The 144,179-nt window shown below is 42.4% G+C and overlaps 3 protein-coding genes and 2 pseudogenes across 3 annotated transcripts in view; 4 read left to right on the top strand and 1 right to left on the bottom strand.

The window, feature by feature from the left end:
- Positions 1 to 2,212, top strand: part of LOC115365695 (UDP-glucuronosyltransferase 2A2 pseudogene) — a 4,378-nt pseudogene extending 2,166 nt beyond the window's left edge.
- sh2d3cb (SH2 domain containing 3Cb) overlaps positions 1 to 25,602 on the bottom strand; it is a 67,645-nt gene extending 42,043 nt beyond the window's left edge. The window contains exons 1-5 of the mRNA XM_030060824.1: positions 25,129 to 25,602; positions 13,477 to 13,516; positions 11,795 to 11,923; positions 9,961 to 10,376; positions 8,923 to 8,999 (exon numbers count right to left, since the gene is read on the bottom strand). Coding sequence (XP_029916684.1) covers positions 8,923 to 8,999; positions 9,961 to 10,376; positions 11,795 to 11,923; positions 13,477 to 13,516; positions 25,129 to 25,583 — 1,117 coding nt within the window. The 5' untranslated portion in view covers positions 25,584 to 25,602. The remainder of the gene's footprint in view (positions 1 to 8,922; positions 9,000 to 9,960; positions 10,377 to 11,794; positions 11,924 to 13,476; positions 13,517 to 25,128) is intronic.
- LOC115365698 (UDP-glucuronosyltransferase 2A2 pseudogene) lies at positions 4,279 to 8,844 on the top strand (annotated as a pseudogene).
- Positions 25,603 to 36,463: 10,861 nt separating the features above from the next.
- cfap157 (cilia and flagella associated protein 157) lies at positions 36,464 to 45,336 on the top strand. Its single transcript, XM_030059716.1, has 9 exons — positions 36,464 to 36,627; positions 38,150 to 38,421; positions 39,132 to 39,285; positions 39,819 to 40,086; positions 40,798 to 40,931; positions 41,982 to 42,132; positions 44,154 to 44,308; positions 44,595 to 44,738; positions 45,224 to 45,336. Exons 1-9 carry the CDS (start codon positions 36,464 to 36,466, stop codon positions 45,306 to 45,308), a joined length of 1,527 nt encoding a protein of 508 aa, XP_029915576.1. The 3' UTR covers positions 45,309 to 45,336.
- A 30,776-nt stretch (positions 45,337 to 76,112) lies between these two features.
- Positions 76,113 to 141,369, top strand: LOC115364805 (spermatid perinuclear RNA-binding protein-like). The gene is made up of 18 exons (XM_030059409.1): positions 76,113 to 76,399; positions 97,446 to 97,565; positions 100,826 to 101,052; positions 102,365 to 102,530; positions 104,941 to 105,085; positions 109,330 to 109,463; positions 112,323 to 112,418; positions 113,460 to 113,571; positions 117,236 to 117,333; positions 119,445 to 119,538; positions 120,062 to 120,130; positions 129,943 to 130,151; positions 134,771 to 134,914; positions 136,947 to 137,081; positions 138,136 to 138,276; positions 138,658 to 138,781; positions 140,272 to 140,322; positions 140,424 to 141,369. The coding sequence occupies exons 2-18, from the start codon at positions 97,563 to 97,565 to the stop codon at positions 140,507 to 140,509; spliced, it is 2,034 nt and encodes a 677-aa protein (XP_029915269.1). The 5' UTR covers positions 76,113 to 76,399; positions 97,446 to 97,562; the 3' UTR covers positions 140,510 to 141,369.
- The last annotated feature ends 2,810 nt before the right edge of the window (positions 141,370 to 144,179 follow it).

Genomic DNA, 144,179 nt, shown 5'->3' with positions numbered 1-144,179 from the left:
TTAAACTGTGATTTGACGTGATGGTCCAGAGTTTTGACTTATTTCCATGTCCCACTGCTTCTCTGATGTCAATGCAAGGCAACTTGAATCACTATGGTTACAGGAACACTGTCCTTTCCTGTATTGTGCTTAATAGAAAGGTCTAAAGAAGTTCACTAGCCTGGTAATGGAGCCTGGTACAGAGCTGTTTTTGTCTGATTTGTCATTACTCATTTCCCCTCTACTGTTTTGATAAACACAGAGCCTCTCTACAGGTTATGGCTACAGATGACATAAAAGTAGTTTTGCATTTTCTAGGTAAAGATTTCGACCCATAACCCTTATAGCCCTGTTCTGAAGGGCCATTACCCAGTCAAAACTGGGGGTAAGGCACAAAGTTAAACTTGGATTAGGTAAACGTTTTCCTTAGAGCCGCACCCATTAGTTGTTGTATAGAAAATGTCCTTGACTAATATGTTAATACACGTCCAGCCTTTTGACTAATAATACTTGAGCCCAGTCTTAGTTAAATCATCTAACACATCTAACATCATCTCTCTTGTCAGATTCTCTTCCAGACATGAACCGACCGACCCTGGTGGTGCTCCTTCTGCTGCTCTGCACTTTGCCCTTCACACATGGAGGGAAAGTCCTGGTATTCCCTGTGGATGGAAGTCACTGGATCAACATGAAAGTCATCATTGAGGAGCTTCACTCCAGAGGCCATGAAATCTCCGTGATACGGCCAGCAGACACTTGGTACATTAAGGCACAGTCCCCTCTCTACAAGACCATCAATGTCAATACCTCTAGTGGTTTTGATGAGGAATTCTTTGGAGCATTTGTGATCAGGATGCTGAACCTACGACGGGAAGGGGCTTCAATTTGGACTCGTATACCACTGGAATTGAAGCTGGTGTCACAGCTGTATGAGCTGCACAAAAGCGTAGTTCAAATGATGGAGCTGATTTTTGAGGATGCTGAAATGATGCAGAGTTTCCAAGATGCCAAATATGATGTAGTTCTGACGGACCCTGCACTAGGCGGAGGGGTGCTGCTGGCTCATCGTCTGGGTCTTCCGCTTGTTTTGAATGTAAGGTGGACCATCCAAGGAGAGGGGCATTACGCTGTTGCCCCCTCTCCACTCTCGTATGTCCCACTCCCAGGGACAGAACTGACAGACAAGATGACATTTCCCCAGAGAATGAAGAATTTTATTTACTATTTTTTCACACGTTTTCAAATTGCATACATCACAGATCCAAACTACAAGCCTTTTGTCCATCATTACTTTGGCTCTGATGTACACTACATGGAGCTGTTCCAAGCGGTGGACATCTGGCTGATGAGAAATGATTTCACCTTCGAGTTCCCACGCCCCACCATGCCCAACATCGTCTACATGGCAGGCTTTCAGTGCAAACCCTCCAAGCCCCTCCCTCAAGATCTGGAGGACTTTGTCCAGAGCTCTGGTGAACATGGCATCATCGTAATGACATTGGGCACCTTGGTGGGAGAGCTTCCAGAGGACCTCACAGAGGACATTGCAGCAGCTTTTGCGCAGCTACCACAGAAGGTGATCTGGAGGCACATGGGCAAAAGACCATCCACCCTTGGCAACAACACTTTACTCCTGGACTGGCTGCCTCAGAACGACCTCTTGGGTCACCCCAAGACCAGAGTCTTTGTGGCCCACGGAGGCACCAATGGAGTCCAGGAGGCCATCTACCACGGTGTTCCCCTGCTGGGCCTGCCCCTTATGTTTGACCAGGAAGACAACCTCTTTCGGATGAAAGCAAGGGGCGTGGCCAAAGTACTGGACATTGCAACTGTAACTAAAGACATCTTCCTGGAGGCGTTGAAGGAAGTGCTTTATGAGCCGTCCTACAGGGAGAAGATGCAGACGCTCTCCCGGCTGCACAGAGATCAGCCCATGAAACCACTGGACCGTGCCATGTTCTGGATCGAGTTTGTCATGCGACACAAAGGAGCATCGCACTTAAGGACTGAGTCTTACAAGATGTCCAAGATCCAGTACTACTGTATTGACGTGGCCGCCTTTCTGCTAGCAGTTGTTTTGCTGATAGTGATTGTTTTCATTTCTGCAATGAAGTTTTTGTTCAAGAGGTTGTTTTGCAGAGAGAAAGCGAAAAAAGAGTAATGGATGTGCTATATAGTAGTCCTTAAAATTTTACATTACCTGAAAATCTACTTTTTTGTGAATAAAATAACATTGCCAGAGGATATTTCCGTCTTTTCTGTATTCAGTGTTACAAACCAAAGCCATTTCATTAACCAGTTCAAAGGACAACAAGGTTTAACTGCCACAGGTGTCTGCTTCAGGGTCAGTGACATAGAGGGTCAAGTATTTTTTTCAAAATATTGACACACAAGCCATATTGTTCAACCTTTATCCAGTCCAATCTATATCCTGAACTGGAATGGTTCCGATTGGATAAAGAGGAAATTAGACTCAATTATCTTATCTTAATATACAGTAGTCTCATCATGATATTCCATAATCAAATACAGTCTTTCTAATGTCTAGCTTCACTTAAAGAGGAATGTATAAATGTCTGCAACAGGGTGTTTATCTGACTGATTCTCTGACCCAGTGCACTTGAGCAATGTCAAAAGCTTAGACTGCTAGTGTAATGCAAACCCAGGAGAGGTACTGCCCTCTAGTGGGAATTGATGGAGCAGAAAAATGTTCCTGCTGGTTCAAGGCACTTACACAGTAGCTTCTGGCTGTTTATGTGCTTAGCAACACCAATCAACAGGCCCTTTTCCCTTTTGGGTTAAAAGGTTTGCCACCTACATTTCAATGTGATTATTGTTTTGTATCTTATTGTCTTTTTGACCTATGACATCATCCATTCAATATGGCAGAGGGCAGGGGATATAAACAGGGGGAAGCAAAGATTCCGACTAGGTGGCCCAACTAGAGTGTTTTGTTTTGTTTTGTTTTTATCTCTGGTTGAAAATTCATTTTCAGTGAGTTCATGCATCAACAGGTACATGTTGCCTTTTGGGTTTTTATATGCATTCATTCTCCTTCATTCTTTATTCATTCTCAGAAACGTTCTGGTTAACTCAATAACGTTATGTGGTGCTATGCTCACTGGAACATGTATTGCTGTAAAATGTTTGACTCTTCATACTGCACAAAACACTCACTGTTGAAGTGCTTGGAACACACGATTGTGTTGGATGTACCCACATTATATTGAAATATGCGAGTGAGCATAACATCAGATAACGTTACTGAGTCAATCAGAACGTTTCTGAGGTCGGGTGTAAACACAGAAGGACATGCAACATCACATTGCAAGCTTGATTATATCAAGAGCATTTAACTTCCAAACCTCAATAAATGTGTCCATGATGTTCGCTGATATTTCAAATTTAATTTACACCTTTCTCATTGTATCATGTAATGTTATCAAACAATAACATCAGCCATTAGCTGTTGTCACTATCCATTGTTTTCTCTGTTGTTCACTAATCGGGAAGTGGTGAAATGACAACAGTTTGTCAGATTCCCTACATCTATAAGATGGGCAGCCTGGAACACAGCAGTATGGCATGATAACAGCATTTGAGCTTCCCACCATGAGCGTGATGTCAGAGGAAAATGGCCGCCCTATGAATATGGTCTACCAATGTCAGATTTTAAGTTTATTGACATATAAGAGAGCACATGGGCTTTCGCTGGCCTATTTATCTGTGTTAATTTCACCTTACACTCCATCCCCTTCATTCCTGACTGTGTTGCTGTGGTAATGTGCTCACTAGGTCGCTACCTACTGGAGACCAGTCTGCCCATGAAGAGGTCTCCTCTCTCTGTGATTCCTTCTCAAGATTTTTTCCATTTCTCCCCGTTCCACCACTGGGTTTTCTTGGGAAGTTTTTTTCTTGTCTGCTATAAGGATTAAGTCAGGGGGTTTCATCTGTTTTTGTCTGTTGTAAACTTGTGGGCCTGAAAAGCCCTTCAATGGCACTGTGACATATGGGGCACAAAATAAACTTGAATTTATACCCTATTCCTAATCTCAAAAATGAATCTACAAAACAACTTTGGAGATAGACATGTGAGTCTCACTCACATTCATCTGGTATTGTGGCATCAACCTGCTGCTGCATACTGTGCCACAAAATGACCTTTAGTCCCGTTACTTCAGTTTCTGCCCAATCATCCTCAGGACTAAACCGTTGGACAGGAGCCAGGTGGCCAGTGTGAGTTAAGTTGCCCGAGAGGGAAAGTCTGGGGCTCATACTCATGCAATCTGTGGACTGAGGTAGTCTTGGTAAGTCTTTTCTATATTTCTATATCAATTATATTAGACTAGTGGGTATTTTTGAGAAGCTGGATCATTGATGAAGCTGTTTATTGGACATTTAATGCCAAACACTATTTAGGAATCAGTGGTCTCCAGGTGTGATGTTTGTGATGTTTATGGTGTATGTGAATGAATATCCTGTGCATTATATTCAACAGAATCATTTAGGCTGCAAAACTAATTTCTAAGACATCACAGACTTACTAAGACAAATTATATTATCGAATCATATAGATGAGATACAGGGGAACTACTCAATGTTGTGAACACTGTGAGTAATTTAAGCTTTAAATTTGAATGGAATAAGCATCACAAGCATTCAATTAAACTGAGTATCAAGGTGTTCAGCAGAGCCTGAGCATTTTAAAATTGTTGCTAAGAAGGTGAAAAGTCTTGAAATGTAAGCTGTTGAATTTCAGATGTTTCATATCCATAATTAAACTCTAGGACTGTTTTATTTTGAAGGAATCAAAGTGTAAACTAGAAGAGTGCACTGAGAGGGGTGCAGACCTCAGTCAGGTGTATCTTCCCACTTTCGCACTAAAAGCTCCCCTATATGCTGAGCAAAAGTTGGAAGAGAGTCAGCAGCTAATTTTATTTTCAAATGCTTTTCAAATTACTACCTGAATTACTGTATCTTTTAAATATAATAATGTACAGTAGAGAAAATATACTATAAAACTCCCAAAGCCTCTCGACTTTAGCTGTGTCTTGTTCTCTTTGTATCTGTTTCAGTTTAGCACACAAATTTATCACACAAGTGGTCGGTAACCTACGGCTCATCACCCATTTCTGGCTCTTTGCCAGCAGGCATATGACTTTGGACAGAAACTACATTTCCAAAAGAGCACGAATTATAAAAGAGGAAAATTCTAAATTATTGGTAAGGTCTTACTCTAACCCTCTCTCTCACACAGACATGCACACATGCAGATACACACCAAAGACCTGAGAAAATTAGGCAAATTAGTCTGCAGATGTATGAAGGGACAGCTGTTTTTTTACAGTCATGAAGTATCAGGCTATTTAACCTATTGCAATTCCTGCTTGTTGACAGATCACATCTGCCTCTGAATCTGCTTACAGGTGTCTTCTTCCACGTGTCTGCTCTGTGTTCTGTTGACTCTCTCTGTCAGCTGTGTGTTTTATCAACCCAAAAAGCACAACCCATCTCCTTATAACGATCAAAAAACAACTACGCTAGACAGTGAATATCAATGATTTGAGGCACCCCTGCAAGAACGTGCATGAAGGGTCACCGAAGAAGGCAACACGCTGGTAGCAGTTATACTAAAACCAAAAGGGATTTGCCTGCAAAAATTCACCCCCAATGTTGTTATGTAATCAGGGATTCCTGTTGAGCTGCAGGGAAACAGGGTATTATGGAAAGTCTTAAGGTAGTGTGCCAGAGAGAATGATGAAATTGCTGTTGGAATGAATCGTGATACCTCTCATCATGTTTTGGTCATGTTATGCAATAATTTCAGGGCCAATCCTGATTTCCCCCCTTTGCCTTACCCCTTCATTTTCCTTACTCCCACATACAGTGGGGTGCCCCTTTTCTTTTGGGGATCCAGGGGTAGTTGTCATCTTGCCCTCCAAATGGCCCTCTAAATGCAGCATTTCCAGATGGGCAAAGATGATAAACATGGAACTTCTGTATGGATTATGGCTAGAGATGACATACAAGTAGTGTCGCAGTTTTCTAGGTAGGGATTTCAACCCCTACCCCTTACAGGGCCACCTAGTTGGGCCACCTAGTCGGAGGGGAACTGGGATTGCCCCTTACTCTCTTAACTTGTAGCAGGTTAACATTTTCTTTACAGCCACACATATTAGTTGCTGTGTAGAAAATGCCCTTGACTCATATGTAAATCCACATACAGCCATTTGATACTTGTGCACTGCTATTTTTCAGCATTATCCAGCACCGAAATCTGAGAGCACTAAATTTCACCGAGGGAGCACAACTTGTTCTGAGCCAACAAGGAAAGATTAGACCAGAGATTAGAGATCAGGCAATCCTGTTCTTTGCTTTTCACTTCCTTTTACCTTTCAGCATTTTGAAAAGTAAACTGGTACATAACCTTAATACAGTGAGATTAGTAATAGGTGTGAAGCCTCTCATTTTAAAATAAAAAAACAAGATCTGAGAACATTGTGTCTCTTGTCAGATTCTCTTCCAGACATGAACCGACCGACCCTGGTGGTGCTTGTTCTGCTGCTCTGCACTTTGCCCTTCATACATGGAGGGAAAGTCCTGGTATTCCCTGTGGATGGAAGTCACTGGATCAACATGAAAGTCATCATTGAGGAGCTTCACTCCAGAGGCCATGAAATCTCTGTGATACGGTCAGCAGACACTTGGTACATTAAGGCAGAGTCCCCTCTCTACAAGACCATCAATGTCAATACCTCTAGTGGTTTTGATGAGGAAGTCTTTGGGTCATTTGTGATCAGGATGCTGAACCTGCGACGGGAAGGAGCATCAGTTTGGGCTCGTATACCACTGGAATTGGAGCTGGTGGCACAGTTTTACGAGCTCAACAAAAGCGTGGTTCAAATGATGGAGCTGATTTTTGAGGATGCTGAAATGATGCAGAGTTTTCGAGATGCCAAGTATGATGTAGTACTGACAGACCCCGTAGTCGGTGGAGGGGTGCTGCTGGCTCATCGTCTGAGTCTTCCACTTGTTTTGAATGTAAGGTGGACCGTCCAAGGGGAGGGGCATTTCGCTATTGCCCCCTCCCCACTCTCATATGTCCCACTCCCAGGGACAGAACTGACAGACAAGATGACATTTCCCCAGAGAATGAAGAATTTTCTTTACTATTTTTTTACACGTTTTCAAATTGCATACGTCACAGACCCAAACTACAAGCCTTTTGTCCATCGTTACTTTGGCTCTGATGTACACTACATGGAGCTCTTCCAAGCGGCGGACATCTGGCTGATGAGAAATGATTTCACCTTCGAGTTCCCCCGCCCCACCATGCCCAACATCGTCTACATGGCAGGCTTTCAGTGCAAACCCTCCAAGCCCCTCCCTCAAGATCTGGAGGACTTTGTTCAGAGCTCTGGTGAACATGGCATCATCGTAATGACATTGGGCACCTTGGTGGGAGAGCTTCCAGAGGACCTCACAGAGGACATTGCAGCAGCTTTTGCGCAGCTACCACAGAAGGTGATCTGGAGGCACATGGGCAAAAGACCGTCCACCCTTGGCAACAACACTTTACTCCTGGACTGGCTGCCTCAGAACGACCTCTTGGGTCACCCCAAGACCAGAGTCTTTGTGGCCCACGGAGGCACCAATGGAGTCCAGGAGGCCATCTACCACGGTGTTCCACTGGTGGGCCTGCCCCTTATGTTTGACCAGGAAGACAACCTCTCTCGGATGAAGGCAAAGGGCGTGGCCAAAGTACTGGACATTGCAACTGTAACTAAAGACATTTTCCTGGAGGCACTGAAGGAAGTGCTTTATGAGCCGTCCTACAGGGAGAAGATGCAGACACTCTCCCGGCTGCACAGAGATCAGCCCATGAAACCACTGGACCGTGCCATGTTCTGGATCGAGTTTGTCATGCGACACAAAGGAGCATCGCACTTAAGGACTGAGTCTTACAAGATGTCCAAGATCCAGTACTACTGTATTGACGTGGCCGCCTTTCTGCTGGCAGTTGTTTTGCTGATAACAATAATTTTAATTTCTGTGATAAAGTTTTTTCTGAAGAGGTTGTTGTGCAGAAAGAAAGTGAAAAAGGAGTAATGAGTGTCCTATAGCATAGTCTTTACAATTTTACCCTGATTAAACCTTTATATGAGGAAAACAGCATTGAGGATATTCTCTTATTTTGTGTTTTTAGGTTTACAAACTAACAGCCTCTTCCTACATCTGTATGCACTGGTATCCCCTATCTTAACATATCTCATAACTGTGATTTTTTTTTGTTTTGTTTTGTTTTCCTTTCAAATCACGATTATTATTTACAATACCTTCCATGTATAAAGCCTCTGCGTATATAAGTTCAATGATGCAGTGCGAACAAGGCATTTGTAATTTATTGGTAAGTCTGGTCTCACAGGCAGACATGCAACTGCAAGTATTTTTGGAATATGACTTTAGCCTGAAGGATTGGCAGTAAAGCATTCTTTGGTGGCTGAAGGCGGCATATGGTGAGTGTTGGATAAAATATGTATTATGGATGAAGTTTTACTGTAAGATGTTTACATCTTAGAGCATTGGTGTGTATGTTAAAATATTCAATGGAAAGAAAGACAAATACTTGATGTTACTGATATTTGGTTTTGATGCCTCAGTGCAGCCAGAATTTGCTGCATTGCAAAGAAACTGTTTTGCAAACAAGAGAATCATTGTTATAACAGTGGAAGTGACTTTTTTGTTTTTGTTTTTGTTTTTGTCCATCTGTACACATCTTTTCACCATCAGTGTCAGTTCTAACCCAAATGGGATAAGATTTACATCTGGGAGCAAATATGGCCAGCCATACAAAAATAAAAAAAACAACATCAGATATGAGCAGAAACAGAGAACAGGGTACAGTGTCCAGCAGTGTGAATGGAGCTGAAGTGGTGAACTTACTGTTGTATGGTGTAGTGAGAGCAGCTTCCCCAGCGGTAAACAGAGGCTGGTTCTCCTCCTGGCTGCCATCTGCCTCCCTGTGGTGAAGAGAGGAAGGACAGTGGGTTAGGCGGGCCGGGAGGGGTCAGATGCAGGGCTTAAAGCAAGGAAAATTTCTGAGCCTGAAAAATCGTTCAGAAAAGACCTTAAACAAAACCTAAAGAAAACGTAAAAACTTTAAAGAAAGAAAGAACAGAAGCAGAAAGATAAGCTCTTGAAATGTGAAGCAGTACTGATCTTAAGGTGCTTTGTCACTTATAATGTATATGCTTTCTACAGCTTCATTCTTCTTGTTGACACAGTTTCCCATTAATGTGTTGCATGAGGCATTATCCTCACATAAAAATGTACCCTTATCTTCCATGATCTGAATTACAACTTAATTGGAAAATAGTCCACTAATTGACATGTGCTCTGACTTAATTAAATTCAGCCGTTTGAATGATCACTGATGGCAAATTAAGTGCCTCCAACCTTTCAATGAATCTATGAATCCGTGCAGAGGACGCCACTTTTTTATTTAAGCTGACGGTGTTTGTGTCTTTTGCTGCATGCGAACACCTCTGTGACAGCCAGGCTCTGTGTGTCTGCAGAAGAGAAATCTGATGTGTGCTTATACACTAAGTCAAAGAAGCATCAGGCCTCTAAATAGACAGGAGGAAGCTTGACGATTTCCTGAGTGTGGCAACTAAGTCAAAAGATGAACTGCATATTTTCTTCAGCTGTTCTCTTAGTTCCAGCAGTTTGCTCTCAACAGGTGGAGTTATGAAAGTTATCATAGCTGTATTCACTAAAACCACACATACTCGTTACCCCCTTCCACCTTCCACCCGAGCAGTTAAAGTGATAAAGGTGAGGAAGGTGATGAACACCAATAGATTAAAAGGATGACATAAAATGAATAAACAGGAAACAGGCAAAAAAGAAACACAACAGATGCCAACAGTAAAACAGTTCGGGGTGTTTTCAACTCAACTCAGGCTCCAGGCTCAGCCTCACCTCCAGGGACAGACCCTCTCCGCTCCGCTCCCACCGCCGGCGGGCTTCAGCCCTCGATGGCAGGACGGCGAGCTGACGGCTAAGCCCGCTGACCCGGCCAGGCAGAAGGCCGTCTCCAGGTAGCTCAGCGGCAGAGTCCTGTTCACCGGCTGGTGGATCTGAGCGCCGCTCTGCCGGGTCAGAGCCGCCCGGTTCCCCACGTAGAAGTGGACGAGGGCCGGTACCGAGTCAAAGGCCTCGCCCTCCAGCGTGTACTGAACACGCGTGTACGTCTCGCTGGACTGGACCAGTGTCTTGCTGATGAGGAAGTGGAGTGTGTTGTGCTCCCAGCGGCTGGTGAGCACGTAGTCTTCCCGGCTGGACTGGGAGTCCCTGATGAGGAAGTCACCGTGTTTCAACACCAGGCTCTCTGACACCTGAGAACGGCCAGAAAACAAAACATTTTCTATATAAATAAATCTCCATTTTATCTCTATTTCCTGCTGGCATGAAATCCAGGTTAATCCCATATCCAGTTCATGAGAGGTTTCCTAGTTGTTGTTCACAAAACCAAATTCTCTGGCGCAAAGGAAGTGATGCATTTAAAAATGTTCAGAAAGAACAGAAGAACAACTGGGTAGTCAGCATGAGCAGTGAGCAGGGCCACCATGGCTGAGAAGAGAAAGAAAGAAAGAAAGAAAGAAAGAAAGAAAGAAATCCACCAACAGAAACTCCCATAACTGTTTGATTGACAGGTGATACCTGGGAAGTGCAGTCCAGAAACACCACAGTGATGAGCGCTTAGCAACAAAGATGGAGACTTGAATTTAAAAAAAAAAAAGAAAAAAAGATGACTGCCCTGTGCCAAAGATGGAAACAAACTTCAAAAAAGAGAATTTCACTTTGATTTCCCCCGACCTTTTCATAAGTCATCCATCAGTTTGTGTGTTTTCTGTCTATTCCCATTTCGAGTCACAAAAGTTTCCAGGCCCCTGCTGCCCTAACAGTATAGCAATGTTTGCCGTTATTTGAATTATGAATGCAGCTCTAATTTTGTCAGTCCACACTACTGGCACTTGATATGTTATGGCTCCCTCTTGTGGTAAACTGCAGCAAACAACTGATCAAGTTAACATTACAATAATACCCAAAAGGCAACACGAACCAGCAAAAATCTATTTGACTTACATGAACATACATGAACATTTTTGTTACACCTGTAACACTTACTAATAGAGGTAATGCATTTAATACTTATTTTATTATTATTATATGTTTTATGACATGCATATTTCTTATTTATGTCAGTGATAATTCATTAATAATAATTGTGTGTGTGTGTGTGTGTGTGGGTGTGTGTGTATCTGAAAGCATGTGTCCATACTTTGTAGGGCTGCTGTTAATTTCATTGTCAATGACTGTCAATTATTTTTTCAATAAGTTTAATTAGTGATTTTATTCTATCAAATATAAAAAAAATAATGATAAAATTATAAATCATAAACCACAAGTTACCACAGCACAAAGAAGATGTTAAAGTTGCTTACTTTTTGGACGTTTAATAATGACATGAAACACAGAAAAGAACCTTGAAAACAGAAAAAACAAGTAATCTAGAGGAAAATGTTTGGTACTTTTACGACATAAATGCCTACAACTCTTGATTATCGCAATTCAATTCAATAAATTGTCTAAAGATTGACCTACTGATTAATCAGCTAAGCATTTCAGCACTAAAACGTAATATCCTCAGATGTTGACTGTTAAGAACCAGATCTGAATCCTCTCTAAATACAATGTACTACAGGAAAGCAGATGTGTAGGCCCAGTGTGTGTGTGTGTGTGTGTGTCTGACCTCCCAGGGGATGCAGCCGTGGTACCAGGCGTGGCTCCTCAGGTTGCTGCTGCTCAGCTTCAGCTCCTCCTCCAGCTGCTTCCTCAGCGTCTCCGACGGCGGCTCCAGCCAGAACTTCTCCTTGGAAAACTGAAAGGGCATCACAGGTGAGCAAAAACAGGAAACCTCAGGTACAAACGAACAAAAAAACACAGTGCAGTCCAGCTCCCAGCCGCGGTGGTTTGGTGCTGTTGAGACGCACATGCAGCCCTGCAGGTGTGAGGTCAAAGCCCAGCAGAGCCTCTCCTCCTGCTGCTTCTTTCTGTCTGTGAACTTTTAGGGAAATCAAATCGGAGTTCCCACTTTCCTTAAAACAAAATGCTTCCTCATCTGTGTCCTGAGGGGAAAACAGCCACTTTGGGCGAATGTTGTGAATGTGTTGGTGTTGAAACTGCAGCCTGCCTCAGCTCTGTTTGTTAGACACACAGGGTGCAGGGGTGTGTGTGTGTGTGTGTGTGTGTGTGTGTGTGTGTGTGTGAAGAGGGGGACGGACAGCTCTGGCATTCCCACACTACGCTGGCATCCAGGAACAGCGCAGTGGCGGCACCAGAGGCCGGGGGCCGAAGTCTCGGCCGCGTCGCCTTGGCAACGTCATTGTGCGGCGGCGGGTCATCGCTCAGAGCTTTGTCACGTCGTTTTACACAAAAACTCAAACGGATAGCTACTGTATATCAAGACCCCCCCCCCTCACACACACACACACACACACTCTGTCTCACTCCGCTCGCCTGTTTTTCCACGGCCGTGCAGGGGCTGGGAACGGCTTTTTTTGTGGTTTCAGAGCCCGACGACCCCCCTGAACCCCCCCCCACCCCCCCGACTTCAGTTACTGTTCCTACTCCCTCATCTAGGTGACATGTTGTTTGTCTCAGACCCTGACTCCCCCTCCCCCGCCCACTTTTCCCCATTGAATGATTTCTCCCTCGGGACTGAGAATTCGGGTTTTGGCGCCGAGCCAGCCCAGCGCCACTTCAAAACAAACCAGGGGTCGAGGGGGGCTGTGGTGTGAGGGGTGTGTGTGTGTGTGTGTGTGTGTGGGTGTGTGGGTGCTGGAGGGTGGTGTGCTGGGCCTGGGGAGGGCGTCGCTAAAGACCTGGAAGCCCCATTAATGAATAGCTTTAATTTCATTAGCATTATCATTCATTGCCAGCTTGTCCCATTCAGACGAGTGTGTTTGTCAAGTGCGCAAGTATCCAATTATAAGTCAATGAATTGGAAATTCTCTCTCTTTCTCTCTCATCCCTTTGTGCACCTTTTCCAGGCGGAGCCGGGCACGTCGGAGCCGGGCCGGGGTTGCCAGCGGAAACCCAGTTGGCTCCAAACTATTCGGCTGGAGAAAGCTGTATTCCTCCAGCCTTTTATGTCGCCAGTCCTAATTGAATTAGAGCTTGACCGCTGAGTGTACAGGATGCTCTCTGGGGTTTGAACACAGACAGGCGGCGTGGGGGGTTTCATTTAACATTTATTTAACCAGGTACGCCCAGCGGGAATACAGAGCTCTGATTGGATAAACATCAGCAAAAAATTGATAAAACAACACATAGAGGAAATGCAGAGTGAGATGATGTGAATATGCAAAATAAAACAATTCAAACCACAAAAAGGGGAAATGCAGTCAAAAAAAAAAAAGAAAAACAACCTACCTTGACATATTCTCCGCTGCTGTCTGTCGAGTCCGGCTGGCTGAAAAACAAGGAGAGGAAAACGTAACCAGGTGTGAAAATCCTGCTCACAAAACCTATGAACTTTTACAACTGAGATGTCCTCTGTAGGCTTAGTGGATGAGATTCAATTCTAAAAGTTGCATGTTGGGCAATTTGAGTAATTAGTATAATCTGAATTAATCTGCAAAAACTGGAAATAGCTAAAATTTTGCTTCTAGTTAACTTGGGAAGGTGATCTAAGAGTCTAATTCCATGTTTGTGATGTCCAGAAATAATGAATAAATAAATAAAAATTATGTACCGTCTTGCTTTTAAATGGATGTGGATCTAAATTCTGCTGATGAGGAAAGGCTGCGTGACTTAGTTATGGCTGAGATTCATTTCCTTACATCCAAACACAGACTCAGACTCCAAGGTCACCACCCTAAATTGACTAAAAGCATAAACATTATTAGCTATTTCCTGGTGTGTACCTAATTAGTAGGCTCCATCATTTATGCAAATTATGCTAACGAGGAAAGGTTGCATGATTTACTTATGGAAAGAGATGAATTTTTGGACCGATCAGACCGTAGACTGAGACCTGAAGATAACCTTTCTAAACTGACTAAAAGTGAAAATATAGCCATTTCCTGATTTTTGACTTAATTTTTTACATAATTTACACAAATTATCCATGGGTTTAGACTGTTACATCACATTTCAAAGTGGCAAAATTATAGCCATTTCCAGTTTTTGGTGATCAATTAGCTTGTTATGCTAATTACTCTAATAAGCCCAACATGCAACAACGAGCTTTATCTCATCTGCTGGGGCTGTAGATGATATTTTAATCATAAAAGTTGATGGGAAACAAAATCGCTGGGTTTCATACAGGCCATGCAGGGGCCTCCAGTCAACTTCAAAACCAGAAATACAATAAAATGGTAGGAACAGGAAATAAAACAGGAATGGGACACAATAGATCGACATGCATGTGCAGTGTCTGTGTGTATATTATACATCAAAAATAATAATGATGATAATCATAGTAGGAAGAATACTTTAGAATTTAACATAAAATATTCAAAAAGCAGCAAGATTTATTTTAAGTCAGCTCCTTGTTGCTCTTCAGTCAGAGAAGAGCGTCAGGTTGTCGCTGCAGAGCTTGTACAGTAACGTTGGTGCTGTGTGTTGTTGTCGGGTGAGGATGTCAGCGTGCACTTTGTGTTTGCTGTCGATACTCTGAGGTAAATGCCTCAGACTTGGAAATGAGCCAAGTGACAACTCGACAACAGCTGCACAAACACCGCCGTGCAAAACCTCAGTGTCACCTTAAATCACCTCTGAAAATACTTCATATCAACAGTTTAAAAAAAGAAAGACAGACAGACAGAAAAAGAAGTAAAGCGCAGACATGCAGCTCACCTCCTGCTTTTCATCTGTTTTATTTTGGTATGAACATTTTGCAGCATCTAGGCTACAGACAGGCCTTTATGTTTTCATTTTTTTTTATTATTATTATTTGTGGCATTTATCTGTCTTTTCTAACTGTGTGAGTTTGCTTTTTTTCTGATTTATTTTTATTTTAGGTGTTTTTGGTGGTAATCTTGTTGGGATGGAGGTTATGTTTTCACCCCGCCTGCCTGCTAAGACGCCTCTGAAGCCTCCCAACAGATCTGGCTGATATTTGGTGGAGAAACGCCGATCAACTGATCAGATTTTAATGACGATCCGAAACACAGATTTCTACCTTCAGACGATTATTACTTCTTAGATAAAACTATGATTCTGCGTTCATGTTCTGGCAGCAACGTCCAACATCTGGGACAAAGTTGGCTGCTTATCAGTTTTGCAGTCACCAGCAGTGGAGAGAGAACTACAAACTGCTGCTCCAGTAAAAGTCCTGCTACTCTGCTGATATCTGACTGCAGTAGAAGTAGAAATAGTGCTGTAAAAATCAAAATATACAAATACACAAAAAGCTACTCAGTCACAGTAACATGAGGAAATGTATTTCGTCACTTCCACCTCTGGCGTTCATGTGGTATTTCTAGAGAAAATCTAACCTGAAAACAGAAAGATACTCAAACATGCAGTTAAACATGCTGAGACAAATGGAGCTGGAGAAGGTTTGAGCGCCTCCTAGTGGGGCAGGGTTGGTACGGACAAACTCACAATGTAGAACTCTTTTATTTGACATACAACACAAGAATTATTATTATGATGAGTAACAGTAGTACTGGCACTAGTGGTTTTTGCAGTACTAGTAGTTGTAGTAGTAATACCTGCAGCAGCAGGAGTATCGTAGTAGGAGTGGTAGGAGTAGCAGTAGTAGTAGTAGTAGTAGTAGTGGCAGTAGTAATAACAGTAGCAGTAGTAGTAGTAGTGGTAGGAGTAGCAGTAGTGGTAGTTGTAGTAGTGGTAGTAGTAGCAGTAGTAGTAGTAGTAGTAGTAGTGGCAGTAGTAATAACAGTAGCAGTAGTAGTAGTAGTGGTAGTAGTAGCAGTAGTAGTAGCAGCAGCAGTAGTAGTAGTAGTAGTAGTAGTAGTAGCAGCAGTAGTAGCAGTAGCAGTAGTAGTAGTAGTAGTAGTGAATTATTATTATGATGAGTAACAGTAGTACTGGCACTAGTGGTTTTTGCAGTACTAGTAGATGTTGTAGTAATACCTGCAGCAGCAGGAGTATCGTAGTAGGAGTGGTAGTAGTAGCAGTAGCAGTAGTAGTAGTAGTAGTAGCAGTAGTGGTAGTTGCAGCAGTGGTAGTAGTAGTAGTAGTAGTAGTAGTAGTGGCAGTAGTAATAACAGTAGCAGTAGTGGTAGTAGCAGCAGTAGTAGCAGCAGTAGTAGCAGTAGTAGTAGCAGTCGTAGTAGTAGTAGTAGTAGTAGTAGTAGCAGTCGTAGTAGTAGTAGTAGTAGTAGTAGTAGTGGCAGTAGTAATAACAGTAGCAGTAGTGGTAGTAGCAGCAGTAGTAGCAGCAGTAGTAGCAGTAGTAGTAGCAGTCGTAGTAGTAGTAGTAGTAGTAGTAGTGGCAGTAGTAATAATAGTAGTAGTAGTAGTAGTAGTAATAATAGTAGCAGTAGTAGTAGTAGTGGCAGTAGTAATAATAGTAGCAGTAGTAGTAGTAGTAGTAGTAGTGGTAGCAGTAGTAATAATAGTAGCAGCAGTAGTAGTAGTAGCAGTAACAGCCTAGTCGTCGTGTTAGTAGTAGTGATCACTTTCAAATAAAATTTTTAAAATCTCTATCATTTTTAAACGTTTAAAACCCGTGTTTCTAAATGAGCTTTTAATGAATGTATTCGTGCTCTCTCTCTTATTTTTGTAAACATTTTATTTCATTTTAACTTTGTTTGTAACCTTGTTGTTGTCTTTTGTGTTGTACCTCCTGCTCTGCACCTCGTACGTGTTCATTCAATTTATTCAATTTAATTTAATCCAGTTCACTTGTCGTTTTCTCTTTGTATAACCACTTTGTATCTTTGAATAGAAAAGTGCTACATAAATAAAGTTATTATAGTTATAGTTATAATAGTGGTAGCAGCAGCAGTATTAGTACTGGTAGCAGTATTGTATTATTTCAGTATCAGTGTGTTTGAGAAGTGTGTTTCACGTCCTCTTACACAACACGTGGCAGCAGCAGTGTGTGTTAACACGACAACACCCAGCAACAGCTTGCAACATAACAAACCTCTGCAGGGAGGACGGGAATGTTTCAGGCATCCATCTGAGGAACGTCCGTTTTTTTTTGTTTTTTTTTAATAATGAGCGAAGGAGCAGTTCTTCTCTCACGGACGTCTGTGGTTTCATCAAACCATGAAATGTTTGACACAAGAGGAGAAACCCCCCCAGGTCGCAGCGACGTGGCTTCCTCCTCCTGACAGCAGTGACGCGTCACGGCGGTGGAAGAGCTCGCTGGCAGGGTGAAGGGTTTGTGTTTTTTTTGTTTGGTCACTCTGCTGTTCCTCAACATCAGTGTGTTTCCATGAGTAATGTCAAGGGAGGTGACCTTTTGTTCCCAAACACAAACTCTCAGAGCACTCACAGCAGCAAGCACACAAGCAAACACACACACACACACACACACACACACACACACACACACACACACACACACACACACACACACACACACACACACACAGCACATACAGAACATGTGGAATGAGTCTTTCCCTGGCTGTTTTCACACTGAAGGCCCAAATTCTGAATTTGAGATTCAGATTTTTATGAATCCTGAAATCATCCACTAATGATTTTTGAGATTACAGTCCATTAAAAAAGACTGAATAATGGCAATTTTCTCCACTTTCTTGCCACTGGTGTGTCTTATCCGTCAAAATATTTATTTCAGGTGAAGGAACACTGAAAAATTCTGATTTTAATGCTCAGCTGCCAGTCACATGTATGCCTTGACATTTGATTGACTGATGGATTGACTTTGGTCAAACTTGTGTTCCAGATCAGAATTGATAAAGTGACTCTGTGCAGCTTCCTACTGTTCACACTGATCTCAGGTCACATCTGAACCACATTTGAGAAAAAAAACAAAACAAAATCTTAAATGCGGTCACTGTCAGCTGCAGCTGCAGGTCACCAGCAAATGAAACCTTCAGGGTTTTTTGGCCGAACTGAATGAGAATTTCGAAGACGTCACTTTGGGCTCTGCTAACTTGTGATGGACATCTGTAGTTATTTGTAATACACTTTAAAGACCAAAGAACTGATTAGAGATGCACGACGCAAAACTGAGGGTTGGTTGAGATTGTGGTACAGACCACTAAAATTCAATGTGGGGAAAAGCATGTACTTTATTAAAAAGCATGTACTTTAATAAAAAGCATGTACTTTATTAAAGCGTCCAAAGATAAATCAATAGTGAAAACAATCATTAGTTGCAGCTCTAATTGGTTTGTGAGACGTCTGTGTTCTGTGGATCTAAAGGTCTGCGTTCATGCTTTGGCAAATGGACAAGTGAAGCCATTTGCATTAAGGCCAGAAACACGTCACATGACCAAATGAAGCAGGACATCTCACACTCGCCGAGCCACCAAATCTCATCGACTCAAAACAGCGCCGCACGTCGGGACGAGGCAACAAGGGGAGCTGGAGACGCTGACGTTTCGTAGGTCTGACCGACGGCCGACTTTAGTGTCGAAATTTGCACATTAATGAGCAGTAAAGACAACATCAATTTGCAATTTTTGTTTGCACGTCATCACACAATTGGATGTTCAGCAATGAATCCACTAGAGGGCAGCGCAGAGTCCAGAGTTTCTGGCAACAACAAACATGGCGGCGGTGGAGGAGGTCGTTATACTGGAGCTGCTACAAAGAGGCAGAAGAGGAGGTGGTGTTGTGGAGGACGGTGGTCTGTGAGGTCATTAAATGCATCACCAAAGAAGGACAGTGGTCTGTGAGGTCATTAAACACATCATCACAGGAAGACCCACAATTCTTTTCTCTAATATTATCAGTTTTTAAAATTTCTTCTTCATGTCTCGCCTATCCACGATTTTCCTGGAGCGCTTCCAGGGTTGTGGGTGAAACATCCGGTTGACTCAGGCGGAACGTGGAAGTAGCTATTTGTTTACGTTACAGTCTCGTCTTTTACAACGTTAGTTAGCTCGCTACTTTGTGCTCAGCTACTACAGTGACGCACTGCAGCCCACAGGATGGACCGCAGGTTAATGAAGCCCGGGGAAGACAGCAAAGATGTCTCTTAAACCGATGATGTCGGCGCCGACAGGATTCAGCATGCCTGCTTTACATATCGATATCTCCTAGACCGTTTATGACATACAGAAAAAAATGTCGGAAACCGGAGAAACACACTGGGATTAGACCGTCGTGAGACAGGTTAGTTTTACCTACTGATTTTACCCTGCTGACATCACGGTAACTCCGTAGGACTACTGACATTTCTACCGTCCAATCACAGAAGAGTCCCCGGTGTGTCACATGTTTGTAATATGAGCTTCTCAGTACCGTAACTCCTGAACCAATGGTGCGACCGAAAAAAATCAGACGGTTTCTTTATCCAACCACTAACATTAAATCCATGAAACGAAACTTTACCAAACGTAAACACCAGTTACCGCCAGCCAGCTCCAATCTTTTTCCGCCTAAACTACTACTTCTGCTGGCGCACCGGAAGTTTGGAACATAACTGCTGATAATGGTTTCCCCAGCAACTCCCCCAGGAAAATTGTGGATAGCGCAGTCTCTAATAATAATAATAATAATGATAATAAATTACATTTGTATAGCGCTTTTCAGGATACCCAAAGTCTCTCTTGAACTATCGGCTGCCTCCACGATTTCTGGTGGTGCCGTTCCTTTTCGCCTGTATCCTTAAACTTCCTGAAAACCTGCACAAATACTGACGAAATGAACACAGACTACGGCCAGGAGCCTCTGCACGTATCAGGATTAACTTTGAGTATAAATGAGTCCTTAAGCAGGAGTGGTGTTCATTTTTAGCTCACATTATGTTATGTTTGCTCACCTTAACCAAGACCATTCCTTAACCTTTACAAAGACTGATTGCACCACGATGCACCACAGAGCGACACAGGAAATCATTCCTGCCTGTGGCCATCAAACTGTACAACTCCTCACTCAGAGTGTCAGACACTCTAAGTCAGTGGGCTGGCCCCATAAACTAACTCTTGTGCAAATTCCCTCTGTGCAATAATCCATATTCAATACCATACTTATGTGCAATAACCTATAGTGCAATAACTCCTGTCCATGTTTGCACTTGTACACATATTTTTTCTTTTCTTTCTTTTTATTCTATGTATATTTATATTTATATTTATACTTATATTTATAGTCCTTTCTTTATTTTTCTTGACTATTTGCTCTTTTTACTTTACACTTTGAGTGGGAGTTGTTATTGTAACAAAAAGTAATTTCCCCCTGGGGATCAATAAAGTATTCTGATTCTGATTCTGATTCTGAAAGTGTTTCTGGTGGCTAAAGCTAATGACAGTAAGTAAATGTAACGTCAGTGAGACTCCTGATCCTACCTGTAGGTTAGGCTCTACTCGCCCACATATTTAGAACAGATGTGCAATGATAATGTCCATTCAATAACCTGATAACAGTTCAAACGGGTGCAGACGGGTGTTTCTTTGTGGCTGTTGTTGTTGTTGTGTGGTGTGTTTGACTCTGTTGTTGTCATTGTGGTAGTTGTGGTTGTTGTTGTTGTACTGTTTTTTTTTTTTTTTTTTTTTTTTTTTTTTGCCCCTCGGGGACAAATAAAGGTCTTGATATTGATATTGACACCAGCCAGGGTTCAGAGGGCGGACAAAGAGATGAGCATCACAACCACGTCTATCGTTTACCGTAAACAGAGTGATGTCATATCCTGCTGCAATCTGATTGGCCCGTGTGACACGGGCACTCTGCCCTCTCACACTACAAGAACGACAAATATTTCAAACATGTTGTGAAATGATCGGGATGTCCCAGAGTGCATCGGGAGGTCGCTGACCTCACATTATGAGAGCAAAGATGAGACTTTTTTTTTTTTTTTCTATGATCTTGAGAATTTATCTGGGATGCGTCAAACCGGCTGTGATATTGTCCGGGGTTTGCCTGGCCTGAGCCGTGTGGACTAAACAGGCGATACAAAGAGATGTGAAACTCGTAAACAGACTTCTTCTTCTCGCTTTAGCTGGAAACAGCTGTAGATAACACCACGACCACGACCACGAGCAGCAGCCCGCAGCCTGCTGGACCCGAGATCCTCTCTGTGGCTTCGTCACGGTCACGTAGCGCTCAGAGCTGATCTGAGACCAGGGCAAACCTGATCTGCTCTCTAGAAAACACTTCAACTTTTACAGCACTTCCTGCAGCCCTGACAAGGCATTATGGGAGTCAGGCACACCCAGCGCACACACACACACACACGCACAGAATATGTGTCAGGGTGCACACACACAACACGCCTGCAGACACACCAACACTTGCACATTTGCATGCAAGCCTGCTGTGTACGTGCACACACACACACACACACAGAGGGACATAAAGACACTGCCCGTGCATCAAAGCATCCCATAATAATCAAAAAAACAAAAACAAAAACAAAACCCAAACATGATGCTGCCCGCGTCCATGAGAAAACGGAGTTTGAGGTTTACTACAGAGAGGAAAACAAGAAGTAAGACAAATAAAACCCCTGGGTGACACTTTTAAACGCCGGTCGAGGTTAGCCTCCAAAACCACTTCTGTTCTGGGAAATCCACAAACTGAAAGCAGAACTGACCGACCTCTCTTGGACTGAGAAAGCGGAGATATTGGTCTGAATCAGGCTGGGAAAAGAGCCCTCACCCACCACCAAACAGATGATGGTAGATTTTGCCTAAACATGATAGAAAAAGCATCCAATCGGTTCATCTGCTGCAAAAAAAATGAAGAAGTGGCCTCTGGGGCTACGTGGACGTCCTGAAAAATCATCTCTGCTGGTACGGAAACAACATATATTTAATCGGAAAGCCTTTGTCGGGAAGAGAGCAAGGATCTCCAAAGGTTAAATGTTTTTGTGCGACGTGCACTGCAAAAACGCAAAATCTAAACAAGATTTTTTGTCTTATTTCTAGTCAAAATATCTCATTACACTTAAAATAAGACATGATCACCTCAGAAGTAACTTGTTTTTAGACAGTTGTCTCTTGTTTCAAGTGAAAATTTGCTTGTTTCAGTGACAAAATTTGCCAGTGGAAAAAGTGAAAATTCACTTGAAATAAGTGAAAATTAGCTAGAAACAAGAAACAAATTTTGCCAATGAAACAAGCAAATTTTCACTTGTTTCAAGCAGATTTTCACTTGAAACAAGCGACAGTTGTCTAAAAACAAGTTACTTCTGAGGTGATCATGTCTTATTTTAAGTGTAATGAGATATTTTGACTAGTAATAAGACATTTTTGACTTGAAATAAGACAAATAATCTTGGTAAGATTTTGAGTTTTTGCAGCGTGAAGACATTTTTCAGAGCATCCGAGCGCCCAGCTTCATGTTTACAGTGGAACAGGACTCAGCGGAGCGTTCCAGCCTCCAAAAGTAACTTAATAAGCTCCTCATTTCCATCTTGTCCCCGCTCAAACTCCTCGCCTTTAACGCACAAGGCACACCGCAAAGTTTCTGTGCTGATTTCTCAGTTGACAAGTGTTGACTGGAGAGATTTTCGTCCGACTGACGGCGTTGAAAAGGGCTCCGCGGCCGCCGGCCAACACTATCAAACCTGCTACATCGACTTTGATGAGTGTGAGGTGATAAAAAACGCTGGCACGGAATTGATTTCCACGCTCTCAGAATATTAAAATTGAGTAAACGAACACTGACGATTTTGCTGTATTGTCATAGTTTTGTTTTCCTTGTACGGTTGGTTCTCAGGCGATCAGCAGAGGTGCAAAGTGACCGCGTGCATTTACTCAGGTGCTGCGTTTAAGGACATTTTTCAGGCTGTGTCACGTTACTTGCGTATTTTCATTTGGGGAGACTTTCTACTTTTCCTGCTCAACATTTCAGAGGGAGATCTCGTGCAGAGGGGGCTTTTCTATGCAAAATGAATCACATTTTGCACGATGCATGCAGGATAAGCAGCAGTTAGAGTGACAACTATAAATTCTTCTTACAGGTTCATGCATCAGAGGCCATTCTCCAAATGAGTGCTTTTACTTTGGAAACTACATTTTACTGACAATACTCCTGTACTTTAACTGAGGGAACATTTTGAAAACAGAACTTAAATTTTTAATGGAACAGTTTCCCATTTCAGGGTTGCAACTCTTCTCGAGGACAGGATTTGAGTATTTTTTCCACCGTTGCTGAGCAAACCTTTTCTGCTTGGATCGTGAGAACTGGAAACATACACGCTGGTGGATTTTGGCACTCACAAGCCACCGTACAGGACAACACACACCTGAGGCTCATTACCACTCATGGCCACAGATAAAAGCCAGGCAGGGTGTCAGTTCATGAGTCAGTGCTGGAGCCAAGCGCGGCTCCATCACCGCCACAGTCTTATCATAGCTTGGCCGAGAACGCAGAAACCAAATTCCTTGTAGTTATGTAATGTTCAGTCCAGTCCAGAAGCCAGACACTCCTCCATAAACACACACACACACGCACACACGCACACACACACACACACACACACACACACACACACACACACACACACAGGGACAGGGACAGGAACACAGCACATCCTGACATCTTACACTGACTTGAAAGTGAACAAACTGGTTGTAAAGGTTTTACTGGGACCTTTTCCTGTTTAAAGGCATCAGAGGACCAAACACATGCGGCGGCTCTGACGCTACAAAACACCAAACACGCAGCCACAGCTGATCAGCGCGTGAATAACAAGAGATCAGTGGCACAGACAGATTAATCACAGATTAGTTTCCACTGATTTCACTGTCACTTAACTTGCTGCGAACTCTTCTCTTAACTCCCTCATCAGTGGCAGTGTGTGGGTCCAGCTCACACACACACACACACCCCGCAGCCTCAGCCTGGCACCACGCAACTAGAGTGCACGCATAATTAAAAAAAAAAAAAAAAAAAAAAAAAAAAAAAAAAAAAAATCACGCCGAGAACTTTTCCCCCTCACCTCTTCCTCATGGTCCCGGCGGCTCCGCGCAGCGCAGGCCGGCGCCTCGGCTCCTCTGCTCGGCTGCTGAGCTCCAGGCGCCCGGCCGCTGGGTCCTGAAGCGGAGCGGGCAGGGCGGCCGCACTGCGCATGTCTGCTGCCGCGGTACCCCCGCCTCACAGCCCGCTGACCGCACTACTAATAATTATCTATCTGCGGTAAAATATGTTTTCATCATCATTACTGTTGTCTCTATTGTGCCCTGACTATTGGCGATATTATAGTGTGCTAAAATAAAACATTAAAGAACAGGTCAAATAAAATGTTAAAATTATATTTGGACTAAATATTAATGAAGATGGTGCATTACTGTGTAAATATTGTTAAAGGGTTAAAATATTAAAATTTCATCCATCCTCAACAGGTTATTATCAAGTCACCGGCGGGAACTGCACGAGTTTTATTTTTCATTATTGTGGTATTTATTCATTATTTTATTTATTTATTTCGTATATTTTTAATAGCCGAGGAAATGTCTGTTTAATGTATTTTTTAAAATGTATTTAATTTTTTTTTTTTTTTTCCCTTTTTCCGTTTGCTGTCATTAAGGACGAGATATTACATAACAAAATCAAGTAACTGAACTATTGCAAACAATAAGAAGACGAAAATGAAAAATAATTGAGATAAAATAATTAAAAATGATACCACAGGGTGATGATTTCACTTGTGGCTGAGAGTAAAGCAGCCTAAACTCAGTTAAACTCTTCATGAGGTAAACTTGCACAGGAAAAGAGGCAGAAGTCGTTTTTTTTTTTTTTTTTTTTTTTTTTTTGTTCTGTTTTGTTTTGTTTTTTGAAAATCAAACTTGCTGTATAACAAACTCAGTTTTGAGATCATATATCCATTTTTACTGATTTATTTTTAATGGTGGTTGTTTGCCTTGTGATGATCACTAACTTGAATTTGTAGTTGAAAAACCTTTTTATTCCAGCGGGCTCTGAGTGTGTTGCTGAATGTCCTGAGAGTGAAATCTGCAGTCTCACCTGTCCAGAGGCTCCACTTCCTGTGTGCGACCGGCAGTTTCCTGCGTCCTTGCTGAGCCTCGCCGGCTGCAGGACGTCTCAGCTATCGGGTCCATCGGCACATAGAGATCCTGCGGCCGGGCCTGGGTCGACACCGGGCTCGGCCTGCTGGGGGAGGGAGGCGGCGAGGAAGGCGTGGACGCCACAGCCGCCGCCATGTTGGAAGGCTGCTTTACAGAAAGTTGTTCATGTCTCAAAGACTCCCCTGAAGGAGACCTGGGCTCTGTGAAGCTTCGATCGGACGCCAAAGAATCACAGGATGGAGACGGAGACGGCGGCAGGCACCGGGGGGGCTGCGGGAGCTCCGGCAGGGGCCTGGCCTCCACAGGAACCGGTTGAGGCCGGTCGAGAGCGGTCAGGCTGAGGCCGGACAGGGCGCTGAGCAGAGGAGAGTCTCGGACATGTTCCCCTGCCATCCTGCGCTGGCTCTGCCCTCCGGCCGCCTCGGCTCTGCCGCCGCCCACCCTCCCCTCCTCCTCCTCCTCCTCCTCCTCCTTCCTCCTCTTCTTGGAGCCCTGCTTGTCTCTGCGGGGCACGGTGCCCACGTGTGTGTACATGTCGCTGGAGCGGGCGTAGCTGGGGCTGTGGACACACGACTCCATGTCATCCACCGTCTGGCTGCCCGGCGCGCCACCACCGAGCTTCCCATCATGCTTCGGGGCCGTCTTGTGGTCGGTCTTGCTGGACGGCCGGCGGGGGGAGAGGTTGGTGAGGCTGCCAAGCCACTTTAAACCTGGGAGGTTGGAGGCAGCAGCCAAAGAATGTAATCTGTCAACACTTATTAAAGCAAAGAGGGTCATATTATGGGGATTTGATTCTTCATGTTTTTCAAGAGACACGAACTCTTACAAAGTGATTGACAGCACCACACTGAAACAAATTATATAACATTTTAAAGCCTGGTGGGTAAATGAAGGTACTGCTTGATAAATCGATGATGCTTTCGTGAACTGGATCCTCTATAATTTTGAAATACTGATTGATCAACCTCAGACAATGGCTCACCTCCCAAAATGAACTTAAAAATAGGGGAAGCACACCTTAAAGGTGCACCATGCAGAATAACATTGTTATTATAAAATTCTTACACAAAATTATTCAAAGTTGCTGAGGGTTGATTTAAAGCGAGTGCTGTTTAGACTACAAAAAACAAAACCAAAGGAATAATCTCATGATTATCTGACTCGCTAACAAATTACGCATTTATTCCACGTTTTTTGCCAGTTGAGTCTAAAATTTTTTGCTTAATCAACCCAATGCAATTTTGCGTAATACACCTTTAATATGTTTTCCAGGTCTGTTTAAAGGGAGCAAAGCCAAATCACAAACAGTGGTGAGATTTGTTTCCAAAAGTCTGTTCATGACTGATGGATTTTGATTGTCTTGAATAACACACTAACCTATAAAACATTTCCAATCCTGCAAATAATAGTAATAAAAAAAAATAATGAGAATCATCATCATAAACTCACAGGTCACAAGTGATAAACTCATCAGACTTAAAAAAATAACTGAGGGGTATAAAAACCAATAATAGACAATAAAAGGCAGTTCAAAGGAAATTAAAACTTCAGTATTTGATAAATGTTTGAAGAAGAGGCTTAAACGTAATCAACCATCAGACACATCTTTACCCATTTAGATGTGCTCGTACATTTGAAACCAAATTCAAATGATAATAATAATAAAAAAAATAATACAGGGCCTTTAAATCACCACTTGGACGAGAAACTGCAAACACTTAATTTTCACTTGGTCTTGTGAAAAAGGAGAATGTTTTCTTTGCGTTCCAAGTCATCCGAGGAATGTTATTGTACTCCGGTCTGCAGAAACTCTCCCCGGTTTCTGCTCTGAACTGTGACCCGAGCTCTCTGCCATGTTTGATTATGTTTCTGCCCCGGGGACCTATTAGAGGCTGGACCCCGACAGATATTTATTTCTCCTGCTAAATATAGACTAATGATTTTGAGCGAGAGCCCGAAGGGAGATAGCGAAGGCACAGACACGATAGAGAAAGTTTTATCTGACCCCGGCGAGTTATTTTGAGGTGCTGAAGGTGATAATATGGACGCAAACGACGTGAAAAAAAATATATACGATTTATGATTCTTACATAACAGCCGGCAAACATCACCTCTGTCATGGAGACGGCTGGTGGGCCCCGGCTGTGATGCCTTTGACGGTTTTTATAGTTCTCTTTTCAGGAAATCTCACGACCCTGTCCCAGTGGAAACTCAATATAAAACCTTTTTTTTTTTTTTTTTAACATTCGCTTGGTCATCAGGTTTTTCCTCCCACAGACTTTGTGAAGATACAAAACTTTAACGCAATCGCTTGTAGGGGTTTTTCACCACAAAACATGCAGCTGATTTATTACGCACCCCATTACAGAGCTATTGATTGCTCTCGATTGATATTCAGCAATAAAACAGGAAATTGAAATAGTGATAAAACCTGAGAGGGTATGGTGTTCTGGCTGCAGTGGAGGCCAAGATACTAGCAAGGGTCCAAGTTCCTGTTTATTCATAATAACCATAAAGGGGTGTAATGGCTTTTATACAACAGTTACGCATAACTGTTAACATGAACTGAAAAATAACGTCATATATCAACCTGAGTTCACACCTGACAACAAGCTAACAAGCTAACCGCAAGCTAACGACCTATAAACAGCTGCACATATAAACACCACACAGAGCTGTAGTTTGCATTAGCTAATGCTAGTTTATGCTAAAGTTAGTGCACTAGCAAGCAATAAATGCTATGTGTTAACTAGCATCGGCTAATGTGAGCTTCTTATGCTTATAGCCTTTTCAGTTCAAGCTAGTTATAGGTATTTATAGCTGTTTACTGTGATAGATATCCTTTTTTTTTTTTTTTGGTAGCTTTAACTCAAGAACGTTGTCATTCTTACCCATTTTGGGGTAGAAAATAGAACCCAGCATGTCGGGTCAAACCCAAAACCCAAAACCCTGCAGGTTTGGGTGTCAGTTGAGTCTACAGAGTCCTCACTTCAGTTTTAGTGTAATGCCCCTTTAAAAGCATGCAGTGTGCAGCGTGTTCTCTCCTCCTTTTCTAACTGCATGGAAAAGATCCCAGCTAACACAGTTACTGTTTGGAAAAAGGAGCTCAGTCACTTTTACTGCCAGGACATTTGACATGAGACACTTTGGACTTTTACTGCAGGAGATTTTTACTGCACTACTTCTACTTCTACTGCAGTCACATACCAGCAGAGGAACAGTACTTCTACTTCTACTGCAGTCACATACCAGCAGAGGAACAGTACTTCTACTTCTACTGCAGTCACATACCAGCAGAGGAACAGTACTTCTACTTCTACTGCAGTCAGATACCAGCAGAGGAACAGTACTTCTACTTCTACTGCAGTCAGATACCAGCAGAGGAACAGTACTTTTGTCATTTTTGTCATCAGCATGTGGGCTCAATCCAGAGAATTTATCAATACATATAGTGGAATATATCTGATCAGGCAGGTCGCACTCTGAAGTGTTAAATGTGGACGTACAGTACATGTGCGGAGAGGGCAGTTGCAAGGAATTCTGGGCCCCCTGAAAGAATACTGGTGTGGGCCCCTCTACCCCATTCATTGCCACTTTTTTAACTGTGTGTGGGCAGAATTGTCATCACCTTTGCCCCCTTTACAACGGCACTGTGTGCGGACAAAGCTTCCTGAGTTCCTATCTGCTGCGTCCGATCACAACAGTCCCATTGAAATGACCTTGTGTGATGAGCCTGGCCGGTATCAGCGGGAATCGAACCCTCAACAGCTCTTTGGTGTTTGTGCCTCGCTACCCCATTACACACTGCAAAAATTCAAAATCTTACCAAGATTATTTGTCTCATTTCAAGTCAAAAATGTCTTATTCCTAGTCAAAATATCTCATTACACTTAAAATAAGACATGATCACCTCAGAAGTAACTTGTTTTTAGACAATTGTCTCTTGTTTCAAGTGAAAATTTGCTTGTTTCATTGGCAAAATTTGTTTCTTGTTTCTAGCTAATTTTCACTTATTTCAAGTGAATTTTTCACTTTTTCCACTGGCAAATTTTGCCAATGAAACAAGCAAATTTTCACTTGTTTCAAGTGAATTTTCACATGAAACAAGTGAAAATTGTCTAAAAACAATTTACTTCTGAGGTGATCATGTCTTATTTTAAGTGTAATGAGATATTTTGACTAGTAATAAGACATTTTTGACTTGAAATAAGACAAATAATCTTGGTAAGATTTTGCGTTTTTGCAGTGCACTACTGAACCAGAGAGCGGACAAATCCTCAACACGCTTCTCTCGGCTCAGCTTTGTGTTTCAGGCTGCATTTCCTCCAGTGAAACTGCACAATGGGTATTATTTGTGTCTTTAAAATAATGTGATATATTTGTATCTCTAAACTTGGTGCGCAGAATTATTTTACATTTATGATCTCAAGCTGAAGAACATCCACCAACAGTGATTGAGAGCCAGTCCTGCCTGCTTTCAGGTTTAACTGCACCAAAAGTGTGTGGAAATGCCCCTTTAAACCAGTGAGTAAACTGGTTTGCTGTCATTTGCTGTCTCTTCCTTCATTCAACATTGTGCTGCACTCTGCGCTCGGCTGGCTCGCTTCCATTCAAACTGCACAATGAGCCGTCTATGCTTCATTTACAATAGACCAAAAACCTATTTGTAAGTGGAACAGTGAACAAAGAGCTAATACACACACACACTCACATACACACACACACTACAACAAGCGTCAATAGATTCTTTTATAGATATGCATGAAGAATTGCATCAACCCGTTTGCCTGACTCATCATACTGGACTGTTTCTGCTTCCAGTAGAAGTCATTTAAATAACACTACATATTCATTTTGAGGGAAAAATAAATTTTTAAAAAAACATGAAGTTCAAGACTCCATATCTATAAAATATAGAGGATCCAGTCTGGTGTTTTGTCTTTCAGTGACATCCTGTATCTCCTCTTCAAAGTGACATACATGTTGATTTGTTGCTCTCAGGCTTTTTATAATTACACAGGTTTCACTCTTGATACGAAACATTTTCCAGCATCATAAAGTAAAACACAACTTACTCAGCTTTCGTTTGTTCATGCTTCACGGGGTTATTATTACTCTACTGATCCTCGACATCCACACATCTGAAACGGCCCGGTGTAAACTACCTCCCTCGCCGAGCGCTCGCTCCTTTGGTGAGATGTGATGAAATGTGATGAGCGGCGTGTGCTGTCGACCTCGAACACTGAAATCTGCTTCCTGTCTTGTCAGCGCAGCAGGAAGTGTGGGCTAGATTTCACAGCAGATTCATCCTGCCTTGGCTTTCTGCAACCAGGTTACAAGTCATCTTCTGACATCACTCTGGAAATGTGCGTCAGGTAGGAAATCAGCCCGGAATGACCGAAGCCATCTTTTCTCCTTGATGTCACCTCATATTTATAGTCACAAGTCAGAAAAAAGGAATTTTCTGGGATATCCAACTTTCCTCTTTTCATAAAGAGGCCAAAAATAAACAATATTATGAATGTGATCATACTTGGAGCATAGTGCTGGAGTCTCACAGTGGGGGAGAACGGGCTAAAACAAATCATTTTTCACATACGGCAAAGTAAACATGATCGTTAATCTCAAACAATAATTGATATATCGATGAAAGGTTGTTGGACTGCCATGGAAATTAAACTGGTTTTGGATTTTACAGCTTTAGAAATACAACCATTTGAAAAAAGGTGACCCAAGACAGGGATAAGACGAACCACATGGAGGTAAAAATGGGCCAGTCTTACATGGGACAGCTCAAAATGAAGTCATATTACTTTATGAAGTGATATAACTTATTTTATTTCAATAGAATAAAAGTTAATGGTGTGTAAAGGTAGACCAGTTTCTTATTTCTGTATTTATTGTTGTAATATTTTGTAGGATTTATACACGTTTAAACATAATGCACATACTTTTTTTTTTTTTTTAACAGATATTTCTAATGCATTTCTTTCTTTTTTTTCTATTTCTCATAATTTAATTCTCTTGAAGCTGACCCGGTTTCTCCTCAGGGATCAGTGAGGTATTTCTGATTCTGATTCTGATTCTGTTACACAAACTTTTTTTTTTTTTTTTTTTTTTTTTTTTTTAACATTTTCTTCTTCATTTTAACACGGAGGGATTTTTCTTTTTTATCCTGGCTCTGTCACTACTTCCACTTTCTCCGTGTTTTTTTCTTCCATGAGACATTCAAGGAAATTATTCTTCCCTCCTCTGTTTTCACATGACTCACGCTGTGTTTGGTTGCCATGATAGAGGCGACAGCTCATCTCAGCCACCGTGTCAACTTACCCCAGCCTCCCCTACAGGCCGACACGAGGCGCAGGGGCAGAGACACGCCACAAACAACGCAGACATCGGTGTCTTTTTAGTTTTGTTTTTTGCAGAGGAGCAGCAGGGGGGAACACCAAACCCTCTGACCTTTAAATATTCTGCAGGGGGGCTTTTGAGATCAAACAAACTAAAAAAATTGACGTGAAATCTGACATTTAGCATTTGTTAAATATATTTTCCTCATCTGCATTACAACAAAAGATGCATGTAATTGTTTTTTAATGCATAGATGTCATCAAATATTCTCTTTGGGGATTAGAAGTTGACATTTTAGCAACAGACAATTCAGTTTTCTGACTTTCCTGTGAACTACATGTATCACCCCTCTGCCTGGAAGAAAGAAAAAAAAACAGAGAAGAGAAAACATTCAACCACAGAGGAAGAGCATTTATCTCTTTCCAGGGTCTGTGTGTTTTGGGGCAGCTTTCAGCATCGTGCAACGTTTCCCGGCCCAAACGAGTCACCGTCGCCGGTTTGACGTGGATTTAGCCGCCAGGATGAGGTGTGTCATTCTCCAAAGAGACGAGGCGAACAGCAGCGGAGCGAGGGAGCAGGATCGTGACAAACCGTAGAAACGCCGCTCAGAGGTGAGAAAGAGCGCAGGAAACTTCACAGCATGAGCGGGTCACACGTTCAGCCTGAGCAAACAAGTAAACAAGTCAACAAGTCAACAAGTCAACAAGTCAGCGTGGCATCGCTCAGTACTGAAGCGAGACTCCTCTGGGCCAATCAGGAACAAGGTGCACCATCAGAAAACAAACCTCTGGTGCAGCAGCTGCAGCTTCTCAGAGTTTGACATGTTCATCTCCTATTATAGCGCCTATCACTGTCATTTTTTTTTTTTTTCAAACACCAGAATGTGTTAAAGCTGCATAAACAATGAACTTCTGTTTTCTAATATTTTCTGTTTGAGTTAAAAAAAAAAGAAAGAAAGAAAGAAAGAAACCAAAAAAAAAAAGACCTTTATGGATCTTTCAAAGTGAGAAATGTTGTAGCCTAGTGCTCATCTGAATCTGTCAGAGACTTAACATTAGAGTTATTTTTTGGGTGTTAAATTGCTCACTTTGCATGTTTACTGAGGGACTGGCCTGTTCTGAAATGTGCAGGCTTGTTTCTAACTGTATTTATTAGCTTTGTATGATACTGTATTTATTATCATTTTTTGTAGTGACAGTGTTATTGCGGTGGATTTTGATCAGCTTTGGCTGAATTCAGAGAAATGATTGCAGCCCTCTTAGAGTGTCTGTAATCTGTCCTTCTGTTTTCTCTTGTGGGATTAAGAAAGTGCGTCTGATGTGATCTAATGCACAGAGACAGGAAAGAAGAAGAAGATGAAGACGTTGCTGGGACACATTTTGACAGAAAGGCACAGCCCAGTGCACTCCCCCTGTCACTGTGTGGGTTAACAATCATAAACAGCTCCTTATTATGAAGTCTGTCACAAAGTCATTGATGAGGCGTCACACTGGGCGGCTGTGTGCGGCCCAGCTGGGCGGCTCTCTCACACTGAACGTTATTATGTCGTCCCAACAAGCGCCGCTCTGCTGCCGGCATCTGCAGCCTGAACTCCGACGGTACCAGGCGGCCCCCGTCGCCGGGCCCACAGCGACCTCCAGCCTGGGGCTTAAAGGGGCATGAAGTCATCTGGTGGTTTCATCAGCCTCCAGCCAACTAATTTTGAAGTAAACAGTTGCTGTAACTTCCTGTTTTTTTTGGGGTTTTTTTTTGCTTTTTTTGTGCTGCTCTTCCGTTTGGTCACTTCCCTGCTTGCTAACTCGACTCACTTATCAGATCAATCAGCTGTTGTGTCAGCTGCTGCAGTGAGCAGTGAGTTAGCGTGTCTCAACCAGGGTACCCGCCCCCCTACTGGAACGCAGAGGTACTACAGGGGCTAGGTGAGAGAAATCAGAAAAGAGAAAAATGTGAGAATGAATCGTGAATATATTACTATGACAGCACATTAGGGCCATCGTAGGGAGAAAAAAAATTACCGAGGCAGGGGGAGGGGGGTAATAGCCCAGGAAAAGAAACTCAAAATTTCCCAGATTACAGTTGTAAATTTACGAGAAAAAAACACAAACGTTCTCTGGGATGAAAGTGGTAAATTTATGAGGGAAAAACATGAAAATTCTGAGATTATAAAGTCATAGATTTACAAGAAAAAAAAATCCAGATTTGTTTTTTCCCTGCAATGGCCCTAATGGGCTGCTGTAGGGGAGAGTGGGGTAAATAGTGCCAATTTTTACTTAAAGTGCCTTTAAAGCAAGGGGATTACAGTAATGCCTCCAACTAAAATATGCACATATAGTTCAGGATGTTGTGCATCCCTGGGAACAATCACTTTGGATCTTATATAAACTGTTTGAGAAATATAGCTTTCGAAAAAAAAAGTGGTTTTGTGGCACAGCTTGCCCCCGGTGCGGGGTAAATTGTGCCATTAGAGAGAATATACTGGGGTAAATTGTGCCATTGATAATTGAAGTAAAACAGATCATTTTAATCTCACAAATGATAATGCTATATAAAAGTAAAGCAAATTCAATACAAAATTATTTATTTAACATTTATTTATTATTTTAACAAGCTCACAGGCCACTTTTCTATAACAAGGCCGAGCGCCACATGAACACACATCCAGAACAAAATAAAACTTCCAAAATGAGCACCTGCAAATCATCTTCATCTGAATCTGAATAGTTTTAGTGATCAAAGGTAAGAAAATAATGTACAATAACAATAAAATACAAGAAAGTAATATATAGTATATAATCACAAGTTGTGCCACTGGCACAAATTACCCCAGGCCCTTTGGCACAAATTACCCCAAGCCCACCATTCTGAAAAAAATGCATCCCCCAGCTGTTTTGAGCTAACATCATGCTAACTGTATAGACTCATGGTGTAGCTCACTAAAGTACTAAAACCTGTGTGAACTGTTTTCAGAGTTTTCTATAATTGTTCAAACACAGCAATCAAAAAACCTTGATCATAAAAATTTTACTTTGGAGGGCAAAAAAATGTTTTTTGAACTTAAATGTGCTTACCTCTCAAGCCATGTGTCTCCCTTCTTTATAAGATGAGTGAAATGGATGCCTCTTCAAAAATATGTGGTCACATGACCAACTTCTTCTATGGTTTTCTAGATAACAGGGGTGGCACTACTTGCCCCTTGGCACAAATTACCCCACTCTCCCCTATATTACAGGATTTTTGGAATATGTATTTTTTGATACTGATAGTAAGTTAGTTTCTTATTTGTAATGTTAGATTCTTCAGAAAGGGGGTCATCATGTGACTGCTGGTGGTTTCTGCTGCAGTTTCTGAGTAAAAAGTAGTCGGGTGAAGAGGAGACTGAAGATAAAACCGTTTGAGAACCACACACACACACACACACACACACACACACACAAAACAAAGTAGCTGTGTTTGTATTTCCATTAAAAATAAGGTGAACAGGTGATGCAAGCCGATTCAAGCTGAATTTTTTGCTCGCTGGTTTGAAACTGTCTAATGTTTTATCAGACTCTACATGTTCAGTCCTCGTTTCTCTGCGTTTGGTGAAGATTAAAATAAGAAAAGATGAGACATGATAAGGAATTCCTTGGTAACTCTGAGGGAAATTCAAGGTTTGGTTGCTTGCCACAGCCTCAAATAGAAACCCACCCACACACACACACACACACACACACACACACACACACACACACAATGTATGTGCAACTCAGCTCACGCCTGACCAGGATCACGTTATAAAGTTAAATATATATAAGTATTATAACATAATATAATAATCATCATCAATAATATAATATAATAAATATTAAACAAGAGTTGTGATTTTGCTTAAATGTTTTTGCGTCTCTCAGCAGGAAAAAAGGGACTTGATCAGATATTTCAGATCTGATATTTGTCCATGTCGCCCAGCCCTACTGATGTAATCCTCTCTCTCTTTTGTTGTCTCCTTAACAAACACAACATCCTCCAAATTTTCCTACATTTTTCCTGCATGTCCTGCCGTTTTAAGGATGTTATAACACATTTAAAACCAACAGCAGAAGCAGCATCAAATGAATATTACCTTCACCCTCCATTCTGGGCCAAAGGAGGTTCATTTTCTAAAACATCTGAAACATTTCTAAAACAAAAGCCGACACAGGTCAGCTCTCTTTCAGTTTGTCCTGTCAGCAAATGATCTGAGTTCTTCTGTGACAGCCTTTTAAAATTGAGATTTTGATTTATTTTTCTGTCATCAGTCTTTTGGTGAGCCTTTAGTAAAATGAATACTCTCTCATTTTGAAGCAAAGATCTCAATTGCTTCAAATATGTTCAACTCAAATGATGAAGATGCACTGGTGTAGTTTGATGATACTTTAAAGTTGTGTTAAGAACAATTTGAATCAACGAAAATATGTAAATTAATGACATTTTTCCTGTTTCTTGCTCCTCTTTTTTCGTTTTATAGCGTTTTGGTTGTCATGTGTATTTCTGCACGATGACATTAGTTAAGTTATTTAGCTAAATCCATCAGTGTTGCGTTTGCAGGTCATCTCCTCCTGTTCATTCTGCCACAGCACTAACTCGCCCTGTGCTTGCTTGATCTTTAAAATAGAAATTCACCCAGAAAAAACACCACTGTTACAGTGTTCAGTGCTGATGTTACTTTAGATGAAACAACAGAAATTGAATTGCAATCCATAAGAATTCAATTTATATGGATAAGTCGCGCTTAGCTCGGCAGTAAGTCGTATATAACTCTATTGTAAAGTGGAGGGAAGGGGAGATTACGAGCCGATCCTGAAGGCAGCACCGGTTCACGGAGACGTGACGTCGTTCCTTAGCAACAACGTCTGTTTTGGGCGCTCCGCTGGTTTCTCGGCGTAGGAAAACTTTTCTCTGTGAAAATGCCAAAGAAGAAAGACAAAAGCAGCGGAGAGAAAACGGACGAAAGCAGAAAAGCAAAGAAGAAAGAAAGTTCGTCGACTCTGGCAGAGAAAGCCCAGTCTGAGGACAGAGGGACGGAGTTTTACCTGACGCAGATCAGACACCTGGAGCAGCAGCTGGAGCGGTGAGCCGCAGAAAACAGCCATCAAAGTTTGTCAACACGTGGAAAATGACTTAATTACATATTAATAGGCAGGAAAATGCTGTTTGGTGTTTTGCTTTTCAAATTAGGCCGAACTGCAGGCTATAAAAAAAGACCTAAGTCCTAAACTAGCCGAATCACTGCAGCGCTACTTTTACGCCACTTACGTAGCCCGTCAACTGCACACAGACGGTTAAACATTATCAGGTCATTTTTACTGGTTTGACTGGGATTATAATTACAATTATTCATTAAATCCACAGCGACTAGTGTAAATAAACTCTGACCAATTTTATTTTATTTTATATATTATTTATTTGTTTATTTATTTATTTATTTATTTATTAAGATCAACGTTTAGTTTCAATAAGTTCAGGTTTCCCGCTGCCCATTAATTTCCTGGAATATTATGGAATTTTTAAGGCTATTCCAGACAGGGAAAGTCAAGGGAAATCAAGATTTATTATCATTATTATTATCGCTGTTATTATCACATATTATCTCACATTATCATTATTTATTTTATTTTATTATTTTTGATGGCGACTGCTTGTTTCACATAGCCTGTATGCAGCTAAATTCATTTGGAATGGAAACCAGCCAATCAGCGGCCCGTTTAATCTGGAAAAGGGAAAAATAGGACAGGAATCCACTTTAGGTCATGGAAGGGTTATGACTAAGTTATGGAAAGTTATTGAAAAGTCATGGAATTTTTTTTTTTTTTTCAGAGCTGCTATATGGGACGTCTCCTTATTGTTCTGCAGAAATACTTTAAATCTTACACACTGTAAGGTTATCAGTTCAGTCCACATTTTGTTCAGTTAGTATATTTGTATATTTTTCAAATTTGCTATAGCCATAAGAAGCCAAATTACTAGGCTAATTTTGTCCTCTTAATGTTAAATTCCATTCCCATTCCTCTGGTTCATGTTGCACGTCCATTCACATGACACTATTCTGTGAAAAATAAATAAAATAGATTTTTTTACAAAATGTTGCTGGGCCAAGCCTACTAAAAATGATTTTTATTGATCCATGGTGAGAAAGTAGGGCATTTCAGAGTAAAATGCTTTTCTCAGTAGTATACAGAAATACGATGGTGATGCAGACAAGCAGCTGTCAGTTTGCTGAAAATCTGCTGAAACTCAGCGGCTTCCTGTCACAGCAGCAACCGTTTGAGCCGCAGGAACCACACAGCCGCATGTTCTTCCTTCCTCAATCTCCTGGTGAGATGATCAGTCAGTCAAATAATACTGGATCGACTGAAAATTAGTCAATTATAATTCTAATAAAGTATTCATGGTTTCAGATATTGTCTGGTGCTCTTCCTTTTCTTCATTCATGTCATAAAAATTAATATTTGGGGGTTTCGTGGCTGCAGTCAGACTAAGGAAGACATCACTTTGGGTTCTGATGACTTTGGCTTTATTTTTGACTCTTTATACATTAAATGACTGATTGATTAATTGTAAATAAAACAACAGCTGATGTGTTTGTCGTGCAGATATCAGCACAAATGTGACGAGCTGGAGGTGCAGAGGAGGGACTTTGACTCCCGGTACGACACGCTGCAGAGGGACAAGAGGGACGTGGTGGAGTATCTGAAGCGCTCGGTGGCGCAGAAGGAGGACGAGCTGGACGAGCTGTCGGAGCGGCTGCAGGCCCTGCAGAGTGCCACCCGGCAGGAGAGGGAGTCACTGCAGCTGCAGCTGAGCCAGGCAGGACAGCAGCTGCAGGACAGAACCGACCAACTGTCCGCCGAGAACATGAAGCTCGGTACGAAGCTGACAGCAACCTGAAGCTTAGGTCTTAGTCACCCGGCTGGTTCACTTAACAATGGCTGCTGTATGGGATGTTTGATGCCGTTGTCATGGAGATCAGAGCTGATCTGTTGGGTTGCAGGCAAGAGAATAAAACAAAAGGACGTTCTGGAAACACTCTTAAGCCACATTTTCATGTAACCCTCCCATCACCTTTGGGGTCAATTTGACCTCATTCAGTGTTTAACGTCTCTAAATACATGAATTTTTTTTTTTTTTTTTGCTTCATATTTCATGACTTTTCCTAATTTAACAGGAACAAGCTGGTAAACCTGAAATTATCATGACATCAGTGGACACATTTTGTGCATGTCTGTGTTTCTCTGGGGTCAGAATGAGGCCAGGCTGTTGCAGCTGTATAACACATACAGGAAATATCAACATTTTACACACATTTTTTTCTTTTAGCTGTTTTGGACCCTGAGGAACTGTAACATGACATGAATAATTTTCAAAAAACTTCTCTGCTTTAGGGCCCTCACCTGACATGACATAGTCTGCTCTCCTTGCCTCATTTTGTCTCTTGTCTTTGTCTTTTCTCCTTTACTTCCCGTTTCATCTCATTTAATCTCCTTTTTTTTCTTCTCCTCACCTTGTCTCCTTGTTTCCTCTCCTCTCCTCTCCTCTCCTCTCCTCTCCTCTCCTCTCCTCTCCTCTCCTCTCCAGCGGGGAAGCTGGCTGACCTGGAGGAGTTTCGGGAGCAGAAGGAGCGGCTGCTGTCGGAGCTGGCGTCTCTGGAGAAGCAGCTGGCCAATCAGAAGGAGGAGCACAGCGCCGCCGTCCTGAGCCTGGAGAGGAACGCGCTGCTGGAGAACGACAGGTGGAGTCATGCTGACCTTCACCTCGGGGGGGTTGGGGAGGTGGGAGGGGGTTCTCCTGTGGTGAGGACGTCGGTGCACGGATCAGTCACAGCGCAGAGCTCCTAAACTTGTGCTTTTTCTCTTGATGTGGTGAATGATGGGAAATAAGGTCCAAGTCAACAACAACAACAACAACAACAACAACAAAATGCTGAAATTTTCTTATAAGGAATATCCACCTATTCAATTCGTTTTTTATAATCACTTGCTTCTAAGCAGAGACAGCTGGAGGCTATCCCAGCATATGCACACACACACACACACACACACACACACACACACACACACATTCACACACACATTCACACCTCGGGGCAATTTAGAGTGTCCAGCTCACCTGACCTCAGTGTTTATGGAGGAAACCCACAGCAACTTCCTGTGTGTTACACTGACATACAAACTTCACCAGCTGACATCAGAATGACGAGATCCCAACATTTTCATTTTTGGCCGAGCTGCTCCTTCAGGTTCCCTCTCTCTGCTTCCACACCAGGCTGAAGAAGGAGATGCACAGCCACGTGGCGGCCATGGCGGCAGAGCTGCGGGACATGACGGAGAAGCGGATGCCGCAGACGACCGTGCGGGCGATCCGGGAGAACGCGGCGGTGCGTTCGCGGCTCAGCCAGCTGTCGGAGCAGATCCACGTCCTGCTGCAGGAGAACGAGGCGCTGCGGGGCCGAGAGAGGCAGCTCCGCCTCGACGTGTCCGTCCTGGAGCCGCTGCTCGACCAGCTGACCGCCAAGAGCCGCAGCCACCAGAAGGTCAGGAGGAATGTCTCCAGCTGAAAAAGCCATTTGCTCTCATTTTCAGCGTTAAAATCATGGTTTTCTTCAAATAACATAAAACATCTGTCAGTGGGATGAGGTAACCCCACTTGTGTCCAATGCACTTTCACCTGATCCAGGAATTTTTTTTAAAACAAGTATAAATCTGTTGAAACAAGGTAAAATAAAGCAGATCAGCCACTAGGATCAAGAAAATGACACTTGATTCAAGAAAATTCTGGAAACAAATTGATCAGCGTTGGAAACAAGTGGGATTATCTAATCCCACTGATAGTTTCTAGTGATGCCAGGGCTGAAGCAATCGCACCTCAACTTTTCCTGTGATTTCCAGCAGAAAGTTGCTTTAAATGGCGATTTATTTCTGTGTTCGATGGCACAAACACGCACTTTATACATCAAAAATGTCTGCTGTTTCCTGCTGAATCTAGTGATAGCTATCTGACATCTCCAGAGCTCAAATCCAAAAGATCTGAACACTGAGGATGGCACTGAGTGACTTGTTATCATGGAGAGTTTTTGCAGAGTCGAGGTCTGGTCTGTCCCAAAGGCTTCAGACAGATCTGTTGGTTGGTCTCTGTGATGTCGGGCTAGAAGACAGACTGAAAACACAACCGCCTTCCTTCTAACTTTGCTGTGTGTGTGTGTGTGTGTGTGTGTGTGTGTGTGTGTGTGTGTGTCCTCCACCAGGTGGCCGAGCAGCTGACAGAAAAGTGCCAGCAGCTGCAGGCGGAGCTGGCGAAGGACCGAAGCTCCGCCCAGCAGGAACGCCAGCAGCTTCAAACCGAGCGCACCACCCTGCTGGCTGAGCTGGACGCACTCAGGTGACCGTCCACACGGTCTGCTGTCCTGTTTAGCTTTTTTTTAAAAGACTCATTAAACAGTTTTAGGCTGAGATTTTTCTTGTAAATTTACCACTTTAACCTCAGAGAATATCCAGATTAAAAAAAAAAAGCCACAATTCTTCCACTCATCCGTGGCTGCATGAGTAAAGGTTATATGGGATATGAACAAAACTAGAGTCATTTCAGATTCTAAGGTTCTCTATTAGTCATTTCCAGCAAAATTAGTTGGAAAAAAAAGATGATTTTTTCCCTCCACTGTGATTAAGATGTCACACCACGCTGCTTCTTTTTCACAGACGAGGAAATGTATTAAATGTGATCTGGATGTTCTGACAGTGCCATAATAACGAGTGCTGACATTGTATTTTAATTACACTTATTTATTGACTTCTCTAGCAGTATTTTTTTTTTTTTTTAATACCGGCAGAGTGACAGGTTGACAGAAAGTCTCTATCCCCAGCTCAGTGATTTGATTCTCCAAACGCTGACTGCAGGAAAAAAAAAAAGTTTCATGTCAAAAACTTTAAAATGCCCGGTCAGGGTTTTTCAAAAAAGTGTTTTGTGGCACGTTGATGGGCCCGCAGGCGACTGGCTGGGAACAAGTGACAGGAAACATCACTGAATCCTCCGATAATGCGGTGTTAAAGCGACACACATAATCAGGGCTCTGGCTCTGCCTTTTGGTGGGAGCTTCATCCACAGCAACATGAGCGTCCGCATTTTTAGCATCACTGATCCCACAGGGAATGAAAGGCCTAAAGCAGGCAGCGCTGATGTTAAGCTCTTCCCATTTAGCTCTACACGACCGCGGGGCTTCATTCGGCACACAGAAGCCGACAGACATGAGCGAGGAGAACTGACAAGATTAAATTTTAATGGCTTCCTTGGGGAACTAGAATAAAGTTGAAACAGGGGGCATCCGGACTCGAACCTCCGCCGCCGAGCTGCACCCCCGCAGGCAGCCAGGTAGCAGCCCTGGTTTAATGGTGTCCCTGTCACGGCGGTGTGGTTTTTTTTTTTTTTCTTCAGACGGGATCACGCCGCAGCGCTGGAGGAGAGCCGCGGAAACGGAGCGGAGGCTGATCGCCGGGGGGCGGAGCTACAGGAGGAGAGGAGGAAGAGGAGCCGGCTGGAGCGCACGGTGCAGGAGGCGGCCTTCGCTCTCAACCAGGCTCTGACGGTGAAACCACACGCCTGACTAGGTCCTCCTCTCTGGGAGAAATCACTCAATCAGTCAATCAATCAATCAATCAATCAATCAATCAATCAAACATTATTGTGATGAGAAAGAAATCTGTTTTGCAGTCAGTACAAAGACAACGTGGGCCGTCCTTGACACTGATCAACTGATCAATCACCTGAACTAGATCATCTGACTCTCACTCCAAGTAGCTACAATACTTTCAATAAAATTACCATAAATAAAACATAAATAAAATGTTTGTGTGTTTAGTATTATGTAATCATTAGTGCAACGATTAGGGCATTAGGGCAACGATTAAAAATTTTAATCGTGATTAATCGCATGATCTGTCTACGATTAATCGCGATTAATCACATTTTTTTAAATCACATTTTATTTAAAAATCACATTTTTATGCTCAAAATTTAATACTGAATTCAGAGGTAGTGTGTTGAACATTTTTATTCTAAAAGAAATTAAATATCCAAAGTGCAATAACACTTAGGATGCTCTGTAGCAGCAACGAACTTTCCCTTTACATGGTAGCAGTCGACAAAATATGACAAATATATAGTAGTCTTTTCTGGTTCATGTGCACCAAACAAATGCACTGATTGGTTGAGACGCGCGTTTTAAGCCAATAGAGTTGCCATAAAGCAACAACAAAGCAAATCCAGCACCGTCTCAGAAACAGAGGCTGCACCGACATACAGATTAACATTCAGACTGTAAATACGGAGCCGGGCGGGAGGGGGTAGCATTCAGAGACAAAAACTTTCCGAGATTAAAGTCGTAAATTTAAAAGACAAACACTCAGATATTCTCTGAGATTAAAATCATAAATTTGCAAGAAAAAAAACTTGGAAAATATAAATACAGTGTCCGTAATACGCTGTCGCACGCTGTCTCTGCTCTGAGGAGGATTTATTTGATTTTTTTGGTTCCTTGCAGCCTCGCTGACGCGGTAAAGCAGCACCAGGTGAGCCTCAGGTGAGGGGATCAGTGGATCCAGCTGCTGTTTGTCCTTCCTGCTCCGCTCCACAGCGTTTACCGGAGCGATCTCACAGAGAGCGGAGAGGAATGATTGATTATTGGTACAGTTTGTCTTCTGATCATCTGAATGTACAGACAGGGGGTCAGCCTGCCTGTCAGTGGGCTGTGCTGATCACTGTCAGTGTCCCGTCAGGAACCTTTACAAACGGATCAATCAGCGGGGTTTCTATGGTTACTGCTCATACATATTATGCATGAAAGACATTTAGCTGACGTACGACTGGCGGCTGAAGTTAGATAATGGTTTTAATCTTCTGAAGGCCGTGGCGGGTTAGCCGAGGAGTTGGAGAGACTCAAACTCCTGCCTCCGCTGACCTGATGCATCACTTTAAACAACACGCACTGCATCTTTTCCTAATTGTCCCATTAAAAGCTGTAATTAGCCGTGTAATAAAGTGATGTGAGGAAGTCTGCGATACGCGTGCAGTTCAACATGATGGATTATATTACTCACAGAGGCAGTTTGTCTCTGAGAGGCGTTTTAATGGGTTTTTCTGTAAAGGGACGGATGTTGAGGAAACCTGCAGCAGAACACACAGCTGGGGGTTCAAATCAAAAATACAGATGTGAATTTTAACAAAACTGCATTAGTGCTATTCTGCCAAATATTTGTCACAGGCAACCCTATGATTTATTGTGAACTTTAGCCTTCTTACCTTTTAAAAAAAAAAAATTAACCAGGAAAAACAACATAAGTGCGGCTTAATAACATTTTTTTTCTCATAAATTTACAACTTTAATCTCAGAATTTCTGAGTTTTTCTTGCAGATTTATGACTTTAATCTCAGAAATTAAGAGTTATGAGCAGAGACATTCTGAGAATTATTATGAGTTTTTTTTTTTGTTTTTTTTCTTGGAGTATTATAACCCCCTCCCCTGCTCTCCCAAGAAAGCGGCACGTGAAAGCAGCGCTGTTGGAAGTCAGACTTTCCCAGCGGCCCCTGAACCTGCTCTGTCTCTTCCAGGACGCTCCAGCAGAGGACGAGTCGCGGGAGGACGCTGCCGTCCGGTGGAAGCAGACGGTGCAGAAGCTGCTGGGTGTTCTGGACGGCGCCGCCCTGCTGGACACAAACAGCGAGCGACTGCCAGAGAGGCAGAGCTGCAGCTCCACAGCAGCCAGGTGGAGGAAACACACTGACAGGCAGCAGCAGACAGAGGGGGAAACACACTGAGATCATTTACTCAAATACTTTGAGGTCTTTTCAGGAAAAATTTGGATTTGGATTGACAGTTGGTCTCATGACAGAAATTATAGTCTCAGATGAGGCAAACAAAGGGGATTATGATGATGCAGCTTGAAATAAATCAAAAGTGAGTCAAAATACAAGAGATTTCAAGATGGAACTGGGTGGTGCTACAAGTCAGGCTGATGTGATTATCGTCCTGTCCCCCCCCCGTCTCAGCAGAGCAGGAGCCCTGCAGGATCCAGTCCTGAGGTCCCAGGTCGAGCTGCCCCGCTACAGACCGGGCGACCTGCCGACTCTGAGAGACATCATCGCCCCGACCAAGACGGGACGTCCCACCAGCCGCACCCGCCGGCTTCTCCACAGGTCTGGTGTCTGCTTCCACACAACACTGAAATCCTGTAAATCCAGGGAGCATAATAACATGCAATGCAGTAAAATCATGGTGCCTTTGCTTATCTACCTTAAAGACAGGGGGTTTATAATTTTGGATCAGGGTGGGTTGTGTATTGTTGAGTGCTGCGTTGTGTCTGTGTTGTCAGCAGCACCGTACTGTACTACACACTGTGGAAAAAGCAATAAAAAACATCAGGTAAAAATAATAATAGCGGCTGTTGGCTGGAGGATTAAAGAATGGAGCCCTTAATCACAATTACAGTCTGAAAGGCCAACAGCTGATAGAAAAAAAAACAAGAACTCACAGCTGGTAAGGAAAAAAAATTCCCAAAAATCCCAAAGGGAAGGGAAGAGGGAAAAATCAAGAGTGGCTGTCATCCTTTTTGTATGTATTCGGTTTTGACTGTTTTCATGTAGGACCTCAGTGTTGATGTGTCGCTCTCTCCTTCCCTCAGTAAACCGTCCAGCCAGAGGACAGCCGGCTGCCCCGACCCGTCTGCCCCGGCTCGCCCCGCACCAAACCCCTCCACCAAGCCCTGAGGACGGACCAGCACCTGCCTGTTCTGCATCACACAGCGCAAAAACAAAACACAAAACCCATCTGGAAAAGTCATTTATTCTCATCTCTCCATGTTCAAATCATGTTTTTTTTTTCAATCAAGGTAAAAAAAAAAATCTGCCAGCAGGATGAGATAATCCCACTTATCTCCAATGCTTATCAACTTGTTTCCAGAATTTTCTTGACTCCAGCGGGCTGATCTGCCTTGTTTCATCATGTTTGTACTTGTTTCGGAGACAAGTGAAACTGCACTGGAGAAACATGGCATTATCTCATCCCACTGGCAGATTTAAAACTGAATATGAGAATAAATGCCTCGTTAAAATGGAGATTTTTATCTCAGAGTGGATTCCTCTGCAGCCCGGCTGCTGTGTGGGAGCTGTTGTCTTTCACCACTAGGTGGCAGCAGCAGTCCTCATCGAGTAGAATGTGTATATTGTGAGTGTGTGTGTGTGTGTGTGTGTGTGTGTGTGTGTACATGCGTGTGTTTGTGTGTGAGGGGTTTGGGGAAATCTTCATGAGGAGAAGTTGGAGAAAATGGGCTGTTGTGTTTTTCTTTTTCTTTTATCCTGTCAAATTTTCACCAACACCAGAATGAAATGAATAAAAGGATTTCACGCACCGTCTTGTAACACAGTAGTTATTCTTCATGCCAAAACCCTCCATAAATTATACACAAGAACATTCTTCATCAGAAATGAATGGATGTATGCATGCACACTCTTTCCCATTCATTCATTCATTCATTCATTCATTCATTCACTCACTCTGTCCCAGGGAGGAAACTGAAGCCTGAAGCAAAAGATAAAGAATTAATAGAAAAAAGCAATAGAGATATGCAATAAAAAAAAAAAAATTGCTTTGAAAATCAGGTTGAGCAGCTGAAATACTGGCATGCTGGCATTTCACTGAGATTATGCACAGGAAAAAAAAATCCACCTTAAACCCTGTAAAGCAGCCCAATTTAAGACGGCTCAGGGGCCACTCAGCCAAATTCAGCTGTGTCCAAGGGCCGCAAGCTAAACATGTCTGTCCTATTTTGAACATTTAAACAATAATTTGGTCACAGGCTACATGACGAGTCTAAAAATGAATGAAACCTACAGAAAACTGGTATATTTCCATCCAAGGCCAAACCTCACTGAATAAAAGATTGTCCTGTAATGATTAATGATGAAAAGTTACAACAAAATGAGGCTTCATTCCCAAAATGTGAACAGAATGGGCAGCTTGCTCACAGGTTGTGTCGGGAAGCAGTGTGTTGGGAGGCGGGAGATGGTGTATCGGGAGGCGATGTGTCAGGTGGCGGTGTGGTGGCTGACAGACTGTGGTGATGTGGGTTTGTCCATCAGCTGTACGGTGAGCCACGCCCACTTCTGGTCAGCAGGTCAAAACAGGGTCATGATATCAGCACAATAGCCTATGCATTATCACGTCTTGTGGTTAGTGATAGAAATGAATTGTCCACAGTCTGAAAGTCAATAATTAGAGAGAATAATACTATTTTCGTAAAATAAAAATGACCCCCGGCCCCCGGGCTGAGTAGCCCTGCTGTAAAGAGTTATGAAATCTCATTTTCCTAACACAGTTTAAGTCGGTCAGTCGGGTTACATAAACTCAGTTCATCATTTTTGGAGGAAAATGGACTCTAAGCTAAAAGCACTGCAGGAAATCTCTGCCTTTACAAGTTGTTCAGTTTCATCTTCACTGTTACAATCCTGTTTTTTCTTCAAATAAGGTAAAAAAAAAAAAAAAAAAAAAAAAAATTGCCAGTGGGTTGAGATAATCCCACTGATTTTCCAACGCTAATCATTTTGTTTCCAGACTTTTCTCAAATCAAGTGTCATCTTCTCAAGTCAAGTGGCTGATCTGCCTTATTCTGCCTTGTTTCAACAGATTCATGCTGGAAAATTTCCAGAAACAAGTGGAACCGTATGGGAAACTAGTGGGATTATCTCATCCCACTGGCAGATATTTTCGTACCTTGTTTGAAGTAAAAACGCAGCAACTCTGAGCCCAAATGACGTGTCAGGATGTTTATTTTTAGCGGCGTGAGGGAGCCTGTCAGCGGGACGCGGTATCTGATCCTGGACCAGCCCTCCTCCCCTGCAGGCCGTGTTCCTGTCTGGCAGAGCAGAGTTTTGGGGTCGGTCCACTTCTGTTCTCTCACTTCAAAGTGCAAACCTGCCGCCTGCATAATACATCCCACATTCATATTTCAGGCGTTTAGCCGATGCTGAATGCACGATGAGCGCCGGGTTAGTTATAATGAAGTTAAATTCCTCGATCAGTGACATGACATGCAGCTGAGCGTCGGGGGGGGCAGAAGGTCAGAGCACCAGACAACAGCCGTGATGAAAAATGGAGATGTGTTTTGATGCTCTGTTGATCCCTGGAAGGAGAGAGATGTCTGTCCTTTCACACCACATCCACAACAACAACCAAAAAAACAAAAAACTTCAAAGTGCAGCAACAGAGGGAGCGTCTGGGTTCACACGAAGAAAAAAAATATATTCATCAGAACAAGTTACTCAGTCCAGTATTGAGTCTTTATATCTTTTTTTTTTTTGACTGAAAACAAGTGGAAGAAACCGCCAGAGGGCTGAGATAATTTCACTCATTTGCAATGCAAACCAGCAGAACCTGTTTCAACAGTTTCTTGCATGAAGCCACATGAACCTCCTCAACGCCGCCGCTGCTCCCACGGTTCAGTTTGTCTCCTTCAGACTCACAGGACTTTATTTTAATTTCCAGTGGAGAACAAAATCCCAAACATGAGCTGCTGAATTCCAGGGAAATGAGACATGCAGATCTTCTGTGTTTGATGTGAAGCTGCAGCCATGAAACAGCAGCATCTCGGCTCTGAATGTTTCCCTCAGTATCAGCATGATGGAGCTTCAGCAGAGACACAACATGGACGTGACATGAACGGAAACACGTGGTTTCTCTAACTCTGAAGCTACTTAGCGGGAAATTTAAGGGAAAAAATCAGAGCTGAAGGGGTTAACTAGATGCTGGTGGTGTAATTTTTAGGTTATTTTTTCTCTGCTGTTTAAACTGTTCATATTTCTATTTTTTATATATTCCTTGTATATACTGCTTGCTGCTATCATCTGTTTATAGGCTACTGTAAATTTGCACATTTCCCACATCTATGCACATTGTATACATCTATGCATACGGTTTTTTGCACATTGGGTACTTAGATCTTTAGATCTCTAGTGTCATCTTTTATTCTTTATTTTTTATTTATTTAATCTTGTAATCTGTGGATACTGCTGAAAACTGTGAATTTCCTTTGGGATGAATAAAGTATCTATCTATCGATCTATCGATCTATCTATCTATCTATCTATCGATCTAATTTGTCTTACTTCAAGATAAACTGCAACAGTGAAAATACACTGGAAAGCAGTGGAGTTATCTCAACCCACTGGTTTGAGCTTTAAAGACCCCATGAGATGGACTCTGTCTTTCCTGATTTGATGTATTTCCTGTTGAAACAGGAAGTTTGGGTGCAGGGAAGGATCATCCACAAGAGCAAACCAAGAGGATCTCAGTTTAGGAGAGAAAAACGTTTTTATTTGAAGGGTTGAGGTGGATGAGAGAGGAGGTTTAAAGATTTCTGAAGGATTTATTGGTTGAACTTTTTTTGCACCGTGCAAAGCTGAGGGAGTGTGGATTCAAGTGAAACCCATTTAGACTCAAGGGGCAGGGAATAAGCATAAGATTGACGTGTGTGTGTGTGTGTGTGTGTGTGTGTGTGTATTTTTTTTCTCAGTTGAGTTGAAACGGTCACCACTTCAGTTGATTCTGAGCAATTTTGCAAAGTGCACCTTTAAAATCTGTGTCTCACTTAAAAAACTCCTCATCCCTGACATGAGGGTTTGCACTGCAGAAGTCTCAACAAATCATTCAGTCTCATCTTCAGCGTTCAAACTGTGGTGAAACTGCACTGAAAATAGAGGCATTATCTCACCCCACTGGCAGATTTTTTTTTTCCTTGTTTAAATAGTCTGGTAGGGAGGAGGGGGTCCCATGCACCTGAAAGATATTTTTCTAACCTAGCTTTTTGTAATCCTTCAGGTGTCTAGTAAATGATTTTTGATGTTAACAGCGCAAATTTTTGTCTCGTATGTTTTTTTTGGGCCATCTTTTATGGCCCTCTCGGATTTTTGACTGTGAAAAATGAAAACTTTAAATCTACATAGCTCCTGAACCATACATCACACAGACAACGGACCCCATTTTTGTTTTGTCTTGATGTGAGGAACTTATAGAGATGGAACTTGCCATGATTGGGTCATGTATTGTACATAAAAACTCAAATAAAACCCCCCAAAATGTTAAAATTCGGCAAAATTTTATCACAGAAACACCACCATGTACCCCATTGATTTTTTTTTTTTTTTTAACTTTGGTATATTTACAATCCCCAAGATGTCTAGTGAACAAATACTGAAGATCCCAACTTGAAATATTGTCCCATGTATGTTCATTTTGGCTATATTGGTTGCCACCCTGGATTTCCTAAAAATGAAAAACGAAATTGTAAAATCGACATAACTTTTTAACTATACATTATACAGAGACAAATGACCCCATTTTCTGTATCATTTTAGCACGAACTATTGATGGAGATGGCCAACATCATCATTTTCATTATGGTTAATGATCACTCGTATCTCCTGAAATACACGTTCAACAAACGTTTCACTCCAATAAGTCAAAATATCAAGGGCGATGATGTTTATTCATCATTCAGAAGCTCTTCATAATCAATCTCTAGTTCCTCATCTTCTTCACTATCCATTTTCTCCAGCAAGTCAATGAGTGAAGGGGGGAGGATAGGGCCGGAAGACCACACTGGCTCCAGGGTGCCCTCTTCAGTCTTCTCCCAGCCTCGGTCAGGATCATAGGGCTTGGGGCACCAGAGTGTTGGAATAAAATAAATGAATAAATGGTTTTCAACTCTAAATATGAGACCAAATACTTGACAAGATGGACGGGACTTGATGTTGCAAAGCAGTTTTTTTCCACCGAGCTGCCAATGACAGAAACATTTCCAAGGTTTCAGGATCCTGAAAAACACTTTGTCATCCTCTGAGCAGGCTGAGTGTTTGTGAGCTGAGACGCCTCCAGCTGTCAGGCTCCCTCGGTCTGGGCTTCATGTGTGAGGATCGGCAAACAGTGACGGGTGATGGCAATTATGTATCTGCATGTGATGAGACTGGCATGAGCACTCCTGAATGTGTGTGTGTGTGTGTGTGTGTGTGTGTGTGTGTGTGTCTCACAACATGTGCATCTGCTCCAAGTGGCCAGTCAGACAGGAACACTGCAGCTCAGATGCTCTCACGCTGGAAACATCCCCGCTCGGCCAAGTGCAACACGTTCCAGCAGTTACTTTATGATGAGGTGCTGCAAATGACTTTTCAATCTACCTCTCCTCTCTGAAGCCGCAGTGCATTCTGGTCTTTCTGAGGCTGCAGCAGTGCATTCTGGTCAGTTGAGGCTGCAGCATTGCATTCTGGTCTGCTCACACCTCCATGTACACGTGTGTGTGTGTGTGTGTGTGTGTGTGTGTGTGTGTGTGTGTGAGGGCTTTATTAACCATTTCCATTCATGTCTTTTAATCTTTTATCAAATAATAACACCAAACTTTCCGTTACAACGTAAGTGTTTGCATTTCTCGGTCACAAAATGAAAACTTTGGGTTTTTTGCCTGTCAATCTGATTAAAGTCACATTAAACAATATTATATGTATGTATTAAATATATATATTTTTTGGCATGCAATTTTTTTCTACAGTAAAATGACCCCTTGCAATGTCAGTCGTCACTGCAGATCTTCTCTCCACCAGACAGTTCACAGCCTGTTGTTGTTTCCTAGTTTGATCTTTCTAAATTTCTGTATCAGCCTGAATAATCTCCTCCTCTTCCTCCTTTCGCTGCTTCAGCTTCATTCAAAGCGTCTCTGAAACGTCACATTCTGCAGATAAACGGGTCCAAATTTTCAGATCAGCGGTGCAAGTGCCTCTGTGGCTGCAGTCAGCTCTGCCACCACAGAGGAAAAGTTCATTCAGAGCAGCGCCACCTTGTAGCTTCAGCACGTTTTCAAACTGGAGCTCAGAGGCTAAATAATCCAAGTTAATCCAACAGGAGCCTTGTGAGTGTGTAGCCGTCAGTTTCATCCAAAAAATGTATTTTTTCTTAACTTTTGGTTTGTGCCAGTGACCTACCATGGATCTGGGAGCAGAACTAACTCTGCTTGTTCACAAAAGCAGTTTGAGCTCTCAGCGCCCTCTAGTGGTCAGAAATCACTTAACTGGCACTGTTTGACGTGTATTTGGATTTAAAAGTAAGACTTCGCACCGGTTTTCTGTACCTGCTCAAGGATGCCAACATGGAATCCAGATCACATGACGTCTTGCGTTCTGATTGGTTGATTTTAAGGGGATCTGTGTTCGTCTGAGTTCTGGAGTTCGACCTCATGCACATCAACAGCAGGAGCGTCAGTGTGCACGCCGCCGGGTCGCTGTGCTTTACGTAACACTCAACTTTATATGCAACAATAAATGCATTTCAGCGAGCAGCTTCACCTCATTCGGACACACATTTAGCACTTACTTTTCAATTTTGGCAAACAAAATGATGAAAATGAGAAACAGTGACAGTGAAAATAGCCATTAGCTGCTGCCCTGCAGGTGCCAATAATTATGCTTATGGTGTGCCGGAGTCCCAGGGTGTGAAAATGTGGAAATGCAGGATAAATGACCAGCAGCTGTGATGTGAACAGTGTTAAAGTGCTGTGCTTTTTTTTTTTTTTTTTTTTAATCCCTTTGTTGTTGTTTTGAGTGCATTTTTCCTTTAATGAATAAACCTAATGACCATACAGGAGTGTTGTTGTAGCTCACACACACGACAAACTGAGGACTGCACATCACCGCACGCAATAACGTCATTAATTAAAGTTATCTCTTTCAATCTCTCATTTTCATCTTCATTTTGCATCTTATCTCATCTTATGGTTTTTTTTTTTTTTTTAATCTTTTTATTCATACTTTTCTTTATTCTTTCTACTCTTTCAACGACATTTTTATGTCGTCACAATTCAGTTGATTCATTTCAGTTGATCGTTTATTTTAACCCTCTTATTATGTTTGGGGGCAATTTGACCCCATTCAGTGTTTAATGTCTCTAAATAAATAAATTGCTTCATATTTAATGAGTGTTCCTAATTTAATGGGTACTACCGGTTAAACATGAAATTCACATGATGATATGTTTTCAATGTCCTGTACACACTTTGTAACGCATTGGTTATAAATAACAAAAATCTGTACTTAGAAATAATATAAAGCCATTAAAACACCAAAAATTAATATTTCTTTCCAATTTTAGGTCAATCAGTGAGATTTTATGGTGATTTGCATATTTTTCCATAGTCGTGTAACAGGAATACTGGATGTATAAGTGGGGGTGGGGGTGGGGGGTGGTGGGGGTTATGTTTTATTTAAAGGGCTGTTTAGGTCGTCAACAAAGAAACATAAAGTACCTGACACATAAACTTTGGTAACAATTTTAGTTATAATAATTTTGTGGAGGTTTAAACTGCTGAGGTCAAATTGACCACAAACATAAAAGATGTTGGTAAATTTGAACAGAACAGGAGAGTTAAACTTTTCTGTGCATCACCTTGAACCTGCCTGTGTGTACTGAAGTGTGCTTTAATAAAACTGCCTTACCTTGTCACATTCAGCACTCTGCAGCTGTGTGTGTGTGTGTGTGTGTGTGTGTGTGTGTGTGTGCGTTATGCTGCATGTTGCATCTGCAGATGGAGGCGTGCAGCGAGCAGCCAGCGGTGCATCGGTCCAGAATGCAGCGAGCAGACACACCTGGAGACCCGATGAAGCTCGGCTGCAAACAGGAAGTGGGACCGCCGGAGAGCGTCGCCCCTAAAAAACTCCCGAGTCTTTCCCTGGAACCGTCGGGTTTCCTGCCTGTGCCATCTGCCGGTAAATAACGTGACTGTGTGGCACGTGACGCCGTCAAGGTCTCTTTACCACAAATAAACATGAAGCGCACGAGGACATCTGGTTGATCAAATTAAAACGTGTCCCTCAACCAACAGCACCATCTGGCCCGGCGAGCCGGAGACGCGCTAATTTATGACGCTTTCCTCCCTCCGCTTAAGTGAATAAATGCTAAATCATTGCACATTAATTAAACACACGTTGTCACCGTAAGCCCCCCCAACCCCACCCCCTCCTGTGGCAGTTGGCTAAACTAATTCTGAATGAAATAGAGGATCCAGCCTCATCCTGATCAATCACAGGGGATTATGAAGTCGAGCGAAAAGAGCATTATTCATGGCTCGACTCCTCTGTGATCCACTCTCTCCCCAATTGACATTCATGTTGTCACACACACACACACACACACTCTCTCTCTTCCATCACATCTTAACATTTCTTCCCTGTTGTGTTTCTGTCTTTATTTATGCCCTCTGTCGCTCCGTAAATCACTTTGTGCGACTGAATCCGACTTGATGGCGTTCCCTCCCAGGTAGCCCGACGCGGCCCGGCCTTTTCAAAACGCTCCTCGGTGTATTTTTACTCGCGTCTGTCAACTGGGTTACATATTCCCCGTGGCATCAAAGAGAGAGAGAGAGAGTGAGAGCAGGCACGGCGTCTAATTGTGAATAATGACACAGAAATGTCAGCGTAAAGGCAGTGGCCTCGTTTTTTTTTTCTTTTTCTTTTTTTTTTTGGTGTTATGGTATTGCGCTGAAATATGGATGAGTTCCTCGTGCGCTCGCCGTCTGAATCGCTCGCCGTGCTGCCTCTTGACGGATGAATTGCAGGGGGATTTTTTATTAAATAGACACGAGAGGAGCCACGAAACAAATGAGGGCTGCACGCTGTTCACAGAAACCCACAGTGAAATTTGTTTTTATTAAAAGAAGAAAAAAAAAAAAAAAAAAAAAAAAAAAAAGAGTAGCCGGGTAACCATCCTGCAATTTGTGCAGTTTTTGCCTTTGTTTCTGTCTGTGCCTGTGTGAGCCCGGTGTGCTATTTTCCCAGCGCCGCTATGCTGTGTTTTTTTATTTTTTTATTTTTTTTTATTTTTTATCTGCAGGCTTTGTTTTTAGCCACTGGAGCCTGTAACAAGCTCCGCTCTCCTGCTAATTCCTCCTCTCTCCCTCAGTGCCTCGTTTGCGGCGTCTCTCCTCGCGCCCCGTGAGTCAACACCGAGGCGGTCGCTCCTTTTTACTGCCGTGATTTATCACCACGCTGATGGCTTTCTGGTAATTCCCAGGTGACGGTACCTGTCTGAGCAGCCGCCCCAAAATAGGAGATTTATCACCTGGAAGTGGAGCGTAGAGGCTGTGCGCCCGGCCTGCCTGCCTCTCCCCGACAACGCTCGCAGGTCGGTGGGAGTCCCGGAGCTGAGAGGCCATAAAACAGCATAAAAATTCCTGAGCCGAGTTGATTCCTATCGGGAACAAGTGGAACCATCTCATCACGCTGTCACATTTTCACCTTTTTTTTTTAAAGACAGATGAGAGCATGTGACTCAGTAGCAGATTAAATGATTTTTTTTTGCAGAGCATTATCTCTTCCAGGGAGACACCAACAGGATACACGAGACACGCAGTTCCTCTCTTCTTGTCATAAAGTTTGTCGTACATTAGGAAAGGCCGAGCCGAGTCTCGTTAAGCTCCTGTAAGATGGAAATCTCACTGGGCCGGTGTTTCTGTTTCTCAGATGATTTCCACCGCTTCCTTTTTATCGCATATTTCACGTTTGATGTAGTCTTGGTGGTTTTTCTTCGCTGTGCTGTGTTTTATCACGCTCCCTGTCACCGCCCAGTGTACTCCTTGAAATTGCATGAATGAATGTATGAATGCAGACGTGTGTGCATGTCAGGGTGAGCACACAGGCCCCTGATCTGACGCCTTGACATGGACGTCTTGTGATTTGTCGTTTTTTTCTTGGGACCAGAAGAATTCCCTGCTTGCAAATGAGATACAGTTTGTTAGCTTACACATACAGTAAATACACACAATAATCTGTCTTATTTTACTCTGTTTCCTTAAATATGTGGTGTTTAGGCATTTATGGAAATTGATTGAGGAGCATTAATTCAGGCACATCTTATCTTATTGCTTAGAGAGCTTGTGTTCAAAGTCCAACGTGAACTTTTTGGCTCATTCTGCCGATGACAATGAAATTTTACCAGCTCCAAATATTTGTTAGCTGCCATAAAACTGCATCATGCATTATTTCCACCGACCTCTGACTTTTCTCTTCACCTTCATGTTTTCGTTTTGGAGGCTTGACACCGAAAATGTGCCGGCACCTCCCTAACAACATGTAACGCAGGTGTTTCTTATAGTAAAGAAACATAAAGACGGGGCAGAAAGCTGCTGGAGAGAAGCTGAAGAGGAAAGAAAAAAAAACACTTTGGGGAGCAAACTTCCTGCTTTCAGCTCAGTCTGAGTTTAAAGCTGCAATGAAAAAAAATCTAAAAATTGGTAGCATTAGGTAGCTTAGTGTTTGAGTAGGTTAAGTAAGCTAAGCAGTTAAATAACAGATTCTGTTGGGGAAACGCTGACCTGTGCATGAAAGCACCACACACACTCTCCCTGTACACCCACCCTGTGGCCCTTCTCATGTCACCGATCAACATATTTAAAGGAGCAAAAGACCAGAGATGGGGACTCGAGTCGACTCGAGACGCTGTTTTAATGACTTGTGACTTGACTTGACAAAAAATAAAAAACTTGAGACTTGACTTGGACTTGGAAGTTTAAGACTCGGGACTTGACTCGACTTGAGACACGATGACTTGAATGACTTGATTGTTGTTCATTTCATGTTTTCAGTTTGAATATAAAATATAAAATAAATATCTCTAGCCTGTAATATTCAGAGATGGGGACTTGAGTCATTGTGACTTGTGACTCAAGTCGACTCGAGACGCTGTTTTAATGACTTGGGACTTGACTTGACAAAAATAAAAAACTTGGGACTCGACTTGGACTTGGAAGTTTAAGACTTGGGACTTGACTCGACTTGAGGCACAGTGACTTGAATGACTTGATTGTTGTTCATTTCATGTTTTCAGGTTGAATATAAAATATAAAATAAATATCTCTAGCCTGGATTATTACCCGGTATACGAGCGCACGCTGGGACTGGTGTTGTAATGATTGGATGACGACCCTGTCAATCAGTTACTAATATCTTATATTTTCTCTTTATTAAGAGCGGATTCTCCAGGTAAGATTGTAATAATGTGACTTGACTTGGACTTGACTTGATCTATTACAGGACTTGACTTGACTTGACTTGATATAACCTGTGACTTGACTTGACTTGACTTGTCCAAGAAAAAATTACTTGGGATTTACTTGAGACTTGCACATGGGTGACTTGATCCCATCTCTGATAATGCTGGGAATGGTGTTGTAATGACTAGATGACGACCCTGTCAATCAGTCATGCCCTCTCTACTCCCTTCCTTACGTTTTGGAGAAACACGCCCCTCATATCAGACGGTCAGCATCATGTCGGCGGAAGCGGGAGGAGTGCCGAGAGTCGTCCTTTTTGACTTTTGTAACTACACATGTGAAAGGAAACGGTGAACTGCCGAATGCAAGACCTGCTCAACAAAGACTTGGGACAGCCACGCTACAACGTCAAACTTTGTCCATCGTTTGAAGAGCCGTTCTGCCGAGTAAGAGCTTGTAAATTAGCCAATAGCCTATTACCCTGTTAGTCGATAGTTAGCTTAGCTAATGTTAGCTTGATACAAGCATGGATATGAGATGGTTTGTGTGTGATTTATAGTCTGGCTGTCAGGTAATATTTTTTCAGAGAAAACAATAAGTTGAAGTTTTGTAAAGTAAAGGTACAGTAAAGGTTTGGTGTGTAAAACCTTCACTCTGATGAGCTCTGATTTCCAACTTGGTGTCTCAAGATGATCACGGATGAAACACATATACATTTTTGATGCTCTATATTATTAGGTTTATTTTTTCTGACTTTTCCTCTGTTTGCTTTTTGCTAGGCAACTACAATGCTTCAAGGAAGGAATTGAGTTTTAGGTGACAAATAATAGTAATAATAAATAATTTTATGAAGTTATTTGTGTTTTGTTTGATTCCATGTATTTTACTGAATACATCAGTAATTACAAAGTCATATTTTTTAAACAGGTTAACTAAATTGGCCGATAATATTATTTGACAGTTACTAATATCTTATATTTTCTCTTTATTAAGACCGGATTCTGCAGGTAAGACTGTAATAATGTGACTTGACTTGACTTGACCAAGAAAAAATTACTTGAGACTTGCACATGGGGGACTTGATCCCGTATCTGCAAAAGACCGAAACCTTGTTTATTTTCTCCAAATAAAAACATGAAGGAACCGGATGTGGCCTGCTGACCCTCCAGCATCACCACCACCGCAGACACAACGTCTACATTTTCCCAGAGTTCCTTGTTTACCTGTTGGCTGTTTGAGGGCCTCTGCCTCTGACGGGTGTTTGTGGAGGTGACGCTCCGGCGCGTGACCTTTGGCTAAGCCGATGATGTGTGTGTGAGTTCATGATGTGTGTGTGAGTTCATGATGTGTGTGTGAGTTCATCGCGTTCCTCGTGTTTCGGCGGCCGACATCCATCAGCAGCTCTTATCTGACGCTTCAGCCCGTCGAGGCGCTGCCGTCTTTTCTGCAGCAGATGGATGTGAGCGGCGGCGCGGCATTCAGAGGGACAGATGGACAGACGCCAGCAGCAGCCGGAGACTCGGGCGCCGGCGTCGGGATGTTTAGCCGCGCAGCTCCGGAGCCGCGCGGCTTTAATTATAAATGAGAGAAGAAGAAGTGATGAGGGGGAGCCTGACGTCTGAGAGCAGAGCGGCCATTAGTCGGACTGACCAGGAATCTCTCTTTCTTTCAGTTAATATGACCAGGAACCAGCTGTGTGTGTGTGTGTGTGTGTGTGTGTGTGTGGAAACAGCGTGTGTGTCAGTGCATATTTTTGTGCGTCTATGTGTGTGCAGCACCACAAACAAATGTGCATTTGCTGGTGTATGGATGTTAGCACGTAGATGCTAATGTGTGTGTGTGTGTCTGTGTGTGTGTGTGTATCTTTGCATGCAGGTATGTGTGTGTAAGTGCACGCCGTTTCTGTGTGTGTCCATAATACTGTTGATTCTGTGTGTGTGAATGTGTGTCAGCGTGTGTGTTTGCATGTGTGTATGTTGGTGTATGTATGGTAGCACATAGATGCTTTTGTGTGTGTGTGTGTGTGTGTGTGTGTCTGTGCATGAAAGTGTGTGTGTGTGTGTGTGTGTGACATGCATTAGCGTATGATTGACAGTGTGTGTGCAGCTCATTTGCATTTTTTTCTGCGTGCCATGTGCATGTTTGTGTGTGTCAGCATGTGTGTATCTCTCTGTGTGTAAATGTTTGCCTGTGTGTGTGTGTGCGAATGAGTGTGTGTGACTGCAGATTCCTCTGACCTTGGATGCCCTTGCAGCAGCAGCCCGGCTGCTGGAAACATGCGGCAGCTCATCAAATATTTACAGCTCCATCTAATTCCAGCCTTCATGAGGTTTTTCTTGCTGAGGCCGCGGGCGCTGTGCCGCCGGCGGCCAGCGAGGAGCGCCAAACACATCTGTAAACACACCCGCCGCAGCCGCTCCTCCTCCTCCTCTCCTCCTCCTCCTGCCTGCTGCTTGATTGGTGCCTGATCCCCTAATGAGCAATCATATACACATATATATATGTGTGTGTGTGTGTGTGTGTGTGTGTGGTAAACTCAGAAATTTCAAATTATAGTTGTAAATTTATGAGAAAAAAAATGTGAAAACTCACATATTTGTGACAAAAATATCAGATATTCTAAGACTGAAGTCATAAGTTTGTGAGAAAAACTCAAATTCTGAGATTGTAAATTCAGAAATTTGCCGAAAAAAACTCCTGTGGATAAGAAAAAAAAACACAAAATCAGGAAGAAAATGAGAGGAAATCCTGCTGGTCTGAGTCCAGAACCCCAACCTCCTCCTCAGCATCTGGACTCTGAAGAGACGGTGCTGTGACTTGGGCCGATTCAGAAGAAAACAATCTGCTGATTCTGGGCTCAGATCAGCAGGATCTCCTTGTTCCTGAATCCCATGTCAGAGCAGAATCTGCTGAGGGGATCAGCTGCAGGCCTGAGACACGGCCAGCAGGGGGCAGCACAGGTGGAGCCTTGGCCAAAGAAAGTATAATTTTCTCATAAATTTGTGACTTTAATCCCACACACAGACAATCATACAGAGACTCTGTCCTGTAACTGGAAAGTCACAGGTTTGAATCTCAGGCTGGTGGAGGAAGTCAGAGGGGAATCGAACGCCTCCTCTGCAGACTGTGGTCGTCCTGGGCGGCCGCCACGTGTCTGTGTGTGTGTGTGTGTGTGTGTGTGTGTGTGTGTGTGTGTGTGTGTGTGTGTGACGACACGACTGAGGCGGGATGCACTGAGAACAGGTTTGAGGAAATCAATATGAACATCAATACCCACAAATCCTGTGAGGTGACATCAGCAATGCTGCATTTTACTGAAGAATAAAAAATGGTGTTTTTTTCATGACTTGCAGCCGAAACATGCAATCCCATCGCATCATGCAATCCCATCGAGTTGATATAATGTGCAGTAACTGATGATAATAAGAATTATCATGATGAGAATTATTGAGAATGAGAATGAATGAGAATATGGTATCGTCTGATATCGATCGCAGGCCCCTGAATTGAATCGAATCAAAACCGTATCGTGGCAGACGGTGTAATATCAGCAAATATCACATCACTGTACAAAGGATCTATATAATATTGTATCATGATGTAACTTGTGATTTACACCCCATTCATAATGTAGTCATTTACTATAGAGAACAAATGCATCAAGTATGTTTGATTTATTACCGCTTCATTAAACCTATGAAATCTATTTGTTATTTCAGTGTTAGCAAGCGTCCGTGTTTTTCCCACCTCGTAGCCCAAAAACTCGTCCGTCTGTAACGATGTGTTCCTGACGTGGGACGTCCTACATCGGACCATAATAAACTGCAACATGAGCTGCACACGGCGTGCTCGTGTTCACCGTGACGGCTGGTTCGTTTTCAGTGTTGGGACCGGTTACTCACAAAACTAATGAGTTACAATTACTAATTACTTCTGTAAAAAAGTAATTTTGATTACTACTCAATTACTGCTGCAGAAGAGTCATTCAGTTACTGGGGAAAGTAATTTTTATGATTACTTTTTTTCTTTTCTTAAATCCTCTTATTAATGCACATATTTTTGCATTGCTGTTGCAGTGTGGACATTGCTGTCAAATTTCATCTATCATTGTCAGTGTTGGGCACGTTACTTTGAAAAAGTAATTCATTATAGTTTAAAGTAGTGATGCCAGCTTGTCCAGGTGGGGAATTGAACCCCCGGTCTTCTATACGGCAGGCGGAGATAGTATCCACTCTGCCGTTGGGGAACACATACATTTCTTGTAATTTGTGCTGAGTCATTCTCCATGCATGTTGATAAGTTATGAAAAACTGCAAAGTCCAACCGGTTTGAAAATTGACACACCGCTTTTTCTCCACAAGACGCACATTTTTTTGAATAGGATAATAAAACAATAATAATTATTAGTAGTAAGTAACGGCTAGTAACGGCGCATTTTATTGTCAGTAACGGTAATGGCGTTGTAACGGGGGAAACAGTCATTTCTTTGATTACTCGTTACTGATAAAAGTAACGCTGTTAGTAACGCCGTTTCTTTGTAACGCCGTTACTCCCATCACTGTTCGTTTTACACCAAAAGAAACCAAGAAAAGAGAACAGATCTGACGCCGGTGAGGCCAGTTCTCTCAGCACGGAGCCGCCTTTCAGGATTTCACTCTGCGTTTTGGATTTGTCACGTCCTGTGGGCGGAGAAACACGAAAAACGGGGATCTACAAGGTCTAAATCCTGCATCACAGCCATGAGCATGCTCCTGTTTTTACATCATGTGTGCCCCTTTAAGTTGTGTAGGGAGAACCACTGGACAGGCATTGATTCACCTCAAATCGACCTCAAGGTCCCATTCAGAGCCCCGCAGCACACACACACACACACACACACACACACACACATAGGGTCATGTCACTGTGCTTTCATCCCGTATAACCTACAGTACATACAGTACATCACAGCTGTGAACGCTGCATGTGATCGAAACCTTGAAGTACGAGCTGGCGTGCTAAATGGCATCATCCCATCATCATCATCCCCACACACGGCACACACACACACACACACACACACGTACACATGCACACACACATGCACGCAGCACCTTGTTGATTTATCTCACCGCTGTGCTCTGCTGCCTCTCCCGTCCTGATCCCTTGATTGGAATTCAGCGGCGAGGTGAAGGGCAGCGGCGGCGTGCAGATCTGCTGCGAGGAGGACGGGGAGGAAGAGCTCCTCTCCTCTCCAGCGAGACGAGTGATTAACAGCGAGGTTGAAGGTGACTCCGACCACGAGGGAACCGAGGGAGACAGCGAGAGAGCGAGAGGGTGCAAACATTTGTGCGTCAGTGGAAGTGAAGGTGTGAACGGTGAGGCGAGAGGAGGGAAGACGGAGGCCGAGGTGACATTTAATCTGCGACGTGTGGACGAGCTGCTCGCTGCTGTTAGCGTCATGTCGGCTTTATGTGAGCGGGACGAGCGGCGGCGGCGGTGTCCGGGGCGGTGTGGGGGGGTTCACTCGCTCTGCTACCAGCCTCCACCACGAGACGCTGGAGAGCTTTCCATTCACGCCGTGATGCTTTTACTAACGAGTCAGCGAGCGCTGCAGCTACAACCGAATCAAAACTTAATGGAGCAATTACAGCGACAACAGCGATACGCCTATTTATTACATGTGAACAAGTCACTCCGTCTGGTTTTCAGTGTTAAACTCTTGTTTTTCTTAAAACTAAAAGAAAATCTGCTAGTGGGATGGATGAGATAATCACAGGAATTTTTCCAGGAGCAAGCTGATTAGCGCTGGAAACACTTGACGGCGTATCAGAGCTACTGCAGGAGGAAAAATTACAGAGCCACAGGGTTCATGCTAAGAATGTTAAGAGAAAAATACCCAAAGTTGTAAATGAGAAAAAAAAAAATTGGATATTGAAATTGTAAAAAAAAAAAAAAAAGAAAAAGAAAAAGAAAAACAATTTTTTTCTAGGTTTTTTTGACTTAAATTTTGGAAATTCTGAGTTTTTTTCTCAGAATACTATTTTTCCTGCATATTTTTTCCCTCCCTGCAGTGGCCCTGATATGCCGTGGTGCTGCACTGCACTCTGTCAAAACATCAGGAGAAATTCTCATCGAAAAGGTGGAGAATAAGCCGCGTACCTTGTTATTTCGAAAAAAAATTTTTTTAAAAAGATTGATCTGAAATGAACAAAAAGAAAAAAAATGTCTGAGCTGAAGGTACGGGGATTGTCTGCTTTTCATCCGTCTTCAGTTCAGGAAAAATGAAAAAAGGGAATTAAAAAAAAAAATTGCTTCTGTTTTTTTTCATTTCTTGATTCTGACAGCAAAAATGGCTCCATTTTTTTTATTTCAAATGATAAAACAAAAAAACATGATTTTTCGGTGTTTTTTTTTTTTTTTTTTTTTTTTTTTCTTGTTTTGTTTTTGGTTTCAAATGAAAAAAATGTTTGAGCCGTAGGTAGAGAGGAGTAAGCAGCTCGGGGTTTGAGGCGGGACGGTCCCACTGCGTGTTTCCACGAGGCCAGCCTGCGCTCGGTTTGACGGTAAAGGCTGCTGATGTTTGGTTGACACTGTTCATGGAAAACCATCGATGAGGTCGTGTGTTGATGCGATTCCTTTCCAACATGTCTGACCTCCCGGGCAAAAACATCAGGCTTGTTTCTTTATGTCTCGTCTTCCTTTTGGCTTCTCTTTGTTTCATTTCTGTCTTTATCGAACATGACACACATCTGATGCCTAGAAATCGTCTGTTGCTGTTTGTTTCTCTCTAAATGTAAAGCGACTATGATGTCCTCGCTACAGTGAAGGAACTGCAGCTATACAACTAGCTAAACTCTTCCCTGCAAATGATTGACTTGAGTCATAGTGAGCTTTTGTTGCTGTTTGCTGTGGCTCTTTTGTATCATCTTACAGGTCAGAGTGAAAACTGTAACAAAACAAAATACAAAAATCATCATTTTACTCTGCAACATGTGCTTTCTTCAATGTAAATACATATAATATATATATATATTTTTAACAATAACTTACATATAAAACTATGAAATTATTTACTTACGACATTGCCTCTGTGGCGTTTACAGGGTGGATTACTTTTAAGGAACACAGAAACACTGATGACTGATTTAGCTAGTTTCTTCAAACTAAGTTAAGTGAGAACATGTAACTTCCTCAGTAAAGTAAACACATTTCAAAATAAAGGTATTTCAAAATAAAAGCATGTTCAAATCTATGCCATAAGGGCAACACAGCGACTTATGTTTTCCTGAGATTCGGTGGACTTTTTACCACAGCAGGACTGAAACAGAATCACACAAAAATCTGATTTTGATTAAATCTGGATAATTATTTATTTTAGCTCCTCTAAGGTCACTGAGATGCTCCGGCTGTTTTCCTTTTCTCCATTCATTTCATTTGTTTTTTTTCTTCTTGGCTGCTGTTCAGATTAAGGAAGCCAGGTTTCCCATGAGCACTTGGCATTAATTTTAGAGTCTATTTAGAGACTAAATGATTAATTAATTAATTCAACTAAAAAATTGCTAGATTAATTGACTGTAAAAATAATAATTCGCTGCAGCCCCATACGTAGTTATCCATATTAGCACAGCCTGCATTACAGACCTCACCTTCCTCCTGTATCTCCACATGGGACCACATACGATATTATTTTGACTCTGCTGGGGACAAAAATGGAAATAAAGAGATTTAAGTAGCTCCTTCTTGTGCTGTTCACCGCGGTCAAACATACAGTAATCGCTTCTTTTAATTATACATTTTCCTATTTCCCCCAATGAAATCAAATTAAGATATCATATAGAATAATTTATGGGTCCTGGGGCTTGTATATCCTCATTGTGAATTCAGCCCGGCAGAGACGCAGCACAATGTGAGGAGATAATATTCTGCAGCCGTCCGCACCACAAACTCACAGGCGGTCACCGGCAACATTTATTAACTATTACTTCCTTGTTACGGCGTCTGATTGCTGTGGGGATAAAAGTCCCTCCGCCGCTGCCCTCGTTCCGCAGAAGAGCCGGGCCGAGCGCTCCCGAGGAATATCAGGCACGCCGATTCAAATGAGCCCAATATTATCTCAGTCTTGTGGATGGTGCCTTTAATCAGCGAGCTGATTTGACAGGGAAATGAAAGGCAGAACGGAACAGAGGTGTGTGCGTGTGTGTGTGTGTGTGTGTGTGTGTGTGTGTGAGAGAGAGAGAGAGAGAGAGAGAGGAAGTGGCTGTGAATATGGGAGTAACAGCAGTGAACGAGGGCAAACGAGCTGGGAGGGACAGGATTTTGTTGACGGTAAATTTGATAAAAAAAAAAAAAAGTTCATTCTTTCACCGCGTTCACTCTGAGACGTTAACGTCACGTCAAACTCAAATCACAACTCAAAAAACCGGATCAGACCGGCTGGAAAAATAATCCAGGAGTTGTTAAAATCACCTGTGTGCAGTGTTATCGGTGTGTGTGTGTGTTCTGCTGGATCTGTGTATATTATATTGTGTGTGTATATATGAAGAGTGTGTGTGCGCTGCTGCGTCAGCTGTGTTCTCTCCAAGGCCCAAGACAAATTTCTTGCAAAGGAGACAAAGAAGACTAATCTTAATCTAATCTTAATCCAGTGTTAATTTGGGCATCTGGTTTTGACTTAGTGTACGTCTTCTGATTAAAATGCGCATTAGATTTAGTCTCATTTTAGTGAATTATTGTTAGTTTTAGTCGAAGAAATCTATAGAAGTTTGAGTCTCATTTTAGTGAGACGCTTGTTGTGATTTTTCAGATGAAATCAGCAGTGACTTTTCACCCAGATGATTTGAGATTCAGTCTGAACTGCATGTGTTTACTGAAGCAGAGCGGAGGAACAGGAGATGCTGTACTGCAAACCCACAAACTCAACCTCCTCTCTTCAGTCGTTGTGGCTCGATTTATTTACCTGCTTCACCTGTAACTCAGGAAAACGCAGGTCCAGTGACGTTAATCCTGACAGACGACGGATTTCTGCAGCAGCATCAGGAAAGTGTGAACTCAGATCTCTGCTTGTTTTCTTGACTGGAGTGTTTGAATCTTAAGCTGTGTCCCAATTCAGGGTCTGCATCCTTCGAAGGCCGCATTTGAAGGCCAGTTACATCACAACACTGCGCGAAGGCCTGTCCCAATTCATCCAAAGCCAAAGGATCCTTCAAATGCGGCCTCCTTTTCAGCCGTTGGTAGCCGATTCGAAGGCTGCACCGCGACTAGCCTTTGCGGGCTCCCGTATCCCAAGATGCTTTGCGTGCTGTTGCTCAGTCGGAGAAAAGTTCAGATTTCACATTATAAATATTCGTTTTTTACTCATTTGAACATCCAACGCCATATATGTTAAATCAAAACCCCTGTTCTGTCTTGTCTGACAGAAAGAAACGTTATATTTCGGTCTCCGGAGTTTGTTGTCATGGAAACGGCGGTAACGGCGGTTACGCAACCAGGAAATACTCCGAAGGCTAGACCGTCCCATTTCGTAGCCGTTAGTTGACGGGGGAGGATGCTTCGGTTGAAGTCCGGGTCCTCTGAAGGACCCAGACTTTGGAGGACCCGGACTTCGAAGGATGCAGACCCTGAATTGGGACACAGCTATAGTGAACTCTGTGTGGCTGTGGCCCCGCCCTCATTCAACCAGTTCAACCAATGACAGGGCAGCACACTGAACTTCAACCAATGACCACGTTTACATGCACACCGTATTCCTGCATTATTCGGAATATCCTCAATATTCCGGTTGTACACGAGTCATGTAAACACACTGAACCAGATTAAGGTCATAATCCGGTTGGAGAGAATTCTGAATCAGACCCCTGGCATGTGCCTGTTCTAACCGGAATATTGTGCCATGTAAACACCTTAGTCGGAAAATGCCCCGAACCGGAATATTCAGTCACGTCTGCGCATGCGATTTCAAGGAATCCTGGGGCGTCTTTGTTGCTATGGTTACTGGAAGCGGGGAGAACGACATGGCGAACAGCAGCCACAACCAGGAGACTGCAGTCTGCCTTCAGCTGATCAAACACTTCAGTATCATGGAGGAGATCGACGGGAGAAAACACAGAAAAAGTGATATTTTCTTCTTCTTCTTCTTCCGTATTTCCGGCAGACCAGACGCCTGTTGACCCTTTGCACGTGACGTCACATTCTACTGGCGCGAAATATGAACGCCATGACGGACGACAGAAGAACAGTGGACGTCAATTTAAGATACGGAGGCGCGTTGTAGTTTGTGACATTCCGTGGTTGAAGATAGTTTTTAATTTACCTTTATGGTGGTAAGATGGTGATTTCCGTGCCAACAGGCAAGGCTGTAAGCCTAATCTAGCCTTTTACAGGGTACCTTTTGATGCGGACAGAAGACGGCGACGGGTAGCTGCTATCAATCGTAAAGACAAGCAGCCGTCCAAATACTCCCGGATCTGCAGCGAACATTTTTTACAATGTCAGTTTCATATTTACGTTATCAAACTTATATAACCTTAGCCATGTTAGAGTGAGTCAAAACAAACTGTGTAGTTAGCTAACGTAGCTACCGTTAGCTATCAAACTCAAGTAGGGTTTGTTTACTAGTAGAGATGCTAGCTAGCCACTAACGTTAGCTAGCTAGTCCTTCTCAGGACTCTGTTCATATTAGCTGGCACTCCTAAATAAGCAATAAGCCCAGAGAAGCCGTGGGTTTCAGTGATTTTACAGCGGCTGAGGGGCGTTCTTATCTAAGGCACGACGCGCAGCGGAGTTGTAAAATCACTGTAACCACGGCATGTCACGTGATAACTGTGACGTGTCTGCAAAGGGTGAATACACGTACTGCTGCCCCCCGCAGGTTGACTTTCGCATTACATAAGAGGGTGGAATACACCGAAACATGGGAACATGCCAAGTAACATGTAAACGGAATATTCCACTTGCTGCATTGCATATAAACACCTTATTCTGAAAATGACCTTAACCAGATTATTGACCCGAATCTGAATATGGTGAGCATGTAAACGGAGTCAGTGACAGGGCGGCACACTGCGAGGTTAAACTTTGAGAGACGCAGCAGTGGGGGATTTTTGAACGTCTGACAGTCGACTAATAAAAGTTTCGGCCCGTCTCGTCAACGACAACCAAACATCCACGTCGCCATAGTTACAGATCTGTTTTCTATGTTTCACTCGTCTCATCTTCGTCAGGGAAAAAAAGGTCATTGACAAACATTTTTCATCTTTTTCCTCTTAAAAGGGACCGTCACCAAGAGGACCAAGAGACGACATCGCCTGTCTAACAAGAAGCAAAGAGACTTATGGGAAACGTGGTCTTATTCTGCAGAAACGTCGAATGCAGCACGTTAAAGTCGACGCTTCAGTCTGAAGACAAAGACACAGAGAAAAGAGAAAAGCTCACAGACCAAAGAGTGAACTGTATCCTATTTAATTCACTTTTTCTTGGTTGCATTTCTATTTTGGGCCTTGAGCGTTCAGATGAGTGCTCATACAGAGCGACTAGGAAGAGCCACAGCCGAGAGAGAAATCTGAGTCTTGATCATTTTCTGAATATTAAGACAAACAGATGGAAACACGGCGTGTACCTGCAGATGCTCATGACTCCACCGCCGAATGGGAAGGATTTGGATGGAGTCAGTGATGATAGATGGTGCACACACACACACACACACACACACACACACACACAATAGATAAACATGTCACTCAGTCATTAATCAGCCACAGCTCGGGCGTTCTGATGCAGCTGAGTGACGGAGGCGTCGCGGCAGAACGGCCAGATGTGCCTGCAGAGACGCTCGGCTCGTCGGCTGCTTGACATCGGGCGATGTGAGCTGATCAGAAACACATGGCGCTTTGCGAGGCGGGTGTGTGTTTCCAAGCTGAAATGCATTTTGGAAGAACGATGACAACAGAGAGAGAGAGAGAGAGAGAGAGAGAGAGAGAGAGAGAGAGAGAGTGCAGCGAGACAGAGTTTGAGCCTCTGCACAGTTTGATAAATCCTGAGCGTGCCTTCAGTTTGGCGTTGAGCATCAAAGTTTTGACGTCCAGACTTTGATGCCGTCTTTTCAAAAACATTCAGCCCAAACGGTTGCTGAAGGAAAACAAGAGCTCTTAACCATGAAGCAACATGTAAAGATCAACTAACCAGGTACGGAGCATCTGTTTAACACGTGGCGTGGAGGTGGAAATAACTAATAACTATAATTACATTCAATCATGTTACTGTAATTAAGTAACGTTTTTATGTGTTTCTACTTTTTTTTTTTGGAGGATTTGTAGTCAGTAAGTTTACTTTTTTCTTTGCCCTGTTTTTGTTTGAGTTTTGTCCTTCACTACATTTTAAATCAGATCCATCACAGAGAACACATGATCACTGACAGACTGTGGTGCCTTTCACAATAAAAGCTCAGTCAGCAAAGATGAGAAGAGGAACCTGCTTCTACTTTGTTGGTGCTACTTTTGGTAATTTTCCAAATTTCACAATAAAAGCTGCACCATGAAAAACTGCAGCGAGGACCATTTAGACTCAACTGGTGAAAAACTGGGAAAAAGTGTGGGCAATGAGAACCATGTAGACTCAACCATCACATGATCTGTTTACTCCACATGTTGAGTGGAGTCTACAGGAGTCTCAGTTGAGTCTACAGGGTCCTCACTTCAGTTTTAGTGTAATGCCCCTTTAAAAGCATGCAGTGTGCAGCGTGTTCTCTCCTCCTTTTCTAACTGCATGGAAAAGATCCCAGCTAACACAGTTACTGTTTGGAAAAAGGAGCTCAGTCACTTTTACTGCCAGGACATTTGACATGAGACACTTTGGACTTTTACTGCAGGAGATTTTTACTGCATTACTTCTACTTCTACTGCAGTCACATACCAGCAGAGGAACAGTACTTCTACTTCTACTGCAGTCACATACCAGCAGAGGAGCAGTACTTCTACTTCTACTGCAGTCACATACCAGCAGAGGAACAGTACTTCTACTTCTACTGGAGCAGCAGTTTGTCACTTTGCAGGGACTCTTTCCTCGTCCCCTTAAAGTCGTAACAAAGACGTTTTCCTTCTTCCAAAATGAGAAATGTAAAAATGACCCGGGGTGAGCAGCCGGCAGCTCTGTCCTCGTTTCGCTGCGGTTCAGTTTATTCCTGATCCTTAACAGCAAAATCTTGACTCATAAATGATTCAGCGAAGAGTTCACAGGTCAGAGGTCAGAATCACCCCTTGCAGCTAAATGCTATGGAGAGAGAGAGAGAGAGAGAGAGAGAGAGAGAGAGAGAGGGGAATCGACTCAAATCCCGTCCAGCGTCTTTAACTTTAATGAAGTTGTAGCTCGCCTGCACTCCTCAGCATAATCTGCAGCTCAGGAACAAGTTAATAACACCCCATATATTTTTTAACATCTGTATGTTTCTGTAGCATCGATCTTTAGCCCAGGTGGTTCATGTCGTTTCAACTTAAGCACCAAGATAAACCCAGAAATAGAACCAGAGAAACTGACAGCAAATCAAATCAAATCACACTTTATTTATAAAGCACCTTTTGTGCAAAGTTGCAGTACAAGGTGCTGCACAATGCCATGAAAATAAAACAATGGAATGAAGATACAACCATGCTTAAGGAATGATAAAAAAAGAGAGCAGAGACCAGTGAGGCGCAGTAGAAGAGGGATTAAAGAGGATTAAAACACAAATAATTAATTATAATAATGCTAATAATAAATTAAAAGTGAATGAATAAATACATGAGCAAGTGGATAAACACAACGGATCAAGAGTGTGCTATGGTGAAAATGTATCTTAATTTAATCTTAATTTCTTTGCACCAAATACTTTGTTTTATAATGAGATTGTGTTTTTTTTTAATATATATATTTTGACCAGTTGCCATTTTCTATATAAAGAAAAGTATTCTGAATGAGACTTTTTTTATTTATTTTTTTTTTGCTGTAAAATGTGGTCAGTAAGTTCATAAAACGATATCAAGTCAGGTTTTACACACACACACACACACACACATGACATTTTGATGTGGTCTGTTTATTGCACACACAGCCTTTCTCTGCTGTTTGTACCAGTTAAAGGAACAGTTCACCAAACACCCCCCTCCCCCAACACACCCACCCACACACACACACACACACACACACACACACACACACACTTTCCCTCTGTGCAGTCAGTCCATCATGCAGATGCCGACTGGAAACTTCACCAAATCACACTGAAACGATATTCAGACGACAAATTAAAGGACTAATCAGCATCGGGCTTTTATCGGTGAGTCACGTGATCCGTCCAGTCGAGTTCCAGAAACTTGCAGAATCTGTTTCAAGGTGTAGAGACGCTGTTCTGAGACACTTTATGTTGTTTTGTCCTTTAATTTGTCACCTGTCTGTAGTTCATGTGTGATTTGGTGAGGTTTCCAGACTGCCTCCCTTCACATCGATGCAAATGGGGCTGCACGGGTATTCTCTTATATATATTTATTAAAACTAGACTAAAACTAGACATGAGTTTACGGCGGCGTGTTAGGGCCACAGCAAGCAGAAAAAAATGGAGGCAGGGGGGTGGGGCCAATATTCTGCGAAAAAAATCTTGAATTTTCAAAATTAGAGTCATAAATTTAAAAGAAAATATTTTCTTAAAGAGGTAAATTTGTAAGAAAAAACTCAAATTCTGAGATTAAAGTCGTACATTTATGAGAAAAAAAATTCACAAATTTATGAGGAAAAACAACGTAAAAATTCTGAGATTATAAAATCACAAATTTGCAGGAAAATAAACATGGAAAACTAGCTGTTCTCCTCCTGTGGGATTCAGTCAGAAGGAAATCCTGCTGGTTTGGGTACAGAACCCCAATCTCCTCCTCAGAATCTGGACTCTGAAGAGACGTTGCTGTGACTTGGGCCGATTCAGAGGAAAACAGTCTTGTGATTCTGGGCTAAACTCAGCAGGAGTTACTAAATCCCATGTCAGAGTAGGTTTTGCTGAGGGGATCAGCTGCAGGCCTGAGACACGGCGAGCAGCAGCAGCAGGAGGCAGCACATGTGGAGCCTTGGCCAAAACAAAAATGACAAGAAAAAGTATTTTTCTGAGTTTTTTCTCATAAATATGTGAGTATTTCTTGTAAATGTATGACTTAAACCTCAGAAATTCTGAATTTTCTCTCAAAATATTACCCCCCTCTTCCACGGCTATGAGCTCCAGGATTTTGCTCCTTTCTCATTAAAATCTGTCTGAGCAAAAGATGTTTTTTGCAGAATGCACCTTTACAGTCTCCCTGGTGGAGATGCAGCGGCTCTGCGGCGTCTTGCCGTGTTTGCAGAGCGGCTGAGGAGCGAGTCCACTTCAACATTTAAACAGACTCAGACTGTGGAGAAATTTGCATGTGAAAAACAGCACAGCAAGAGCTCTCTCCAAAACAATGGCACATACACGCCCGACATGATCCGCAGCCCTCGGGGGCCAAGAGTTTCGTTGGAAAACTATTTCCTGCTTTGGCAAAGCGGCGTGCGTTCATCCGCCCCCGGAGTCGGGCTCCCGCGGGGGCAGAGCGCTGCACTTCGCTGGTGTTCTTCAGCAGGAAGCAGCTCCGGGCCAAACCCTCGCTCCTGGTTTGTTTTTGGCTTCCGTCTTGTCCTGGTGGGTCAGACCACATGACCTCGGCCTGATCCTGACTCATTCTGACAAATCTCCAGCGTGGCGCCTGAGTCTGACGTCGGTTGGTTTTGGGTCTTGTGGGTTTCAAACCGTGCAGTCTGACACGCTCCAAGAAGTGAGATTTGTTCTGTGGACGTCATGAAGTCCAGCAGGTCGGGGTCTTTATTTCTCCGTTCGGGCCCTCCGGCCACATGATGGCTCGGTCCACTGAATGCAGAGCTTTTAAAAAACACTCTCGAGTGGATTCAGTTTAAAATGCAGGTTTTGTGTAACAGCAAAATCAGAGAAAGAATAATACTAAACTATAATAATCCCTGTTTTTAACCGGGTTCACCGTCCCTTTAAGTGTTTTTTTTTTTTTTTTTTTTTTTTTTTTTTTTTTAATATTTTGATGTGGATGTCCGACTTTTTAAAGACTCTCTCTGGGTTAGTGTGGACTTGTTTTGACAGTCAGACTCCTGGCTTGTCGGCTCTCCTCCAGCTTCACCTGTGAGCGTCACGAAACCTCCTGAAAGACGGCGTGCGCTGATTGGTCGGGGTCAAACGTGTAGCGACATGGCAGGAGTTTATTTTGATGATCTGACATGGAGGCCATCAGACAGACGGAGATGTGCACTAGCAAATCTTTTAACTGATAAACGGGGAAAATTGTTTTTTTACTAAGAGAAACATCCTGCAGGCTGATCCATGATTCCTCTGGTGTGGCTCGGACATTTTCAGGTTAATCGGCGCGGCCGGATGACGCTGTTCTCCCCGACTGGACCAAAAGAGGAAATCCTGCACGGTTTCAGTAAACCAATCAGAGCACGCTGGATGTAAACATTTATTTCTGCTGTTTCCTATCACAAGTTTGTTGACATGAAGCCTCAGCATCGTGGCGTCCTCTCTAACTCGTGTGTGTGTGTGTGTGTGTGTGTGTGTGTGTGGATCTGCTGCAGTGACAGTCGGCTCTCTCGTTCTGAGGTCCACCTGCTGCTAAGTGACGCAGGCAGAGCTGACACACACACATCTCTCTCTCTCTCTCTCACACACACACACACACGCTCACCCCCTGTAACCCAGCACTTTGCTGATGTAGCAGAACAACAGCCAGTGTGTGTGTCTCCATCTAAACAGCGTTACTTGAGCATGCAGAGCCACAGAGTGGTGCAACATGACAGATAAGCCGCGTCCTCTGTACTTGAAGGGCTGAGATGGCTGGTGATGCACGGCGTTATAGATAGATGTGGCGGACCAGACGTCTGTGGTGTTAAGCACATACCAGATGGAAGGCGTCAGCGGTGTGTGTGTGTGTGTGAGAGAGAGAGCTAGAGAGCTGGAGATTGTGTATATGTGTGTGTGTGTCTGTGTGTGTGTGTGCATGCTGTGTGAGAAAGGAAGTTGAGTTTGAATGTGAGCGAGAGAGCGAGAGGAGGAGACAGAGTGAAAGAGAAGGAGGGAGAATACGGTGTGTATATATGAAAAGGTGAAAGACAGAGAGAGAGATTGCATGTGATGGATGAGAACGACAACGATGAAGTACAAACACCACAGTTATCAGCTGTCAGGCGTCATCTTCATCAACTTTCAGCCAGACCTGCATTATTAATTACTCACCAGACACTGTTTCATCAACAAAAGAGACATCCAAGCATGGAGACGTTCTGCAAATATCACTGCGGCTCTTTGTCGAGCCTTAATCTGGCTAATATGACAATCTGAATATTGTGCACTACTTATTGCAGTGGTGTGCACGGCGGGCTGACTCACCAGCAGGCTCGTTTGGTGTTACCTGACTTGCCTTGCCTTCTGCTGGGGGAGAGCTTTTGTGTTTTTGCACCAGAGAGGAGTCCAAAACCAACGAGGTCTCACTCTGCGTATGTTTCTGTGGACGAAAAGCCTCAGCGGCACATCATTTACATACACACACGGACACACACACGGGCACACACATGCACACACAAAAAAGTGTTTGCTCTCCATTTAGCGGCATCTATTTAATAAAAGGTAGCAAAAGTAACAAACAAAAGTTGGGTTTTTGCGAAACTGCAACTTTCACTGTGAATCTTCACACCTCAGCTGTGGATTTTCACACGAGCCCCACGTTCCTCCTCTTGTATTCAAATGAGTTTCACACAAAGGGAGAACTTTCTGCTTCATGTTTTTGTCTCTTGGTTTGCAGGGACTGCTGCAGCACACCACATGTCCATATGATTGTAAGGCAACACTCGAGTGGGGGATTTTATAGCAAAGCACGGTGATTTTTTAGGAAACATTTGAGTCACATTATTGCTCTATCAAGGCTTTTTACATAGAAGTTGTACTGATATTGTTTGCATCACTGTTTGTAGCATGGCTGGCAATAATTTAGCAGAATGTGAACTATGCTAATTTTACAACAATTTAATTGCTTGTTTTTTTGCATGCATTTGTTATCAGTATTGTTTTATGTTTCCATGGCAATATGTTTTTCCACCTTTTCACTGTGGAAATCTACTGTTATGAGAAGGCTATAACAAATCAAACAATGGCAAAAATATTTTTCACTGTGCGCTGATGGCTCAATTGCTAACATTACCAAGCGAGCCAGCTAGCTTAATGTTGTTGTAATCATGCATTTAAAAACAAAATTTAACAACAATCATACATAATTAAAGCTGCGTTTCTGGCAGGTGCAACAGTATCATCAGTCTGACTGATCTGAAGAGAAAAATACTCTGGAAAATCACTCACTTCAGTGAGACAGAGAGCCATGGTCTGTTCCTGATTCTGATGATCTGGAAATCATCAGCATTTTGTTATTCATACTGGGATTTTTTTTTCACCCAAGGCCGAATTCCACAAAATACAAATTTATTTTAAAGCATTTTTAGAGGCATTTGTAAAGGTAAGGCACATACAGACCAAGGTTATTATCATTAATGAAAACTAAGGAAATGTTAGCAACTAGGTGCAAAAATAAATGAATGAATGAATGAATGAATGAAAAGAAAATTAGGCTTTACAAAAAAGATAACTTACTGAAACTGTCCTGTGTGTTCACAAAACTAACTAAAATAAATCAAAATTGTAGACAAGATGTCTTTAGTTTTAACACATGAGCTAAAAAACTTAAAAAAAAAAAAAACAAAAAAAAAAACTCGCTTTTAAAAGGAATCAAAACTAAACTAAAATTAAAAACAAAAAGACACAAAGAAATAAAAATAAAACCTAATGAAAAACGCAAAACTAATAACATTGATATAGTGGAGTAAACAGTGACAAACATTATAACATAGTGAATAACATAAGGTAACATAGTTTTACACATTTGGCCCACATGTATCGTCATTTTTAAAAATCTGTTTGCCTTGTTTATATTTTATATTTTATAAACCAAGTTGAGTTGTTTCCACGATGTACACAGGTAATGTATGGAACCTGCTCGCGGTGCTGACCACCATGGGTTTTGCAACTCAGTTCTTCTACTCATTTGTACTTACCCTCTACTTATTTGTACTTTTGTACTTTTTGTACCTTTTGTATATTGTTGCAGATTGTATATAGTTGTTCATTGTATATAGGAATGTCATATATTCTTTCTATTTTATCCTTATTTTTATCTTATTTTCTTTTATTTTTTATTATTATTACCGTTATTATTATTATTTGTATTTTTTTTTTTTTTTTTTTTTTTTTTTTTTAACTTGCACAGTGCCGGAGTTGTTGCAATTACATTTCACTGCTGCTGTACCTGTACATTCATGCATGTGACGAATAAACCTTGAATCTTGAATCTTGAATCTTCCCAATAGACGATCTCTGCATTGCACCCGCAGCTCTTGCAGGCGCATGCGCAGCCGCTCGCGCAGGCTGTCAGCAGGCTGGCCGACAGGAGCCGTTTGCCGCCGCCGCCGCCGCTGGCTCTGACTGCACGCTGTGTGTGCGTGTGTGTGTGTGTGTGCGTGTGTGTGTCCTGTCCGGATACGAGCTGACAGGAGAGCGGACTTATCCTTTGAGAAATAGAAAATAAGAGCAGCAAAACAACAGAAACAACAACAGAAAGTGCCTTCGGAGGTTTGGTTTCCAGCAGCGGGAGCCGTGTCTGTGTGCCGGCCGTCTTCCCCCCGGTGAGCGGCGGACACTCGGTGAGTAACGGCCGCTTTTATGACAGTTTCAGTGCGGAGGAAGGGATGAATGGAGGCGGCTGGCCGTCCCGGGCTGCCCCGGTCAACTTCCACACGCTGGAGCTCACCCTCACCGACCTCAGTGTAAAAAATACACAGTTTTACAATTAGCCTAAACTGTTAGTTTTCACGCTAAATGACCGCATACTTATTTTTCATAGCGACAAGTTTTCCTCCGGCCACCTTCCAACCGTCCGCACCGCATGGAGAGAGAGAGAGAGGCTGGCAGCCCGTCCGAAATGTGGCTTTAAACGGGAAGCGTACGGGCTTCACTTCTCTCCCTCTGCTCCTAACAGGTTTATCACACGGCTGAGTCCCAGTTAGCTGAATTTAATTTCTTTCGGGGTTCATTTTAACCGTTAAAAGGCCATTTTTAGTCGGTGTGGCCGGTGGCAAGACGGTGGCTGTTAGTTCCACTGATAGCGAAGTGCAGGTATCATTTTTTTTTTTTTTTTTCACGCTGTTGCACGTAAACACTGTATGTTTCATCACATGCTGCCTTATAACCCCTCCAGTTAACATAATCAGCAGCTGTAAAAGCCTTTGCTTGGCTTATTAAACAACTTGTGACTGTGTATTCGGCTTCATATCGCTTGCCAGGTTTTGAGTTGTGATGTGTGGTTCCAACTAATTCAGCAAGTGCAGTGTTTCCTTGGCAGTGAAAATGGATTCAGTGCTTGCTAAATAAAAGGGCACTATGCAGAATTGATATGATAATTAATGTGTTGTCGTTGTTATATTGTTCCTGGCTCTTCACGTTTGACATTTGGAATTAAATAGGAATGAATGTATGAATGTGGAGGTGCTGTGTATTGAGAGTGGCAGTCCTGGTGGTGCAGGTTATGCAGGTTTGGCTCGTGGTCTGTCCCAGAACAGCAACTGTTCCTGTCAGCCACTCTCGTGTCCTGCTGAAGTGTCCTTGAGCAACAGTCTGAACCCCCACCCTCCATCCCCACCCCCTCCTCCATCTGTTCACTGCTTGTCTCTGGAAATGAAAAAAAAAAATAAATAAATAAAAAACTGACTTGTGCTGCATGTTCAGGTCAAAGCTATGTTTTGCATTTTCCCACATTTGCCTAAAACCTGAAAAACACCCTCATTGGCATCGGGTGTCATCTGGGGTCTGGCGTGCACGGCGAGCGTGCACGGTGAGCAGAGTGCAAGGAACAGAGCAGGTGGCTGCTCTGTGCCTCAGGAATGTAAATAGAAACGGTAACCTGAACCTAATATTTTAGTCCCAAGCCTCCCTGCCACCAGCCAGCTTTAAGTGTTGACGAGGACGCAGCACTCAACTTGTAAATAGGGGATCAAGTGTTTGTGACATTTTGTTATCAATTAGTGTGTGTGTAAGCAATACACAAATGTTTTCTTAACAGTAAATCTGTGATACAGCTCTGACACCAATGCTGGTTAAGTCCAGTGGCAGTTTTATCCTTTGCTTTTTTCTTTCTTTTTTTTTTTTCTTTTTTTGAGGTGCTGCTTCTTGTTGCAACTGTGTTGTTGTTGTTGTTGTTGTTGTTTTGTTTCTGGTGCATCTTGGGCTTCAATGTGCAGTTTTACACCCTCAGCTGTGTCATCGCTTTCCAACATTTCCATGCCCAAGGCTTCTCTGCTGTGAAGGGGCTATTTTGGAACGCCATCACATAGTTTTTTAAATGAAATCATAGCTGCTGTGCATCGCTGCTGGCAGTACATCCCATACAGCGCAAGGTTACGATGCTTGCGATGCTTTTTATCCCCCACCCCCACCCCCCTCTGACAGCAGAAACCCAGACACGGCATTTCAGAGTGTTTTCATAGCAGGGCTGTCTCAATTAAACGAATACCTCAAGAAATACCTTAATATTTTTCCTTTTATAACAAAAAATTTCAAGCATTCATTTTTTTTTTCTGAAGAATGGTATTTCTGTCACGGTGGAAAAGGGTCTTAAACACCATTCGGAAGCTAACTCCCATTGAAACCCAGACTGGTGAAGGTTTTTTTTTTTTATTTTAGGATTAGAAGCTCTCTAAGGTGGGGTGACCCACTTGTTTAACAATAAGAAAATGTCTTGGAGACATTGCTGCCTTTTTTAATTGAAGCATGAATTCACAAGAAATACTTGAAAACATTGAAAATCAAAGGTAAAGTCTATCAAATGGTGCAAAGAAAATCAAATTACAGGTCAGGGTTTCCAGTAGTTTTTCTGTAGCTGTGATCAGGAGGAACCTCCATCATATCAGAGGTGGACAACACCGACTGGATATCTGATGGAGGCCAGTACCAGCTCAGCGTATTGATCCGAGTCTGTTGCCAGTGTTAGGAAACAAAAAACGCATGCTGTCTGCAGACTCACTGTAGGGCGCTTTGATTAGAGGCATCATGTCAGCAGCAGATTTTAGAGTTTAGATGCAGGCTGACGCTCCTCATAAGGAGGAAAAGGTGTGTGGATGGCGAGCCGCATGCAAATGAACAGCAGACTTAATCAGCAAATGTTAGAGTTCAAATGATAACAAAAAGACCAGTATTTTTTTAAGATAAAACTCTGTGATAGTTGGTGTTTTGTGTTGGGATTAGGATTGCACATTATTGGAAGTTTCATTCATTGATTAGTCAGTAACATTAACCATCAGTTAACTGATTAATCTCTTAGAAACATATGCAGTTTGGCTAATGAATGTAAATATGTGTTTGTCTTGTCAGGGTTTTTTTTACATTGGAGATATGAATGGACATTTAAGTCATACTGTATAGGCATACAACAGCAGTTTATTGATATCCTCTAATCCTAACATTTTTAATAACCACAATAGGGCTGGGCAGTACATTGATATCATATTGAGACTGTGATATGAGACTAGTCTAGATAGCGTCTGGGGTTGTTGACATCAAAATATGCTGATTATGGAATAAGTGTTGTCTTTTCCTGGTTTTAAAGCGCTTCATTATTGTCAAGGGATGCAGTTATTAGGCTGTTGTAGCTGCTTTGTTATTTTCCTCTGCCTGGTTTGTCATCAGATCCACACGATTTGTGTTAATAGCTTGTGAAAGCACCAAGAGTCACTCCTACAATGCTGTTATAACATCAGTATCGGGGTATTCAGTCAAAGATGCTGCGATATTTGATTTTCGTCCATATCCTCCAGCCCTAAACGAGAAGCCGAAAGGCCACAGAATCGTGCTCATCAGCTCTGTCAGTCAGGACATCAGTAGAGATAACCCCAAATTACCAAACAGGTAATACAGGAAATAGTGTGCATCTGTTAAATCAGTTGTTGATTAACTGATTAGCAGCATTAATTAATCAAATACTTGTCTAGCTGGGTGTGATGTGAGTCCACATGGTGGTGAAATCTCCTCATTAGCGGCTCTGAGCTCCCCTGGGCTGCTCATCCACAACGCTGGATTTGTATCTTTCCATTCACTTCCACAGCAAAACAGCTCCCAAAATAACACGTTTATATCAAAGAACAACAAGTCCTGGTACTGACGCTTCCCGCACTTCCACCGAGTCAACACTAAGGAACTCAGGCATTAAAAAAAAAAATGCACAAAGAAAACAAAATGGCACGGCAGGTTTTACAAACTGGAGCCTCCATCTTATCAGAGATGGCTGAAGCCCACTGGCTGGTGTCTGATACCTAGTGAAAAGCCAGTATCAACCAGATATATCGCTCTAACTCTTGTAAATATTCATTGATATAAAAAAAAAAATCAAGGTCAATCGTGGCAATGGTGTTTTTTTTTTTTTTTTTCTTTCGTGCCCTCTCACAGCTGTCGATGTTGGGTAGCTGTGTCGTGCCGGTGTAGCAGAGAGGGGCTTTTGAGGTAAAACATGAAACCTGAGCAGGATATCGCTTGCTGCCATCAGCTGAGCCATCCCTCCTCCCTCATTTCAACTCAATCTCATCTTCCCCCCCCGCCTCCGTTCACCTGGGATGAGCTCCGAGCTTGTGCCAGGCTCAGTCAAGTGCACACTGGACTGTAGAGCCCAGAGAGTAGCCTGATTTTCAGAGACGCAGATGACGGAAAAGGAATCTGACGTTTAGCTGGCCGGCTTCGACTTCGCCCGGCTGAAATAATGTCTCGTCTTACAGCCGACAGCTGTTTTTACGACAGTCCCTGAAGGCCTCTCTCTCTCCTCCAGAGCTGGTTGATGTGCTCAGAAAACAGAAGAGAGGGGGAAGCATCACTCTGGTGTTTCCATTAAGGTCGGCCTGAGCCGCTGCAGTTTGTGGTGCCGGCGTTTGTTCACCAAACCCCTCGTGGACTTCCATCACACGGTCACCTGCTTTCATTTTTTATTCAAACTTTTAGGTGTTTAACCAACTCTCATCTGAGTGCAACAGAAAGAGCTGAAGTTCCTACATGACCGACTTCACGTCCCACTCTTTGCTGTCCTTACATGTGGTTGTTGGTGATGTTGGCAGTTTGGAAACTTCAAGGTTCCTCGTGGTGTTTTTCAAGTAATTATAGTTTAGTTTGAGGACTCCTACTGGCAGAACAGTTACCAGTCAGCTCAGATGCTGCAAATTGGAAAGATTCTGTGTTTTGCTTTGTTTTTTGTTGGTTTAGCGTAGTGCTTAACATGTTAGAGTTTAGCAAAGTGAGACCACCCAGACCAGTCATGAAAGAATCCAGCTGTGATGCGTTTGGAGCTCATCTGAAACTGCCTTTAAAAAAAAAAAAAAAACAAGCAAGCAAACAAACAAACAAAAAAAACAAGGATATATTTTTGAAAATGCACTAACTTAAACACAATCAAATTTTAGCACTGTCTACCTTTAACGTCTGATCATAATCTAAATAGAGCTAAAATTAGGGTCAGTGTAGTAGGATCCCTCTGACTTTCCATTGATGCTGAATTCACTAAAAGGCTTCGGTGTCTGTACCGAGGACTGTGAGCTATGAGTGATTTTGCAGGGATTGAACCCTTGAACCCCTGACCTTATTCCAGTTATCATCACCCCAGCAAGCCGCCGAAATGAAGAGGGCCCACCTGATTGTTGTCAGCCTGGAAACGAATTCCCGCACGAGGCGCTGTCACTAGCCTTAAGATCTGCCTGGCATATCTGTAAGTGCTGCACGGCTCATTGAAGACAAGCACTGCATGTTTGAGGCTCACTGAAATAGACCCGCAGAGAGACGGAGCGCTTTGCCAGTGATTTCACAGGGACTGAAATATTCACACAGACGTTTGTGCACTGGCAGCACAAAAAGGACAGTTTTCACATCCTCTTCTGCCCCAGCTCATTCAGCCAGCTGTCCCAGGTGAAGGACAGCGCTCCTACACAAGTCTGGAAAAGCACAGAGATGGATTTTTAGGTTGGACGGATATATTGTGTCGATACAGACTTTTTTTTTTTTTTTTTTTGCAATATTACATACCAGTCTGTTTCACTGGAGGTGCTTCTTCACAGCTACAGAAAAACAAACTGCAAAACATGCAGTGAAATTCTGTTTTCTCTGAATGCTTTTTAAAAAAATTCATTTCATTATTCGGTACATATATATATATTTTAATCTTCATTTGAGAGTTTTAATGTCTCATGATGGTCTAAATGCTGTTTCAAAGGCTTTTAATACTGACAAGTATTTCCCACAATTCTGTGGGAAGCACAAACACATGGACAGACCTTGATGGGTTTGGTCATTTCGAGGTCTTTTTATGCAGCTGTAAACCTTGACTGTCTTCTTACCCGCTGTGGTGAAGTTTCATCTCAAACAGCCTGGTTAAGGGCTAGTTTTGTTTTTGTGTGCGTGCGCGTGTGTGTGTGTGTGTTTTCTTCTTTACCTTGGTAGCAGCACTGCTGTGAAGCTGTACGTGACTTGTGAGTGCAATGAGCTGGAAGGAAGAGCGCTGGGCACCCAGAGGTGCTCTAATGAAATCCATTAGGTGACTCTCCACAGCTGCTGTAGCTTACCTGAGCTGAATGGAGGTCAGGGAATCGCCTCAAGCCCGGCAAAGACTGCTGGGGTTTGTAGCCTTTGGCTCTGCTGAAGAAATAACAGCTCACCTTTTCTGTGTGTATTTTTGATCGTTTATTTAGCTCTTGACACTGAGGGGTTTTTTTCCTACAGCTTGCTGGTAGCTGATTGTAGAAATCAGAAATGTTTTTTGGCATCCTGGTGGCTCAGTTGGCTGAGGCATGTGCCGTATTATTGCAGCGTGCTGTGTTTTAATCCAGCCTGGGATCTTGATCGCATGACATTCCCCTTCACTCATCTCCAGGCTCTCTTGTCTGTGTGGCAGCTGTTGTGTAACGGTATAACCACCCCAAATTAATCTGGAAAAAAAAAAATCAGGAATAGGTTATATTTTATTCTGGCTTAATGGGAGTTATGGAGTTAACTCATGAGCTGTCAAGTTTTGGCCTGTGGCGGCACTGGGGACAAAATCAATTACCACCTTTTTTTGTTTGTTTGTTTGTTTCGGTATATTTTATTTATCCTGTGTTGGGCCTTGGCTTTTCTGTGAGAGCTGAAAGAAATCTGTGTGTGACTTTATGACACGTCAAGGCTGCTGAAGTTTTGTCTCACTGCATTAAAATTCATTTTTTTGCGGAAGTTGTATTTAGCCTGAGACTGAATTTTCCTGAATTTTCATAGCCGAGTGTGGGTGACGATCGCTATGAGATACTCAACAATATCGTGATACCAAACTCTTGCAAGTTAGTGTATCAAAAAGGATGGTAACTATCAACATTTATGGTGCATGCAGGGAGCTTGTGTTAAGAGCACTTTAAAAAAAGATCAGCATCCTATTATCCATATTTCAGAATATAATGACAGGAGAAGCCTGTAGAAACACTGGTTAGCTTGCCAGTTCACTCTTTTAGTCTGCGTCTGCACTGAGGACCTCTCTGTAAGTTAACTTTCGTACAAGTTTTGCTCAGTGCTTGCATGACAGCACTTGGTTTTGTGGTTTGATGAAGCACCGCGGGGTAAGATTTTGGTGTTGTGATAACTCTCCAGGCTGATTTCTGTGGGGTGAGCGGATTCAGAGAATTGGCTATGACCCATGAAAGTCTCTGGACTCTTGCCCAATACTATGCTGTTGGATATTGTAATTAGCTTCTTCGTCTGCCACTTTCTCCGAGTTCATATGGGGTTGCTGAAAGGCAAGTTTTGGAAAATGAATTTGATTCTGTTTGCTCACCAAAAAATGTTAACAACTGGAACATAAAAAAATAATAATAATAAAAAAAAAAGCTGGAAAGAATGGGGCAAAAAAGGTTGAAAGAATAAGTTAAGCTGATAAGATGAAACTTTATTGATCTGCGTGGGGGAATTGTGTCTTTGCAGAGGCAAAAGTAATAGGATTTACCAGGGAGAAAGAAAAATACAATATAAGTAGACAATAGAATGTAAAGTAGGGAATTAAAACCGCAGATACAGTAAGAATAAACAAACAACAATGATAAATCCAGTGAAATAGAATATAAACAATTGTTGGAAAATGAGTTATGTTTTAGTTTATAGAGATAAGATATAGAGACAGCATGCAGAAATAAATTCAGAGGAAAAACAGTAGACCAAATACATGTTAAAATTCATGCAGTTTACATGTATATTTACAAGTAAATACGTCTAGATACAGAAATATACACCAGTATAGATATATTTAAACTATGAGTGTATTAATTGTTAGACATACTGGCCAGCCACTATCACTGTATGGATGAATTAATAGTTATCAGCAGCGCTGTAACTCGGCAGAGCTGGGCATAGTATCGTTTTCCACCAATCAGGACGCTGCAGGATAGGTTAAAGTTGATTAATATTTTCTGCTATTCAGGACGGCATTCTCCAGTGATGTCTCCAGTAGTGCAGATTTGAAGCGTCGCTCCTCAGTGAACGTCCTCCTTGGTGGAGGTCTGCGCGCTGCTGAGAGCGTTTTCTAGTTTAGTGTCTTACTATTATTATGATTTCTCATCTTTTTTAGTTTCGTTCACACTGATAGAGGTTAATAAAAATAACACAGGTTTTGTAAGAAAGTGAAAATAATATGTTATCTATGCCTAAATGAATTTAAAAATGTGTTATTTGAAAGTCCGGCCCCCACAGTAAAGGCTACGCTTAGAAAAATTGTTGACCTTGGACAAATGTAGCTGGTGACCCCTGCAGAGTAAAACCAGCGCTCTCCTCCTGCAGCTTCACCCCCTCACCTCCTCAGCTTCATTCAGACTGTCTCTGAAACCACACACCCTGCAGACAAACATCCAAACTTTAGATCAGTTCCCGCAGTGCTGACTGCAGCGATAGAAAAAGTTCAATGCTGTTGTTTAGCTTCGCTGAAAGTCTGCAGCTTCACCACATGTTCAAAAAGATAGATAGATAGATAGATAGATAGATAGATAGATAGATAGATAGATAGATAGATAGATAGATAGATAGATATGTACTTTATTAATCCCGAGGGAAATTCACAAGTGGTCAGCTGCTCAGTCATTTAGCAAACAGTCACACCAATACAGAATAATAAATAAATTACAGTGCATTACACTATATAAAAAACAGTAATAAATGAGTAAAATTGCACTAAAAACAACAGTAGGACATTAGAGCTCAGAGACAAAATAATCCAAGTAATCCAACAGGAGCCTTCTGAGAGTGAAATGTATCCCACCCATCTAACCCTAACTTCTTAATCAGTAAGTGAATGTAAATAAGAAAAAAAATGTGTAGTGTAAATCAGTGTCATGTGATGTGACTTAAAGACCAGCAGGCAGACAGTGCCGACGTTGTACAGGAAACCCCACAGAAGCCCTGTGCTGGTGCTGTAATACAGTTTCTCAATCTCCTACAAATACAGTCTTCACATCCAAGAACATCATCTGGGGGGGAAAAAAGGAAAGATTGTAGAAATGTTACACTGCTTGTCCGTGTGAACCCGCCTGTGTTCCCCCGGCGCCGTGATGACACGCCGCCGCGGTTCGACACGGCGTTCACAGGCGACAGACACTGACTGGTCAGCCGTGCATGAGCACATGATGGCTCCATTACCTGGGCCTGACACTGTGGTGGCAAGCTAGCACCCTCTGAGACACACACACACACACACACGCACACACACAACCAGGTGCATCTCACTGCCTGAACAGACTACAAGCTCTTTTCTGGCAGGCTGTGGCTCTGATTACTTTCGTTTTGCCGTCTGCAGCTTCAAGATTTTGACGACTTATAGCTAGCTAGCAAGTGCTGGTCAGGTAGCATTTATATACAATAAACAGGAAAAGCTCAAAATCACTTGAAGTGTTAACATCGAACCCAACAACAGATGCAGCCATCCTTTAAGCATCATTTTTGAGATGAAAGGACCGGTACGCTTTGAATGGCTGGAGTCAACTTCACTTATCTTCTGTACATGCCAGGCTTAGCGAAAAACACACTAACAGTTAAATTTAATGTTAGTTAATGTTTCTGGTGCCGTTTTGTTGTTTTGATATTGTTTTTTTTTTTTTCTTTATTGTTAACTAAAGAAAAATGAATCTGCTGTAGTTTTGCTGATGGGAGAAATCCAGCAAAGAAGTGGGAGAGCTCATGTCTTTTTCCCATTAAGCTCCATTTTAACTGCAGCTGCTCTCTGTGGACATTACATCTAAAAACAGCATCACAAAACAGTGTTATCGTGTTTCAAGCTGGATTTTTCCTTCATCTGTTGTTCATGAAACTAGCGATTATTGGAAGGGATGCATAAATATCATTTTATATGACTAAGTTGTGATTTTTAGAGCAGTTTTCCTCAAATAGTAGATACCACGTATGGAGTAAATGTTCAGTACTTGAATATTTTTACTTATGATGTGTGAATGTCACTTCAGTACTTAGACCTGCAAACTCACCACATATTTTAATTTCTAATATTCCATTTAATCCATATAATACTTTACAAAACTGTGCCAAAAAGTGCGTTACAAACAATATAATGATAAGGAAAAGTCAGTGAGGAAAGCAATAAAAATGCAAGGCAAGCTTGTTAGAAGTCGACTGGAATAACAAACCAGGTTTGAAGGCGGCGGCAGCCCTCTCAGCTGTCTGTTCCCCACATAATTTTGAGACAGACAGCCTCCTTTGAGTCCTCGCCTGTACAGAGGTGGGTTTTATCTGGGAGATGCAGCGCCTCAGCGACCGTGGGTTGCATTTCTACTTTGTGACAATATCCTGACACTCTGAATTTCACTTGGTTCCTTTTTTCCCTCACAAAGAAACTTTTCATATTGTTTGGAAAAAGTTTTGGCACTTGTCCTTCATTCACCGGTTTGTTAGCATTGCACATTGAAAGCCAGACAGTGAGAGCCCGCTAGCTGTTAGCTTACGTTTGAACCTGGTGTGCGGCAGCCTGGAAGCCTGAAGTGAATGGATTATGACCGGAAAAGTCACCGGTTCAAATCCTAACACATGCTGAATGGAGGAAGTGATTGAAAAACACTCTGCTCATCGTTAGAAACTACCGTCGAGGCACTAAGCTGTACCGGTAGAGCTGCTCAGTGGCCAGCAGACCACTGTAACCATAGTGGGCATACTGGGCAGTGCCACTCTCCTTGCATAAAAAAAACAAAAAAAATATCTTTTGGGGAAAATGATATCACAAGGATATTGTGAAGTGGCACTATATCATCTATTGGAACACTGTGATATGACAGTCTTGTCTTTTTCCTGATTTTAATATTGACCATCATATCCACATTACTAATGACTCTGAAAAATCTCTGCAATTTAGCACAATATTAATATTAAGGTACTCTATCAAATATATTGTTACATTCAACTTTGTCTGTATCGCCCAGCCCAGTATAATTTGACCCATTATTATTATTTTTCTCTACATGTCTAACCTTTGGAAAAATTTGCCACCGATTCTGCTGGCATCACAATGCAGCTTGGAGTTGTTAGCCATCTTCAGCTGTTTACTCGAGAACTATTGCTTATAATGATTAGTTAGTATCGTTAAAAGTTAGATTTCAATGTGTATTTCCATCTGTGTTTTTTAATTTTGCACAACAGCCACCGGATTAGATTTTTATTTACAAACTGGAGATGTGTTTTGAAATAAAAGCCTTGTACTTTGGCATAAAACCCTTGAAATTACCCCGGAGTGGCATATGCTCAGCAGAGAGAAAACAACTAGACAACCATCTAAAACACTAAATGTTAAGGTACTCTTTTTAGATACTCCAGTTCAGTCTCTCTCTCCCGCCCTCCCCATCTCTCTCTCTGTTGCTTTTAGAGGCAGACAGGGATAAGAGCATTGTGCTTACATGGATGTTTTCAGGCCTACAGTGTGGCACAAATCCATTAATGCATTAATAAAGGACTAATCCTCTCCTAAAAAAAAAAAAAAAAGACACCAAAACCACTTTTCAAGCGGAAGGCAGAAGCTGCTGTTTTATAACTAAGCAGCTCGGTGCAGCAGGGCTTCATAAAAACGCTTCGGGGACTGGCCAATATTTGACTCTGCTGCACCTTCCCCAGGGGACCCCGACTGTACACAAATGAGCAGGCAAATAGTTGGCTGAATGTACCGATTGATGCTCGTAAAGCTGTTCTAATGAACAGGAGGGGGGGTTGGTGAGTCTGTGGGGAGACCTGGCACAGACGCTTTGCAGGGTGGCACAGTGCCACGAGTCGCCGGCCAAAGGCTTTATATTCTGTTTTTAGTAGTTTGTCTGTTCCTCTATCTGCCGTTTCTGCAGGTTTTCAGCTGTCATGTGGAGCCTCTTTCCCATCTCGAAATAGGAAAAGATAATTATAGCAAAGGATAATATGCAATTCAACACTTTTAAGTAGTTTTCTTATGAATATTTTTTAAGCAGTATAGTATAGCTGTCTGATTACCCTATAACCATGTGTGGACATTCATATAGTCCCTGTTCACATTAGAGCTAAAGGACTGCTTGAAACAGGCTGTGACAGCTGAAGTTAACAAAGTTGACTGAGAGCTGCTAGTTGGTGAAAATCCCAGATGATATCTAGTTGATATCAACATAATATTGATATATTGCCATGCCCTCGCTCATCTCTCTAGCTCTGTTGTATTACAGTAAATATTCAAATACATCATGGGTCAAACTTTTGCTTTGGTCACCAAATACAAAAAAGGGAAATGACTTGTTTTCACTGGAGATGAGTAACATATTTTGAAAGAGTTTGATGCCACTGTGACATCACCAGTTTGTGGACCAGTCGCTGACAGGCGGAGATCTGCCAGCTGGAAAAGCCAAACAATAAAGCTTGCTCTCCTCCAACTCAAACCACCGCAGGTATTTGGGTCTTTCCAGCATTGGAAGATGTCACCCCACTGACTTCACTGGAAGTCTGTGGATGCCTGTAGACCACAATGTTTATGTTTAATTCATGTTTTAACTCAGGGATGAATGCTATGACATGTCCTCCACATTTTTCTATTCTATTTTCCAATGACTCAGTGACTCTTTCAGTGTATTTCTCTTTGGTAACATACTAAAGATTTTTTCTAATGTAGGTTCTGTGGTGTTCCTCACTTCCTGTTCATTGTAGCTACATAGGCTCTGCCTGTGTTAAGGCACACCTGTGTGACATCACATGCCAGGTGACTGCGAACTTTGTATGTAGAACATGTGAGCAGGACTTCTAAAATTGGCATGATGAAGATCCATAGTGGACTCAAATGTCACAGCTCGGCCAAGCCTCAGTGCGCAGGCTCTATCTTTATCAGACAAAAAATGAAGATCACACGGTTACACGATTTCCCCCGGTCGATCAGTAAAGTTCATCTTGTCTTTTTCATTTTTGGCTTGTTAAATAGTGGAGGCGGCAGGTGGATTTTGGCTCAGTGGATAGGTTAGGTTCATCTCCTGCCCTGCCCTCCTGACTCCTGATATTTGCAGCACAGGATCTTCAATTATCACTTTGCCTGGAGCCGTGCTCTCACCTCTCCTCCTGGACAGAAGTGCAGAAGTCTCCTCGTCGAGGCTTGGGAAATAACAGCTTGTTAGTGAATGGCTGCTGCGTCACCTCTGCCTGCAGTCTAAAAAGCACACGAGCACAGCGAACTGGTGTTAATTAACATTCTGATATATTTTGATGATATTTCACACATTATTTTTGCTTACCCCAGCTGTGCAGACTTGGTTCATATCTTTTCCCTAAATCACATCACTCAAGTCATGCTTGTCTTGTCGCACTGAAAATGGCTTATTATATATATAAAAAATAAAGTGTTTTCAGCCTCAGTATCTTGACAATTATATCCTTCTTCAGCATCTCTTTAATAACTGCAGTTATACTGAGGATGCAAGAATATTTGTTTTTGCTGTTGTCTTTGCAGTGTATTTCTGGCTTTTGGCTAGAGCTGGATGATATTTCTCATTTTAAGGTACACCAGTATGAACTTGTGCAAAGGCACTCAATGATATTTCATCGCTTTTCATTCAGAAGGTATTTAAAAAGGACATTGCACAATGAATATGAAAACTTGCATATGTAACGTGAGCCTTTGAATAAAAGCTGTGCCCAGACTTTGGTATTTTATACAACTGAATCTTTTTTTTTGTGAAGCTCTTTAACATCTGCAGGTTGTACATAAGTGGTTTTGCCATCCAGCCTTGTAATTTTACTGTTCATGCCTGTAATAAAAGTTTGATTGATTCTGCAGGTATAGGCTAGTTCACTTATTTTTATATACAGTAAGAAAGGTCAATCTCTATGGAGAAACCAGGCCCAAATACATTTTTTTTGTTTTTTTTTACCACTAAAAGTCATCAATCTATGAAAAATAATGCCCTGTTGTATTTTTGCCATTTTGCCCAGCTCTACACTTTCTTGTGAATGTTTTGCTTGACTTCTTGGCAATGAAGTTTACCCTGCTGTTTGAGCTTATCCACACAGGATGCGAAACGGATGCTTTATTGGCTGTGTAGTGTAGCTCGCTTCCTTTCCTAATGCTTTGGACTATTCACACCAGTAGGTAGTTTTGGCATCTAGTGTAATTTCACAGCAGTGCAAAGTGAAAATTCACTAGGTGGTCATATTTGCATCACATCAGTAGAGAAGCACATAATATTCAGTGATCTGTTTACTACTTATCGTCATTATGCAAATTTTAAATGCAGCAGTCATTGTGAGATGGTAATCTTATCACTTGGATTCTGAAAATTGGGTCTGTTTTTGAATTGCCATGAAAAAAAAAACTAGATTTTTAGACTTTCTTGCTCATGCAATTTGCTGGTTGTTATTTTTAGAGAGAGAGAGAGAGAGAGATGCAGGCTATAGGTCCCATAGACTTGCCCAACAACTGATTAATCATGAGTCCCTACACTGACTCAGAAAATCCAAAGTAAACGTGTCTGTTTTGATTCGTGACCGTCTGCAGATGAAGGAGAAGCTGGACGATATGAAGTTAGTGGAAAAGTACAGTGAGCCGCCAGCGCTGTTTTTACACAAACAGGAAAAAACAAGATGAGGCACAGGTTGCTGCCTCGGCTGTCGTGCAGCAACATTACAGCCTGTTCACAAGGTATTTCTGCTCCCGTAGCACATTTTACTCTGAGCGGACGGGACGCAGAAACATGTTTCTGGTCTGAGCGCCCCAGCTGCGACTCGCGTGCGCACACTGAGCTGCGTGACCGTTCTGCATTCTGTCCAAATCAGGCTTTACACTCATTTAAGTCGCTCTGGACAAGCATGTCAGCTAAATGCCTAAGATGGAAATGCAGTATAAATAAAATTGTGTGTACTTGTACCTGGTGCGAGTGCAGGTCTGTGTCAGTTTGGTGCCTTCCTCGGCCCCCAGTCCAGCTCAGGCTGAAACAAAGTGGAGGAGCCGGCATGCTGGGAGATAACTATGGTATTTTTAAAAGTAAACATAACCTTGTCCCCCATCAGCACCAGCCTTCCTGTCTGAGATGAGCATGTACCATGTTGCTGAGTCTTGTTTCCTCTCCAAAACACCACCACATGACACCCCACCCCCCACCCCCCCCGCCCTCGGGCCAGCTGTGGCCCACTTATATAACATTTATAGTCGGTTTTAAAGGCTCGACAGTGGAGTCAGACATCTCTGCCTCTGAAAAGAGATTACAGAGAATTTGCACGGATGGTGAAATATGTTCTTCACTGCAAACACTCGCAGTGTTCAGTGTTACAGTGCCTACATTGTAATACAGTATAATCTGTTTGCCAACCCTCAGGATTTCATGTCACCATCCCATGTGGTATTTTTCCAGGGTGAGTGTGTGTGTGTGTGCCAGTGTGCATCCCATTTTACTTTCAGTTAAGCCCACGGTAAAACAGTTCTGTCCCATAGGCCTCAGAAGTCCTGTCGTCATCTGATTCGTTAGCATTTGCGAGACATCCAGATCATAAAATCATCCACGAAAGAAATGAATGCAGTTTTCTCAAAGCCTTAAAACATAGTTTGTAATATCTGGACGTTTGTATATGAAAATAAACTTAATCAGTGTAAAAAAAACAAATTGCGAATGCGAAGTGGTTAGTCAGCCGTGATGATGCACAATTACGACGTCCCACTCAGGGCATATGGAATGGCATTTGCACAAATCAATCCACCTTTTGGTGAAACTTCATAATGCTGCATCCGCTGCAGAACAGCCAGACTCAGAAACACTTACTTCCCCCTGGCCATCAGACTGCTCAATGCCTAACCCTAACCCCACCCCTCCCCACACCCCCTCCCCCCATATATTATAGTAATAGATTTATTTAAACTGCCCCATAATCCCAACTCTGCTGTACACCGGAAGCCAAGCGACGACATTTCGTTGCAGAAACTCACTGTTGTGTTTTTTGTGCAATGACAATAAAGAAAGTCTAAGTCTTTCATCATTTTGTGCACAAGTATACTTTATATACTTGCCTCAGTTGCAAGCTAGAGTGATTGTTATCTTAAATTTTGCAGGCAAAGCAACACCAGTCAAAGGTCATCCAGCTGTGACATAATAACTTGTTAGCTTTTCGTTAGTCAAAAAATGATGTCGGTTGGAAAAGTGGCAGCAGAGTTCAGTGGATACGGTCTCATTTAAAAGAGAGACATGCAGATGAATATGTCCGAGTTTTAAATACCAGCTTAAATCACAGACTGTGACAGGAATGATGATGTGAGAACTTCCTGGACTTTCCCCAAAGAGGAAGTGCATTTGATACAGAAAGCCATATTTGGGGCGAAAGTTTGTGCTCCATGTTGCGTGTGACGTCTGAAGCCTATAAATGAGCTGCTCGTCGGTCATGTGACTTTTGGTCAAGGCTTGGATGTGAACCTATACAAACCAGATGCAGAAACACAACAGTGTATCAGACCAAACAAAGAAAACCAAGTCTAGGTGTGACGGCACCTTCATGCTACACATCATCCACACTGGAGCTCATAATACACATTATAATATACATTACACTGTCTGTACAGCTGAGTGAGACGGCTCCTGCTCTAAAACCATGGAAATCTAATTTACTGAGGTTTGCTCAGACAGTTAAATATGTACTCTGCTTTGAACAGTCATAATAGCCAACGTCAAAGTTTATATCTGGGTCTTCAATGTCTTTTCTAATAGGTTTGTATAAGTAGAGGTTGCATACAAAACAGAGTCTCTGACAGTGTAATTTTGTCAACAGAAGACTTAATTTACTTCATATCCTAAAGAACCACTTGCACATTTTGATTTCATGATATCAGCTCTCACAAATTTGTTTTTCGTTCAGTGTTTCATTAGTTTTAATGGCTTCCAGAGTAGTATTGAATGGTAGAAATCCCTCCCATGTGCTCACATGCATGTTTATGATCCGCAGCTCTTGGATCATCATGTGAGAGCCTGTATCGCTTTTTGTTGTCAGATCACATGTTTGCTGTGGAACCTTTTGAAAGAGAAAACAAGCCCTTTTATTTATGCGTTCACTTTTTCTGTGTGTGTGTGTGTGTGTGTGTGTGTTTTCTTTTCTTCGTGTCTCGTCTGCTGTAAGCCAGCTGGATTGCATAGTGCACCATTTGAAGTCTTGTGTGAACATAAAAGCCGGCTCATAAAAAGTTTCCTGCAGTGAAAACGACCCAAATAAACACAGCCTAAAATACATACTCTCCCAGGGTTCATCTAACCTTCCCCAAAATGGAGGACGGGGGGGACAGGGGAGGCTGAGTACGCATTAGGGAGACACTACCTGTGTAAGAGCACCACTATGCCATTTGGTGGATGTTTTTATCCAAAGTGCCACCGCCATGAGTGCGTGCATTTTTAGCAAGGGTGCAATCTAACCTCTAACCCTGAGCTCTACACTCTCCTATTACAGATAACCGGCCTCCCTGATGAGTTTCTGGTGACATGTGCACAACGAGTGCTGCCTTTGTAGCCGCACTAAACCGTAATCAACTTAATTTAGCTCTGTGAGATTGAACTGCTGCTAACATTTGTCTTGGTGACATCAGTTTTAATGAGGTTAATTGCTCCTAGGCAGGCAAAACAAAATAAAAAGCTCCAACCGTGGTTCAGATTTGGTGAAAGTATTTTGTCTTTTTTTGTTTTTTTCCTCTTGTCATGTAAGGGTGTAAGGTTGGAGGGTGTCGTTTTCATTTATTGCCTCATAATGGCTGTTGTGAAGCCCTTTTAGGCTGTAACTGTGATTAAAAACTGTACAAATGAACTTGACTCATAGCAAATACACACAGATAGAACATCCTGTGTTTTTACCGGTCGCTGTGTCAGGTTCGGTTTATGTGCAGCGCGTTTATAACACCGTTTCCTAAAAGTGCTGCGTAATTTTTATTTTATTATGAAAAGAAAAAAACCTCATATCCTTTTTGCTTATGTGTCCTCCTCACACTGTTTTTTGATTCAGCGCTGCCTTTTTGTCACATGCTGAGTGCACCATCTGCCACCGCCACAGCACCGTCAACGTCCTTAAAAAGTCATCGCTGTATTCTTAATTATCTTCGTTTAATCGCCTCCTCTCTTCAGGGAGAGAAGGTTATTAGAAAGTGAGTCGGGATGGGGAATTTATTAAAACTGCAGCAGAACAGCGCTATGTGCTGCTGTCCATAATGTGTCGTGCACTGTCAGTCTGTTTTATTCCCGTTCCTGTTGACGTGAGTCGGTGTGCGCCGAGCTGCTGCTGCTTACACCTGCCATTTCTACGCTATCTCTGATATCTATGTTTAAGGATTGATTTTATGAGTTCATATCTCTGCAGCATGCCCACAATCGGTCTGGCAAAAGGCTGTTCTGTGTTTCCTGTGGTTCTATTTTCTGTAAACCACCGTGTCCTTAAATCGCTTCTCTTCACATTACAGCTGTCTGGGCTGTTTACGGGTTGCAGTCAGAATGCAAGCACCTCCACATGCCTATCAGGTTTTGAAGGTTCAGTAACAATCTTGAGCAAATGATGATTTGTTTGTTTATTTGTGCGTGTCCAAATGCCACTTAAAGCCATGTCCCCCTTCAGCCATGTCCCCAAGCCATACTACACACTCATTCTAACCAAGTATATAGTAGAAAAGTATGAAAAAGCAGTATACTCAAGAATGTCAACAGTATACTCAGTTTGCTAATTAATTTCAGTGTGTAGTTACTGCACACTGTGGTCCTACGGTGCAGAGCGTTGCAGAAAATTAAAAATAATGAAACAGCTCTCATTGACCGGAGCATGTCTGCTGTCTCAGGAGAAAACAGTTTAAGGAGAAGTTCATTAAAACCAAAATAAATTGAAGCATCTGTTGGGAAAATATGTGTTTTTTTTTGTATGTGTGCACTTCAAATTTGAAGTTGGAAGGCGGCAGAAGATATCATGAGTCACATGATGCCGCTGTCAGCAGACGTGTTGGATCATTTAGTAAAAAGTGGTGTTGAATGTTGAAATTCTGTGATACTCTTAGCCAAAAATACTATTAAGAATGGGATACAGTATGTCCTGTTCAGTATTGGTATGTAGTATACCTTTGGGACACAGCTTTAAAGTCTCTTAAACCCTGTATCTTTAATGGCATACTGCACCAGTGTGGGCGGAAATAAGAATTTCAACCAACAGAACTCTCACAAAATTTTAGCTATAAGACAAATAAAGCTTCTCCCCCTAACTGGTGTCCCGTCGGGTTATACCTTTGAATGATCCTTCCTCACATCACGTCACACCTCAGCATGCTTTTTTCACAAGAAATAAAAAGACACTATAGATCATTTTTGACCTCTTCCAGCAACCGGTTGGAGCTGCAGCACTGACTCGCCTCACCGCCCCCCTGTTTCCCTGAGTTGTGTCCCATAAACAAACAGCATTTTCCCATTGGAGACATGCAGGCATGCTAATTAGAGCTCACTTGCTTGGGATTCGACAGAAACGTATAATGAAGAGGTAATATATCACCATGCTGAACGCTGTAATAATAGAATGGCTTTGTTTTGAAAGCCAGAAAACAGACGACCTTATTTTACCCCTCTCTGTATGTTGTTGACATGCCTCTGCTCCAGTGGATGTAAGACAGTTTCATCTCATTTTTCATCTTTTTTTTTTTTTTTTTTTATGGTTCTACTGAAGAGATACTAGTGAGCAGAGGCTGTGGTAACTGGAGGCTGTAAGCGTAGTAACTGCCTTTGAAAACAAGGTCAAGGTGATGGAGAATCTAATTGATGCTCAGTTTGACCCTCAGTGATTCTCCTGGGACTTTATACATCTCTCTCTCTCTCTCTCTCTCTCTCTCTCTCTCTCTCTCTCTCTCTCTCTCTCTCTCTCTCTCTCTCTCTCTCTCTCGCTCTCTTTCTCTCTCCCTCCCTCCCTGCTCTGCACCTCATAGGCACTTGACTGTGTTAGCAGCAGCCGTCTTGCGCGTTCTAATAATGAAAATAAATTACGCGTAATTTAATTAATCTGTTCTTGTGTTTCTCTCAGACGGAGCCAGGCGGAAAATTCTGGGCATCACGAGCGAGACGATGGAAAAATACTGTATCTCTGCCTCAGCTTCGGCTCTATAAAACTCAAAAAAAAATTCACGGCAGACTTGCAGTGCTGTGTCGATGCTAGAGTCATATTCATTACACAATACAGTAAACAGACAGGACTTTGTTTGGTTACAGCACAGTAGACCTGCTTTTATGTTTTACCTACCTTTGATTTTTCTTACTTTTTCCACTTGATGCTGCAGGATATAAATTAATGGAGCATGTTATTATTAATACATTGAGTACTGGCATGAATTGTGCACAAAAAGGACAAACATTGTGCATAGTAAACAGGACATACTGTAGACTGTTCTGCTATTTTATGCAGGGAAAGCTTGTGACTTTGCAGCGCTCTTGCCATTTAACATTTAATTTTTAGTACTATGGCTGTACCACAAGTGTATATGGGCATTTTAGTTTCCACAGAGAATAATCACAGATTTTGGGCATTATAGCAACACTTAGGTGTTTCATTTCATTTACAGTGTCGGCTGCAGTTGTACCAAAGGCTATAAATCTGCCGCAACCTTGCAGCTCTTCCAAGGTGCATGAATCAAAAACAACCAAAGGAATGAGAAAACTGAACCGCTCTCCCCTGATGAAGGCATTTGCAGCAGAACATGTTGACTTTTAAAGCTTGTTTAAAGAGTAGGTGAATTTTTCTGCATTATTTGCAGTAGTTGCTTCATCAGATGTTGATTGACAGATGCCAGAAATACTGAGTGATGATTGTGTGACATCATTAAAACAAAACGTCAAAACAGCTCCAACTAATAACGACTACAGTATGCAGCAGAATAACTGAAATAATCAAATTGGGGTTGTCGGCAACAATCGCATTTTAGCCTCCCTGTATTTTCAGGCATTTAGCTGACACTCTTTTCCAGAGCAGCTTAAAAGCGAGCAACAGCAGAATGAGCTTTAATTCCTTGATCACAAACATTACAACTAGTACAAAACTCAAAGGTCAAAGCCGTATCACCCAGGCATAAAACATGTATAAACCTGCATTCTCTGAATACTTATACATAATAGAGAAGTCCTAGGTGCTTTTTTTGTCTCTTGAGTTGTTCCATAAGCCTCTTTTCTCTCTCCTCCCCGCTTCCTCCTGCAGTGACGCTCCGCTGAGCCGAGCTGGATCGGACTGCATGAGGAGGCCAAGTGACGGGACCCCAGTCCTGACCTAGAACCCCCCTCCCCCTCCCACCTCCACCCAGGACCCCCCACAGACATGGTGAGCCCCTTGCATGTGTGATTCTGTGTGTTTCTCTATAAAGTTTTAATTAGACCTGTCCTGAATCCCCCTGCCCCCGTTTTTTTTTTTTTTTTTTTTTTTTTTGCTATGTATTAGTATTAGTTTTGTCATGATATCATAATCAGAAGTTAATAACCATAACTATAACCCAGCTTTTTGCTTTTATTTTTATTGGACCCTTTAAGCAAAATTCAGTTTATTTCTCTTTATTTTACAGATTTTTTTTCACGAATTTCTTGGTTATTTTGTGGTCATGTATTTTGAATGTATTATTATTATCATCATCATTATTATCGTTATTAATTTTGTCATAGATTTTAGGATAATTTTGTGGTAATTTTAGAATATTTTTGTTGTAGTGTAATCATAAATATAATTAGAATATAAATATGCATTTGTTGTAATTTTTTGAAATTATTTTTTGCTAATTTACTGGTCATTTTCTTGCAATTTTTTACTGCTTTTGAAGCACATTTTCTGGTATTTTATTACTGATTTGCTCCATAGCTTTCTTCCTGTGTTTTTCAAAGAAATCAAGTGAATCTGCTCATGTTTTGTAAAGGGTTCATGTCTGCTGACTGATTGCCTCCTCAGTGGTTTTAATGTCAGAGGCGTGTTTGTCTTCGGGTTTGTGTCGGTATGTCAGAAGGCCCATATTCGGCTGCAGGCACCAGTTTGCTGACCAGTTTAGGTTCACTGTTCATCATGTGACCTTGCTGAATGTTGTCAGCTGTTTGACTCCTGACTGCTGCAGTCCACTCTGTCTGCTTCAGTCCTGAATCCTGTATAGTTGTTGAACCCCGGTGCAAAATGGCGGCTCTAGAAAGAAGACCTTGCTCGTTAATTCTCCTATTGATGTTTCAGATCGCTGAAACCTTGTATTTTCAGATATCAAACCCCACTGTAACTGCTGTAAATACCTGCATGTGACATCGCCTTGTCCACGATTGGCCGGAAGAAACAGACACCAAACTGCTGGATGCACCGGACAAAATTAGACTACCAGTGTCCTGCAGAGTTCAGAATTTCAGTTTTTGCTGATTAGTTACTTTTTTTATTCAGGCTGTTACTGAAAAAAAAATGTAAATTTGATCCAATCACATTGCCTCACCCAAATATGTGTTGCAATTCATTGGTGGAGATAAATATTCTCTTGAAAAATAATAGTATTGTCCTCTTACAGACAGTATATTCCTGTTAATATGATGTCTGCATGTGTGAGTCACCTTTTGTAGTACAGTTGCTTGACAAAAATCTTGTCAGCATTATAAAAACACAGCATGCAGCTACTCCAGTATCTTCACAGATACCGAGTGAAAGTGTAATCTGTAAGCATAACTCTTATCAGATGTAATCCTCGCGTATAATTTTTTGATGAAATTTGTTCCTAGATCTGTTTTTTTAAAGCAAAAAATGTGTAGAAGGAGTCAGTTTTACACAAAGCTACATTTTGATGACCGTGCAGGTGTCAGTATAAACAAATGATACTCTGCATTGCTTTACGTCCACATAGAGAATATCTTTCCCCTCTAATTGCAGTGCAGGCCTGCTACTCTGTGTTTCTTGGTATCAGTGATCCATTCAGGTAACAGGTAGAGGTAACCCTGCCAGTGATTGGTATCCAAAATTGCTATCAGCGCTCTGCAAGTCTTAATCTTTCATTTAGATCTTGTTAATGTTGTGTGCGCGTGAGTGTTATGGTTGTTGACGCTGCCCATACTGGCTGCTACAGAACCACGAATGCCCCCGGCGGTTCAGCCAGAGATTAGCTAGGTCGTGATGAATGACCCTCGCAACTCTAGCACAAGCTCCCGAGACTCAAGGCCATGAATTATTAAAGCACCATCATAAATAACTCACGGTAATGAGAGGTGCTTACACGCTGCAGGCAGAGAGGGTAAGAAAGAAGCAGAAAGGGAGGGAGGAAGAGAGGAAGGAGAGGAGATGAAGAGGAAGGGAAGATTGAGAGAGATAGCTGTTTGACCTTGAACCGAAGGCCTCACACGCTGCTCGGCTGGTGGATGCAGTCAGGCTTCGAGAAAAACGAGCACCCAGCTAATTTGCACATCAGCTTTTTTCTTTTCTCTTTTTTTTTTTTTTTTTCTTCAGAGAGATGGGCTCCATCCCTAAGCACATGTCATAAATGTTAATGTTAAGTAACACCGGCTGCGCAGAGATTGGCAGCAGCACAGGTCGCTTCAGGTGTTGCTGTCATCTTGCAGGCGGCGATGTGAGTGTTTGCTCTGACACCAAGCAGCCGACGCCGCAAACGAGCCTCCTCATTTGCACCAGCCTATCTGAGAAGCTGAGGAACGCAATGCCAGGATTTTGGCTGAATTAACAACAGCATATGGGAGTTCAAAAGAAATCTATTTTGCTGTGGATTTTGTCTGCCTCCTCAAGCAAATTAACAATCAACAATTTAAGACAAGTTGCTCTGCAATTACCCAGAGCTCGCATCACTTTGAGGGTGACTAACAGTAATGAAGATAATCCCTTTCTTTTTTTTTTTTAACCTCTTAAACGCCTAACATCAGATGTTTCTGATTGTTCAGCACTGATGACTGTCACGACATGGCCATTGTCTGCTGGTAGCCAAAACAGAAAACAGCAAATGACTATATGGAGGATTTCCTGCCAAAATGAGAGATTCACCATTTGGAAGGAATTAGCACCTACACCTACTAAAGGATTTCTGCCATGAAAATAAGCACATTATGGGTTACTATTAAAGTTATGAGTCATTTTAAAACCTTTGCACACATAATATTGCACACGTTTTCATTTTCCCTGCTGCTTTTGATTTAATGACTAATGAATTTCAGGTAATTAATTTATAGAGTTTTGGAAAGAAACCCTCATATAAAAAAGCATCAGACCCTTTTTGCTCATTATATGAGTGAGTGGTCCGATCTTGACTGTTTCCAATTGATATTCTTGGTGCTGACATTTATGCTGAATAATGATAATGACAGGGCAGCAAGGTGGCTTAGTAGCTAGAAAGACCGTCTCATAGGCCACAGGTTCAAAAGGTTGAAGTTTTGATCCCTGCAGCAACCAATTTGCGTCCATCGGTGGGCCGTGTGTCCTCTTCAAATGTCCTTGAACAAAAACACTGAGCATCTACCTGGTCACTAACTTTAATTCATGCACAATATGAGCAGCAACTGAAATGAAAATGAGCCTAAAATGGAGGTGTAATTAATGGTAATGTCTTCCCCTCCCTCGCCCGATCCCAGAGGTCGTTCCGATCGTTTGCAAATGACGACCGCCATGTCATGGCCAAGCACGCCGGTGTCTACCCGTCACCGGAGGAGTTGGAGGCGGTCCAGACGCTGGTGTCCACCGTGGAGGGAGCCCTGAAGAAAGTCTCTGATTGGATGGACGGACTCGATAAACCCTCAGGGAAGACCTCAGCCAGTAACGACACGGGTGACAGTACAGCGGGAGACACCTCTGACACAAAGTATGTCCCTACTGGCTCTCATTAATTAGGAATGTGTGTTCTCATTTTGCTGCTTTGAAGGGTTTTTACATCGCTGCAGCACTGTTATATCTGCACTGGGCAAGCTAATGGTGTTACATTATAGTATTGGTGCTGTTCTGTTCTCACGCTGTCCCTATTATGATCATATTGCCTCAGTGTGTTATCACACATCAGTTTTCCATTTGACTACTAATCAGGATTGCAGCAGTATTTTAGCACAGTGTGCAGAAACCAACCTGTAACCCTATCAGCCCCGTTTGGGATGACACCAACTGTTGTTTACGGTTCCTTAGGCTCCATAGGAAGTCCTTTTTACCCATACTGAACCATACTGCTCTGTGTCAGTAAGGTTTGCTTCCTAGCATCAACATTACCCCAACACAGTGCCAGATCATTTCCCCATTTCGCTTATGAAAGCTGTAGTAGTTCTTAAAGTGAGGGTGCATGTGATAATTCAATGACTTAATGATCAAACAAGCTTCCCAGGCAAAGTCATATCAAGCTGATGTCAGTTTCCCACCCTGAACATCCACATAGAGGCTCTGTGCCTGTATCACAAATTTTCCAGCAACCACATGCAGTGCCATCATGGTTCTGCACAAATAATAAATATTTAACAACCAGATTAGAAAAATAGAGCAATGTGAAACAGAGTGCGGTGTGTCTGTAGGTCCATCCAGCAACATTCTAAGTAAAAGTGATAATGTGATATGTTTAATTTATTTGCAGCTTACTGTGATGCAGTAAGCTTGTCTTGTCTTTAGCCCTATAGTCACTATTCCAAAACACTCTGAGTTGTCAGCTTGACAAGAGTGAGCTCAGTTAACCTGAACAAAGTGTTAGCTAGCTAACTAGCCAGCAGGGTAATTTATCATTGCAGGTGATGTAATGGTAACCAGCAGCTGCAAGCCTGTGAGCTCCTGCTTGATACATGAGTTGGTGCACAACTGTGATGTGTTTAGTCATGTCAAAATTTATTACAGCCCAGAATCACACAGTATATCTCAAAGGGCTGTACTTGGTTAGCGAACCAGACGTACTACACTTAGGGAAATCACAAAGCTGACATTATCAATTATGCAGAATCAGCTGTAAGATGATGAGTTCCTTGTCAGAAACAAGAGAAATTAATTGTGTGTTCAGCTGTGTTGAGATGGCCAAGTCATACATTTTCAGCCGTTATTGCCCAGGAGCTCAGGAGCTCCAGTATGGCCGCCAGAAGGTGAGTTATGTAAATCCTGCAGTGCTGTGTGAGCGAGTCTGACGGTGGCTCTCATCCATGTGCCCTCAGGCCGGATGGTGTGTCGGTGCTGTGCGGGGTGATGCGCGTTGGCCTGCTGGCCAAGGGCCTGCTGATCAAAGGCGACATGGATCTGGAACTGGTGCTGATGTGCAGGGAGAAGCCCACCAAACTGCTGCTGTACACAATCAGCGCCAACCTCCCCCTGCAGATCCAGGTACATTGCACACTACAACACTGCGCTGCCAAACAATGTTCTGTACTGTGCATTCAAAATGAACAATGAAAGCAAAGCAGAGGAAGCAACCTTGGGGTGGGGAGGCATTAAAAAGGCATCTTTTGTGATCTGAGCTTCAATAGAAATGCTTGTCCGCAGAGAGCGCTCCCAGAACTGCTGCAAGTACAATAAAAGTACATGAATGTGTCAGGGGACATTGCAGCAGAGACAAACTGACAAGCCAGAGTACAGCAGTACATACCAATGCATAGTGTACAGGGATGGTAGCTCCAAGGGGTGCTGCCAAGACATATGATGGACAGTAGATCTTGAATACCATATACACACAAACACACACAAACACACACACATAAATATCTCTATATCTATCTATATGAATTATCTTTGAATTATATGAGTTATATGTAGAATTTGCTCACTCTCTGCCTCAGACATCCTTGAAAAGTGCATTTGTCATGAATGTGGCAGTGTAATAAGCTGTAATTCCTTGTTGAACCACATGGTAGGCAATCAATCAGCTGTAACGTTTTTGATGGTGAACGCCACAGCACCCTGACATTATGGGCAATAAAACACTGATGTTCTTAAGCCAGGCCTGCGCTGTGCGATTTGAGCCTGTTTTTGACAACAGCTCACAGTAGAGCCGGGCAAAATTTCAGAGTCACTGGCCGCTGTTTGCCATGCAGCATACAGAAGGGGAGCGACGACCAATCATGGACCAATGTACTGTCAGAAATGTTGGTCGACCAGAGAGATAGAAAGAAAGAAAGAGAGAGAGAGAGGGATGGGGAATTGTAATAGTTGAATCCTGGCAAGCAGGAGACAAATAGAGAATCTCATGAAGCAAACCTTTATTTGCAGTTGTCAATAGCCAGAGTGGTCTGCAGGCAGTTTTATGTAATGATATGCACTTACAATGTGAGCACTCAGGTCGTGGCTTGATGATTTGGACTGTACAGTTTAAGGACGTAAAATGTGAGCGTAGCACATCGCGGATGATTTGCTTGTTCAGTGTGAAGTGGAGTTAAACAGCAACAAAAATCGTACAGTGTAGGCCCAGCTTTAGAATGATTGTATAATGTAGGTGTCAGGTGTTTTTGTTTGTTTGTGTTGTTTAAATCTCTTCTAGCCCCACTGCGCTGTGTATGAATAAATAAAGGCCAGAAAGAAAAGTTTGGGGTTTTATTTCTTGTAAACCACACATGAATATTCTTCAGAAGAAGAAGGTGAAATGGGGGGGGTGATAGGATTTGGAGAGGAGATGGACTGCCCCGCTGAGACCGTACTTGATTTATCTTTGACATTCTTCTTTCTCCTTGGGCTGTGTAAAACTCACATGGCAGTATAATCTTCACACCCCAACTTTTGGTTTAAAGGTTTCCACTGGGATCCTGTTTTTACAGCGCTCACTTCTTTTTTTTTTTCTCTTTTTTCTCACTATTGGGCATTTCCAACAGCACCAAGAGCCTAGCCGGGTTTTTAGTGGCCAGAATTCTGAGCACTAGAATTTAAAAATATTTCAGCTTTTAAAGAGCTTAGTGTTTCTAATGGGCTTTTTTTTTTTTTTTTTTCATTAGTCGCATAGCAACAAGAACCACAACTAGCACTTCCCCCAAGCATCTGTTAAGTGCTGCCGGCCTAAAAAAAAGAAAAAAGAGAGAGAGACAGAGAGAGAGGTGCCCGGTGTCCACAGAACTGAAATGTGCTTCCTATGCCCCCATCACAGAGTTAATTACCTGCCATAGCTTCTCTGTGTGCTTCATCATCAAGGGAGGAAACCATTTGAAGCTCTCATTTCCTGGGCCAAACTGGGAGAAGCTGACAGGGAGAGGGGTGATGGATGGGGTCATCTCTCAGATAGACGAGATAGCAAGAATGTACTTGAAAACATGCCATCTAATGTCACACACATCTTGAGAAAAAAGATTGTTGAGTCTACTGGGATTTCTTGGCAGTAACAACAGAGATTGAAAATGAGGATGAAAGCTGAATGTGAAAAGATGCATTTGCGGTGTATGATAAAGTTTTAATTTGCGTTTTTGATTCTGACAAAAAAAATGACAGGGCATTTTCTCAGTTTATTTCCTTTAAGTAACTTTTCCCAGCTGTTAAATGTCAAATTTTTGTACGTCTGAATCAGTGTGCATGTGCACCGACTGATGCATAGGATTTGTTCTGTATGAATAAGACATGATGTACTTCTGCACTCAACTTGATTAGTAGGCCAGGGATTCTGCACAGTACAAGAACACCTTGTGTTAAAAAGCTCCTCCAGACACATTTCCCCACCCGTATAAAACTGCAGCCCCTTGTGATTTGCAAACTGCAGGAGTCAATATTACGACTGCAATGTTCGATTTTCAATTAATCGTGCAGCCCTACCTTGCAGACAATGACGGAGGACAAGTACGAGGTGCAGTCGTGTGTGCCCGAGGCGGCCATCCGGGTCTTCAACACCAAAGACCCCAAGCTCACGTTGAGGATCACCCTCTCCTCCTTAGCCATGAGGGAGGAGCACAACACCACAGAAGAAGGTATTCACCCCCCCCACCCCACTCCTACACCCCCTCCCTCCCCGCCTCATCACCTCCTGCTCCTCTTATTTGGGAGGATGCGTTTCCTGTTTTTATTTGACCTTTACATGACAACAGAGGGCTGACAAAGAGAGAAAGGGAAGCAGGGTGAGGAGGGAGAGGGGGGGAGGGAGAAATGTGTGAAGGTACAAAAGAGATATGAAACCCGAGCTGGAGAAAGGAGACAATCTAGGGGAGATGGGGAGAGTGATACTGGGAGAGGGTTGAAATTTGAGAGTCAGGGGGGTGGCTGTGAGGGCGAACCGGAGAAAAAGGAGAAGGGAGGATATGGATCTAGGTCAAGTGTGGTGGAAACGGCAGATGGCCAATGGAAGATGATTTCCGCTGGGGATCATTGGGTTGGGATGGGTGTAAAAGGAGCTGCGTGTCTCAGGTGGCCTCCTGTATCGTCGTCAATCTCTTTGTGAGCAGAAAGGAAGGCCATCCATTTGAGGCAAGCATTCCCTTCAGATCAGGGAAGGTGTTCCTTTTGGAGAGATGTTTAAAAGAAAGTAATCGTTTCAGACTTTTGAATCAGATGAGATACTTTTAGGACACCGATTCCCCTAGATGAGAAGGTGGTTATTGTTCCTGTTGACCTAACACTTAAGGGAATCCATCCCCAAAAGACCACCATGGTTATTTATTTCTTTTTACCAGAAGCTGAGGAAAAATCATCTCCACCGACCATACATTTACTGGAAGCTTAACTCCGTGCTGTGCTGCCAGCTTTCTGTACTATAAGATGAGCGTGGACGTTTGGCATGAGCGCTTCTACTGTGAATCTTTTTTTTTTTATTATTTCCAAAGGGGAATGAAACTAAAAATGAATGAAAGGTGAGACAGACGTGAAGAGCTGCCATTATGGAGCACATCGTCCTATTGTGACAGTCCCACTGGGAATGATTGAGTCAAGCCATCACAAAAGGTAGAAAAATGGATTCTGCCAAACAGTATAGAGAGCTCCAGAGCACGGCTGTTCAGTGCATCTTTGAGGTGGTGTAACAACAGGGAGAAAACAATTTTTCCTCAGCCTTCAGATTCAGCGGCTTGCCAGCACAAACCAGGACAGCACCTTTTTGTCTCTGTCGGTTTTGTTATATACAGTATAAAGCTCCAGTAAACAACTCTATCCTGCTACCTCTCCTGTATACAAACAAAACAAGAACAGATCTGACTCTCCCGATAATGTTTTCTGCACTTCAAACCATAAAGTGTCTTCAAAGAACCTTAATAGTTTATTCAGGTTGCAACTTTAGAGGAACCCCAGAAGGGTTCCTTGAAGAATCCCTTCATCAGCGGTTCATTTAACCCTGGCACCGCCTCTTCCACGTGAGTTCTTCAAGGAACCTTTTAGGGATGTTCTTTATGGTGAGGAATCTTAAGGTGCTCATTGATTCCCTTTGGATCTTAGTAGAACCCCTAGTTTTTAGAGTGTACGTCCTGTAGCTCGCCTCTGCTCACTGACTGTTGGTTTTGTTGCCATAGCTCCCCAGGTCAGCGTGCTGTGTGGATTGACACATCTCTGAGGCCCCGCCGCCGACGAGGCGCCCCCACCCAGCAGCAGGAAACCCTGGGTACAAGGGGCTTCCCCGACAACCAGATCAAACCAACCCACTCACTCTCTGCCTCAGACATGCTCCTCTACCCCCCGCCCCCCTTCCTCTGTTGAATGGACTTTTCTCTGGGTCACTGTACGCCATGAAATTCTGGTCCATGTCTGCCAACAGAGCACACAGACCAAAAGGACAAAATGACTACATTACCCAGCAGCCCTCTCTCGAGATCAGTTGTTCCTTGTTACAATTACTTGGGCTGACCCCTCGCTGTTGATCAGTTGCTATTGGCTCAGAATGACATCCCATAATTTCATGTTGTAAAAAAGCAGTGGTGTTAATTTAATTTGATGTCCTGGTCACTAATCAAAATTCCCCTAAGCTGATGATGTCAAGGAGAATTTAGTGGGGGTTGTCCTTATCTGTATGTGGTCTTGACCTCTGAGTGATGGTTACTTCATGGCCTGCCTCTGGGAAAGATGTTGATCAGTCCATCTGCATATCTCATCTACCTTAATCCTGATCCTATGACACATTTAGAAAGGCTGTCAAGTGAATTGAAATGGATAAATTCTAGGTTCTTTTACACAGAAGTTGAGAAAAAAAATCAAAAAAGTTCCTTGTACATGTGACCACCTATTATATATAACTTTAGGCCTGTTATTTCACTGAGTGAGATATTTGCCTCTGTGAAGAATAACTCACATTTGGTTATACAGTGATATTGCCTGTTTAAGTCTTAATCCCCTGCCATTATTAGCTTTCAGTTTCCAAATCCTTCAGACATGGCTTAAGTTATGAAAGGATGAAAAAAACAAAACACAATAGCTGCCACTTGGTGGGTGCTTTTATCCAAAGCACCTTACTTTCCCATGAGTGTATATATTTTTAGTTTATCTGGCCTCAAGGGGAATCAATCCACTAACACTGGCAGCGTTAGAGGAACCACTCATACTTTTTAAATTGACTGTACTTTCCAGCCACCAAGGAGGATAATTTTAATAGCATTTTTCTGGGTTTCACTTAAATTCCCAGTATTATTTGTTTAAAGGTCTCATGCTGCACAAAGCAAACCTGTGAGTTTGTCCAAACATTAGTGCTGCATTGAAAAGTTTACACTTCCACTTTTCTTTGACAAAGCATGCGATTAGCCTGTGAGTCCCGCCCAAGTGCTGCATTACCCAGCTCTCCCTGGGGCAGAACATGAAGGTCCTCAGTCTTTGGTCTTAGAGGAGGAGTGACACGGGACGATTCCTGTGTCTCTCATCAGCTCCTTCGTTTGTCTCCCACCTCTTCCATCCTGTTCAGCTTTCACAACGGTCTCTACAGCGACAGACTGATAAACCACACAGAGATTGCTCCTCGGCTCACAATACTGCTGATGCATCACGTGCAGCAGAATAAATTGGAATTTGAATACTGCAGGTATCGGGATTTGAGGCTCGACGGCACTGTCACCTCTTCTGTAAGAGTAGGTGTTTTTCTAATACTATGTGTCAGCATCACTGTCATCTTTGTGGAAAATATTTATGGTTAAATGTTTGCTTGCTATTACTCATCGGATATCTATATTAAGATATCTTAAAACCATAGTAACATTGAAGAAAATGCACTGAAGAAATCATACCCACGCAATGGTGTGGTTATGAGGATCTAATACCTGTAAGTTAGCTAGCTGAAGAATGAAAATATCAATCCACTAGCTTAGATTTTGTGGGTTAGGTCATTAATGAATTGTGAGGCCTTCCTGCTGAGCTCTACGGTGTGGTCTGCAGTCTGTTCCCCCTTTTGTCCGTCTGCTTGACTGTCCCACAGCGGGCACCCCTTAGCTGCTCCCGAGAACCAACAGCCTTCACTTTCTTTCCAGGGTGGCGTTCTCACTCTCAGATGTTTATGTTGTTGTTGTCATCCGCTGTCACTCTTCTTCTGCTGTTGTTCTCCCATGGCTCGGCCTCAAGTCATGGCAGGAGTGCTCCCCACAGGAACCCGGTGTGGAGAGACTGTTTCAGTCAAACATAAACATCTGACTGACCCCGCAAGAGCGAAAATACCAGCATGGCGCCCAAACAATCTGCAGAGCATTTTACCTATCGAGCAGGCCAACTGTTTCGTTTTGTTGTTTTTTTTCTTGGAAGTTGAAGTGGAATTACTAAAAAGCCTGCACTACTCTCTGCTTTCCCCCAATCTCAGGCAATCCTGAGCCAGCATTTCTTAATCTGTCAAAACATCTTAATATTCTAAAGTGTTATCCTGATCTCCAATCTGGCGTGCGGCCCTGAGCTGGTGCCATGCTTTCATTTTCATCCTGCGCTGTAATCGATAACACACTAATCTGGCGTGTTCCATCGCCTTCAGCCACTGATCTGCATCTAGAGTGAGACTCCGGCCGGGCAGCAAGACGCATGTGCTCACGTCTACTCCGGTTCCTCTTGTTAATGTTATGAAAGATCCTGCCTTGTGCATGAGAAATCCCCCTCCCAGAAAATCATGGAATCTGTCAAATTTTCCCCTCTCAGCTCATTCGGTCAGATCAGTGGATTTGCCTAATAATTAGCCGTCAACCCTGCTGCCTGTGTGTATGTGTTTGTGTGTGTAAGGTCAGTGTGGTCACGCTCAGTCTGTCGTGTCTCCTCCTTTTCCTCTCTCCAGAGGAGGCTGCACAGAAGGAGGGGCAGGAGGGGCAGGAGAGGGAGGAGGACCAGAAGGAGGACGATGAGAATGTTCTGGACAGGCAGAGGTGCCAGGCTGCCCTGGCAGCGCTCCGACATGCCAAGTGGTTCCAGGTGAGCACAGCTTGACTGATAACAGGTTTTTTTTTCTTGCTCTACCTTTACATTTTTGGCATCCAGTCATATCCTGGGTGACTTTCATTGAGTGCAGCAGTAGAATAACCTTGAGTTGTTAGATTGCCAACATTACAAGCATCCAGCAGTGAGGAGGTCCGTGGGTCAAAACCACTTGGTCCTGATAAAAGGCATACAATACAGAGGCACCGAGAATGATGATGTATTGTAGGGAAGTGCCGGGTAAAGAATAAGTGATGAGTAGAAAGGCAGAAAGCTTTTCAGTGGAAGCTTAAGAAGATGGAAGAGCGGGATGTGATTCTGAGTGAGACAGGGTCATGCAGAGTTTCTTGAAGAAATGAGTTTTCAGGTAGACTGCAGCTCTGCTGCTCTGACCGGGTTGAGGAGGTTATTCCACTGCTGGGGGGCCAGGAGGGAGATGAGAGCCAAGGTCAGATGCAGCGATGAGCAGGTTTCCTTAGGGGAGGGAAAGCTAAATGCCAAGTAGCAGCAGAGTGCAGGGCTGGAGTGTGGAGTGCAGGAAGGCCAGAGCATGGATGATTGTGTTTCATTCAGAGTCCTGTTCACAGGGGGCTAATATCACTGGGGGATGTTCCATGACTTGTAATAATGCAGATTCCATCAGCGATTTTTAATCCCATGTGAATCTTCCAATGGCTGTAATTTGTTAAGTAAAAATTAAAGCGTGTTATGTTTTGGTCCCATATTAATACTAATATTGGGCAAATCAAAATCTTGGTCATGTCTAATATAATTTTGCCATGATTTCATTTTCTTCTCCTTCTAGTCATGCAATTCCTATCTTCCTCCTGTCATGAAAAATGCACACAGCAGTGTAACGTTTGAAATACTTTTTCGGCATGAACTTGAAATAAAATGAATGAAATAACAACTGCCAACGTCAAGTTTTGCTTTGCTAAATCAGGCAGTAACAAACTGTAAAATCCTAACCTTTATTCAGTAGTATCCAAGGTACCAATGACATTAGTGAATTTCATTAACCCATGCAAATGCATTTCACAAGCATTAGCACAGAGGTTGGGGAATAAGGAATTAATTACTTGAGGTCCCTACATGATACTAGTCTTATGCGAATGTGGTTTTACTCATCAGTGCTTTTTAATTTTTGAAGGAGTTGGGGATTGGGTAATTTGGAGCTGGGGTGTTATTTATTTATTTATTTTTTTAATTTATTTTTGTAGTGGTTGGATGGGAAATGGGGTCAGATGATGAATTTATGAATGTATTTATACTTGTGTATCTTCTGAGACCACCGCAGCTACAATAAATGAATATAAAGGGACCGCTGCTATTAATAAACAGTTAGGAATGTGGGTCGACGGAGCAAAGGTTTGCAGAAGGCAGTAATCATCAAACACTGCAAACACTCTACAGTATTGTAGAAATGACTTGATGCTTTCACAAAATATGTATACAATGACGTTTTTGATAAACAATCATGTGTAATGTGGATATGATGGCCAAGCAGGTAGAGACAAATAATAGGACAATCTACAACAGAAAGCTGCATATTTTTTTCTTTTTTACTGTAATACAGCCTTTAAAAGGCAGGTTAAGACACCACTTATGTCATATCATGATATTACAGTATCCAAAATCAAGGCCCTTGAGGGTTTTTAGGCAATACTCCCTCACATTTTCCTGCCAATTTTTTTTGTATCTTTTATGAAGTTTTTTTTTTTTTTTTTTACATGTGTAAATAAAGAAACCAAACCAAACCAAACCAATAATATCAATATAATATCAATACATTGCTGATATATTGCCCAGGATATTGCCATGTCCAGGATGCAAGAAATGGAATGTTAATTTTCTGTTATTTTTGTTGATGATGATGTTGTTGTTATTAATTAATAATTAATAATAATTAATATCTTTTCATGTCAGAGTCCAAAGGGCAAAATGACCAGAAGTTGAAAAAGTCTGAAAACCGCTGCTTTGGGGGAAATATAGTGAGTGAGTGTATTGCGTTGATCCAGGAAACTTAGAAGAAGTTAATATATGGATAGATTGAGATGTACATCATGATATCAGAATTTTTAAGTTCAGTATCACCTCTATGATACCATGGCGAGGAAGAAAAACCCCTCAAGCAAGGTCACAGGATAACCAGTGTACTTAATTTTAGCCAGAAGACCATGGAAAGCACTGCAAGTTCACATGAGTATCACTAACTTTAATAACTTCATCAACTCTGCAATGAGAATCAGTAACAAAACACTTTATTTTGAAATCGTGCAGTAGTGATGTCTTATAAAAATCACTGTGATGCTTTGCTAAGTTCCTCATTTCACCACACTGACTTGGACAGCTTTGTAGAAACTTTTTTCATGGGGGTTTTGATGGCGATGGAGTGCAGCCTTCCCCTCCTGGCACCAGTTTGGTCAACCAGTTGAGGTGGACTGGGATCCAGTTCAGCGCAGTGTTGGCCTGCTACAATTTGCTTTGAAGATCGAGACCGCTGCTCTGTCTCTTCCTGTCCCTCTTCTTTTTTTCCCTCTTTCAACTCCTCCAGTCTTCAAAATGCCCTTCAGACCTGATGCCGAAATGCAATTTACGCTGGCAGAACCACATTTGGCGGAAGAATCGAATGTTAATAAAGTTAAATATTGAGTTCAAACTCTCACTATGGTATCGGAGTACACTGAAATTCAGCTGTTGTTACAGCATCACTACAAGCACCGGAGAAGCTGCATCTCTGAGCCCGTAAGGTGTCACAGGCACATATTTTTAGCATCTCTGCAGCTTTCCCAGACTGCTAGCTTGTTCTAATGCTGCTCATGCTGTCAGTTAAGTTTTGTCTGTCTGTCCCCTCAGGCCAGAGTCACAGATCTGAAGTCCTGCGTCATCGTCATGCGGATTCTCAGAGACATTTGCAACAGACTGCCTGTGTGGCAGCCGCTCAAAGGATGGGTAGGTGACAGCGACAGAATCTGAATCGCTTGAGTCAGAACGCACGGGAATTTGTTGTGTTGACACCAGCGCAGAAACACACCAGCAGCACACACAGCAACACGCCGCCACAGAGATACAGCACTGAGCAGACAGTATGCAGTACATACTCCTCTGCAAACTGTAGTGAATTTGTAACTTTATGTACTATTTTTAAAACACCTGATTGCATGCGTTTTTTACCCAGCAAACATTTTATTGTTGAGTAGATATAAATATGATGGCTTGCACCAACGTTGAAAAGTCATGAAGATCTGGTGCTAAAAATGAAATTGAAACAGCAATCAGTTTTGTGAAACCAGGATCTGCATATCTTTTCACCAGTATCACGTTCTAGTTATTGAGAATCCTTAAAGCACAATACCAGTGACTTTGAATGTTTGGCACAATTACTACGATTTACATACAATTTAATTAATTTTGCAAAAATTTTGGTTCAAACACCCACCTTGTCGTAGTTTCCAATGGAAGAAGGAAGCTTCGCATAGGTCCAATGGCTCATGCAACAGCATCTTTTTAGGAAAACTCACGTGGAGGACTTTATTACAGTGATGGAGTACTGGTGTGAAGAAAGTCTGAAGTCTCTGAAAGTTCATTTTCATATCATAGTGGAATGAATGGAAACCAGCGGCTGGAGAAATGGTATGGGAGTTTGCTTGATTTGGGGAGAAGATCAACAAAGATGTGAAGTTTAAAGATTTTTGTAGATATTACGCTAAACATGCAAAGACACTGATGTGGTGCTTTAATCACTGTTACAGCAATATCCGAGTTTTGGCCCACATTTTATTTGATGCTAAACCTGCATGTCATGTGAACCTCAGAGGTTTAACTTCCTCCTGCATGTCACCGTTTGTCTGATGCTTGCTGGGTGTGTCTGTGCAGGACGTGTGGTACAATCCAGCGCTAGAGGAGGAGTAACTCGACTCCAGATAGACAGTAGTGAGTGTTAAGTGGTGTCCCTTTCTCTCTCTCTCTCTCTCTCTCTCTCTACCCCGGCAGCCTCTGGAGCTGATCTGTGAGAAGGCCATCGCCACCTGTAACCGGCCGCTGGGGCCTGGAGAAGCTCTTCGCCGCGTCATGGAGTGTATCGCCTCAGGGATCCTCCTGCCTGGTCAGTCCCTGCGGCAGCCTGCAGGCTCTGTCTGCTTCATACTCTGTGTAATAATAACAACAGGGTTCCCACAGGCCTTGAACATTCTTTTTTTAAGGGTGTTTTCTCAACTTTTTCCCCTTCACTTTTTATTAGAGACTTAAAAGTGGAGAGAGACAGGACTATGTGCACCTGAGACGCCCCAACCTCAAAGTGTGCTGATTTTCATAAAGTCAAATGAGGCCTTGAGCGTTTTTTGAAAATGAATATATGGCCTTGGAAGCATTTTTTTCAATGTACAATATAGCAACCCAAATGCATCCATATGCCTCAGCTTTCCCTCAGCACTTCACTTCCTGAGGAAGAACCATGCAATGCAGATTTTTGTTTACACAGCAATAGGGCTGTGGTGATAATGATATTTTTCATGCCAAACATTGTCGGTCAGAATTATCGCATCTGTCAACCATAAGTGTCAATTATGGACATGGGGAAGGTGGTGGATTGTTACAGATAACTGGCTTTATAGACATCTAAGCATCTATAATGACAGTTTTCCACCATGCGAAACGGTCCTGTCGCCAAGTGTTTTGTTATTTGCTCAGACAAACTCCCTCAGTCAAACTTTTCCATCTGTCTCTGTCCCGTTGAGTATCGGCTACCGGTTCTAAGATTTGTTGTGCTCAACTGTCTTGCTGCTGCTACTTTTTTTTTTAATTGCAGATTCATTCATTCATTGCAGACTGGTGCTCCGTTTTCATTTGGTAAAAATCCAAAATGGACCCAAATTGACGATGTTATGTTTGGTTTTCTTACAAGTGAATCTGACAAGTTTCATCTTGTCAGATTCACTCAGCGAGAGAATCAGAGATCTCTGCTAGTTCAGATTTTGATGTTGCTTTCATGTCAAAGCAGCTGAGATGCCTGCCTCACAAAGGGACTTTTTTTGTTTTATAAGGGGGATAAATGCATTGGCAGCATATTTTTTTACACACACACACACACACACATATATATGTAAATGTACATCTAATGCAGCTGCTACTACTGCTTATAGTATCATCAGCACCACTATTGCTTCCACTAATAATATTTATCAACAATGTACTAGTCAGGTTTCTCAGAGCCGGTTCAGTGTGACTGGCTGATCATCAATCTAACTGGCAACTGGAATTAATTTTCTCCAGGATTTCCTAGTAAGAAGGGCTCATGTGTAAAAATGCTCAGCAAACATGAACATTAAAATCCGGCACTGTGTTAACAAATTGTTCTCGTGGCTGCAGGACATCGCTGCCTAATAATGTGGAAATAAATCACAGTTTCTGTCCCAACATGGTAATTACGTGTTCGTGTGGCACATGAAAAATGTTTTCATTTGAGCAGCAGATGCTATCCCCAATACATTAAACATTTTCCAGTCATATTAACTATGAAATTCATAACATCAGAAACGAATACTAAGCTGTCAGGTTTTTTTTTTTTTTTTTTTTTTCTGTAGTGACAGTGAAGGAATCCAATAATCAAACACTCAAACGCTCTGCTCACAAAGCAGTGAAATGAAATGAAATCACTATTGAACTCAAAGAGCAACTTGTGCCATCCTCTGTTGAAATATATAAAAAAGCTTGTATTCAGCTACTGTCAAATACAAAGTGAGAATGAATAATGAAAAGAGACCTAAAATGGGATTGGGCAGATGAAACGATTATAATTATGATAGCTCCAGTCATCCTTACAATTGTAGATCTTATATTTTTGCTCTAATTTAAATATTAAGTCTTTTAAATTTTTGGTCCACGTAATATTTGTGTTTTATTGTAATAGTTGTCTTCATGAATCTGTAATTAATGCCGAAAAGGTTAATAAACCAGTAAACTAATCATCTATGCAGTCACAACATGCTGCACAGATGATGAAGTAATAATGAACATAATAAATGAGTTAAAATGACGGTTTAAGTCGGGAAACAGGGTTGAAAAAAGTGAAAAGTAAAAAGCATTAAAACCAAAAAAAAAAATCTATATCCATATCTGTCTCTATATATCTGTATCTATATCTGTTCAGCGAAAAGCTTTGAAAGGATGTTTTAAGAATGTATTTTAAGATTACTTTGATATTTGCCAGACATTTCTTGCACTCGCTCTATTCCAGTCTTAGCTCTGATGATCTGCACTCCAGATTAATGGTTTCCAAAGTGCAGTGCAGCTCCTTGGGGCTACTGGAGAGCCTCCTGGTGGGTCGCCAGCAAAAAGAAGGAAGCTTTAATTCCACTATATCTGATATTTCATTCACTGAAAGTTGATGGAAATGCACCGGCATATGAGAATGACTTTTTTTGATCTTATGTTTCACTCTCCCTGCTATCATATATCACACGGCAGTGATGTAAGCAGTTATGTAATTCTTTTGTAAATCATGGCAACCGAAATCTTATATAAAAATGTACCAGGAACAGATTGAGTGCACTCAGCAGGGAGTCTGAGAGATGAAATCCTTATGTAAGTTTGGAAACTCATTCTTTAGATTCCACAGTGGATCAGAGTGGAGTTCTGATGGGCTGAACGTGGTTCAGGGTTTCATCTGCCACAGAAATGATCCACCTCCACCAGCAGGTCTGAGTGATTTTCCTTTGGTTTCAGTGGAGTGCGTTAATATCAGATAGTATAAATATGACAGAACATGGGAAAATGTGCTGTTTCCCCCCTTAATGACGATTAATCCTTGAATTCAGCTTACACAACAGGGGGCAGTGCATTATTTTGTTTGAGGAATCACAGACTCCAGAATGTGCATTTTGATCTTTTGACCTTTTCAGACAGGTTGGTGAAGCAGGTTTTTTGGCGTTGTCACAGATCCCACCAGAGTTCTGGACAGTGTACATACGAGCGCTGGGACCGGTAGTGAAATTCAGCCAAAGGCCAAGTGCCTGGGGCTGCATGGCTCAGGAGGCAGGCCGGCCGTCTGGTAACCAGAGGGTTCACGGTTCAATCTCTGGCTCCTCCAGAGAGCGTGTCGAGGTGCCCATGAGCAAGAAACTGAACCCCTAACTGCTGCTGAGGGGCGGCTTGGCACTTTGCATGGCAGCCTCTGTCATAAATGTGTGTGTGTGTGTGTGTGTGTGTGTGTGTGTGTGTGTACTAGGTATTGCTAATGTTGTGGGGACATAAATCTGTTTACACAGTCATGTTGTGGGGACTCGCCTTCCTTATGGGGACAAAAAGCAAGTCCCCATAAGTGAAAATCATTAATTTTAGGGTGAAGACTTGATTTAAAGCTAAGATAACTTTAGGGTTAGGGTTAGGTTAGGGTTAGGGTTAGGGTTAGGCAGGTAGTGGTTAGGGTTAAGGTTGGGATAAATCTCCAGGAAATGAATGTAAGTCAATGTAATGTCCTCTGAAGTGATGGAAACATGACTGTGTGTGTGTGTGTGTGTGTGTGAATGGGTGAGGCAAACACTGTCGCACACTGTGAGTGGTCAGTAGAAAACCACTATTGAAATACAGCCATTTACCATTTGTTGCCCATAAGCCGTCAGCCAGCCTTCACTGTGTGTGTGTAACTCGCCCAGATCTCTGGTGGGATTCAGATTAACACAGTTTCTTTGTGTGTGACGCTGTCTGGGAGACTCCTCCCCTGCAGTCAGAGCTCACAGAGGGATGATGCTGATGTGTTTGGTTGTTCCCAGGTGGTGCGGGACTCCACGACCCCTGTGAGCGAGAGCCGACAGACACCCTGTCAGCCCTGAGCGCCCAGCAGGCCGACGCCGTCACACACAGCGCACAGGTCAGTACGCCGTGTTGCCGCTGAACGCTTTATTCAAACCTGTTGTCCTGACACGGCCGATTAATCAGCTAGCCCACGGACAGAATCATGTAGATAATCCATGAATTGTTTGTCATTTGTCAAGTAAAAATGCCAGACATTCACTGATTCCAGCTTCACTAAGGAGCTTTTCTTCATTCATCGTCACAAAATAAATACTTTTTTTGGCTTCTCGTCAGACCATGGGAAACATTTGAAAATGTCATTTTGGGCTCTGATCACTTTCCATAAGACTTTGGTTTTATTTTCGACTCTTCATACACAAACTGAAATGAAGTTGATTAAAATAATTGTTAGATTATGCAACACTGAAAATAATCCTGAGTTGCCCGTCTATAAACCAGAATAATCTGAGTTCTCATTGTTACATGTTTTTGAAAGTAAATAGTTGGTATATTGGTAGAAGCATCGCCCAGCTGCTTCACCTTCTCACACACACACACACACACACACACACATACATTCACTGTGGGAGCTGCCCAGTACAGCCACAGATTTCTCCTGAACGCTACTGGGAGCAGCTCTCGGGTTAAATGCCTGGCTCAGAAGCACTTCAGCAGTAGTTGCTGAGAGGAGAGATTTATTTTCCCACCCATCCACATCACCCCAGCCAGCTGTGGGACTTGAACCGGCAGCCTTGTGATCCTGTGGTGGGAGCGGTGGAGCGCCCGAAGGTGATGAAAGTCACCCCGCACACGAGCAAATGAATTACAGTGTAGATTTAAATTCAATCAAGGTGAGTAAGAAAACAAAAAGCTTCAAAATTTCACTCGCATTATTTTTACCCGGCAGCAGGGAGACGTTTCTAAATATAAATTCACGCTGCCTGGAAACTGGAAAAAGGAGCAGCGAGTCACTTCAGACCCAGAGCAGGAATAGGAATTTTCAAGCGTTCCCACAGATCATTATGGCCGCAGATTTCTTTCCGGATTGTCTAATATTCAGGATTTTTTAAAAAATATTTTGATATTCAGGAGTTAAGTGAAAGAAACAGATATGTTCCCATGAAAGGAGGTGGTAGTGATACTAGTCTTACTTTCTAACTTGCATAACGGCATGACTTTCACACTGAGCTACAGTATGTAACTGATATTTAACACGTCTCATGCCTGCACCTCAGAGCATTGTAAAACTCCTTTTCCTGTTTTCCTGCAGTAAAACAGACCGCAGACACTCATTCTGCCGCTCGTAATAATTAGCTGGCCAAGGATTTAAGACAAAACAAAAAAAAATCTAACCAGGAGCCTCCAGTGCTACTCTTGAGACCTTGAAACGTCCCACCGGGGTGTATTCCCGCTCCGCTCGCTGCGCCAAAGTCAGCATTTCTTCCAGGAAAACAGGCGAGCAACGCGCTCCCTCCTGCCCGGCTGATTGAAGGAGGTTTATTTAAAGGAAGCCCTCGGCCCCGAGCTCGCGTCAGCACTATTTATAGCTGAGTGGCCGCAGCACAAGCCTGGACCCTGACCTCCGCTAAAGCAGCCCCTGGGTGCTGGAGGAGCCTGACGAAGCGGCGCTCTAATTAGCCGCCTAATGAGCGTGGGAACTCTCCCTCCACTCACACCCACACCGCCGCTACCGCCGCTAATGCTAACGCTATTTCCTTAACCGCACGAAACAACAAAGTCTGCCTCCCGGGCGCGAAATGTGCGCTCTCTCTCTCTTTTTTTTTTTTCTTTTTTGTTTCACTTTTGATAGTGAGATGAAAAATGCCAGAAATGGAAGTCTGGGAATGTTTTTTTTTTCTATTCCTTTTTTCAACTTCATTCGCGCCCAGAGAATGTTTATTCCTCGTTCCATAATGCATGAAGTCTCTCCCAACAGAATCGGCTGGTTTACACTAATGGCGGCCCGCTCGCACAAGTTTTCTTGATAATTAAGGATATCGATCGGAGCGTAAACGCTGTTGCTGCTGCCTGTTGTTCCTCTCTTCTTTTCCCCCCAGAGTGCAGAGGGGTTTGTTCTCCTGCTTCGCTGATAAAGTGATGTGCCCTTATTCTGTCTGGGTTTTCTCACAGAGCACGTGTGTGTGTGTGTGTGTGTGTGTGTGTGTGTGTGTGTGTTTTGTTTTTCAGCATGCGTTACGCCTCCTAGCCTTTGGACAGCTTTACAAGGTCTTGAATATGGATCCTCTCCCCGCCAGCAAACCTTCACCAAGGCTGTTAGAAGGTGTGTGTGTGTGTGTGTGTGTGTGTGTCAGTGTGTGGGTGTGCTTCCTGTTTGTGTTTTTATGTGTGGGTGGGTGTATATTTACGATGTGTTTCCTCTTTGCGTGTGTGTGTGTGTGCTTGTTCTTGTATGTGTGCATTCATGTGAATCTGTATGTGTGTCTTTTTGTTTATCTTTTTAGCTTGTATGTGTGTTATCTTGTTTATGTGTCAGTGCATGTGAACTTAAGGAGAGTGTGTGTGTGTGTGTGTATTCATCTGTGTGTCTACCCGTGTTTATCCAAGTATATCTGTGTGCTGTTTCATATTTTTATCTCTTCATTATGTATTTTCCTTTCCTTGTTTCCGTGCCTTGCTGTAAAGCTCTTTGTGAGCTCTGCTTTTAGAGAAGCGCTGTGTAAATAAACCTCATTTCACTGGTTTTATTATTATTATTATTATTATTGTTGTTGTTGTGTGTGCCTGGCCTCTGTGTGTGTGTGTGTGTATCAGATGTGTGATGCTGCTGTTTCTGTGCTCTCCAGGAAGCTGTCAGAAGAGGCTCAGGGAGGATGGAGGGCCAGATGACAGAGACTTCATCAAGAGGATGAAAGGTGACTTTGACCATTAAATCACAGAGCGCTCAGGTCGTCCCGGTCCTCTTCCTGTCTCCTTTGAACCCCAGGAGACGCTACAGCAGGGAGGCAAAGGTGTTAGAGGACTAAGCACTAGGGCTGGATTGATACGTCGGGTCAATTTTGACCTTATAGTGAATTTATGGACAGAGAGCGGGCTCAAAAACTTTGCAAAAAACAAGTTTTGGAGGGTTTTTTTTTGTCTGTAAAACAAAATGGCACATGAACAAAACAGATGAAACAGTAAAAACTGGGAAACACTGAAAACAATGAATCCACTGTTCAGGAGCTGCTGGGAAATAAAAAGCAGGTGGTTGTAGGACTGGGCGATATGGCCACAAAAATGAAGTTCTATTTTTTCCCCTCAGATTTTTCACGATTTAAATCTAGGTTTTTCTTGTTGTGCAGTAACCACGACTACCAATGGACAGGACTGTTTCCCTGCATGGTCATGTGACTGGTGACTCACACACGTGTCTCTGGACGTGCACGCTCTCTGTAGATGAGGGACTTGTTTGTCTGAGTGTTTAGCGGCTGTGTTATACTGCAACTCACACCGTCAAACTCTTGATTTTTACAATTCATCTATTTTTTTTGCATCAACTTAAAACATAAATTCAAATAAATTGACTTAATTGGTTTATCATCAAAGCCTGGCGGTCGTTTCTAGGCGCCGCTAATAGGCAGCGGCTTGTGTTGTTGTGGGAGCTGAGCCAGAGATAGCCAAAACTGCATGTGACTTCCTATACTGTTTATTAATTATTGACTAATTATGATTCATCGGCTTGGAAATAGAAATCACTGTTTTTTTGTTTGTTTGTTTTTTTTAGTGTAACCCCGATGTAACTGCGTTCCACCCCTGGGGACAATTACAATTTGGGAGTAGAGGCTCTGCATCATTAAAATTAAAATTAAATTAAAACATATTCAGAAAGTGAATATAACCGTAAAGCTCACAGTGTGCAAGTACATGTGATGCAGATACAATAGTTTTAATATTATTAAATGACACCTATTGACTGGATTATTTGTGGATCTGCCAGTTTTTATTGCCAGTGGAGCAGCACATCATTCAGATTTAGTGAACTTAAAAGCTGCTTTTACTTAATTATGAAGAAAAGACTCTGTTTTGAATTGACAGTAAATTTGTAATGTGTCTGAGGAGACAAGTGGTAGGCCCTGAGACAGTAAGGTCCAATGGGAAAAGACATACCTGAGTACAGATTAGGGCTGTTTCTCCCATAATGTTCTTCCCAGCATTTTGACATTTTTAAATTTTCAGAGGAATAAATCAGTGGAAATGTAAATTTTGTTTCCGCCAACTACTTGGCTGTTGCACTGCCGCAGAAAAGGACCAGTCATGTCCAGGACAGGAAGCATGTTCATGTTTTTACCACCGGCACCAATGCTGCTGCAACATCTGCGTTACTCTGAATATCTGTGGTGGAGCTCAGCTGACACTGATACAGGCGTCGGCGGTCCGATTTCCCCAAAGAAACACTTTTCCTCAAGGTTGATTTTGTCTGTCATCAGAGTTTGTTCATTTGATTGAGAGTTAGATGCAATAAATGTTTCCTGCAGTGCTAATAGCAGCACTGAGAGTCGTAGCAACAGTGATAGCCACAGAGCAGACGGACAATGCACAAATCTGTCGCAGTATGTAAGTAGCCTGTCATTTTGGCTTCTGTTGTTGCTGTTTTTTGTTTAGGCGGCAGCTTTCAAGTTGTGTTTCTTTAATCTCAGATTGGGCTCATACTAGTCGACCAGCAGTCATGAGGCTAGTTTTAGTAAAAGAGGTGCTATTTGCTTTGAATTTTGCAATGCAAAGTGCCTTGTGGTGTTTCCAGTTTAGCACCCTACTCTCTATTAAGAACTGGTATGAAAATGAGCACAGACACAGTTTCTCTATTTACCATGTGACTGCTGCGACAGAAATACCTCTTTTGCATAACATCTTTCTGTTTGGAAACACATGTTCATTTTCCGGTTGGTGAGATCAAATAAGTTCCATCGATGGCGCGAATACATTTGGAAAACCTTTTACACCGTTGAATTCCTATTTCGTGACAATTTTATATCAAAACTCATATAAACACAATAAACACACACCCCGTGTGACACTCAGTAAAGATCAAAACCATTTTATATCAGTGCTGATGGAAATATAAAGAAACAAAAAACACATCTGCCACCACCCTCCTGCGTGGTAAACTGAGTTATCAGATTTCCTGCATGGTTACTCACAATAATTGGGTTTCTTGTGTGCTTGTAAACATAGACACACCAAGATAAGACAGGTTTTCCACAGGTGTTACACAGCCCGTGCAATTACTGAGTCGCTATTTATTATCATCCTTGATCAATCGGAGTAGGTGGTTCTTTTCCATAAGCCCCTCCCAGAGCTTTGCTGCTTGAGAGGGAAACTCCTGTAAATGTAAATGTAATGAGGCAGAAGTGCACAAAAAGTGGCCACTGCCCCTCTGGTCTGTTTACAGGTGCTAAATGCCCGTTTAGTCAGTTTGAATTTAAAAGTATTTGTGTCAAAAGCCCATATTAGCCCCGTCTTGTCACGTGCAAGCTGACGTCCCAAGAGGCGACTGAAAGAGTGCTTGTCTCAGCTGGTGATTAACGGGTATTGATTGGGGAATTTGCCACTAAGTTGCAGCCGGTGGAAACAACAAAAGGCTCCGGTGTGGTCTCTGTGTCTGGTGAACATGTGAAAACGAGACTGTAAACAAAATTCACCTTGACAGCAGGTCTGCCAGAAGGGGGAGAGAGAGGTGGGAAAGGAAGTCAGTGGAGCTGAAAGACGTGTGTGGCGCGGCTGAGCTCTTCCTGAAATCAAAGCACTCATGTATGAGGATGAAAAAGGTCTGTGAGGCAGAAATGGCAAGCCACTGTCAGCCCGGATCCTCTTCACTCAAGTCCAAACCATCCAAGGCCAGTTCGGTTTAAATTCAACTTCATCTTAGATTTTGCCACAGCATCGCATTGTAAATCCATTATCGCATACTGAATCAGTTCATGTTACTTAAAACCCGGCATCCCAACGGCTTGTGTGTTTACGGTGCAGAAAATGGAGGCGAGACCCGATGCCTAAATGGCTACAACTGAGTGAAAAAGGTGGAAAAGGAAGCCAATGGACCTGAAAGAAAAAAGGGAAGTGGTGAGGTCGAGGCTTTTCTACAAATCAAGGCGCTCTTGCGTGGAGGGTGAAAAGAGTGGATGTCAGCGTCGGCGTGTCAAAGTCAGACCGAGTCAAAAAACAGCCAGGAAGTCAGACGAGTCGCCCAGTGTCCATTCTGAGCATCCAGCCGTTCATCAGGGCGCGTCAGAATAAGTGGGTGCATTCAGAGCGTCAGAAACTGCAACATTACACAAGCCGCCGAACTGTTTGTGACGCCGGCTACAACACACACGCTGGTGAGTGGGAGAGAACCACCAGTGCAGCTTGACTCACTGAAACCCAACAGCTTCTACTCTGCCGTCTCTCATTCCTCACGTGCGTCTTCATGCAACAGCAGGAAATTCCCCAGGATGGAGCATGAGGCCGAGGCCACCCTGCCTGCTGCCTTTAGCCGCTAAACCGCCTCTCTGCGGTTTGTGCACCTCCCTGCAGGAGAGTAGAGCTCACACTGCAAAAATGCAAAATCTTACCAAGATTATTTGTCTTATTTCAAGTCAAAAATGTCTTATTTCTAGTCAAAATATCTCATTACACTTAAAATAAGACATGATCACCTTAGAAATAAATTGTTTTTAGACAATTTTCACTTGTTTCAAGTAAAAATTCACTTGAAACAAGTGAAAATTTGCTTGTTTCATTGGCAAAATTTGCCAGTGGAAAAAGTGAAAATTCACTTGAAATAAGTGAAAATTAGCTAGAAACAAGAAACAAATTTTGCCAATGAAACAAGCAAATTTTCACTTGTTTCAAGCAAATTTTCACTTGAAACAAGAGACAGTTGTCTAAAAACAAGTTACTTCTAAGGTGATCATGTCTTATTTTAAGTGTAATGAGATATTTTGACTAGTAATAAGACATTTTTGACTTGAAATAAGACAAATAATCTTGGTAAGATTTTGAGTTTTTGCAGTGCAGCAGCCGTCGTTTAGCAAGATCCAAATGCAGATTTGTACTGTAGTAACACCGTGTTCATCAGCTAACTTCGTGGCCTAAGTACTAATAAACGATGATAAGTCAAGATAGTGAACGGTAATACGCTGATACATCACCACACCGCCGTGCATACAAGCAAATACACACATGAAATCGCAAACTACATGAAATAATTACAGCCTATCTATTGTACGTCCAGTTAGCAGCCAGATCCGCTCAAGCTGTTCTGTCTGCGTTTCAGCAGTAGGTGCCATTCTTGGATGGACAGATATTTAATGTTGTTGGGCTTTTAATTGGAGCTTTAACATCGGCGCTTTAAAGTAAAACTCCAGTCATTTCAGATTCTGACTGAAGTCCGTCAGTTGCTTCACTACAGAGACACTTAACGTCTTGCCAGGATGCAGCTCTGCAGCCCCCTACTCCTCTTCCTCCTTCCATCCCTCCCTCCCTCTCTCTCTCTCTCTCTCTTTCTCTCTCTCTCTCTCTCTCTCATTCTCTCTCTGTCACAGTACGTTTTTAAATTCTGCTCTCTCCCATTGAACATCAAAAAGAATTTTTCATTCATTTATTTTGGGGGGGAAAAAAAAAACGCCTGGACGGTCTCACCTCGCCTTCCCTCTTTTGTCACACAAGTCATGAATCCCATTTTAAATTGATAAGGCATTCCCTAGGATGCTGCACAAAAGCGGTAACAAACAACAACAAATAAGCCTGCCAGAGCTGCTGTATTCTCCAAACCCCCCAGTACTCGTCTGACTGTCCCGCCCAGCCCCCCTCCCTCCCTCCGTCCTGCCTGTCGGTGTCACAGTAATTAAATCGGCCCTCACTGGGCCAGTCGTCCCAGGCGACTCTCATCTGCCTCCAGTTCAAAGGAGGTGACGGGGAGGCAGAGATAGAGTGGGATTAATACCGCTGGCTTCAGGCAGCTTGGCACGCAATTATCTCACCGCCTCCCACTGGTGAACGCACACGTGTCGTTGTACGGGCGTGCACGCTCACATGCGCACACGCCACATATGCATGAGGTTGTGCGCACGCCCACACACACACACGGCACATTAACACCTCCCCCTCTCTCTCCCAGCACCTGTCCATCAGCACCTTCACATTCATCTTATTACTGTCTCTGTCCATATTCATACCTTTTTGGAAGGCACTTGAGTCTTAAGTGCCTGGCAGCATCGTGTAGTGATTACACACCGCCGCCGCCGCAGGACACAAGCCAAGTCTGCACAAAAGGTACGATTTGCTGGAGTGAAGAAAAGATTGCTTATTCTTTCAGTGACACCCTTTTTTCAAAAATACACACAATGGGTGTTTAACAGTAGAAAGGAGAAGCCACCATCAGCTCGTGGCTGTTATGGTTTTTAGCATTTAGATGTCTCAGCTTTCAAAATATCCCTCCATGGCTTTTCCAAGTCTCACTTTCTGTTCGAACCAGTGTTTGTAGACTCGCACAGAATCACACAAGGAAGTAGACTCGATGTTTACAAGTCATGTATTCTCATATCCACCGTTAAAATCTTGTTTTTCTTCACACAAGGTAAAAAAAAAACTGATAGAGAAAAGAGATAATCCCGCTTGTTTCCAGAATTGTCTTGAATCAAGTGTCATTTTCTTGATCCCAGTCGGCTGATTTGCCTTATTCTGCCTTGTTTTGACGTATTTATACTTGTTTCCAGAAAAATTCCCTAAAAACAAGTGAAACTGCATTGGAAACACATGGGATTATGTCATCCCACCAGCAGATTTTTTGCACTTGTTTTCAGAAAAACATAATTTTAACACTGAATATCAGACTAAATGTTTGTTAAAGCGACAGTTAACCCTAAAACAACATTTTACCCATAAAACATCTTGACCCTAAGACTATCTGTCACATACATAGTTTTAACCGTCAAGGTCCATGTAAAAAACATGGAATCAGTATAGTCAGAACCGAGGTGTGTAGCTCAAGATATTATGTTTGGGCTTTTTTTTTTTTTACAAACTAGTAGAATAAGTTTTTTTCCCCACTTTTTATGTCATTATAAAGTCATGAAGATGAAATGCGTCATAAACCTTACAAAGCCATAGCGTTACTACGCGCTTAAAGATGAGGGTTTTATACAGTGTGTTATAATTACATTCATACCCTTCAATTTGGGCTTGTTGGCCTTGTCTTAGGCTTCCCAGAATCCACTGGCATCGCTTGTGTAAACACGTTTCAACGGCCCAGAGGTCACAAAACTGTCAAATCATAAATATAAACCTTAAGCTGAAGGAGCTGTGAAGAGTGTGTGTGTGTGTGTGTGCATGTGTGTGTGTGTGTGTTCCTTCACCCAGCAGTGCCATAACAAAACGTGTTAAACCTAAAAGGGGATGAAAATTTCTGCAGTACGAGCAGTCTGTGTCGGGATCAGACGTCACGGTTGCTTATTAAGAAGTTGAGCCAGTGGAGCGCATCGTACACAACACACACACACACACACACACACAACACATCCACAAGTCAAAGCTGCTCTGTTAACACTGTTCAAGCTGCAGTATGTTTATGTAAAAATACACCCGTCTTATCGGCCCAAATCACAAAGTGGAGGAGTGTGTACCATCCCCACTAATTGAGGTATGCTGATTTATTATGTTTTATTTCCCCACTAAATTAAGCTCAGGTCGTATTTGGGAGAAATAAATGTTTGGATATGTCCACTTTTCAATCCACTGGGAGTTTTGAAAGCCAGAAATTTGAGCTACTAGACTCACTTGTATTGATCAACAGCACTACCCAATCCCAGCAGATATATTGTAGTGTTTTCATGCGGTGTGTAGTAAAAACCTTACTTGCCCTTAAAAAAAAAAAAAAAAAAAAAAAAAAAAAAACACAAGCACAGTAGTGAGTGGTGCTCTGTCCAGAGAAAACCGGACTCACTAATGTTAGATCGTCTGCCTCTTTTGTCACATTGGCTTCCCTTTCTTATGAGCCATCACAGCCTGAACGTGAACGTGTGCAGTTTTTTTTTTTTTTGTTCTGATGTCATGTGTTTTCTGAATATGGACGTTAAAACAAATTTCAAACGGTGACCGGAGCCACCAGCGTGTGAATTTGCTCGGTATAGCTTTGCTTTCCCAGTTCCAAGTCTAGTCGCTCTAATGACACCCATGAGGAGACCAAACCAGGCCTGTAACTCGCTCGTGTAAAAAAAAAAAAAAAAAAAAAAAAAAAGCATTCATCACTTTAACATTTGAAAGCATCATTATTATCGTCATTATTTACCAAAACACATGCTGCTGCTGCTGAGCACCCATGTTGAAGATGACATCAGGTAGTTTTTTTGGTTCCTCCCATCACTAATATTTGGTTGAATTAGACCCTCGACGCTTCCAGAGGGATCCACAGTAAATTGTGGCACCGTAAAACTAGCCTCCTTCCTATATACACACTCACCATCGATTAAAACATACACTCAACCCTGTGCTTCCACTTTAGCTCCCACTTACTTCATATTACATGCAGTAATTCTGAAACTCCCTTCAACAGGAGGCTAATGGCACATTTTGACCCTCCACTCAGAAAAAAACCCGCTTTGGTAGCTATAACCTACTAGATCAAGAGGAGTATACATGTGGCATTTATAATTAAGAATATATTAGCATATATTCTTTGAGGGCAGGTCAAACATTACCTTCAGATGAATATAAACTATAGGCCGTCAGATCTCATCATCATTCAAAAAGTGTGTTTGTTTATTCCCAAATGTTTACAGACGGCACAAAGTTGAGTAAATAGTTTGTAGCTTCAAAGCACGTCTGATAGAGCCGGACTTCAAATCAAAGCAGGAAAAAATTTATTGTCGAGGCCGTCAGCAGTTTTGCTATAGCGGATGTCACCGAATGTCACGTTTTCAATTTCGATCCGTCTGGGAGATACTGCCACTCAGAAACTCTTGGAAAACAAAGTGCTCTCTTCATCTCTCATGACACTGGAGGTGTGAAGTGGCACCGAGTCCGCCTGTGTTGTCAGTATATCACGAGGCCGCTATGATTTGAACTCCATCAATCAGCCATCAACAGTGTAGAGGCCCGGCAAATGAAATCACTCTTGAGATTTCATGGTTTTGTATTCATGTCTGAAGTGAGCAGCCTTTCTTGTCGAGGGAAATTGCCAAACAACTGAGTCCATGTACAAGAGCTCAGTCAATACGTCTTAGGTTTAAAGGATTGAGGGCATTTTCTTTACTCTGGAAGTCATTGTCTGAGATTCCCCAGCAAACATTTTGATACCGAATTGATAGAACGGCCTTGACTAACATAAAAAGCTGCGTATTTTGGTACCAGAAAGAAAGTTGAGGCAGTGTTTGTAGTGCAGAGCTTCTGCCTGTATCATTTTGTGAAATCAGGACCTAAAAGTTTTCCCCATGTCAGTTCAAAGCTGTTTTGATGTGAATTTTTAACTGCACCATAATATCATATTTTCAAAAATGTGCTTGGTGGTGTTGATGTTGAACTCCTGCTGCTGTCTGTCCAAAGCTGCTTGTATTTAATTCACACACTGATAATCTGTGGCAGCTCAGCGGCGGTTTTAGCTGGATCGAGAGGAAATAAAAGCCTTAGATCCATTTTTAATGTGTGTTAACACTTGAAAAACAACCTGTGTTTGTCAAGTCGAGGTGGACAGATACCCCTTCTCCAGCAAATTAGCTTTGGTCCTTGAACCTTTGTGCTATCTAGTGAACCAGAACCATCATTACCAAGGAAACGTCACCAGCGGCGGGCGTTGCACAAATCACAGCGGAAGTAAACAGGAGTAGCAAGATGGAAAATTGCATTGATTCCCTGCGATCTTTAGTTTTTTTTTACAGATATTAGTTTTTAGCAATTTCTCCTACATTGTTTTTCCCTCCATCTCTCTTTCCAACCTGTAGAGTATGACACGCCCTCAGATGTCATCTCGGTTCACACTTCAGGTCAACCAAAACCTGCTGGGTTTTTTTTTTTTGGTTCCAGGTGGGAACCGACTTTTCAGATTATGAGCCAATTTATTTTTGGTCAAAATGCTTCAAACGGTTCAAAATAAGGCGCGCAAACCACAGCGGAACCCGTTCCATGTTGGTAGAAAAGGGGTGTAAGACAGTTTTCCATCTACAAAATCAAACTGTTTAAGAACATAATGTGCATATTGTAGCACTGCAGGTGATCAGCTTCATCCCAGATTGCACCTTTAAGACATAAAGGGGCATTTACATCACGGCCCAGACAATCAGGCATCCAGTCCTGCTGTTGCGTATTATCAGAATCAAAAAACATCCAGTGATTTGATTTCCCAGAACAAAATTCATGATTCATGGTTCATGGCTTACATTTCCAAAACAATATATTTAAGCTTATCGGTAATCGAACAGGCTAACTCCTTTTACAGCCATGCTGCTCTGCACTCATACACTCCACACATTCAGTCCTTTTAAGGCCGTCTTCAGTGGAGCATTTGGAGGTGAAGTGCCCTGCTCAAGGCCTCCTTCCCAATATATTTACCATGTTTAGTGTATTCATTCCCATGTGTTAAATGATATCATTCAGAAAGAAGAGAAAAGCAGGTGAAATTTGAAAACATTTGATCAGATACAGATTTGTGTGAGATCAGTGTTCCTGATGTCCGGATTAAGGCCAGCTAACATCTGTACTTCATCTTCCTCAGTCCTGGACTGGAGAATGACAGACCCCAACCACCCCATGAACGCTCTGATGCGGCTGAACCAGATCCACCCCGGCCTGCAGTATCGCCTGCTGTCCCAGTCCGGCCCGGTCCACGCTCCGGTCTTCACCATGTCCGTGGAGATCCAGGGAACCACGTACCAGGCCACCGGAAACTCCAAGAGAACCGCCAAGCTGCAAGTAGCACTCAAGGTATGAACCGGGCGTGATTCGGTCATTTTTAGCCCCGCTATCTACGGCATGGAGCTCTGATAGTGATAATAGAGAGAGACGAGAGAGGGGAGGGCTCAGCACAGGTTTGCCACTTGTGTTATGTTTGACTTGCAGCCACACATCTGAACAGAGGAGGTACACGTCGATGTTGTGATGATATGACCAGCACCGTGCAACAGGATGATTGGATGCACGTCACACGCATGAATGTAGACTTGAATCCTAAACAGATGCAAGTAATAGACCTGGAACACGCCTGCAAATGGAACTGGTGGAGACGGCTGCATTAACTATTATGATAGCGTGTCTGTTGTGAGTTACATGTGTGTGACATGCGTGTAAAGAACACGGCTGAGGTGGATCTGGTAACACAAGGAGTTTGCCGTGATGTGTGGCACGCTCTCTTTTAATACAGGAGATAAATACGGTTAATCCATCATATACCCATGATGCCTCAAACACAGCATCCTCTGAAATTTGGTCTCATGCAGTTCATAGAATATATTTCGTACACCCAAAAAAAAAAAAAAAACAAGGAGGCTTTTAACCCTCTGAACCCCAAGCAGTTTTTGGGTGTTTTCTGCTCCCCTCACACAAGTGCTGCACCTCTATGGAAACAGCACAGCTGTGGCTATCACCTGAAGCCATTCAAAAATGTCTTTCACACAGTATGAAAGAGTTATAGTGCCATAAATAATAAAAAAAATAAATAAAAAAGGCAAACTGATTTTTTTTAAATAATTTATTTTACAAAAAACGAGAAACATTGGAATAAATGTACAGAACATTTTTTCAGGTGCCCACAAGTGTCACTGATCCAGGAAGAAAAAGTAGGGCTTCACATGATGTATTTCCTGAAATATTAACATTTTTCCAAATTGTATAAACTTAGGTGTTTTTACTGCCTTGTGCCCTTCCATGTTACTACTGTTGCCTACACACTGAAATTCAGTGAATTTTTGTCACGCGACTGTTGGGCTCACCTGAATCAATCAAGATGTCTCAGATCCGCTGAAGACCACAGAATTTTCTGTTTTTTGAATGATCTGGATTGAGTAAACGACTATTTTTTGGAGAATTGTTGAATGAAGCATGTATAATAAAATGATTCAAATGAAAAATCACTTTTTTAGGCTTAGTTTCGTCCTTTTTTCTACCGCTAAACGGAAGTCGAACATGTTGCATTCAGGGACCGTCGGAAAATTCAAATTCCGACGAAAAAAGCTTCCAGCTATGATAAACGGTTGAATTTTGACGATTTTTTAAAAAATACATGTCTTTCTATCCCGCCGGCGGGTTTGGGGTTCAGAGGGTTAATATCAGAATGACTTTGCTAAAGTGTTGCAGTGTCAAGCTGAGCTCTTGTGAAGCTGACCGAGCTGGTGTTCACTGTAAGGCAAGCACAACGTTTGCATAATTTAGCTGAATTCTCTCAGCTGTGAACGTCTTCCCACCTATGTAAACTAGTGTTTAGCTTCACTCCAGCCACACAGACCGCTAGCAGGGCTGTTAGACTCTTAGTGTTGTTTAGAAAAGCTCCAGAAGGTTCTAAATGTCTAAAAACACTTGTTTTGACCCGCAAGTCAGAAATCAAATCCAGTTTTCTGAGTGCAGTAAATGTAGAGGAATGTATCTTTGTGGCATTCCTGCAGAGACAAGTGCACCATGGTAAACATTACATTAAATTTAATTTATGAGGAAAGGAACAAGTACAAAAGACAGTTGACAGCTGCCGGTTCAATGCAGTGTCCAATGCGTTCTACATATTCTTGTAGCAGCACCAGTCCCTCGATGGACGCAATACATAGACAACACTACCTTAAATAGAGTGCAAGTGGACAGTGCAAGATATACAACAGACAGTATATTAAGATTAAATACATTAAGATTATCAGCCGCATATTTACATGCAGCGTTATATCGCTGTGTGCAGGCAGTGCAGTTGCAGCTGTAGAGAGAAGCTGCAAGGGTAGGAATTTGTTTTTACGACCTTTTGACCGGTTTAAATTTTATATATGCAGCTTGGCTTGGGATTAATTGTGGTGCCTTTGAATAAATAGGACCAACCCTCTCCACCCAAAAAAAAAAAAAAAAAAAAATTAAATATCACAAGAGATGTGATATTGAAATCAACTCCCTCCCTCAGTCAAATATGTATCATCTGAGTGTCGCTGACGGCAAATATTTATCCTGGAAATTGCTTTAAATGACTTGAAAATAGCCGTGGAAAAGTAAAGAAAGTTGGTGAGCAAAACCGTGAAGGAACCATGAAGGAATACTGAACGAGAGAGTCGGATGGAGCCACAGAATCAGAATCACAGAGTCTAAGAATAATGTGCTGGACATTAGACAATACATAGCACTGTACATACATACATACATCCAATATTGTACAGTATGAATAATTTTACATTCATATTGCTTTACAGAAAATGAAGGTTATAAATCAAACTGTGTAAGCCACTCCTTCTGTCTTTCAGGTCAGGTGTAGTTTTATCTGTGAATCTCAAGTCCAGAGCACACGTACAGTAAAGTAATAACTCAATATTTGCTTATCAAACTCATTAAATGTAATCAGACTGTCAGAAAGACCTCTACAGAAAAGTGAGGATGAAGATTGAGGACAAACCACTTGTTTCTCTCCTAGTTTCCCTCCCTGCAGGCTTGTATTCGCTCCAGATAGTTTGACTCTGCCTGCATGTTGAGTCCACGAGGAAAGTCGTTAAATACAACGGATATTTGAGATTGATAGCAACATGATGAGAATAAATGAAACATTAGCGGCTGGGAGGCCAAGCAGTTAAAGAGTACGACTCTCTCTCAGTCAGTTAATCCTGATATGAGCGTCAGCTAAATGCCCAAAACGCAAATGTAAAATGTAATCTGTCTGCCTAAAGGAGAACAAATGCACTTTGGGTGAGTTACTGCTCGCTGGCAGCCGCGGCGCTGAGTCTCTGGGGTTTGTGGCCGGAGGAAAAGACAGGCAGGTAATTGAAACAGAGAGATCGATGTAGTCAACATGCATGACAAAAGGACTAATAGGTAGTTGGCCGGATGGGTGGATTTATAAAATAGATACGAGAGAGATGAGCACATTATCGGGATGGCACGTTAAATGTGTCTCCACTGTGTGCTGTTGCCAGGCAGAAAGTCCCACTGTTCAGCAGATAAACGATGATGCAGTCACTTCAGGCGGCGGATGATCTAGATGTGAGAAACTGGAAAATAACCAAAAGTTGTTTGTTTTTGTTTTTTTTAAATCTGCCTTAAATAACAGAGAATCGTTTTGTGATTAGCTGTTGTTTATATTCAATAGTTGGACTTAACACACTCCTTTCACAACATCCTTCCTCACGTTCATACAGTTTCACATTCACACCTCAGAGCAGCCCATTATAACACGTTTTCTGTTGTTTGCATTAAAAATATTCCAATTATACTATATTATATTATCCTATTACATTCCTGCAGAAATATTCCTCCTTTTTTGGGATTTGAACGAGAGTGTTTCGCTCTGCATTTTAGGGAATGTCAGGAATTTAGTCAAGTCTTCAGGCATGTCTGGGAATATCAGAATGTTGCAAAGGGAGTTTATTATGATATTTTCACAGGAGTATATCACAATGTCAAATGCAACTTTATTCACACTTGGAGTAATGATGGTTTTCAGCCCAACTGTAGGGGACGCCAAAGTGTTTTTCTCAGCTGAGAAGCAACATTAATGGTACATTTTGCAATATTATGTGCACTTTCTTTTACAGTAAAATGACTCCTTGCAATGTGAGAGTCATCACTGTGGCTCCTCTCTCCACCAGAGAGTTTACTGCCTGTTGTTATTTCCCGGTTTGAGTTTTTCTAAATTTCTAGATAGATAGAAATATAGATAGATAGATAATTTATTCATCCCGCAGGAAATTCGCAGTTTTTCAGCAGTATCCACAGATTACAGATTAAGTAAATAAAAAATAAAAAATAAAGAATAAGATCTAAGTACAACAGAATACGATCTAAGTACAACAGAGTAAAATCTAAGTACAACCCAGTGTGCAAAAAGCAATGTGCAAAAAAAAAAAACGTGTGCATGGGTGTATAAAATGTGCATAGAGGTAGGTCAATGTGCAAATTTAGAAGAAATATACAGTATACACAGATGATAAATAGCAGTAAGCAATATAAACACTAGCAGTAAGCAATATAAACACAATATAAACAATAAGCAATGTAAGCAATATAAACACTAATTTCTGTCTGTATCGGGCCGAATAAGCTCTTCCTCTTCACCCCCTCGCCTCTTCAGCCTCACTCAGAGCGTATTCTGCAGATAAACATATCCAAATTTGTGATCAGTCATGCAAGTGCCTCATGAATCTGCACTGCAGACACTAACCCTGCTGACAGAAAAAAAGGTCATTCAAAGCTTGCCTTGTAGCTAAAAGTCTAGCTTCGCCACATTTTCAAATTGAGGCTCAGACACAAAGTAATTCAACTAATCCAACAGGAGTGGGAGACGTCATGAGGTTTTTCACGGAGGTTTTCATGCTGGGAAACCTGCACCTGAACGCATCCTTGTAGTCTAAGTTGTGTTGTTTCCTCGGCAGGCGCTGCAGGCTCTGGGTTTCGTGGTCGGCAGCGATGGAGACCTGGACTCTCTGAGCGCCGACGAGAGGTCGGACGGAGAGGGAAAGAACGACAGGATGTCGACCAGCTCCAGCTCCGTGGCCTCCTCCACAGACACACAGGAGGTGAGCGCCCATGTGTCAGGCTGATTTTGGCCATTTTTATGAAATATTGGATGTCAGCCAGTCACTGTTGTCTCCACAGCTACAGAAAAACAGTCTGTGAAACCTGCAGTGACATTTTCTTTGCACTTGTATGTAGTTGTTTAATTGCTGAAGTGTTTTTTTTATTTCTCACTTTTTTTCTGAAAGGCAGGAGTGTATCCCAGATTCACCCCACGGTGGTGTGGTGGATGGCTTAGCCTTTAAGAGCTGCCAACACTCAAAGAATTTCAAAGCTTTGATGTCACATGATGGTCTAAACGCTGTTTCAGAGGCTTTTCCACTATGAGAAGAATACAATTCATGATGAAGCGCTAAATACATGCAGTGTTTTGGCAGGAATATTGTCACATTTTAAGATATTGTCAGAAAAAATCTGCTATCAGCAGCCTCAGTGCAAAAATATTGGTATTGATATCAGCCTCCAAAGCTTCACTCTGTAAAACATGGTTTCATTTTTTTCCTTGTTGTCCCAGATCCGTTCCGCTGCCATCCAAAGAGCACCTTGACTTCTGTCGTGTATTTATAGCTCGACATCTCCAGAAAAGTTTGCACCAAAACACATCGTCACAGTGTCTTTTTACTCCGCAGTCAAAGATGTCTGTGGTTTTCAGCTTGAATGTGAGAAAGCTTGTAGAACAAAACGTCCTGTCCCTTCCTCGTCTGTCCTCTTCAAAGACTTGTCGAGGAGTCGCGTTGTGGTTGATTTGGAAATGTTTCAGTTGGAACTGACAAAAAAAAAATCCCTGCAAACAACAATTACGACAAAAGGTAGAAAACAGAGTGGTGGAGCTGATGCTGCTGTCGTCTCTGCTCTGACAGACACGGGAGCCTCACAGCCGACTGACTGACATGTAAAATCATAACAGATATCATGTTGAGACGGTGAGCGTGATGTGAAAAGAACAGGCCAGCCTAAATTCAGTTTTTACAACTGTTAATCAACATTATATTATAACCGTCATACAAAGTGTGAGTATGACTAAGATTGTTATAATTATATGTTCTTATTTATTTATTTCTTTGTTCCTCCTGTAGTGTGTTTTTTATGTCAGCCTGTCAGCATTACCCTGTCAGGACTACAGATGTAAACCAGCTGTTAGCTGAACCTTACACAACACATCATGTCTCATCAGGTTTTGGTGCATATTGTTGCTGTCTTAATAACAATAACAGTTTAATAAATTAAAAATGTCTCTTTTGAGGGGACTCAAAAGCCCACATGCCATTTATTGAAGTCTCCAGATCAGGTCCAAATTAATTATTAAACATTTTTTGATTTAATTATGAAATATTTATAATAAATCGGTTTGTTTTTGCTTTACAAAAGCACAAATATATGCAAAACTCATACAGAATGCAAAAAAACTTTGAGTTATGTAATGCAGGAGCGTTAGATCATTGGATTTATTCCTTGCTGAGGTTTAGTTACTGCTGCATTTTAAAATAAAACAGCCAAGATCAAGTTGTATTTTGATCTAAAATTGCTTCCCATCATAACACAGTGCACAGTTTTCTTTTCTTGGTATTTAGTTTTTCCAAATGGAAGAGCGACGAAGGATTTCAGCCTCACTGAAGAACTTGTGAAATATTAAAATTATGCACAGTAACGTTCTAGCAAGAGTCCGGTGATTTTTCTGGACTTAATTTATTTAAATGTATGTAGAGAGAGAGGGTGAGTGTGTCAGATCAAATGAATGTAATGAGTGCTAAATGTCACTGTGGCATTTTGTGTGTTCAGGTAAAAATTTCTCACTTGTACTCGTGGCATGTTGTGGAAAATCGGGCCAGAGCGATCACAGTTTTAACGTCTCGCTCTGTCGTCGCTTTCAGGCCGGAGGAGGCAGAGAACAGAAAACATCCTCGTGTCTCTGTCTGCTCCTGCCACTGACTTGGCTTTACTTCCAGCTGCGGTTGGTGTTTGAGCTGCTGTGTGTGTGTGTGTGTGTGTCTGTGTGTGTGTGTGTGTGTGTGTGTGTGTGTGCGCTGTGTTCAGTCCAGAGCTCCCGGTCCCATCCTGACGGCGGGGGGGAAGAACCCCGTCATGGAGCTGAATGAGAAACGCCGCGGCCTCAAATACGAGCTGATATCAGAGAGCGGCAGCAGCTACGACAAACGCTTCATCATCGAGGTGAGAGCGAAAACACACACAAAGCACTTGATGTTTTTTTTCCTCCGCTCTGACATTCAGAGTTCCTTATTAGCCGCTGATGAGGACGGGAGTGTGTTTGATGTTCGGCACCTCGACTCTTCCTCCGTATCAAAACATCCTCAGACTCTTCGCTCTTCAAAAGTGATAAAGACGAGGCTGAAGGACGGCGAGGCAAGCGCTCACTTTGATGTTTTAAATCAGTCTCATGAGGATAATTGGAGCCTCCTTCACACAGTGTGCTATATTTTGTGTTTCTGATATAAAGATGTGGAGTTAACTGCAGAACTCTGTCCCTGTATCTTCAGTTTTTGACAGCTCACCACGATCATTAACAGAATCTCTAAGGAAAAAACCCCGGGGCTGTAATCTCATTTATTAAAATCAAACAACCAATCAGCTCAAGGAGGCGTGGCTACTTCAGTCCAATCGTGACTCGTGCACACACACCGTGCACTGCTGCCATGCACGCTCGCCTCCCCTCCCCAGAGGAAGCAGCACGGTGTAGTTAGCATGAGCAGCGATGGCCACCATGACTGAACAGACACTCAGACTCCATCAACAGGGAAACCCAAGTCCCACCCACAGTGCTTGATTGACAGGTGATCTCAGAAACCCGTCGGTGATGAGAGCTGAGCAGCAACGATGCGGTCAGAAATGGGGATTTTTTTTTTTTTTTTACTTTTTTTTTTTTTATTTAATTTTTTTTTTCCTTTAAATACTCTCGTGATATTTGTATCATGTCATTGCTGTTATTATTGTTAGCATTATTAACATTATCATCACTACCACTATTATTATTGTGAGCTTGCAGTATAAATCAGTATATGTACGCATGAGAGGGTATGTTTTGTGTATGTACGATATAAATAAATAAAAATTATATAATAAAAAAATTTAAAAAAAAAAAAAAAAAAAAAAAAAAAAAAAAACAGAAATGAGGACCTCCCGGATTATGTCATCACCAACTCTGACCAAAGTAACCTCACTTGAAGTGAGGTTGTGATTAAAACACGTCGTGTGTTGTGTGTGACAGGTGGAGGTGGACAAGCAGGTGTTTCGAGGGACGGGACCGAATAAGAAAGTGGCCAAGGCGAGCGCTGCGCTGGCCGCTCTCAACAGCCTGTTTTCTGGCTCCAAATCTACGACCAGCAAGAAGAAACGGCCCAATCCTCCTGTGAGCACAGAAAACTCTCAAATAACACTGTAACCTGCTGTGGTTTAATGTTCAGCAATATTTAAGCTTAGGTTTGTGTGTGTGGGCTTCGTATGTGTGTTTGTTACCCAAACTGCAACATCCTGCTCCAGTAGGAGTCTAGTTAGCCTGCTGGTATTTTACCTCAGTAGAAGTGCTGGTGTGAAAATGAGCCTCAGTGTGTGATTTAAACTCAGTGAATTAAAGTCTTCCATGTAATTCTAAAGGGACAGGAGCACAGAGTTCAAATTAGAAATGACGGGAAAAAAAAAAAACACATAAAGTGCAAAACAAGCTGCTCAGTTACAGTAAATGACTCAGTGTAATTAGTCACTTCCTGACTCGCCTGTGTGTCGTCTGCAGCCGAAGCGGCCGGTGGCCTCGGTGCTGACCCTGCCCGCCCACGCCGCCAGACCTCGGGCGGTGCCGGTGATCCCCAGGGCGCCGTACATCAGTACCCCGCCCACACACGGATACATCCCCCCAGGTAGGACGGCACACCTGCCAGCCTCGACACATGCAGCTCCACGGTTACACCTCAGAACACTTAAACACATCAGAACAAGCTTGTTTTTGTTGTTTTTATCTAAATGATGAGCAAAACAAGTGGAGGGAAGGTTGTCTTGTAATGCAGAAGGTAAGAAAATTGTATTGTACTGAAGCTGATTGATGCATAAAACGGCATTTTGGAACGATGAGAGCACTGATCACGGTTTCATGCAGCAGGTTTCAAGTCAGTTCTCCTCCACAGTTGTTGTCTAACTTTATACCTTTTGCAGTTTTATTTAACTTATATTTTACCAGGAAGAGTCTCATCATTTTACAAGGGAGCCCTGGCCAAAAGGCTATCAAAGTTAGACGCTGTCAGACACAATTAAAACAAATAAAAACAATACAAACCCACGCAATAGACATACAAAACAACATGAAACAAGACAGTTAGAAATATGGAATGACACAAAATGTAGAATTGACAATGCAGAATAAAACCACTGCCACTCAAACAAGAACAGCCTGCAGACAGAAAATCACCAACTCCGACCAAAGTAAGACAGGCTCCTTTTTCCAGCCTCAGCTCTTCCAAAAGCTAAAAAAAAAAAAAAAAAAGTTGAAGATGTAAGCCGCCACTGGATCTTAGCCGTGTTCCTGAACCCATAACTGGCATTACATTTGCACCAAGTCCTCACCGTGTGCTGCCTTCTGTCCCTGCCCAAGAAGGTTTGCAAGCCTTCATGGTAAACATACATTCCAAAAAACACCAGCCATCACTGATCCAGTGATGAAAATTGGGGCTGTAATATTGTAATTTAACAGCAAAACGCTATCAGAAGTTCTGTTTGAAAAGCTCGCTCTCGTTGTGCTGTATAATCCAAGTTTCCAGTCGTATCCTGTACAAGTGCCTGTGTTTGACTGGACGAGCAGCTTGGACGGGATGAGAGGAATTTGCTGAAGTCGCTGCAGTAAAATTAGAGTAAAAATACATGTTAGGGCAGTCCTGAGCATACGACTGGACTCAGGTGTTTAGTGTTTGGGGTCAGAGGTCAAGTCATGACTGCAGCTCATAGAAATGTCATCACACTGTCATTTAGTTCTGTGTAGGTCAGTCAGTGGAATATGGATTTCACTTTTCTCTGTTTCACAAAGTTTTTCTACAGTTTGAGGCACTTTGGAGTTCACAGAGTTTCTTTCAAAATCCAACCGTTGAAGAAAAATGGCACCTCCGTTTTTTAATAGTGAATTTTTGCAGGAAAGTAAAGGTCATTATGACTTTTTAAAATAGCATCGCTGCTCACAAAAAGCAGCGTTTAGCAGAAGGAGCCATCTGAATCAGCTCTGCCGTCGGTTAACATTTTCAGATGTTCACTGATGAATTGCAGGTGCTTTTTTTTTTTTTTTTGGCAAAGTGTGTTTAGGAAACGTCTCAGCTGTTAGTGCAGGTGTGTCTGTGGCGCACAGTAATTGCCCTGTTTCCTGCAGGTTTCGGTGCTCCTTACGGCTACGGCCCTGCAGGCGCGCTGCCTGCCTACGGTAAGCCCCCGCTCTCTCAATCTGATCCATTCATTTGATTCGTCCATCGCCTCATCCCGGCCTTTGAGTTCCTTTTTTTGTTTTTCTTTGCTTTTCTTCAGGTTTTCCTTCCAGATTGCCCTCAGTAGTTGTCCCAGTCATGAGAGTCCCCACCGCATATCCCGTCACCCACCTGTACCCCTATTAGGACCTCCACCCTCCCACCACCACCCCCACCCTCCCTGCCCTTCCACCAACACCTCATCCACCTCAGAGGAAATAGTTTATTCAAAGAAAACCGCGACTTTGACCGTGTGTTCACGCCACGAGCAGCTGGCATCGGGAAACTGGACGCCACGAGTCCGTTTGTTTCTGCGACTCGAGAATTTTTCGTCAGTGCAGCCGGCTGGTGTCCCTGTTTATCGGCGCAGAGTTGAGCAGAATCGCCGTCACCGTCAAATTGTTGTTCCTGCTTTTCAGCGTGTCCCTCCTTCGACGCCCATTGGCACGGCAGCGTGGTTGCTTCCTGTGCGAACGCAGCTGGACAAACAAGCTCTTTGATCAAATAAAAACTCTTCGACTAAAAGACTGAAGTTTAACCGGGGCGACTTTGGCGTTTCTCAAGCCGCCGTGCTGCAGAGCCAGCGTGCACCGTCCCACTGAGCGTCAGCGAGCTCTGCAGCAGCCTCAACAAATACCGGACACGCAGACGAGACACCGCTGCGTATGGTTTGGTCTTGAAAAGATAATTTGATCAAAGAGCTTGATTGCCAGAGAGCTGATTTAGTCTTTTACCAATCACTCATGGATGTGAAGGTTTTTCATGGTTCATTTCTCCTGTTTTCTATGATGTTCAGTTCCTTTGGAGAGCAACTTGGTTTACAATGTTGGTTTGCACTGAGAAAACTTTTCCTTTCTTTTTTGGATATGGATTGTCCAAGGCTACTCTGTTGTGGAGGTATGAGCCATTTTTTGTGTTTAGCTGAAAATAAATTCTTTTGAGAATGATTTTATTTTGACCTCTGTTTGTAGGAAATATTCTTTTGAAATAAATGAATATTTTTTTGTCAACAGCTGAGTAATTTGTGGTTTATATATATATATATATATATATGTAAAAAAAAAAATCAGTTTTCATTTTAGACCTTTTGTGCTTCTTATGCTTTTTCTCTGCACTTTTATCCAATTAGGATGAATTCACTTTCTTTCAAAAATGAGTTATGTTTTGCCAACTATAACTTGTAAGAAGCAAATAATGCATTGGATTGCTTTAAGCTGCTGGATAAATTGGCCAAAACATGTATAACATGAAGTTAAGAGTTATTTCAACATGAATGTCAAAAAAAAACAAAAACGTTTGTGTCCTCAGTCTTGAGTAATCCAACCAATCACCTGTTCAATCCAAATTACCTGCCATCACATTCATTTCCCACCAACCGCAATGATTTACAATTACATCGTTTTTGTTATATCATTAATGTAACAAATTACTCCCCAGCCTCGTCCATTGATGTATGGTGATTTATGATCCCACTTCCTGAGCTGATTACATTGAAAGTAAATTAACCCCGACGCTGACCCACAACTCCAGCCATCCGAAACACATCAAAACCCTCATCTGTTCGCCTGCGTGTCCACCGGGGAGCCGCCGTCCCGTCAGCGTGTCGCCGCTGAAAGCTTAGCGTGTTTTTTGGTAAAGCTGCACGAGGCAACGTCACACGTTGGCGGCCCCAGGCGGCATCAACAGCATTGACGAGAAAGGAAAAAAAAAAAAAAAAAAAGTTGAACTTGAAGGTTGCATCAGTACACAGCTTGCTGCTGCTCAGAAGACACTTTATATTTATTTAAATAGGCAAAGCAAGGTTATTGCTGCCCCATAGCACAGAGTCAGCATAACCACATCTGCAGGTTGTTGATCAATACCACCGAATCAAGCTCCTGAGATTTCAGCCTTTCAGAACTCAATTTCCAGCCCGCATGCTCTGTTTTGGAAGAATTTGAGGATGAAACTACAAGCAAACAATCAGCACTGAAAGACATAAGAGCTGCAAAAAAACTAAAAATAATGCCTGTTCTCAAGAAAAAAAAAAAAAAAAAAAAAAAAGCAAATGCTGAAGCAGTATTCAGCACAGCGATGTACCTGCAGCTCCATCAGATGTTTCTGTTGGATTTGTGCTGCGGTTCGCTGGCGTACTTCCATCTGTTGTGATAATATGAAGAAACCAGTGTATGGGAAGATCACTGTCATTACCTGTGTTTACATGAGCTATGTTTACATGGACTCGAATATTCCACTGATAATCAGAATAACAGTCCAGTCAGAATAAAAATGACTCATATGACCACTTCAATCAGAAGAGACCGGCCCGATCGCAAGGAATTTTCAATCGGGTTAAACAGGAAAATATCAGTGTCTAATAATTATGTAAACTCTTAATCTGCTGGTTTCTCTCTGGTTGGAATAAATCTGCTCTTTCTGCTCATGTTTGTCCCACGTGGGGGAACATCAGGGGACGGGATGAGTTTCCAGGAGGGACAGAAACACAACCGGGCTGTGGTTGTTGCAAAGATCGGTGGTGGAAAGGTTGGAAACGGCGAGTCGTTTAAACAAGTTGTCAGAAAAGACAAACAAAGCCGTCAATCAAAAAGCTGCTGGGGAAGTTTGAAGGCTTCCTGTTACAAGAATAAAAGTCCAAACCAGCAGCCAGCCAGGTTTCATTTTTTACAGTCTGATGGATGACCTGGTGGGGGCGCCACCAGTAACCAACATGACTTAGCCTGGATTATATTTACATTAGATTTTGAGGACGTGTGTGCGTTTGGACCGCAGGAACCAGGGTCAAAATGCAGTTCAGGGGGCTTTTTGTTTACTCCAGAAAAAGTCCCAACTCGGACGAGGGGAAGGATATTTCTCTTTGTTAGATAACATTAAAAGTAAAGTGAGGCTTTGCTGTCGGCTCCTCGACTCAGTTTCAAAAAACATGAGTCAAAAGACGAGAGAGCCAGTGAACGAGAGGAATAAAACATTATTTTCAGATTATTTTACAGCGGTTACGTTCTCAAGCTCAGATTAATAACCATCAAACACTCAACAGATGATTTACTGTGGAGACAGACGCTCTTAGTTTCATTTTCCTCATCTGCATTTCTACTCATTCTCTCCCTCTCTCACACACACACACACACACACACACACAGCCAGAGGATGCATCTTTTCTCCTGTTGGTACGATAAAGCAGGGCTGCTCGTGATAGGAAAATACTGTAAAAAGTTTCAGAAATCTGTCAACAAGAGGGTTAAACAGCCTGATGCTTCACGTCTGCAAAAACTGAAATGTAAAACAGCTGTCGTTGACACATCAGAGGACTAATCGTCCCGGGTTTTTAAACCGCGGCGGAAACACAGACGGCAACAGGCTGAGGGAACCTTTTACTTCTTTGAAAAGCTGCCCTGCATGAGGCGTCTTTACCGGGCTGACGTGGGCGGAAAACCGGCTCGTCCGTCCTGATGTGCCGCTTTTCTCAGCTGCAGCCCCGCCATGCGATTTAAAGACGGTGCATTTAGATGTGAAATTCTTGCCTAGTGCAGCTTTAATATCGCCCCTTTCAGCCGGGAGCGCCGTGCGTCCAGCTGGGTTTCCGTTTCAGACGCGGCAGAGAGAAACCGGCAGGAGGCACAGCGAGTTCCTCCCACATCCGCCCGTCTGCTTAACACGTCTAACTAAAGAGAGACAAAAACAGCTTGCCCGGTGGACACAGCGCAGCGTTTTGTTTTTGTTTTGTCTTCTCATTAATGTCTGATGATTTTCTGGTCCTTTTAACCCCGGCTGCTCCTGTCTCCTGTCTGCAGGCGGCCTGTACATTGACAGTGCCTATTAC

The sequence above is a fragment of the Myripristis murdjan genome, chromosome 9 (genome assembly GCF_902150065.1).
Source record: "Myripristis murdjan chromosome 9, fMyrMur1.1, whole genome shotgun sequence".
Taxonomy (NCBI): Eukaryota; Metazoa; Chordata; class Actinopteri; order Holocentriformes; family Holocentridae; genus Myripristis; species Myripristis murdjan.
The sequence above is the reverse complement of the archived record's forward strand: the minus strand, read 5'-3'. Positions and strand labels throughout refer to the sequence as shown.

Coding starts and splice junctions, on each gene's coding strand:
- cfap157 (XM_030059716.1), top strand. CDS start 36,464: ATGCCAAAGAAGAAAGACAAAAGCAGCGGAGAGAAAACGGACGAAAGC. Junction 38,422..39,131: donor CGCCGAGAACATGAAGCTCG/GTACGAAGCTGA, acceptor TCTCCTCTCCAG/CGGGGAAGCTGGCTGACCTG. Junction 44,739..45,223: donor ACCCGCCGGCTTCTCCACAG/GTCTGGTGTCTG, acceptor TCCTTCCCTCAG/TAAACCGTCCAGCCAGAGGA.
- LOC115364805 (XM_030059409.1), top strand. Junction 119,539..120,061: donor TTCACCAAGGCTGTTAGAAG/GTGTGTGTGTGT, acceptor TGTGCTCTCCAG/GAAGCTGTCAGAAGAGGCTC. Junction 138,782..140,271: donor ACACGGATACATCCCCCCAG/GTAGGACGGCAC, acceptor TGTTTCCTGCAG/GTTTCGGTGCTCCTTACGGC.